The sequence below is a fragment of the Saccostrea cucullata genome, unplaced genomic scaffold, assembly GCF_032062105.1.
Source record: "Saccostrea cucullata isolate Sc308-1 unplaced genomic scaffold, CSIRO_AGI_Scuc_v1 ctg314, whole genome shotgun sequence".
Lineage (NCBI taxonomy): Eukaryota > Metazoa > Mollusca > Bivalvia > Ostreida > Ostreidae > Saccostrea > Saccostrea cuccullata.
The window spans coordinates 60,135-204,313 of NW_026925136.1; the positions used below are offsets into that span (position 1 = coordinate 60,135).

General features: G+C 34.3%; 5 protein-coding genes across 6 annotated transcripts; 1 reads left to right on the plus strand and 4 right to left on the minus strand.

The window, feature by feature from the left end:
- The first annotated feature begins 19,782 nt into the window (after positions 1–19,782).
- LOC134268135 (uncharacterized) lies at positions 19,783–22,187 on the plus strand. The gene is made up of 2 exons (XM_062750333.1): positions 19,783–19,986; positions 20,113–22,187. The coding sequence occupies exons 1-2, from the start codon at positions 19,955–19,957 to the stop codon at positions 22,148–22,150; spliced, it is 2,070 nt and encodes a 689-aa protein (XP_062606317.1). The 5' UTR covers positions 19,783–19,954; the 3' UTR covers positions 22,151–22,187.
- Positions 22,188–25,368: 3,181 nt separating this feature from the next.
- On the minus strand, positions 25,369–47,801 carry LOC134268140 (microtubule-associated protein futsch-like). Its single transcript, XM_062750338.1, has 9 exons — positions 47,692–47,801; positions 38,735–38,841; positions 38,415–38,524; positions 33,304–33,462; positions 32,687–32,786; positions 30,748–31,875; positions 29,167–30,559; positions 27,928–29,128; positions 25,369–27,806 (listed from the first exon to the last, which is right to left on the minus strand). Exons 2-9 carry the CDS (start codon positions 38,817–38,819, stop codon positions 25,758–25,760), a joined length of 6,225 nt encoding a protein of 2,074 aa, XP_062606322.1. The 5' UTR covers positions 38,820–38,841; positions 47,692–47,801; the 3' UTR covers positions 25,369–25,757.
- A 6,562-nt stretch (positions 47,802–54,363) lies between these two features.
- On the minus strand, positions 54,364–76,348 carry LOC134268141 (splicing factor 3B subunit 4-like). 2 transcript variants are annotated; one of them, XM_062750339.1, is made up of 11 exons: positions 76,203–76,348; positions 69,692–69,720; positions 69,271–69,354; positions 66,791–66,936; positions 66,415–66,543; positions 65,689–65,869; positions 64,382–64,546; positions 62,886–62,993; positions 60,782–60,886; positions 56,376–56,501; positions 54,364–54,821 (listed from the first exon to the last, which is right to left on the minus strand). In XM_062750339.1, exons 1-11 carry the CDS (start codon positions 76,205–76,207, stop codon positions 54,682–54,684), a joined length of 1,218 nt encoding a protein of 405 aa, XP_062606323.1. In that variant the 5' UTR covers positions 76,208–76,348; the 3' UTR covers positions 54,364–54,681. The 2 variants fall into 2 exon arrangements, with proteins under 2 accessions (XP_062606323.1, XP_062606324.1); XM_062750340.1 differs by lacking the exon at positions 76,203–76,348 and having other exon boundaries at positions 69,692–69,725.
- A 7,264-nt stretch (positions 76,349–83,612) lies between these two features.
- On the minus strand, positions 83,613–110,477 carry LOC134268142 (uncharacterized). The gene is made up of 41 exons (XM_062750341.1): positions 110,407–110,477; positions 110,051–110,077; positions 109,260–109,844; positions 109,127–109,141; positions 108,928–109,014; positions 108,628–108,762; positions 108,155–108,262; positions 107,831–107,947; positions 104,214–104,333; positions 103,880–104,005; positions 103,678–103,782; positions 100,560–100,694; positions 100,171–100,278; positions 99,855–99,980; positions 99,068–99,175; positions 98,819–98,944; positions 98,541–98,648; positions 98,331–98,450; positions 98,052–98,156; positions 97,795–97,926; positions 97,182–97,289; positions 96,843–96,968; positions 96,056–96,175; positions 95,605–95,730; positions 93,109–93,225; positions 92,447–92,578; positions 92,221–92,331; positions 91,945–92,067; positions 91,669–91,776; positions 91,434–91,559; positions 91,113–91,220; positions 90,744–90,854; positions 90,307–90,432; positions 89,977–90,210; positions 89,772–89,879; positions 89,335–89,448; positions 85,356–85,475; positions 84,900–85,031; positions 84,643–84,771; positions 84,103–84,249; positions 83,613–83,817 (listed from the first exon to the last, which is right to left on the minus strand). The coding sequence occupies exons 1-41, from the start codon at positions 110,465–110,467 to the stop codon at positions 83,645–83,647; spliced, it is 5,253 nt and encodes a 1,750-aa protein (XP_062606325.1). The 5' UTR covers positions 110,468–110,477; the 3' UTR covers positions 83,613–83,644.
- Positions 110,478–118,238: 7,761 nt separating this feature from the next.
- On the minus strand, positions 118,239–127,033 carry LOC134268136 (uncharacterized). Its single transcript, XM_062750335.1, has 5 exons — positions 125,640–127,033; positions 125,140–125,354; positions 119,954–120,052; positions 119,350–119,441; positions 118,239–118,511 (listed from the first exon to the last, which is right to left on the minus strand). Exons 1-5 carry the CDS (start codon positions 127,031–127,033, stop codon positions 118,440–118,442), a joined length of 1,872 nt encoding a protein of 623 aa, XP_062606319.1. The 3' UTR covers positions 118,239–118,439.
- Between the last annotated feature and the right edge of the window lie 17,146 nt (positions 127,034–144,179).

Consider the following 144,179-nt stretch of genomic DNA (forward strand, 5'->3'; position numbering starts at 1 on the left):
CTAACAAAATCATACATTCACCTGTCTGTAAAAAATTTCATAAATTTTTAGAAATAAAAAAGAATTCAAAACACCTTTAAAGGTTTACAAAATTAGAAAGTCCAGTTGTGTACTTTATTGTCATGGTTTTTCATTGTCGATTTGTGAATAAAAAATGTCACATGTAAGAATTGTCTTACTTCATGCGACAGAGTGAAGAATATGAATACCGGTATACATTATTTGAGATCGGAAAAACAGACTCAGATAAATCAAGATAAAGCCAGTACAGATCTTACTGTAGAATTATGCTGTCACAAACAGAACTATATGTTTCCTACACAGAAAATTGGAACTGGCATTCGACTGAAAGAGACAAATTAGAAAAGTTCATTTGGTCAGCTACAAGTTAATTACAGTGTTCAGTCTACAATAAGATGAATCAGAAAGGTTGATTAAGTCTTAGCCTGGAGATTTGTCATCCGACTGGAAATACAAGAGAACAGAGGACTGAGAGCTTCAGATACACAGTACAATCCAACACTATAGAGACAATCAATGTCTGGACCAAAGGACACACATATTACTGCAGTGTCTTGATAAATATAATATATAATATGAAAATGGGAGAGAACAGTAATTATCATTATGCAATTTTTGCTGATTTGCGAAGTGTAACTTTTTTTAAATTTTGTTTTTTGCCTTGTTTTGTTTCATTTATCTTGTTTGGTTTGTTTGTTTGTGTGGGGTAGGAGTGGGGTGGGGGTGCATGTATTAGCTGTGGTAAAGGTGGATTTGGAGTATGCAGCTTTATATCATGAGGACACTAATTTTTTCTAATTATTTCGTGTTTCCATCCTTGCTTACTGATTAGACTGGGAACTGTTGATGATCTTTATGTTTTCTCCCAGAGCCAATTTATCCTGGTGATAAAGGTTTGTTTACAAATCTGCATCATCACTTTAACAGCATCTGGTGCCCCCAAACTATCAACACAGAGGTCAACACACAAGGTCAAAATAGACACAAATAGGGGAAAAGTCATACAGCCAGTAAATAGATACATGTAAAACATAGGATGAACAAGCTTCTGTATAAACTAAGAATTGTAATAAAAATAGGGATGTCAAATCGGTCAATTTTTAATACTCGGTTATGGACGTTTTTCAAATCGAGTCACAACCTTGTGGTTCGGTAAAAGTGTAAATAAATATGAACAAGTAAATTGATAAATGTAAACCATTGTAGAAAAATTTGTAGAAATAAAACCACATGGTCTGATAGGAGGTTTACACGTAAATGTATTTCTGTTGTAACAATGATTAGTACATGTTTCACACCTCGAACAAAGGATTTTTGCGTGTACCAAATCACTTGGTACACCCCAAGCCCAAGCTTCATGGTTGGATGACTCTGCCATTGTGTGCATAATTATTGAGCAAATCATTACCAATGATAGGTCACAATTATGGACACAGGACAAGGTCACCAGACAATGAATAATAGACCCTGATGTGCTACATTGTCTGATAGGAGGTTTACACGTAAATGAATTTCTGTTGTAACAATGATTAGAACTTCGTGTCCGAATTTAATACAACATTTATTTAAGTTCAATTTATTTATCAGATTAACACAAGAAATAAAATCGTAAGTGGTTCATGGTGTTTTTGTTTAAAAAAAAATGATCTACTCCGAAATTGTAATGTAACTCTTTGTTGCATTTGACGTCAAGGTACATTGTATATATCAGTCGTACAGTTTGACTTGAACTTGACCAAGTTCTAACAGAGCCGATTTACGATTTTCGTGTACTTTTCGATCCGAGATTTTATAGTATCACGGGACGGCATTTTGTAGTTTGGTGCAATGATGGACATCATTTTTTTTTAAGCCTTTGCCGTCAACTATTTGTACATGTATTGGCATGTAATGTAACACAACCATATCAACAGTCGCGCGTGTAATATCATCTGTCTCTATTCCCGAGAAATTACGGCTTCTCGGAGAATTGACAAAATTATCCAATTTATTTAAGAATAACAGACCTTAAAAGATGTTCAGTGAAAACAAATAATTAAAGAAAATCAAAAAATAAGGGTAGAAAACAGCCGAAGGTGAGAAAAGCCAGGTAACAGGCGCTTGGTCACGATAATTACTGTATAAACACTGCCACGGGCGATAACGGTCAAACCCTAATTACTGTATGTACAAGTGTAATGAGTATTTTTCTTTTCAAACCAGAATTATTAATTCATTAATAAATAACCTTAGAAATATTCAAAAATATGCATCCGAGTAACCGAGTACCGATTTTAGTATTCGATACTCGGACGTTCGATCGAGTACCCGGTTAACCGGGTACTCGTTGACATCCCTAAATAAAAATGATGAGGTCATGTTATAATGATTACAGATGAACAATATCAAAGCACCTCACAACCTTGTGGTTATACACAACAATTCAACAAAACACAGGACTATAACTGAATGTAAAAAAAAAAACCATGACACAAGATCCACAATCTACATTAATCATGTTTTCTCAAGATATTAAACATAGATAAAAAAAAAATTCCTTCTTGTATTCCTTTATAATTTTTCTGTGACATATTTTTAAGAACTCTTTTAAGCTGATGGATCTAGATATAACCTATTGATACTGTATACAGATAGTAATTTTCTCAGGGATCTGTAAAAGTCATCCTCCACCAGAAGCCAGGACATGAAAGGTTAGAGATATTTCTGGTGTAATGATTAATGGCTGACTCTCCTGTAGATAAGGTTACAGAGGCAGGGGAGACAACCGTGTGGCACCGGAGTCATGTGATCTACTGTCAGATTACATCAATACAACCAGAACTGTGTGGGAGTAAGAGAGATCACACAAAGTTATAGATCCCCCCCCCCTGGCATCAGCATCAAAACTGAATTCATCCAGTACCCAATAGAGAGGGGTGTGTGGTATGAAAAATATTCACACAGATAGCTCCATTTTACATAGGAAGAGAGCATCGAGTTTAGAGATTAAAATTTAGTTCTCATTTGATAAATTCTGATATCTCTCAATACATATATGAACTCAATTTTTTGATGAATTGAAATATGAAATTTATGAACAGCCCAGTTAATATTCTACTTCATCATCTGAATCACAAGATAAAGGAGGATAATACTCTAGAAAAAACATCAGATATTCTCGGACAATATATATGATGTATGCTTGTAGAAATTCTAGAAAAAGAAATGAACATTACTACATGTGCTTATCATTTTTAACATATATTAATTTCTTACAGACTCTTCAAGTTTTAGGATCTCACATTGATTTAAAGTTGGGGGAAGGGAAGTAACTCTTAAAGAACAAAATTCCAATTTTTCCATTATTTTCACAGTGGGGATACCTTTTATTTTAAGAGTTCATAAAAAATAATTTATTGATAAGATAGTTTCAACCTGCATGTTTTTTCTTTTGTTAGTTTTGTTTTTCTAAATCAAAAGCAATGACACAAAACTTAAAGAGTTGTTCCTTTGTTAAATCTCTTTGCCAACAATAATTGATTACTTACTTGCAGCATTTAAAGCAGGCTTTATGGAAGTTATCCCTCTTATTTTCCTCGCGGACCACAGACACTCTGTTCTCATCGTTAATTGAGAATCCACACACCTCACACTTTTCTTCCTCCTCTGTTAGGTCCTGTCGTGACTTGGACTGACGGTTAAAAAAACTCCGCCGGAACAGGGAGGGTGAGTAGCTTTTTCTCTTGCTGCGGGGGGATACCTGGGCTGGCATCACAACATTTTTTGTGGGGGACCGGGGAGGGCTATCTTTAGGTTTCGGGAGGTGAGAGATCAGGTAGGCTGGGTCGTCGGGAGGACAGGTGGCCGGCCGAGGATTGTGGGATATGACTCGACGGAGACTCACTTTGGAGGGCAGTGCATCAGGATCGTACACCTCCCCTACAGAAAAATAAAAAATATAATCTGAATTCCTAGTTTTCGAGAAATTGGTGTGTATTAAGTGTGATAACTATGAGTTGATATGACACAGATTCTTACATAGTGGACTAGCCTGCAGTAGCAGTAGAGGGTTAAGTAATGTTACAGGTCATGTACATTAAGTTATATCACTGATCTATAGTCAGAAGTACAGCTCTGTACCCTAAAGGAAATTATCTACAGTACTGAGTGGAATTTCCTACTTAAATATCTTATCATAATTACCTCTATACTTAATAAGAAAAAGAAGATAACTTTGTTTTACAAATTTTTAATTTACTTCTTGTGAAGAAAATTTAAAAAGGTATTGTTGGAAATTATAATATATATTTAAATCAGTCCTATTCTGATAGCTATTTCTCTCCTAATATACTGAAAGGAAAAAGAAACACATAATAAACTTTAGAATAAAATTAAAACTTATATTTCCAGTATGTTTTCTAGTATTGTTATCAAACATTTTAATTCAACTTTAAACCACAAGTAACCGAAATCTTGTGTGACTTTGACTGATAATTCCCGAGTTATTGAAATTGATACGTCGATACCCCTCAAAATCAAAATGAAAATTCTCATCATCTCCCTTGCGCATCAGTAACAGCCTTGATTTTCTTGTGCATTGAGTTCATCAGAGCATTTATCTTTCTCAAGCATTATCATTAAAGCCTTCCGACAGTAGTCTTAATGGTTGTGAGTAGCTGTATTATTCCAAAGCTAACAAATCCCCCGCTCAATGAATCCCACGAATTTTTGATTTAGGATAGGATTTACAGAATCTAGCTGATTTGGTACACTTGAATTTTTGTAAGGAAGTATGGACAAATACTAGCAACATTTTCTCAGCTTGAACATGCTAAAAACAATACGCATACGGCGCGTACGTGTAGGTGTGAGAGTAAAATCGACGTAAAGTTGCCAAGCTTGTGTACCAAATTAGAGCAGAGAGTTTCGGTCAGTATTATGGTGAAAATATGAGTAGGATTGCCTGCTGTAAAAATATCGGTTTCAGTGATACTTGACAATAACCGAGGTAGCATGATGAAAAGCCCTGTCTTGATGTTACGTTGTTACGCGCCAACGTCACCCTCATGGTTGGTTGGAAACCTTTTAATTTACTCTCTGACAACCGAAAAAACTTTTTAAATTGATTGATTGATTGTGTATTGTTTAACGTCCCTCTTGAGAATTTTTCACTCATATGGAGACGTCACCGTATGCCGGTGAAGGGCTTCAAATTTAGACCTATACTCGGCACTCAGGGCCTTTGAGCAGTGAGGGTTTTTATCGTGCCAGCGCCTACCGTGACACGGTATATAAAACATTTTTAAGGTCATATCCGAAAGACCCGTGACTTTCACTTCTAGTGCCGAGCGCTTGGCGAAGGAACAGTCACTACCTTTGTTTACGTCTTAGGTATGACGCGGCGCCGCGAACAAGAATCGAACCCGGGCCTCCCGATCACGAAGCGAACGCTCTACCACTAGGCTACCGTGACCGGTCTTTTTAAATTGAAAATTTAAAAACAAACTGCACAGCAACATGTTGTTGCCTTTTTATTCACTTATGCAACTCAATTACTAGACCCAATGTAACTTCCGTCATTCATACCATGATTGCAAGAAATTTATACTGACTGCAAATATCGGAAAACAATGTCTATAACTCTAATGCATCTCTTAGCACTACAAAATGTGATCACAAAATTGTCATCATCAACATGCACATGTATTTGGCTTTTTATCATTTCCCCTACGTGACACCATACATTTCATGGTTGAGTAATTTTGACCATCGATTTTAGTGCACAGTAACCAAAATACACAACTGACCAATTTTCATAATTTTCGGCCACATAGTTTAATTTTTTTCGCTATTATGCTATTATGCGCTTCTTTTTCCTTTCAGTATACAACACAACATACCTTGATCTGGAAGTTTCTCAATGAATTGTATAGTACGAGGGCTGTTCGAAAATTATTGAGACATTGTGTATATTTTGCTTTCTAATGAACGTCTTTCGGTGAAAATTTGCATATACGTTTGACATACATTATGAATTAATAAAAGCAAAAAATATTTTACAAATATTAAATATTTTCTGTACAATGGTTATATAAATGCGTCATCAGTAGGGGTACCCGGAGCAGTCTCGAAATTAAATATTGGAAAGATGTAACTCCAACGTTCTAAGTCTTCGTGGACCCATAATAAGATCGAAAATAATTCTGTTTATGTGTATAATTTTTCAGATTTAATTCAAATTCATGTTGTGCAACTTTGATAGAATTTTGATCAGGAATACGGAGATCATAAAAAATTAAGCGCGGTAGAGAAATCTGCTAGGAACGAAAAAATGGATTTTGACGTCAAGGGCGGAGCAGGGAACATACCTAAAATTTTGTGTATCGCAATGTAGAACTCTTTTCCAGACACAATGACCTGCTAAAATAATAACTACGAGAAAAAATAATGTGTTAGGGTTTGTTATTTCATTGGTATATTTTTTTTTTTACAATTAATTCAACCAGAGTAAAATCAAAAGCTCCGGACGACCATCAGTTATTACGTATGGTATTAATATCGTTACGGTATCAATATCGTTGACCCGCGTTGCATAAATCGGCACTGCATGATTTTAAGTCATCTTTTCCCACAAATGAAAATATTACACTCGGGTAGCAACAGCATACATTTTAAGGAATAGTTTAAGAAAAGAATCTGTTTGATTTTTGTACTGTTATATGAAATAACAAAGAAGGAAAAAGATTAAGCGCTTCCCGATAGTTTTACATGCGAAACCATCTCTGGCTGACGTGACGTTAAAATGACGTAGTGATGCTGCTCCGGGTCGATAGACATATGCATGTTTATTATTTCACCGAAACTTTTCTTATTATCATAGGAATTAGAAATTTTGCATAAGTGTTTTATTCGTTCTTTATAAAATGTTGATGAATTTTCCTGAAATTATCTCCGTCCTGTATGGAGTAAATGCAATTGTCTCAATAATTTCCGAACAGCCCTCGTAATTGTCATGCTTTGATTATTCAGTTTTAAGTGTATCAATTAAACCTCTTATGACTTTCATTTCCTCATTTAACACTTAAAATATTTAGACTTTTCTAAAATCTGACATGTGTATCTATTTATAGGAGATCAAACGCTGTAAAAACAGAGAGATTTAGCCATTGTACAAATCACCATCCTGAGTGATTCTGTTAAAAAGACTGCTAGTGACACTTCAATACAAAGTAATCCTTTACATGACCAAAGTCAATTAGACAAATCTGACAGCAAGATTTCTTCAATGGGAGAGGGTGTCTTTAATCCTAATATTAGTGCACATCTTTTCATATGGCATTTTATGTATGTACCAGTAACTTCTGAATCTGCTTTTGAAGATGCTTTCAATTTAATTCTTTTATCCTTGATAATTCAATCAAATGACCTTTTACAAAATATCTTGTGATAGACGTTAGTTCTTCTAGACCACAGATCCTCCTCCCCACCCTCTTTGGAAGACTTAATTCCTATTTATATACTGTAAATCACTTTTTATTCGCGAGAACTTTATTTTCGCGTAATTACGATAGTGTGCTCGCGAAAATTTTATTCTCACGTATAATAGCATTCCTTAAGATTATTATAGAGCAACAACCAGAATTCTAGAAAATTTTGTCTCGCTAATCAAGAGTCAATGGCTATCTCGCGAAAATAAGGTGTCGCGAAAATATAGTGATCTACAGTACCCCATCTTTTATCAACTATGTTGCTTCAGCTCTATTTTTAGCATCAGATACTAACATTGTCTGATTATTTATAAACAGTCTTAATGAAGTACTCTTCATTGATGACTAAATCAGATGACTGTACCAGTCCGTGCTGTTCCCTATATTTCACTTCCTCGCAGTAAAACCCTGGACCAATCCATTGTAAAGTATTTACTCCGCAGTAATTAAGAAATCGTACATAAACATTACAGAAATGGTTATTTTGTTACTTGCATGATAAAGAAGAAAGCTTTGACAGTGGTATATGAAGTGTTTGGTTATCTAAAAAGCTGGGCACTGCTGTATATACTTCTTATAGATCTTGTCCTAAATAACAAAATACATAAATTAATGGTGCATGTACTAAAAAGGGCAAAACTATGTTTTCCATTAGTAGAAATAGAGAATGGAACTGAAAAATCAGACGGTGTACTTGTTTATATGCAGAGATGAATTGGAACTGTACTCAGTATAGAGAATGGAGCTCAACAATTTAAAAATATGGTATAATCTAAGTCTGCATTCATTATTTATGTCCCAAGACATTCCGAATTATAAATCTACAATATTGAACACCCCATTGTAAACAAAACAATATCGTCTGGTGAACTGCTAAGCAGCAACATGAAGAGTAATGGCTGCTACTTGTAATGTGAATATTTTCACAAAAAATTGAAATTATTAATCAATAATTTAGGACTTATTAGCCTCAATAAAAACCTTAACAAGCAAATCATAATGCTAGGTATAAGGTCATCGAAACTTTATTGAAAATCACAGCATTTACTGGAAATACTATGATAATTGAACTCCAATATTTAAAGTTCTCATTAATTTTGATTTATATGTATTTAATTAAAACTATTAAACTAAATCAAAGGGAAATGTTTGACCAATATAAAAATGGAGTTAATGAACTTGTATTGGTGAAAATTGGCACTTGTTTCCGTACAGAATGCAAGAGCTCACAACGCTTGTACTTTAACAATTCAATAGCCAACTCATGCCAATATTCACCAATTTAAGTTCAATAACCCTATGATGTTAAGTTTTTTTTTTTTTTTTTTTTTACGGCTGTAGGGTAATCATATAGAGTAAAAATATAAAAGGAAACAAGATAGGGCTAGTGATTTAAATTTTAAGATATTGGTCACAATATAGTTTTTTTATGTGTGATAGTGTTTTGAGGATTAGTTATATGACATACATGTAGGGCCTGGTGAACAGAACCACATATTGCCAATGGCCTGAATGGGGTTATAATGGGGCTATAATGTTTTGCTGCACTGTATTTTGAAATATTTCTCCACAGAATAGAAATAATTTAAGTATAGAGTCAGCGGCCACTTTAATTCCCTATCACCTTGACATGAAATTTATGGAGATAACAAGAACAGTATTCAAGCTATAAAGTCCAATATTTACATTTGCAAATATTTTACTTTATATAACACTACTGAAAGCAATGCGTATCTATAACTGTATAAAAACAGGTACGGGGTCAAGAGGTCAAAGATGTGCATATGGAAAATTGTTTGACGTAATTTCTCAGTGACGTCATAAAGGGTTGACGCGCGTTCAGTGGATTACATACTTGCCGTCGAGTTTGAAAAATAATGCATTCTCATACGCTAAAAGTCACAGTCAGGCAAATATAAAGTATGAATAAGTCACAAAGAGTATCATTTTTCTAAATTGAATGTTTTAAAGATTATCAGAAAGCCCTTCAGGCTTTATGGGAATTTAATGGAGCTATAATGTTTTGCTGCACCATATTTATATCCCAGAATAGAAATAATGTTTAAAAATGATATTCCCTATCACCTTATATTTCTTAAGCTCAAAAGTTAAACAATACAATATAGGAGTAGAGCAGACACGGACCTCCAAAACATCAGAGCTGGGATTTTAGGAGTGAGCATCCCAGCCGACCGATCACACATGTGTGCTCCTTGAAATATATATGTTAAACTACCTTTAACTCCATCTAGTGAGTCTTTGACATTTCAAGACTTACATATCCTTTACCATAAAATGTTAAATTGTTATGCTTGTGATTCGAGACCTAATCCCTCCCATTACTTGACACACCTCTGTGTGACATTGTAATATTTTAGACATTTAGGATTAATCATTTTTTAATGTGTGTAAATTAACATATAACCACCTATCATCTAAAATAAAAATAAGTTTTTGAGAGGCATTGACTGCCTATGATGTAGAACAATAATTCAGCTAAATAAATGGTGCAACATATAAAACATTTCAAAAACAGGTTCTTCTAAATTTTAAATATTAATATTTAAGATTTTTTAAACTCTTAGTGTTCTTGCTCAATGTAGATTTATACTGCACCAAACACCACCAAACATTTTTAAAAATCTAACCAAATAATCATAAACCTAATTCCAATTTATGTTAAAGAAATCGTCAAAACTTTACATGATGGTAATCAACAACGATACTACCTGAACGGGAAATATTCCTGCTTTTCCATAAATCCATGTTTACGTGCTAATTCAAAACTTAAGAAAAACTTATCCCCATCTAATATGTGTGAAATCTGTCCCCAAATCTCACTGAATCAGATTTTATAAGTACCCACTATATACAAATACACAAATGTAAAATTTAGCAAAACAATTCATCCAACGGGAAACAAAGAGGCTAAATAAGGGGTAAATTTGTCGGAAAATTAAAGGATATCCCATTTGGAAGTTCACACAATATACACACTGTATATTAAACTGAAATTTCATCCCTGCTCAGAATTTTAGGAATGGTATGAAATTGAGATATTTCATGCATTATTATTCCACATGATTTTCATTTTAGAGTAATTTAAACAAACTAGGCATTGATATAACAGCTAGCAACACCTTATGTCTTTTTATATTCTTTTCAATGTCAATTGTGTTTCTACCCTAAATTATCATAATTCATAAACTTCAAGATCGCAATTATTCATATTACAAAGTATACCTATTTAAGCAGTTTTTGCCATAATTTTCTCATTCCATTACAATATGCTAAAATACAGAATAATAATTTTTTAAACTCATTCCTGTAATGTACTGCAATGATCAAATTTTGTTATTCATATGCAATCAACAGAGGTTACGTGAAGGTTAACACGCTATGAATGAATAACTCCTTTGCACAATGTAGTTAGTATTATTAAGTTAAAAAGTTATAATTTCAAATATTAATTCTAAATTGCATAGAAAAGATATTATTTACTAGTTATACAATGTAAATTTAATATACCATGTAAGATTTCTTTATATCCACATCCTACGTAATTATTTATTTAAATTCCTCGAGTAAAATTAATGTCAATTTTAAAGATTTCAATTCAATGAATAATTAATCAAATAAAGACTCAAAATGTATTAACTTAATTTCATGTCAACCTCAAATTATACTTTGCAATACACAAACTGCGAAATCAGTTTGCAATTACCAAAACGCACCCAATTATTTTTCTGGTTAACGTCACATTGTTGAGAGGTTTATCATCATATATTCTACAATTTTAACTGATGTAAATTGATTCTTTGCTACAGCACCTCCTCTATGGCCCCTCTGGGAAATTCTTTCCTTGATGGCGGTACGAAGGGTTGGCTCAGTGACGAGGGTTTCCTGTTTTACACGATTGACTTCCCGTTCTTACTTCTAAGTACTCGGAACATTACGACTTCAATGGACGACCAACAATCAAAGTATTCATTACACCACACTTAGAATAACTGCTTAAAAAGGCTACTTCTACTGCATTCCTAAATCAACTTACAAATATTCCATGGTCATGCATTTTATAAGTGATACATGTACAGAGGTGTTAACATAAAGCATTTCCTGGATGTATATCTAGAACCATTACATGTTTTGTACAAATACAAAAAAATAGAAACTAAGAATAATTTGACCTAGTTTGTATTGACCTAGATTAAGTACATAAAGGACACAGATAATAAAGTCAATGTATATTACAGTTAGTGTACAGAATTCAAACTTACATTACCTAGATTTAGATTGACTAGGACACTAATACCATTTCATGACCTACTGACCTAGATTTAGATTGACTAGGACACTTACAGAATTCTGATGTCGAGAGTTCCTCCCCCTCCTTACTCATTTCATGACCTACTGACCTAGATTTATATTGACTCGGACACTTACAGAATTCTGAGTTTGAGATTCCTCTCCCTACTTATTTCATGACCTACTGACCTAGATTTAGATTGACTCGGACACTTACAGAATTCCGATGTCGAGAGTTCCTCCCCCTCCCTACACGGTGGTAGTACGTCACTCTGGTACCAGAACGGGGACTGGCCAATGTACATCTGTGGACCATTGTCATGGTAACTTAGACTGTAGTGGAACTGTGACATATAGCTGTAATTCTCGGCACTGTAGGATTGCCTCAGAGTTGTCGATTCAGACTGGGAGGAAAACGAATAATTCATAGCTGCCTGAAATTGTAAAAAATTGGTTGATGACATTCTCTGCATCTAAATTCTTGTTCTCATAGATTTAATAAAAGCTTTGATATTTCATATTCTACATATTTTATTTAATAATATTTTTTTTATTTTTTAAATTACCTTAACAGATCTAATTTAATATAACTATTCAATAGTAATTAGACTATGCATTAGAATAATTATTTTGGAATGAAATACTTTTCGTAATATTTTGCATTTTTTCATGAGAATTTCCTACCTTCTCCACTGCCAGCTCCACACAATTAAATCAGTATATTTTTTGTTGCAACCTTGAATCGGCCTCAGCTGTTGAAATGTAAAAGAAAACTAATGCACCTCTTGGATAAAAACTGACTGGAATTAAGGAATTAGGCAGACATAAACCTATCAACTTTCATTATGTTATGATTGACTAATCATTCACAAAGCTCGCTCCTTCTCTCCCGTTTTCTGCCGCAGCTTCATCAATAAAAACATAAAATGTCCTCCCTCTCATCTGGGACCGACCTCTCGGAGTCGAGGGTTTCCATGGGAACCCCACCACCCCATTAGGGATATAGAAGTACAAAAAACATCAAACCTGAATCATCTGGAATAGGTTGTATAATGACAAAACGCTTAACTAGTGAAATCTATTTACCATGTTCTTCTCCAGACTTTTTAATTGATGCTAAGAGCTTCTGGAAACTCTAACATTATTCAATGTTACTTTCAATTTTTCATGAACCTAGTCTCAAAATTCTTTTGAAGAAAAATTTCCCAATAATGAGTCAGATTTTTTTTAAGTCCTGAATTATTTATGACTATTACTCAAGATGAACAAGAGCTTTTACACAGGAATGATGACACTATCGCACTTTCTAATTACAAGGAGACAGTGCCTGCTTCTAGAGTTGGTATAATATTCTGTGTTCTTTTTAAGATTATCACCTGCCCACAAGGACATGCAAGGTCAGTAAATAGGTGAGGAATAAATTAGTCCAACAAGGTAACCACCGACATTCAAACATAGAGGTGGGATGTAACTAACAAACTGAACAGATACATAACATCTTAATTAAATCTGTATTTACAGCAGGTATCCCAAACTATTAATAAATATAATAATTATACCGGTATATAAATATTAAAAATACAGTGAGCTCATCTTAATTACTGCTCATTGGAATTATAATGGCAGACCTGAATGGAATCCCGAAAATCCACCATCCCAGAACCAAAAGAATTTAAAGATAACAGATAAAGCAGCTGTTTTCTGAATATATTTTACACTTGTGATATTCAATCAAAGAAATATATTTTATTGCAGTAAAGTTAACAGTTTCACAGTTTTTCAATCAAAAGGGAGACAACTTTATATTATTTGAAAACAATTACTTTCTAAACGTATAAGAATTAATTGATATTTGCAATTAAAAATTTTCAAAAATCAGCTAAAAGTGTAATTCTAACTAGCCAGGTGAATTTTTTTTTTTATTTGATATTGCAATATTTTTGTCATTTTGATATTCCTCTTAAAATTCACCTGGCTAGGTATATTTTTCTTAAGTTTATATCATACTTTTAGCATGATGGTAACATATTCTGAAATTTATTTTCACCTGTAAACCTTCACTGAATGTAATTTGTCTATATTTGTATTTTCATTGAAATATTAGTAATATTTTCCAAGTCTTTTTCATATTCCATCTAAGAACCATGAACTTGTGACATGATATTAAATCTTTTTCAAAGAAAAAATTTGTTTGTATCATCTGTCCTTAATTGATATTTTTGATTTAAAATTTTAAAAAATCAGCTTCTAACTTGATTTTTTTTTTTTTAAATGCAACTTAATTCTCTTATACACTTGAATTAAATAAATAAATTAAGTCAAATTATATAATTACCCTAAATGAAATAGAAATTCTTTGTTCTCAAGCTCCAAGGTAATGAAAAAGATACCACTTTCTGTATTAAAACACAAATTGAATTTCCTGTATTACCACAAATTAAACTTCAACACACACCAATATCTTTTGGATTCCAAGATAGAGAGAACAAGATTAAGTGTAGAGCGGATGTTTATATGAGAACCCAGAAAACAAGAGCTAGAATTAGATATATCAATCAAACGCATACCTAAGATATATGAAGAGTTCCGTAAGCATCTTCACTTATAGCCCCTGTGTGATGTAACTCAATCAGAATCTCGTCACAAACAGACCGACGGTAATGCAGTCACCCAGCATGCACCAGTTGTCATCCACGGACCTCAAGATTCCTACAAATGTCCGACAGTATTTACCCACATTCCTAAAGTATTGACAATTCTCTAAGTCAACGACAAGTGTACTTCCCGTGAATTATGATAAAATGATGGTTCTACTGTCTTATACAAACACGGATGAATCCGAGAACTGCATACTTTGTGTATTGCCTGAGTAACTAGATACTCGGCTTTTGAATCTTAAGTGATTCTTTTAGGATTATATGTGGCTATTTGGAAATTTATTTCATAAATAAAAAGCATATTTTCTTTTCAAAAGAATTACAGTGAATTTTTAAATGACACACTTGCATGACTGTAATTATCTACCTGTATGGTTATAATACTTCAAGTTATAAAATGTTTTTAAAAAATGTAAAAACTTGGTCCTAAAACTGAATGGAGGGACAGCTGGCACCTTTTACACAACCTAGTTATTATAAATCATTCAGAAAATGAGCAGTTTAGTTAATAATTTACAAGAAACATAATATCTCTTAACAATTCAATTATTAAGAAATAAGGCAGTTTATAAGCTTTTTCACTTAACATAATAGCTACTTTTATAATTAAAGTTAGAAGATTAAGAAAATCTTTATATCTTCTCTGAATGAGATTCTGCCTTTTTATTACAGTAATTGAACTGCCAATCAAAATTTCAATTGATAAATCAAATCACTTATATCAGTTCTTTATTATTCCATTCTTCAGACTTAGAAATTAACCTGTCTTCCAATCTCCTAAGAGAAGTATTTTAGTGGCAACCTATTGGCATTCCAAATAACACAATACCAATACCACAAAATCTTTACAAATTCTTCATAACAAATTCTTTTGTTAAAAAAAATGTAAGAGCTAGAGAAAAAAACTCTACCAGTGTATTTCTCCAGTCAATTCCTGTATTCTACACAGAATGACTCAAAATAAAAGGTTAATCAAAATTTGTTAACATTTATTTTTTCGTTTTCTAAAAACAAAACCAGATGCTGACTAACAAAAGCTAAATTAAATTTCTGGTAAGTAAACAAACAGAGCTCACTAATCTTATAACACAATCTGAAGAGCCTAATTTCTCACAGTAAAAATTCTTAAATCTATTTGGATTCATTCATGTTATCTTATTTAAGAAAACATATTTTCTCAATCTGGGTAGAGTATACAAAGGGTTAATTATTCCAAGGATAAGATTTCTGACAGGCCCATATGTCAGGCTTTTATACAAAACATGGAAATTTCCTGATTTTATATTTTGATTGCTAAGTTTTAGATTAAAAAGGGTCAATTCACTTGTAGTGCGTATAATTATGCCCTAGCTATAACATTTCATTAAAGGTAGCTGAGTCAGTTTAAAAATGTCATAGACCAGTACATTGCACTAGATTACCCGTTTTACTAAGCTCTGAAGTTGCCACATTTCCCACATTAATTAATAAGTTAACAGGATATGAAACTATAACATTTGAATTGTGATTCTTATCTGAATATCAGTACTAAATTATAATCTCAAGTAGCAGTTTTCTAAAATTAAATTTTAAGAGATTAATCTCATAGATCAATTACAGTTAGATTTTGAGTATTCAAATTCAGTAGCTAAACTTTCTTATATACAGCATTAGCTGCCTGGCTCACTTACAGTTTTTAAACTATAACCCAGTATTATAATTAAAATTCTCCCCATAGAAAGTCCCTATGATACACTTTTATTTACAATTACACCTTCTTCATAATTGTCATCAACTCATTGACTTCTAATTAAAAGAAAATCTTTAGACTTTATGATAATAATTATTAATCTATATTTCACTAGTAAGCACACACACAAACCAAAGTTATACTATATAAATAAAATTATACAGAGAAATTAATATTATTAGGATAATAAATGTTCAGTAGTACCGTACTCACTGTTTGAGCTTGATTAGGTTTGACCTGTTTCTTCACTGAACTCAACACAAAATAATAAGTCAGTAGGATGCTGTTGAAAAGCTGAAAAAAGAAAACAGAAAACATATGTACACTTCATGAAAAAAATATTAGCTTTTAGCTGAATTAAATAGTTAAGTGAAAACCCTAATTTAGTAATGCCGGTTTACAGTTCAACACAAAGACAAAGAATGTATACTGGTTTAAATTAACTTTTCTGTGCTTGGGAAAACTCAATGTATCATGGACAACTTAAAATAGTTTTGTCTGATACATGAGAATCAATTTTTAACAGAGCAAATTCTTTTAAATTGCTGCATGCATTAAACAAGAGGCCCATGGGCCTCATCGCTCACTTGAGAAGCTTTGACCATGGTGTTCAGATTTTTTTAAAACTGACCCCAACCTACCCAGTATCATAATTTAGACAATTTAAAAAACTCTCCCAGGAAGCTTCCACATAAGTTTCAGCTTTTCTGGCCCAGTGGTTCTTATGATTTTTAAACACTATATATTTCTATGTTAAGTTCCCCGTTGTGGCCCTACCCTACCCCCGGGGGTCACGATTTGAACAATTTAGAATCTGCACTACCCTAGGATGCTTCCACTTAAGTTTCAGTTTTTCTGGCCCAGTGGTTCTTGCGAAGAAGATTTTTAAAGATTTTTCCTATATATGTCTATGCAAATCTTTGATTCCCCATTGTGACTTGAACTAATTAACAGAATGCTTCCACATAAGTTTCAGCTCTTCTGGTCCACTTGAGAAGATTTTTTAATGATGTTTCCTAATAATGTAAAATTTTACATTTCACAAGTGAACAAAGCACACATACAAACCAAAGTTAAAGATATATATATCTCATAAATAATACAGAGAAATTAATACACTATCCCAGAATGCTTCCACATAAGGATATAATAAATAAAGATTTTCTTATATATTTTATGTAAAACTTTGATTCCCCATTGTGGCCCCGCCCTACCCCCGGGGGTCATGATTTGAACTGTTACCCCAGGATGCTTCCACATAAGTTTCAGCTTTTCTGGCCCAGTGGTTCTTGAGAAGAAGAGCATTTTTGTTTCTTCAATCTCCCCTTGTGAACTCAACATTTTAACAAAACAGGATACCAAGTCAAAATTGGCCCAGTGGTTCTTGAGAAGAAGTGGAAAATGTGAAAAGCTTACAGACGGACGGACAGACGGACAGCTAGACGGACAGACTGACGATGGACAAAATGTGATCAGATAAGAGGCCCATGGGCCACATCGCTCACCTGAGAAGCTTTGACCATTTTGTTCTTTACCAGAATCCCCCCTTGTAATACATAGTGTGACCCCACGCTACCCCACTGATCATAATTTAGACAATTTAAAATCTACACTACCATGGGATGCTTTGATTCACCATTGTAAAACTTCGATTCCCCATTGTGGCCCCGCCCTACCCCCGGGGATCATGATTAGAACAATTTAAAATCTACACTACACCAGGATGCGTCCACATAAGTTTCAGCTTTTCTGGCCCAGTGGTTCTTGAGTAGATTTTCAAAGATTTTTCCTATATATTTCTATGTGAAACTTTGATTCCCCATTGTGGCCCCGCCCACCCCCCCCCCAGGGGGGGGTCATAATTTGATTAATTTAGAATCTACACTACCCCAGAATGCTTCCACATAAGTTTCAGCTTTTCTGGCCCAGGGTTCTTGAGAGAAGATTTTCAAAGGTTTTTCCTATATATTTCTATATAATTTAATTTTACTTGTAACGCGTCATTTGATTGGATAAAAGATTGTATCCATTTTGTATAAAATAACTTGCCTACGTCACAGTGAGTTACGTCAAAAAACGTATTACTCCGCTTGATGTTACATTTAAAATTTTCTGTGAAGCCTTAAATTGTCTGCACTGAAATTAAATTATAAGGAATGAAGCTAATTTCAACTTATATTATACGATATAACGAAACTTGGGGCAGTTTGCGCTTTTTTATAAACCGCTTCATGGTTTATAAAGCGTAAACTGCCCCAAGTTATGTTATATCGTATAATATAAGTTGAAATTAGCTTCATTCCTTAAATAAAAATTTGATACCCCATTGTGGCCCAGCCCTACCCCCGGGGGTCATGATTTGAACAATTTAGAATCTGCACTACCCTAGGATGCTTCCACTTAAGTTTCAGCTTTTCCGGCCCAGTGGTTCTTGAGAAGAAGATTTTTAAAGATTTTTCCTATATATTTCTATGCAAATCTTTGATTCCCCATTGTGGCCCCGCCCTATCCCGGGGGCTCATGATTTGAACAATTTATCAGAATGCTTCCACATAAGTTTCAGCTTTTCTGGCCCAGTGGTTCTTGAGAAGAAGATTTTTAAAGATTTTTCCTATATATTTCTATGCAAATCTTTGATTCCCCATTGTGGCCCCGCCCTATCCCGGGGGGGGGGGGGGGGGGTCATGATTTGAACAATTTAGAATGACTACACTACCCCAGAATGTTTCCACATAAGTTTCAGCTTTTCTGGCCCAGTGGTTCTTGAAAAGAAGATTTTTTAATGAACTCACCCTATTTTTGTCTTTTCTTGATTGTCTCCCCTTGTGAGGGGACTTGGCCCTTCATTTTAGCAATTTAAATTCCCCTTCACCCAAGGATGCTTTGTACCAAGATGGTCAAAATTGGCCAAGTGGTTCCTGAGAAGAAGTCGAAAATGTGAAAAGTTTACAGACCGACAGACAGACAGACGGACGGACAGATGATGGACATATGTGATCAGAAAATCTAACTTGAGCCTTCGGCTCAGGTGAGCTAAAAAGCTCACTTGAGCCTTCGGCTCAGGTGGGCTAAAAATGTTGATTTCAATCCTACAAAGTTATGGACCAGGCATAAATGTTACTTTTTTCTTACTTTGACCTTGAACATGCTTTAATAATCTTCAATCAAGGTCAAGACAAACCAACAGGTCACAAAAAATCTTTGTGTAATTTATGATAAATGAGCTTCTCATGTTTTTCATTTCAAATTTACCAAAGCAAGATAGGTCATTTTCATTCATCTAATTTTCGTTTTAAATTTCATTGGTCAAGAAGAATATTGTAATATAAATTACATGTACTGAATGTAGTTCAGGATGATATTGAAATTTTTCACCCTATTAATTAGAAAAATCATCATCAGCAAATGCAGTGTCTACATCAGTGTCCACATATCTATTACTGTCCAACGTTACCATATAAATAAATTTCATGTAAAAGAATTTAATATTCTGCACTGGTGGCTACATTATAATCTTTTTAACTCTAGCAAATGTTTGGAATTCTTAGTCTATAAAAATAAAACGGTACGATATAAAACATTTAATATTTTTAACGACTCTGACATTCTAGTATTGGTCTCAGTGACGAGTCAACAGATCCGGTGATTATAACACGGAAGACTGATTTCACTAAAGGTAAAAATAAATCCACACACAGGGAAGTATTCTTAGAGCTAAATTAGACCTTATAATTATCATCATACCTGATCACGACAGGTACTATGCTAAAAGGATGGATTCTTACAATTTATCAAGATCTCCTGCGTAAGTTTAGAATTCATTGAAATACTTTTGTACTTTATAGACAATTTTGCATTGAAACATGGTTGAAATTACAGGTTAATATCAGACCTTTTCTCAATTGATAAAGATATATTTCCTATTTTACAGGAATGAGAGGATTTTACAGTGTATGTCAGAGTCCGTGTTTGTGGGATTGAGTTATAAGTTTGGGACGTCAGAGCAGTTGGCCATGAGAAGAGATGTAGTGGACGTCACTGAGATATTGGTAAATCGGGTTAGATCTCGGCTCGATTACAGTATCCGAGTGAGTGGAAGCCAGAGGGAGGGCATACGACAAATGAACTCGGATATAGACATAATGTACTGGCAGAATAACTATCGCGTGATCTGGGACGCTAACCAGCGCTGGAATTTTAATTATTATGGACAAACACTGGTCCTCGCGGACTGTTCTTATTGTCCACCTGGACATGCTTTACTCCAGCTACTGACACTGCCTTTAATGAATACCGAAATCCTGCCTGCCTGCATCAAACTGCATGGTACACAATATATATCTAGTTCTAAATATAGACAGTTCATGTGTTGTGCAATAATACCGAACTCAGTTTTACATGGACCGTGCAGCAGTGGTTTTTTGGCAGAGGGAGGGGGAGAATATGATATTGCCCACTCTTTACCCTCAGACTTTTGGCCTCCGCCTGCCTACCCCTGGATAGAGAGGTGCCGCTCGCAGTCTTGGCCCTCACCTGCTGTGGTGGATGATATAGTCAGAAGTGGGTGCCACTTTGTACCAATTGGACCCAAACTAGGATATGACACAGACCATCAATGGAGAATTTCCTTTTCTGTGGCAGAATATAAGCTTGTGTGCTCATTGAACCACTGCCAATTCTTAATATATGGTTTGCTTAAGATATTTCTAAAAGAAGTCATTAACAAAGGATTAAGTGAAGAAGATAAATTACTTTCCTCCTATAACATGAAGACAGCAGTTTTCTGGGTGGCACAACAAAACACAATACCTCACTGGTGTCCACAAAATCTCCTGGAGTGTTTCTGGGTCTGTTTTAAATGCATTCTCAAATGGGTGTATGAGGGAGTCTGTCCTAATTTCTTCATTCCCCAAAATAACATGTTTTGGGGTAAGGTTTATGGTGAAGCACAGAAGACCTTGTTCTTCAGACTGTACAGTTTGTATAAGACAGGGATAGGATCTCTGCTCCTCAGCCCCTCTGTCCAGTACTCTCTGGATATCTATTACAATCCCAGACACCCCGTTTGTACGGAGGAGCACAGTTTGTGCTCTGAGACCAGGTTTGATTTGCACCTATTGGATGAGATTCAGAAGATTGATGCACCGGGAATACCTGACCTTTCCTCCTGTGTGAGATACCTAAGCACCACAGAACAACTGATAGGTTTACCTCTCACCAAGTATCACAGGGTCACATTACAGAGACTTCTAGTTGTTGTACTTCAGAAAACAGCTTTTATGTTACATAGGAAAACGAATACAGGCAAAAACAAAACTATGTACAAAGTAGACAAAATGTCTTGTTATATGCTTAGACTAGCCGCCAAGTTTGGTTACATTTCAGACATGTCATTCATTGCCATGTATTATTACAAGACATTTAGATACACAGAGGCTTTAACTATTATAGAGATGATTAAGGACAAGTTAGCACAGCCCTATGTGATGTACATGTTTAATGTAGAAGCAGAGTTGTACACTGAGGCTGTAGGGGGACAGTCCTGGTCGACAAAGATGAGACAGGCTATAGCACGAGACATCAGACTTTACACTGACGTCCAGTACATCAGTGAACTGATACCGGAACAACAGGTCAAAGATCTCCATCAGAGACCCGACTTAATTCTCCCCCTCTACCCACTGCTACATATGCTGGAGTTCTTATGCTGCAGGCATTCTGACGTAACAAGAGCGCAGACATCCCTACAGGAGTTAGAGCTCCTACTTCACAATGATGAAGGAGAGCTGGTGAGCCCGGAATTCAGGGGTACGGCATGGCAGATACTCGGGATCTGTCAACAGGTCTCAGGGAATCTCCACGCTGCTCTACACTCGTACAAACGAGCACTGTCTGAAATTCCATTTAACCAAATACGAGATATTACTATGATAAGAATTATGATAGTGTTGTACAAACTCATGAATTAATTTTGAATAAAACTATAAAGATAACAAGGAAGAAGCCAGGGAATTTGTAAACAAGTGACAGGGAACCTAACAGACTGCTGCAATACACTCACAGGCCATTGTGCCTCAGCTGACTAGTGTGGATAACATTCATGTTGACGAATGTGATGATGTTTCATCATTGTATTGTGATACATGTATATGCATTGGGCAATCCCTGTTATTTTCAAGTGATTTCATCTTTGATAAAATGATAATAATTTTCTAGTAATGAATTGCACAAATATGAAATTTCTCCTTCAAAAATGCCTTCAATTTGAATATATTTTTAAAGTAATCATATTTTAAAATTTTTGATACGTTTTTGATATAAGGCATGAAGGCAACATATTTTACAGATATAAAATAAACTTAAGTTAGTTATCCAATCAAATGAGATATAACATCCAAATTTAAAATAATAGCTGCAAAATTACCTTCATCTATAGCACAGTGGTGGAACAAAATCTTCTTATTATATATCTGTAAATTAACACAAAAGCATAGTAAATTAATTACAATTCATAATGGTAAGTCATGATAAATTATATCCTGATGAAAAGTGTTTAAGATGACTAATTATAAATTATTTCTTCTCTTGAGACAACAATTTGAATTTTCTGTTGTTTTTTTAAGTATACACTGAATAGAAAAAATTGATGTGACATGAAAGGAATCTCAGTCATACCTCAGTTAATCTTTATATCCTGTGACCTTGAACTGATTGCCCTTTGACCTCAGTGTCTATAGCACCTGTCAGTTTCTTTACAGCACATCACTGGGGTATGCTAACCAAGGTTTGATCAATGGGCACAACATGGCAATCTAAACACTAAATTCAATTCACTTAATCATCAAAGAATAGAACACGATTCCACTGCTTCAGAATCTAACACACATCGATACTTTCTATAATATTCCAACAAAGCATATACGATACAAAATGAATGTGGTAATGGTTATTTTTTAGTTCTCCTCTACACAACAGATTCTGCAGACAGTAGCAATAGAACCATCTCCTAGAATGACCACTTAAACCAAGTCAACAAACTATGATAAAACCTAAATACAAACAATGGACCTGAAGACAATTTAAAAGGAATTCTGGTCCTAACAAAGAAGAGAGTGGAGTATAATTAATGATGTAAGATTTAATAGTTAATCCCTGGCTTTTATGGGGCGGACTAGGAACAGTTGTCAGTATTAATTCTATGATCTCATTGTCCTGTCTATTGTGATCAACCAGTGACAACAGTTTTAATCCAATAAACAATATAAACACTCAGTCTTTTTTTTACTCAATGGCAATAAACCTATTGGAATTTTACTATATATATCTAGGTCTAATTATACTCCTCTTTATAAAATAGCTAATGTGTTTGTCTGTCACCACCAAATTAAGAAAATGGTTAATTAAACTGGAAAGTCATCACATAAAATTAAAGGCAATGGATACTAGTTTGGATGTATAACTCAGCGGTTAGAGTATAGAGGGATCAGGTAGGGGGACATAGGTTCAACTTCCAATGCAGCCATGCATTTTTCCTCTCTGTTAAATACACGTGATATGAAAGACAACTCAAATATCATGGAGTAGAACCACAAAATTAATATTTCAACCTTGAAATACATTTACACTGCATCATCTGATCCTTGACATAAGTGGGAATATTAATTATTTCTATTCCAAAATAGCAAATATAAAATCACAAATTTTCATGAAATTCGTTTTAACTCTCCCCCTCTTCCTCCTCCTCCCAAATAAATAAAGGTGAAAAATAGGATGAAAGAGCACCTACAAAAATTTTATATCAAAAACAATGACAATGAATAATCCTGATACAAAAAATAATTCAGTTTCTTTAATTCTATCTTTGTGCCCTTTCCCAATCTGCAATATTCAGGGACATTTCATTATTTTTTTTTTTTTGCTTGTATTTCTCCAGATTCTAACATGATGAAAAAACTGTCTCCATTTCAACAAATCTGCATCTGGCATGAAAGAAAAAAATGTTAAAATCTTCTGCTGTCTTAATTTTTTAATCATGATTTTTGAAGTGAGACATTCACTCATCATAATAAACAATTACACATCCACTGTTTGTGGCAAAGCAACTAAAAAAACAGTAAGTAAATGGATGAAACGTCATTCGATTCAAGTCAGAAATACACATGTAACACAGTTACACTTGTTTTTAATTATATGCTCCACGCTATAACAATTCACTTACACTTTATTTGTTTTTATTCTTTCATACTTTGGTAATTATTTTCTCAAATATTGAAGTCATTTAATTCCTTAAAATTCAATTTACACAGTTCATATGCAATCATGCTCATAAAGAGAGATAACTCTTCTATACACATCCACTGTTTGTGGCAGCAGAGAGTCTGGTAAAGAAAAAGCGTTTGTAACCAGAGGGCGCTATCTTGTTTTCATTTTAAAAATCCTTTTTGTAAGCAAAAGTTATATACGTTTCTTCTGCTTGATTGTGATTTTATATTAATAAACTGGTCTTTAATTAGGGATACCAAACGAAAAATTACAATATCAAATGAAAGAATGTGTATTACACAGGTAAGGCTACACTACTTTCACTTTTGCTTTTTACAGAATATTTATATGATAAAACACACTTACCTATAGCTGGTGGACATTACCGTAAACAATTCTTCTCTAACGGTTTTAACTTTTAGAAACATAACTTTTACATCTTTAAGTTATTTTTCTGCTGATTTATCACGTAATTGTTTGTAGGTGTGTTCTTTTCAGCCAATCAAAAACTTTACCAGAATTTCGGTAAAATCGCTTTGGCGTTACAATCGATATCACGTATCTTTACCAGACCCTCTGGGTGCGGAGATTTACGGAGACAGCCGAAAGAGAGATACTAACTCTTCTAACCTTCTTCAAAGACGTGTTTGTAAACAATGTAGCATCAAATACCATTAGATTATACAGAAATTTGCGCTTACAGAAAATACATTTATAAGGAACACCCTTATTATTGAATGAATTCAAGCTTATAGCAAAGTGATTTTCATCCCCTATGGTCATAAATATATTGTGAACATAACAGCAAAAAATTATGTTTATATCAAAGCAAAATTCTCAGTCCCATGCCAACTTCAACAATTTTAGGGAAATTAGAATTAATTTAGGAAAATACAAAAATTGTAAAAGCTGGAAAATATGTTTAAAACCTCCTAAAAAATTAAAACAATTTAAAAGCATCAATAAAAATCATTTCATATGTTACTTAGTCATTATTCTTATGTGCACAGAACTGCAGTATTTTATTTGTGAAGAATTATTTTGATTGCAGCTAAAGGCCAAACTAATCATAAGAGCACCAAGGTATAAAATGAACACAAGAACTACACAAAGTCTGCTCTAGCTGTTGACTTTCTCTGATAAACCACAATAAACACACCCTCTCTCACTCTCCGAATTATTGCAGTATTGTTCACCAGTTTACGTTTTTACACACACCCTTTCACACTCTGAAATATTGCCGCATTGTTCACCAGTTTACGTTTTTACACACACCCTTTCACACTCTGAAATGTTGCCGCATTGTTCACCAGTTTACGTTTTCTTGAGACTCTTGGCTCCTTTCTTGTTTTTCATGGCTGCCACGTCCACCTGATGAAACTGTAGCATGTCAGGTTTTCTGTTCACTACACCCTTTATTTTATTGGACCCCGTGGATTTCTTCTCTGTTCCCTCCTCCCCACCCTCCTGCATTTCCTGACCCCCTGCCTCCCCTCCCACCCCCTTCTTTGGATAACCCCTCACTATGGCTGACCCTTTTCCTTCCTGGATAGATTGCTCTCCCTCCCCTGTTTTCGTCCCCTTCTCTCCCACCTTAACACTACTCTCACCCTGTGCACTGCTTTTCCCTACAAAGTCTTTGGGCTGCATTATGTGGAATTTCTTTGCCAAACCTGGCCCTAAGGCTGTAGTGGTTTTCTTCTTTGCGAAGCTATTTGAGTCATAAATATGGAATGTAAGTTTGCTGGGGGACACTTTCTCGCTGCCTTCTTCCACTTCTTTCTCTACGGTTTTGATGGGTGTCCCCCCACCCCCACCTTTCTTAACAATATTTTTCATAGTCACAAACTTCATGTCTGGATTATTGAATGACATTTTCCCTTTTTTCATCTTTCCCTCTGTGTTCTGTGTTGATTCTTTTGTTGATTCCTCCTCATCACCTGCATCTGTCTGTGATTTTTGTTCCTTGTCCTCTACATCTTTTTTACCCTCTTTGGGTGCTGCTTCACCTTTGACCTTCTTTGGTTTTTTGGTGTCCTTGTTTTGTTTGGCACCAGACACATTAGAACTCTCCTCTATCTTCGCTTTCTTAGCCTTCACCTCATCCTCTTCTCCCGGATTCTTCACAATATCATCGCTGTCTGCCTTGACACTCTTCTTCCTTCCTCTTTTTCTGGGTGGCTCTGTTCCATCTTTCTCTGATTTTTCTTTATCACTTGGTAAGGATTTTGATACAGATTTTTTACCACCTTTTGAACCTCCTTCTGTCTTAACACTGCTTTCACTCCCTTTCTTGCCTTTTGAAGCTGAATCAGACACTTTTGCCACTGCCTTTGATGAACCACTACTGATAACAGATTCCTTCTTGCTTTCTTCCTTCTGAGAAGTTTTAGTCACTTGTTTTGATTGTTCTTTAACTTCTACAGATTTGTTGCTTTTCTTCGATTTCATGTTACCCTTAGTTGTATCTTGTTGTCTACTTTCTTCTTCCATCTCAGATGCTTCTAAGTCGAACTCTTGAAGAGAAGCAACCCCTACATCTGCTTCACTAGAAGATGGCTTCTTCTGTTTAATAATTGTCCAGGAATGATTCTTCCGTTTGTGTTTTCTCTTCTTACCGCGAGGCCAGCCTCCCTTTTTACGTTCCTGCAGATCAAACTCCTCTGTCGTGATTTTTCTGTCCTCCTCCTGTTGAACAAGTCGTTTCATCATGGCTGCCTCTGTGGCCCTGTCTTCTTCTGACAGTGTGCCATTGGATCCTCTGTCTTTCTTCACCAAACAGAAAGCCTTGAAGTGGTTCATTAGAGATTTGGGATAAATAAAACCTTTGTTACAATAGAAGCATGTGTGTCTCTGTTTTTGATGGAATTCTTCATTCACGTTAGATTTGATCAGTTTTATGTCCTTGAATTTATCTTTCTCGTCACATTTCTTCACATGCCTCTCCAACAGAGAGATAGTTTTGAACTTAACTCCACAGCCTTTGCATTGTTGTTTATCTAAAACCTCACTAAATTCTCGTCGACGGATATGATTTCTCGGATTGTAGATCACAAAATCTCGTTTTCTCCTGGACTTTTTCTGCTGCATGTTTTCTGACACCTTCATCAATTTTACAGCCTTGCTTTGTTCAGTTTTGATTTTGACTGGTGAAATAGACTTTCCAGCTGCTTTGCCTTTAAACTTCGTAATTATGGTACTTTTACCTTTCACTGGTGTATTTATCTTCTTTTCCACCATTTTTTTCTTCTCGTTAGGTTTTGTAGATGGTGGCTTCAGTGTCTTCTGCTCTTTGACCTTTATCTCCTGAAATACCTCCTCTTTGTCCTTGACTATTTCTACCTTCTCAGGGGTCATTCTCTTCTCAGATATGCTTTTCTTCTCCAGAGTGACTTTCTTCTCTGGAGTTGGGAGAGACTTTCTTCTCGGGAGTGATTTTTTTCTCTGGGGTGACTTTCTTCTCTGGGGTGATTTTTTTCTCCACCCCGGGTTTCTTCTGGGTGGTATTTTTCTTCTCCACTGGAGTTGTGGGTCTCTCCCTGACGTCACCCACTGCTTTCTGATCCGGCTTCACTTCCTCTGAGTTCACAGATTCTGCTCTGACAACCTTATCCTCCTCCTTGTCACTTTTAGAAGAAAGTTCCTTCATTCTAGAGTTAAGCTCCTTGACGTTCACTTGACTGGGTAGTTTGGATGGACTCTCAATTTCCCCATTTTCTGTTTTAATTGGTGTCTTACGTTTGTAGTATGATTTCTTCTTCTTAGGAGATGGTTGAGGGGTTGCACAGTTAATGATATGAACTCGGAGTCTGTCCACACTCTTAAATGACCCTCTGCATCGAGTGCAGTTGTACGATGGTCTATTTATAGCTCTCTCCAGGGCTTTACCAGATGACCCCAGTAACCCTCTATTGCAGGGTTTGGAGTAGTAGAGACTCTCAATCTCGTGTCCTTGTTCTACCTCCATGAAGTCGCAGTAAATGGATGGATGCTTCTTCCACTGGTGTCGGAGTAACCTATCAAAGTCTGGATAATGCCTCTTACAGACAGAGCACACATAAGCCGTGTCTCCCAGCTTACCAAACATGATGGTCTCGTAGTTGTACAGTGGACTCCTGTGAGGAGAGTTGCCTGCGCTGGAGGACTTGGGTTTCTTCTCATCAGGTCTACCCCTAGCTCCTCTGGCTAAATCAAGTCCCTGCAGCATCAAGTCATGGTCTTTGTTATTAGTTTGGTCGGAGTCAGAGTCAGTGAACAGGTCCACCAGTAAGATCCCAGAATTACTGTCGTCACTCCCCAAGTCCTCAGTCTTTGGCTTGTTGTCTGCCCCATCTCCAATATTTGTACCTACTGTAGTGTTGTAATCTGCTGAGGCTTTAGTGCCAACTGAATTGATATTGTCACTCTGTTTTTGCGACACAGAATCAGTCTTATCATTTTCTTTCTCCGTCTTCTTCTTATCAGCTTTCTGTAGATCACTATGACAAATCACTGTTAAGCCCCCTTTCTTTAGTTTACTGTACTCCATGATTTTAAATATATGCCTTCTTGGGAGATGCTCACTTTCACTATTTTCCTGGTCCTTCTCTAAGCTTTGGTTTTCACTTTCAGATATTACACATTTCTCCTCTGTACTTTCTTGTGATTGTTTTCTGTTCCCATTAATGTCACTAGGACTTGTACCACTCACTGCTGAAGGCTGGGGATCTGTAATGGTGTAGACTCTACCTCAGGAGAGTCCTTTGTTATAGCACTTTCCTTTGTTAAACCATTTTCCTTTATTTCTTCATTTATTTTGTTCTCTGTATTTTGTGGCTTAACATTATCTGACAATTTATTTGAATCCTCTTTTTGATCATCATCAACTTTCTTATCATTGTTTTCCAATGTCTCTGTGTCACTTCCATTCTTTGCTTTCTCTTCAGAATCATTACTAGATTTTTCTTCAGTGTCACCAGTGTTGTCTGCCCCACTTTCCAGTGGTGCTATGGTGATTGTTTTGTTGTCCTCATTAATTTCTGCATTAGAAGGGTCTTTTTTGGGAGTCTCCGGCATCAGCATGGCTGCCTCTTTTCCTGAGAACACGGAGGTGATCTTCAGCATGGGGGATTCACTCCTTTCTGATTTGACTGGAGAGTTTGTCACACTGCTGTCAAACCTGTTGCCCCAGATGCTGTCCCTGCTATCATCCTTACTGTCTTTGGAGTTCCTCCTTCGGGTACAAAGAGCTGGCCCACGGTCATCTAGGGAATTTTCATCAATATTCACATCAAAATAATTTGGCACTTCTTTTTCATACTTCTTCATCAGCTCTGATGGATCTAGTGGACAATATTCAAAGTTATCATGCAGCAGCCTGGGATTGTAGCTCTGTGGAAAGTTGTACTGGTCCAGAGCGATCTTGCCGGGTTCCTCCACCTTTTTTTCTTCCTCCACGTTTTCCACGTCCACTTCTTCTTCCTCCTCCCCCCGTTTACTGTGGGCCTCCAGCGCCGCCTGCCCTCCGTCCAGGTAACACGTCAGGTTCTCGGCGATGTTGTATGCCACATTAGCGAAGAACGCCGCTATAAGCTCTGGGTTCTCCTCAACCACATTAGCAGACTCAGAGCTCCCTTCTGAGTTAGCATTACTGTTAACTTCATCATCTGGATCTTCATGAGCCACACGTCGATGCCGACACATGTTGGCATACTCTGTGAATCTCTTCTTACAAATAGTACAGGAGAACTTGAATCTGGAGTCTATTCCATCCTCAATCCTTGTCTTGGACTTCTTTTCCTTTTTTGGCTTTGTCTCTTTGTCCCCCTCTGTTGAGCTGCTGCAGGTGCTTGCTCTGTCCGAGGACTTGCTGTTCTCGTTTTCGTAGCTGTTGTCCAGGTACTTCTGAGCCTTCACTCCCAGCTTTCCCTGCTTCTCCAGCAGCTTGAGAAGCCTCTCCCTGTGGACTGTGGGGTGGAGAAGTCGGATGTGCTTCCTCAGGGCGCCAACGTGAGAGAAGACTGCCTCACAGTGACGACACGGCACCTTACACCCGATGTGGATGTTCATGTGCTTCTTCAGGTTAGTCATGGAGGGAAAGGATTTGTCACAAACAGTGCATTTGCAAGGGCGATTATCTACAAAATTAAAGGAGGATATAATTAAAATTAATTGCCTATATGTGTATTTGACAATATAAATAAGAAACTTTTGCCATTCTTAAGGGTTTACATGTATAAAATTTATTTTTACCATTGCATTCAACAGGACTTTTAAGTAAGTTATACCCTTGTAGGAAAGAGAAAATAATTTGACTGCTACTTACCTGAATGAACAGCTTCATGCTTGACCAGATTTGTGGAATACTTGAATTTCATTGGACACTGAGAGCACATGAATGGTCGCATGGGATCCCCACTGTCATTGACTGGTTCTACCTTGATCTTCTGTTTACTGGTTCCCACTGTGCCGTTCCCAGAAGTTTTTCCCTCATGGACTAGTTGATGGCGCACCAGATTCATTTTAAACTTAAAGGTCATATTGCACAGACTACAAGCAAACGTTTTAGCATCAGGAACTTCCGAGTGTTCCTTGGTGTGGTCTGTAAGTTCAGGGGCCTTATCAAACAGCTTATTGCACACATTACACCTGTATAGACCTGGATAGAGCCCAGACTCAGTGAACTTTTCATCCGGATTGACATCAGCTGAGGACTCATCCAGAGTTTCCTCACAGTTACTTGCTGTATCAGTTAACGACTCCTCTTCCACTGTTTCATTGGCAGAATCATCAGACTTCTCATCATCATTTGTTTCCCCCTCCTCTGATTTTATGTGGATGTTGGTATGTATCCTGTTCACGGCTTCCTCTCCGTTTTCCTGCAGGATTGCGTGATACTGAGAGGCCACGGATATCATACAGTTTGTTATGGCAGCCTTACTCAGATACTGACAGTTGATGTGATTGCGTAGATAGTGTCTTTTTAAGCTAAATTTGTGTCGATACAGTCCCCCACATATATTACACTTGTACATGCGTCGATTATTGACGCTGGTAGCGATACGATTAAGGAAGCCAAACTGATACTCCCTCCGTTTTGAAGGGTACTTCCAGTTATCCTCGATCTCTTTTAATTTCTTTTTATCCGCCTCAAAGAACTCGGATCCACCATTAGACGTGCTGTAGACTTTGATGGTGTCCACGTCCAGACTGTTGAAGATCTGCGTAGTGATGGCTTCCGTTGAGGGATCTTCTGTCACGGACTCCTGAGATTCCACGCTTCGCTTCGTTCGTTTCTTTGGAATGAGTTCTGCCAGAGACACTTCTTCGACATCTCCGAATATCTTCTTTTTCTTCCGCTGTCGTTTTTCACTTATCGTAACATTCTCTCCTAAACCAAGGCTCGCGTCTGATTTAGATCTTTTGATTGTCCTCTTCTTAGGACTTGTTGTACCTTCAATATGCAAGACTTACTTAAATGTACATTTCAATAAGCATTATTAACTCTAGAAAATAAAATACTTGTTTTTACTTCACATAATAAAATTTATTTACAGTTAAATAAGCCTTACAATCTTTAGAATGGTACTTCATAAAATTAAACTCTGAAAAATCATCTCTTTCACAAATAATTATAGCTTGAAGGTAAAATGTTCAAATTTGATGTCACATAAAAAGATGCAAAGTATCCCCAAAAATTCAGAACCATTTTATTATAACAATGAATGTCGTTATCAACCAAATATTATTTTAATCAGTAAATCATAATGCAATAACTTTCACAACTTGCAGACGTCAACGTAATCAACTTCACTCTAGGAGTAAAGCAAATCCCGCTCCCAATAAAGAAATTCTCCCAGAGTTTCATAATTTCAATATATCCGTACTATAAAACAATTACTGTAAACCAACTTTTATTCACGTGCAAGAAAAACAGATTAATTACCCATTAAAGTGTATGTGGTCAAAAAGGCTTATCGCAAAAATTAATCGTCCCTAACTAGTTTATCCCTGATAAATCGCGAAATAAAGTCGTCCGAATAAAAGTTGGTTTACAGTAATTACCCACTGTGAGGTCAATATGGTAAAATAAGGATCTGCGACCTGGCCCACTAGATGACCTGACTGTGCAGCCTCGGTCAGGTCAGGTTACCTTGTGGGCCAGGTCTCAGGTCCTTATTTCACCATGTCAACTTTAAATGGGGTAATTAATTGTATAATGACTTTTCTGTCTATACCCTTTTTCAAAAATATTAATCCCTTACCTTTTGTCTTTGACTTTTCCTCAGTTTTACTGGAGTTACTGTTCTTTTTTATGCGACTTCTCTCAAACCAAGTCAGGAGTTCTTCACCAGCTGGTATGTCCTACAATAAGAGGTCACCTCAGTGTACTGTAAGCAAGAACACTGAGTGTTGTGATTTGATATGCAAGTAATTCAATATGACTAAAAAATAAATATATGAAAAAGAGTATTATAATTCATTCCTTTTGAGATATCCTGCTGACCTTGAGTCCCTTTTTCATGACTGACACTATTAAAATACTTACCCTGATGGCCTTGTAGTTCCCTCCTGGACTGACACTTACCCTGATGGCCTTGTAGAACATCTGAGTCCCCTCCTGGACTGACACTTACCCTGATGGCCTTGTAGAACATCTGTGTCCCCTCCTGGACTGACACTTACCCTGATGGCCTTGTAGAACATCTGAGTCCACTCCTGGACTGACACTTACTCTGATGACCTTGTAGAACACCTGAGTCCCCTCCTGGACTGACACTTACCCTGATGGCCTTGTAGAACACCTGAGTCCCCTCCTGGACTGACACTTACCCTGATGGCCTTGTAGAACACCTGAGTCCACTCCTGGACTGACACTTACCCTGATGGCCTTGTAGAACACCTGAGTCCCCTCCTGGACCGACACCAGATTTTGCTCCTCCAGGTAGCGAGCACAGTTGACATAGCGGGTCCAGTCTCCTTTGTTGGGGTCTGTGGCATTGATAATGTGAATGAGTTCACTGGTCTCCAGATCATAAACCTACAATATCACAAAGTTATTAAATGATTGCATAATTCTTATCTCTCTGATTGGCTGAGATCCAACCATGCAAAAAAATGTATTACATTTTATTATATAGCCTATTGTAGTCCCTATTTAATTATACAAGCAAAAACAGTTCATAACACTACATATTCAAAGGATTTGAGGCTATTCACCAGAGTGTCAGAGCAGTGGGATTGTGACGTCAAAATCAACACCTCAAACAATGTTGTAAACAATGGTTGCAACGATCGCAGCCAGCTATGATATCTAAGCAGGAAAAATGTTCGACAAACCTATCACAGGATTATTTTCTAACATTTGGACGTCTTGTACACAGGGAAACTTGAAAAGGAAAACACAGAGGACATTTTTTTTTAATTTTCAACAACAGAAGTTTGTAATTGAAAATGGTGTCGTCATACAGCCTTCAATGTTTTAATTTATTCAAATCCAGACTATATAATAAAACAATTATGAACTCTTTCGGTGTTGAATATGGTTTGTTATTCACCACCAGGTTTGCCTCAGTCAATACCAATATTTTTCTGGTAAATAACATACCATACTCAACACCAAAAGAGTCCATAATTGTAAAATATTCACCTGCACACGATTTTCCAGGTGAATATAATGTCATGATGATTGAAAATTATCATGAATGATGTCTTTAAAACTGCGCTAAACATTTATTTATGAAATCTGAGGTCAAGGTCAAAGGAAAGGTCAAGGTCAGAAAAGTTTGATGCAGTTGAATAGCTCTCATCTGTCAGCAAATGAGGTTTGATAAAAATGTCTTGAATAGTTTCTTTGAAACTGAGCTAAACGCAAAGCATTACAGAAGGACAGATGGAAGGGCAGATGGAAGGACAGAAGGACGGAAGACGGACATGACAAACACTATATGCCCCGGCCATATTCATGGTGGAGCATAACAATTAGGGTGAATTCACCATGCATCGGACACCCTTATACTTCAACAAGTTCTAGGGATATAGCTATTGACGGAAAGTTATCAAAATGGAGCTTAACATTTAGTATGTGATCAAAATATAAATTTGGGACACAATTACATATTTTTTATTGAGGAAATATTATGAAAAATAGAGTTTATGAAAATCGCTTAGAATTCACCATGGATCGGACATTATTTACCATGACCGGACAGACTGTATTTGGACCGGAAAAATACCATACCTTTATCATAGTGCTTTAAAATCCTTGATATGGATATACTATTATATTTTATCTAAGAAATAACCCTCAAATTAAATTTATTTGACGATATTGTTGCACAAATATGGAAAGATTCAAGATGCCTTACTCTGCCTTAGAAAGGCTTTAAAATGCTTGTAATGCGGTAATTCGCGCCTTTTTCTCATCTGTTAAAATACTCTGGTTTGTAGAAATAAATTGAGTCAGATTCTAGACGTAATATATTGATAACTTGTATTTTGACTGTAAATATAGAGTTTTTATTTTCTACTTCCGCAAAAAATAACTGTCAGTTGGGTTCTGTATGAAAATGGTAGTGATTAACTTTGCATCAGAAAGTGTCCGATGCATGGTAAATTTGTGTCCGATGTAAGGTGAAATGAACATACTAATAAAAATCAGCTCTAAAAATAATTATACAAACATCGAAGTGAAATTTCTTTATAATTTATGTATAATTACCCATCCCTGACAAAATTCATCCAAGTCCGACTCGTTCCATGGAAGTCGAATTTAAAGAACGATAACTCTAATCAAAGGCCTGACGGCCTGAGAGGCGCATCGCATTGAGGGTATAAAACTTTTTTTTTCTTGGAGATATTCAACATCAATGTTAAGGGAACGAAATATTCCAGGAATAAGAATTTAAAAAATAACTAACGTTTTTTTTTAGGTTAAACTAGAACTGTCCAATCGGGACAAAATACCCCCCGCTGGGTTCTTCAGAAGTAAGTTTTTGCATAATAAAGATATGTATCAAACACGAATTATAAAATTTTTCTTCCAGTGACCTTGAACTTCCCCAAATGACCTTGGGTCAAGGTCATAGGCAATCTTTGAGTGAAATAAGAACCTACCAAGTTTATCAATAAGAAAGATATGGACCGGACACGAATTATTAAATTTTTCTTCCAGTGACCTTGAACTTCCCTACATGACCTTGGGTCAAGGTCATGACACACCCTTGGGTTATGGGCAATCTTTGTATGAAATGAAAACCTACCAAGTTTATCCTTAAGAAAGATATGGACCGGACACAAATTATTAAATTTTTCTACCAGTGACCTTGAACTTCTCCAAATGACCTTGGGTCAAGATCATGACACACCCTTGGGTCATGGGCAATCTTTATGTGAAATGAAAACCTACCAAGTTTATCCATAAGAAAGATATAGACCGGGCACGAATTATGAAATTTTTTTCCAGTGACCTTGAACTTCCCTAAATGACCTTGGGTCAAGGTCATGACACACCCTTGGGTCATGGGCAATCTTTGTGTGAAATGAGAACCTACCAAGCTTATCCATAAAAGATATGTGTCAAACATGAATTTTGAAATTTTTCTCCCAGTGACCTTGAACTTCCCCAAATGACCTTGGGTCAAGGTCATGACACACCCTTGGGTCATGGGCAATCTTTGTGTGAAATGAGAACCTACCAAGTTTATCCATAAGAAAGATATGGACCGGACACGAATTATGAAATTTTTCTTCCAGTGACCTTGAACTTCCCCAAATGACCTTGGGTCAAGGTCATGACACATCCTTACGTTATGAGCAATCTTAGTGTGGAGTAGTAGATTCTAATGTCCCTCTGTAAGAAAGATATGGACCGGACACGATTGCACAGACAGACGGACAGACAGACGGACGGACAGACAGACGGACAGACAGACGGACAGACGGACAGACGGACAGACAGACAGACGGACAAGGTGATTCCTATATACCCCCCCAAACTTCGTTTGCGGGGGGTATAAGAAATTAAGCCATGGCTCTGAATTTTAGCCAATCGATCAGGAGAGGAAAAACATTTTTTTTTTAAAAAGATATATCAGTTATAATTCATTGATATTTAAATTGAATCATAATTAATTTTAATTGTATTTTAATTCTTTTTTTTTTTTTTTTATTCTTTGACTATTAGGAAGATGAAATAATGAATGTCAATACAGAAATTACTAGTAATGATTATTGAAAAATATTATATAATTTCATATCTGAATTATTTCAGTTTCTTTCATTATGTGCACTTTTATAAATATCACTTCCTTGTTTTTAACTTTTTCCCAATATAAATGGCACAATGTATAACAAATGTTATATACATGAAATGTTCATGTAAATTATACGGGACTAAAATAAACGATCTGGCGTGGTATACGGTTTATTATGAACCCGATACAAAACCGAGTAATTCATAGTACGAGCTGTTGTTATGCAAATAGATCTTACACCGCGCAGTGCACGTTTGTTGTTTTCTTTCTTTGTTTTAATTGTTTATTTTCTCATTTTTCGTAACCTCTGTTGATTCAAAGTTAAAACAACATGTATGTGTGAGATTTTGTGTTATTAGCAGTTTAAAATTAACAATGGAAATCGCCAACTTGTCAATGTACATTAGCACTATTTTTAATAACGTGTTAAGAATCAATATTGTTGAGTCCTTTGCCGCCGCAGTTTAGATAAGAAAGAATTGCCAGGTGATCGCAATGAGGCTGCATCGAAAACGATGCGCCTCAAAAATGGCAAAATCTTAATTTTTTGGTTATTCCCCTTTGATGATGTAAAATATGACGTAACTTCAAGGCCATACTCGGTGTGTTTTTATCAAAACATAATATTAAAAATGGGTATTATCAAAAAATTTAAATCCTCAGCTTCAAGTCAGAAACAAATAAATACACAGAACTCTGAAGTTGAAAGAGAGTTTATTGCCTAAAGTTGTCCGAAGCAAGGTATGTGTCCGATGCATGGTTAACTCACCCTCTTGCAGTTTTTTTTTTTTGGTCAATACAATGATTTAGCCACCTTAGAAGTATGGCAAATAAATATTGTACTCCTAAGTGGCTATACCATTGTACTGACCTCAAAAGCAGCAATAATTGTATAATGTATACATACAAAACTAGAACTGTCCAAACGGGACAAAATACCCCCGCTGGGTTTTTCAGAAGTAAGTTTTTCCATAAGAAAGATATGTATCAAACATGAATTATGAAATTTTTTTCCAGTGACCTTGAAGTTCCCCAAATGACCTTAGGTCAGGGTCATGACACACCCTTGGGTCATGGGCAATCTTTGTGTGAAATGAGAACCTACCAAGTTAATTCATACAAAAGATATGGACCGGACACGAATTATGAAATTTTTCTTCCAATTACCTTGAACTTCCATAATTGACCTGGATCAAGGTCATGACAAACCCTTGGGTCATGGGCAATCTTTGTGTGAAATGAGAATCACCAAGTTTACCAAAAAGAAAGATATTGACCAGACACGAAGTATGAAATTTTTCTTCGTGACCTTGAAGTTCCCCAAATGACCTTGAGTCAAGGTCATGACACACCCTTAGGTCATGGGCAATCTTTGTGTGAAATGAGAACCTACCAAGTTTATCCATAAGAAAGATATGGACCGGACACGAATTATGAAATTTTTTTTCCAGTGACCTTGAAGTTCCCCAAATGATCTTGGGTCAAGGTCATGACACACCTTGGGTCATGGGCAATCTTTGTGTGGAGTAGAAAATTCTAATGTCCCTCCGTAAGAAAGATATGGACCGGACACGATTGCACAGACAGACGGACAGACAGACGCTTAATATGTAATCTACATGTATGTCATGTTTTGCTGAAATCAGACTAAAACTTCATAAAGAATAGCATTTTAGAGAATTGTCAGAAACAAACAGGTATTGGTCTCCATGAGCTCAGACTGAAGAGCTGTACTGACCTCCCAGGCATATCTAAAATCTATCTTCTTCTTTTCATGCTCCTTCACAATTTCTCCTTTAAAGGGTCCAAACAGAGAGCCTTGTTTGACATCACTTGTACACCAGGCACCTACAGACACACAGACAAGTCATAGTAATCATAATAAAGGAGAGGCCATGGGCCACATTGCTCACCTGAGCACTTTGTACACCATTTCTCATTTTTTTTTCTTTCATTCAGTGTCCACATTTAGACTTAATTCAGATATACTTTTCAAACATGTAATGGTTTGAATGCATCATGCGGTTTATTTACAAGCAATAACAAAATTTTCCTTACCTGTAATCCTACGGTCCACCTTAGAGGACTTAAGTTCTACCCCTTCTGGTGCCTTGATGTGACTGGGAATATTTCCATACACCATGGTAACGACCTATAACCTCATCCTGAAATCAACAAAGAATACTCTATATCAGGTAATAACTGTCAAAAACTATACTTTCAATTCTTTTTTTTTTTTTTCATCATGAGAAAGTGTTTGCAAGGAAAAAAATTAAGACTTGTAATTTGTTAATTCTCTATCCATGCCACAGTTGATTAAAACTAGATAAGCCATTTTAGAGAGGATAAACTAGAGGCCCATGGGCCACATTTCTCACCTGAGTAACTTTGGCCCTGTTGTTCTTTACTAGACTCTGCCCCTTGTAATACCTATTGTGGCTCCACTCCACCCCAGGGGAATTTAATTTCAACAATTTAGAATCTACACTATCTCAGGATGCTTTCACATATTAAGTCTTACCTTTTCTGGCCCAGTAGTTTTTGAGAAGAGGATTTTAAAGATTTTTTTCTATATATTTCTGAATCAGAATATGAAAATTTGATTCCCTATTGTGGCCCCACCTTCTCCCCTGGGGTCATGACTTGAACAATTTAAAATTTACACTATCCTAGGATGCTTCCACATAAGTTTCAGTTTTTCTCACTCAGTGGATTTTGAGAGAAAAAAATTCTATATATTTCAATGTAAAACTTGGATTCCATATTGTGGTCTTGCCCTTCCCCCAGGGCTCATGATTTAAATAATTAAGAATCTACACTACCCAAGAATGCTTCCACATAAGTTTCAGCTTTTCTTCAATTTTTCAGGAATTTTTACACCTCTGAAGCTGTGACCTTTACTTCTCTGAACCTGTGACTTTCTACTACACAATATCAGCAATGCACTAGCTCCTGAAACTCTTGCAAGTCCTCTAAGGAGACATCTTTATCTTGAGAAATAAGCATATTTTAATTTTAAAGTCACAAAAAATAAGATTAACCATCCAAAAGTTTCATTAAAAGTGCTTCTGGGTTCACATGTTTTTACTACTGTAATTTAGATGCATGTTGTGTCATGTGTTAATATTGTGCTGTATAGTCAAAATCTCAAGCATGACTACCAACTCATCAATTTATTGGCTTGATGACTAGCTGTTACCTTAACCACAATATACAAAGGGCCTCCTAATAAATCATGTACTTTTGCAATGTTTTAAAATATTTTATTTTTCTAAAATTATTGGTAATGAAAAATAATTTAGATATCAATATCTCAGTGTATACAATTTATTATTACACAAGAAATTCAATACTTTTAAGTTTTAAAATTTACTGATGGTGGATCTATTACTGTACATGTATATGCAAGGGAACTACAAAAAGTCCCTAATGTGACCATTGCATAAAAACCTGTTCTTCAGTGACAGAACATGTAGAGGGCTGCAGGGCATGTGCTCTGTGTACTATACTGACTTTACAGCATTATAATCACAACATGCAAATAATTCCTATTAAAAATAAATAAAGTTACTCTGTAAACGAGAGCATTTATAATGTCAGGCAAATATACATCCATAAAATAATAATCAATATGCATTTTCAATAACTGACAAACTTTACCCTCTGACCCTGGCATCTGAATCCTGAGCCCATGAAAGTAGGGGGAGGGGGCAGCATGAATTTCATAATTTAGGTAGAGGGTTGAACTTGCATATATTGTTATGCTTTTTACCCCTACCCTTCATCCTAGGAGGGCAGATACAATGAAATTCTCCTTTTTGTTTAGGTCCTTGAGAATTCTGTAGGGGGATAAACACCCAACATTCTTTCTTTGAATATATAAGGAGGAGGAAATGGAACTGGCTAAGCTGTGTTTCTAGATCCTCTCATAGGATTGCAAGGATGTGGGCTACATCAAGAGAAAGAGAAAAGACTAAAGGGCCCACAGAAACATAATGGAGATGGTCCATGAGAATTTTTTTAAAAGAGAAGAGTTTACATGGAAACAGAAGTTTGATAAAAGCTTAAAATTATGTACAAAAAAGCCATCAGAAGTGTAACTGACCAGACCAGGATTCCAACCCAGGTCTACACCAGTCATAGGTTCACTATAAACCACTATCCCATCTAGCCACATAAACAAATCTTCCTGACCGTTAATCCTCCCTCCTTAAAGTTTTTCTTTTCCACAGAAAATGAGCCCTTTTATGGCAGTTTTTTTCAACTGTCACTTTAAGAGCATGGTCATATGGTACCAAATATAAGTGGTGAGGAGGAAAATGCTACCGAGTAGACTAGGATTTGAACCTGGGTCCCCCGAATCACTAGGTAGGTGCTGTACCAACTTAGCTAAGTCAGGCCACTGAGGATTGAACCTGCCTGGATGCCATTATTTTATTTGATGACCCAAGTTATAATTAATAAGATATCTATATTGCATTTGGAACATTTACTGGGCTGTTCATAGTACTTACAACAGAAAATCAAAAGCCCTGTTTGAATTGAATAGCATTGGCTCATAGTACATGTATTAATGTTTATGTGTTTTAACATCATTTTAAGATAACACTGTAAATTTATTGATTAACTGAAAAACTTCCTGTTGTAAAACTTAACAGCATGATATTTGAAATTCTGAATCTCATATAACAAGAATGCTGAAACTATTTAAAACACACAATTGTAAGATGGATAATTTAAGTTTCCATTAACAGTACAGTTTTCAAAATAGAGTGTTTGCATAATCAGCATATCCCATCCTAAGTGATGAATATTCATGAACCTTAGACACACATAGATCAAATCTGTGTCCAAAGAATTATTTGCATACATGCTGCATTTTCAATGTGCATCTTCCTCAAAAGAAAAAATATAAAATGTCTACCATGGAGACAAAGCAAGTACATTTTACTGAGTTACAATAAATGTTATATAAATGCAGAATAAGAGAGAGGGGAGAGAGAGTGTGTGTGTCCATCTTTTTCCTTCTATACAGAAGTTGTTATAAAAGTTGAATGACACCATCGGATACTTGTATGAGGCCTGTATAACGAGGGGCAGGCCTCTCAGGTAATTAATCTATCAATCACTGGCTTCTGTATACATTATATACTCAGAAACTGTTTAAATGACCAGGTATTGTGGTATATCACAAACTCTCTATTGATCCGGCCTAACTCTACATTGTAGAAGAACATGCTAATTCATGCACTTCCTGAACAAATCCCAACCTGGCCTATATTTTAAAAACCACGATGCAAAACTTGTCATCTATGCACAAATATCAATGTGACATGACCAAGATTAAAAATCATTTCCCAATTGAATTATACATAAAACTCCCATCCTTGCAAGTAAAACAACCAAACAATAATAAACTTTTAAAATATTATTATAAGTTTCATTGAATCATTTTGCCTTCAGATCAGAAATTTGTAAATAAGGTCAATTTTAAATGTTTTCATGCACACGACCTAATTTTAAAGAGCTTAGACTCTGACTTCATTATACCCTCTGCTTGAAAAGTGGGAGGGTATATAGTGATTGGGATGTCATCCGTTCATCCTTCCACCTGTCTGTACGTTCATCCGTCTGTCTGTTACACTTTGGGGTACCCATCTCTTATCTGCATCTCTTCTTTTACCAGTGAATGAGACATTCACAGAATCTTTGTTACATAGTGCCATTGTGCACCTCCTATTTTACTTTTTGACAGGACACATACTTTGGATTTCCCAGAGCAAAACATGGACACAGCCATTCTTTCTATAATATTGAAGGGTATCCATCTCTGATCCACAACTTGGGCTTTACCACTGAATATAATTTAATGATACTTTCACAGATTCTTCACTACATAATGCCAATATGACCTCTTATTTTACTTTTTGATCTGACACTTATTTTCGGGTCTCCCAGAGAGAAACATGGACTTTTTCATTATAACCATATGGAAGACGGGGAGTATCATTGCTCACAGTAACTCTAGTTTTATTAGCTGATCAATTTCAAAATAATTTCCAACACACCAGTCAACTTTTCGAACAAGATAGTCCAAAAGAGAAAATTCAACTAAGGCCTAGAAAAAAAATATGTTTGCTTCCGCTTTCCCGTCCGACCCTAATTTATAGTGCCGACCCTAAATATTTTTTTAATGCCTTTGTCCCATGATGTGCAAGATTTCAACCAGGGAATTATAGCCTCCAACTTTGCAAGCTTTTCAAGACAGAAAGAAGTTTGGCTCACCTTTCTATTATAAGTTAAGTCACAGTAATGCTTGAAAACACCATTTCTTTTGTCATTAATGTTACTTCTATACATGTTTTGATTAAAGAAGCAAAAAAATTTTTTTCAAAAAAAAAAAATTGCCTACCTACCTACCCTATATTTTTTCAGCCTGAAAGTGGAAACAAACATATTTTTTTCCTAGGCCTAATACTAACAAAGAATCTTTCCAATACTCAAATTAAAGCTGTAATGTTTTGGGCCATAGATCATGTAAATATTGGCCTGGGTAGCTCAGTTCATTGAGCACCTGAATAGTGATGCAGGAGTTCCAGATCCGATTCCCTGTGCAGCCATAGATTTTCTCCTGTTACAGATCTGGTGCTGTTGACCATCCCTGGACTTGCAGCCCAATCCTGCAAGGGCTTATAATGAGAACATGAGTTGTACGTGTCTTTGAGGGCAAACCCTACTGAAAAAGGGATGAATATTGATGTAATGGTTTGGGCTCTGGATATCAACCTGGCCCCTGTTTAGCTCAATCGGTAGAGCACCTGACTAGTGATGAAGGGTCCTTAAGGTTCGATTCCCAGTCCAGCCATACATTTTCTCCTTTCCTGTTATCGAGCTATTTAGTTTTTCACATCAGTTTTTCAGAAGAGACATGCAATTTTCAAACAATCAGTGACTAATAGATGTATTGTAAGATTTCTTCAGATTACTTGTTTAATTCACTGTGAAAGAGCATGGAAACTTGGATACTCATTGTCTCAATAAAGCCTCTAATAATTCTAGTCTTCAATGCTGTTTTCTTGGCTTTTACATTGTACATAAAAAACATAGGTAATCAGAGATTACAGAGCTCACCTCAACGAATGTTGTCTTTAAGTAAGGCAAAGTCACACAAAACTGTTAGTATACATTCCAAAAATGAAAATATTTTTAAAAGCAATTTTGAACATACTTTGAAATTCTACATAAAAAATTTAAACTACTTCTTCTTCAGGATGAAAATGTAATGAAAATCCAGCATCTGAAGCAAATTTGAGAGTTTTCATCTCTTGATGCAGCATTTGTGCAAGTTTGGTTTATACAATGTTATATAAGCCTTATAGTTTTTTAAAACTTTATACCTTGTCTAATTTTCTGAAAAATGTACTGTCAAATTTCAAAAAGGCAAGTCCATTAGTGTGCATCCTTTGATGTAAAAATCCATGCAAGTTTGCTCATTATAGGGCTCATAGTTTATTGGAAATAAAACATGTATCAAAACTAACATTTTCATGAAACAAAAAGTAGGTAGTTTCAGCCTGGTAGTTGCATTGGTAGATGTATCATCCATGCAAGTTTTGGTAACAACACAGGGCTTAAAGTTACTTGAAAATGAAACCTGCACCAAAAACATTAACTTTGTTTGCTCAACTGGAAAATGTAGGTATTGTTTTTCAAGTTTAAGCCCTAATTTCATCCTTTATGTATCATCCATGCAAGTTTATAACATTGGGCTATATAGTTACTTTGAAATGAAACCTGCACCAAAAACTTTAACCTGTTCACTCAACCAGAAAATGTAGGTCAGATTCAGCATTTGTACTTATCAAAAACCATTGTATTTTATGCATCATTTGTGTAGTCTACTTGTGTGCCAACTTGCGAGTTTGGTCAAATAGCTTATAGTTAGCGTTTTTAAAGGAATTTCACAAAAACTTTAACCTTTTTAGTAACCGGAAAATGTAGGTCAGTTAATCAAAATCTGAAACAAGCCCTGTCTATGCATCATTAGATGTATCATGTGTGCAAAGTTTGGTCAACATAGGGCTTATAGTTACTTGGAAATGAAATGCACCAAAAACTTTAACCTGTTCACTCAACTGGAAAATGTCATCAAAATTAAGCAACTGATGCAAGCCCTGTCTATGTATCTTTGATGTATCATCCATGCAAGTTTGTGTGCCAAGCTTTATATTGAAATGAAACCTACACCAAAAACTTTAACCTGAATTTCAACTGGAAAATGTCTATTTTCAGTAACCATGGCAACACCGTTCATCGCATCAAAAAGATGTATCATCCATGCAAGTTTGGTATCTTATAGTTACTTGTGTGCCAAGTTAATTGAAACCTGCACAAAAAACTGCACCAAAAATGTTAACCTGCTCCAAAAACATTAACCTGAAAATTCCTATTGCTGAAATTGCAGCATCTGAAACTTTGACTGGTACAATGAAACACATGAAACATCTTCCATGCATGTGTAATCAATATAGTGACATAGTTATATTGAAAAAGAAAACTGCTCAAAAAAACTTAACGTTTTAAAGGAATTTCACAGAAAATTCTATTTTTAGTAACCATGGCAACACCGTTCATCGAAATCAAAAACCGAGGTGAGCTATGTTCTAGTGTGCCTTAGTGTAGTCTACTTGTGTGCATTCAAAACTGTTATGTTTGAGATTCTAAGCCATGAAAGGGACAAGTTTTTACAATGCATGAACACTTCATTTCTGTTTAAAAACACCCCGTCTTTTGTGCAGGACCTGATACTGGGTACATTTACAAGGGGCTGAGCAGCCCAACCCCCGACAGCTGATGTCTGAAATGTGAGCAGTTTTCTTCATCACAATAATTCAGCAGATGCATGTCTATTAAAATATATATTTAATTTTGATGTTATTTTCAAATTTCAAAAAGGAAATGACTTATCTTTGTTGTATAAATTATAAAAGAATTAACTGCTTTAACCTCAAGAAAATATCTTACAACTGACTTTGATGAAATCAAAAATCCGATGAGTAGTTTCACTAGTTTTTAATGTAGCCATACAGTTTTTGTGTGCCAATAAAATTAGGAAAATTAGCTAAAATATGTAGGGGGGGTAGCGTTTTGAAAACCTTTTTTGAGTGCATTGAGTGTATTGTTTTTCAAGTTTATTTCCTAATTTCTTTTTCTTTATTACATATTATATAACTATTGGGTATATCTTTGTTTGGAATGGGTAAAAGTGACTATGGTCAAAATTAACTCATTCAATTACAAAAAATTAAGTTTTCTTTTAAGCTTCAGAGAATAGGATCAGGGTCTTTGAATGAGGGACAATCAAGAGCTCTGATCCTAGGTACTGAATGTCAGCTCATTTGTAATTTGATTTATTTAGAAAAAAATACCACTTCCACTGTGATGTAATTTGTTGTCATTTATGAAGTAGAATGAAGTTGAGTTTTATATGTAAGTTTTGTGTCTTTTTTTAATTAATTCTGAATTGACAGGATTGCTATGATGTTAATGATACTTACCTTCAGTCAGAGCAGGTATTTGTTTTTAATTCATAAAAAGCACCTTAACCAACAGCCTTAATACAATGCAATACTAAATATTGGGCCTTTTTCGTATTAAAAATAAATGAGGATATCAATGATAGTAATATGTCCCTAGTTCAGACTAACAACCATTTTGTGTTGGAATCTTGTGAAATAGTCTAAGGTGTTACAGAGGATGCTGGATAATCACCCTTCCTTATCTATTAGAACGCTCCAAAAAATTGTGATATAATTATTATAACCAAAGATTAAAACATGAAGTGATTTTGAAATATCACCAGGCTGAATTAATGCTAATCAAGGTTTACTTCTCCTCAGGTAAAACACTTAGTTTTCATAGTTCATGTTATTTTTTCTTGTAAAGTTTTTTACATAAACATTAAAATCAACTCTCTATGGCTTGTAAGAAATAAGAAATAATTGTATAGTTAAATCAATCAGGATAAAATAGGAGAAACAATAAAATCTATATTGTTCACAACTTCTATACATATTTAGTTATTCTATAAATCAATATGACTCTTTGCATCCCAAACTAAGCGACATCTTCTCTCTAAGTGTTAATTTTTTGTCATTCTGTCAATTCTAGAAAACAAAGACGAGGCTAAGCACTGCTTAATGTTGACAAAATAAGAGCGGGGAAATACCTGTACATATTTAACAGCCTCTTTATCTGTGTCTAAGATTGCGGAACCTCTGATAAACTAGCACATCTACCTCTGTGGATTTAATTCAGAAAAAAATACTGCTGTTTAATTAAATGCAAAAATTACCTGTAAATGTTAAACAAAGTCTGAAAGGTTAGTTTTGGAACTCCTTTTTTCTTTATATCAGAAGATGACTTTCACATTGGACATCTTCCTGTTCTACAATGCTTATTCAAAGAAATATCTATAGGAGTCTAATATCCTATACATACATGTAACTCGGCGGCCATATTGCAATCCAGAACGGCCGACCTAGCTTTCAAAGTCGACCAGTTATTCGATCGCCAAAACATTTCTAACCCAAACTTATCTTTTCTGTTGCCTTCATTACAAACAATAATGTCTATTCTAGTGAATGATGTGCTTATTTTCCATGTTTTGTCATTATTTTCCGTGTTAGGAGCGTTAACTCGACCTACCTATCTCTCTGATACAGAGCGAGTCATCAGATTAAAACACCCCGCTCTTTGTTTGTTATTCTAAAGTTTACAAATACTCCAAATAAAACTGCACACATTCACGATTCTCACAATTTATTATCATTTTCACAACACTAAAACCCACCTACATTAAATATAAACATAAACAACGTGCCATGCAAGATGCAACTTCTCCAAATAAGAGTCATTAACGAAAGTAAATAAAACCCTCTCAAATGTCAAGAGTTTTAATAAATACAGCAAAATTCACGTGAGAATAGACGAAATACAAAACAACTGTGCTGTACCTGTGGATGAAATCCTCTAAAATTGGCCTGAAATGACGATTTTCTGGGTCCAAGTTTCAACTTTCATACACCACATGGAGAAGATAGTCGTCATTCAATGTAGATTTCTGATTGACTGGCCCATATAAGGGGTGTTTTAGTCACGTACAAATTTTGTTCTCCACTTAAATCATAAACATTCTGGGGAAATACTGTATTGTAGCAATAAATCACACAAATTATATAAAAGATGAACATTTTGATTTATATTTTTTTTATTCTTCAATAAAACAAACACATTGCTCAAGTCCTTTGAAACCTGACGCCCCTGATTTCATCAATAGTCGCGCCCGGATTATTCACTGAAGTGATACCTTTGTCCTCCAATTCTCAAAATACAATCTTAGAAGAGGTACACCATGTCCCCTCTCTGGAGAAATAACAAAATTATATTGTTAATACTTTAATTAATTAATTATCCTTGTGATACAAGCTTTATTTGTAATTATAAACACGCTGTTTAGTATATACACATAAGCGATGTAACTCAAAAGGGCTCCATCTTGACACCTTGTGTTTATGGTGTCACAGGTACTAACTACAGGCCCCATGATACGTCTTACAAAACACAATATTTCATATGTAACACAGGCCATAGTTTCTTAGATATATCATTCTTTTTATTAACATATCGTATGTTTACACATGAACATCTCTCACTACTTAGTTTTAAATAATTGAGCTAGATTTTTATCAGCTTCGGATTCGAATTAAGATATTCAGTCGAAAATTTGGAGTTAAAGGGAAATAAAGAATGAAAATGTATACACAGATTCAGTACACGTTACTCCTAACCTCAGTTACAAATAACTTGTAAATAAAGTTCATTGTTAGACAAATTTAATTCGAAGTAAATTAATTTCTTCATTTCATGAACATCTGACCTGGGAATGAAATCATTTTCTTTCTTTCTTTCTTAAAAGTTTCACAGCTGCTGTGTTTCAAGTTACATTTCTCGCTCATAACTGTCCTTTGAGGAAAAAAATTGAATTTTTCAATTTTATATGACAATTTTATGATATCATACACAAATTTAATTGAACAATTCAATTATTTATACGACACAATGATTGCAAAAATTAAAAAAAAAAAAAAAAACACATAAATAATTTAAGCTATTAAAGTAAAAAAAAAAATTTAAAAATAAAAAAAAATTCATAACACCTTAATTAAACATATATAAAAGATGTTTTTCCTGCATATATTAGAACACACGTAAGTTTTTAAACAAGACATTCATGTAAAAGAAAACTGTTTTAAGGGAATAAGAGTAACGTTTTTAAAAATAGGAAAATTTTAATCCCCCAAACATGGACAGGACATTGATTTTATGTAGAGATATCTATTTCCTGTAATTGTAAGTAGTGAATAAAGCTTATTTCATCGTTAATCTTGTCTAACGTCAAAGTTTGAAAAAAGCTTGATATTCAACGATCTATTTAAATTAAATTTTTAAGGTGTTATAGAAACATAGAATATCTACGTTGAAAAAAAAATTAAAGAAACAGACTCACATTATTTATCAAGTCAATAACAAAATAATATTATATAAATATTGCATGTAGTTGAGTGTAACATTGAAAATTTTCACCCCAAGAAAACCATTGTCAACCGATCGAGGCGCAGCCGAGGTTGACAATGGTTTTCAAGGGGTGAAAATTTTCAATGTTACACTCAACTACATGTACATGCAATATTTATTATATTATACTGAATGTTTTATACAAATACATATTACAGTGAACCGTGCGCGCATAAATTCCGCGCAGTCGCTATTTTTTGGAATACCACCCGTCGCCAAGCAATGTTGACTGTTGCTACGCAGGAGGGCGTGGCTTCATTATTCAGCGGGTAGTAGTGTTTTTATCAAACGTTTCTCGACGAATCAGATTCAAGTAATTTACATGAAAGTATAATATATTGGATTATAACTGATGGTAGAGTGAATATATGAGCCAATGTCTGAGTCAATGTTAAAAAGTGAACAAGTAGAAAGGAATCATTTAGTCGATGTCTAACTTGATGTTAGAAGGTGAACTATGATCAAATCAAGGCGAGAGAAATGTATTAGCGAATATGAACAATTGAAATCATACTATAGGTTCTTGTTCTCATATTGGTGAATATTGGCACGAGCTGAGCCGATGTTAGGCAGAGAATGTTGGCAGAGTTGAGGGTAGAAGGTGATGTATTCATGAACCGATAACTGAGCGTGAATGTTTATGCCTATGTATGAAACGATCGTACAGATTATCGATGTATACCAATTGTAGAGAGTAAATGGACAAACCAATGTATGAGCCATTGTAGAGAGTGAATGTATATGAGCTAACCGCGGGTATTAAATGTATGAACCAATAGGAGACAATGAATGTATATATGAGCTAAAGTATGAACCGATGGGATCGAGAAAGTGAAGTACCGGGGTATATGAGTTAGTGTTTGAACCGATAGTTGAGAGTGAACGTATAAGTTTAGATATGAACCAATCGTAGAGAGCTAATATAAGAACCGATTTATACCCCAAAGATGGAGAGTGAATGTATGAGCGAATGTGTGAACCGATGGATTAGCCAATGTATGAAACCGACAGAAGGGGGTGATTGTATGAGCTAATGTATATGAAACGATGGTAGAGATTGATTGCATTAGCTTAGATATTAACCGCTTTATGAACCAATGATGGAGAGTGAATGATTGACTGAGTCAAGGTCAGAACGTGAATGGTTAAAGGAAGTAAAGTCGGAGAGTGAATGGGTGAACCTATGTCAGAAAATGATCAGCTGAGATGGCAGAAAATGAAAGTTTTATGTCTCATGAATTATCTTTGTTTTTGTCCATTTTATTCGCTTTTGGGTGAAATTATGGAGATAGGTCTAATGAAGTGCAGTATTCAAAATCAGAATTCCATTAAACAATACAAAATTGGAGCAGAGCAAATACGGACCTCTAAAACATCAAAAGTGGGATCAGGTGCCATGGAGGAGTGAGCATCCCCTGCTGACCGACCACAACCGCTGTGTGCTCTTTGTCATGATCCGGAAATAACGAAATAATCCGTCGTCATTTTAGTTAGTGTAAATAATGGCCTAACAGTTAGTATGAAAAACGTCAGTCCCTATTTGACTCAAAGATAAATAATTTGTATTTGCTGACAAGGTCATTGTATCGACCATGGAATTTACGAAATGATGGCTTTAAACGAGGCATCTGATGTTCTTGTTTCATCGACTTCTTTGTCAATAACTTACCACGTTTTAGAAATTGTTCATACATTGAGCATGCTCTTGCGTATCGAATCAACTGAGATATATAAACCCCGTATGCAGGTGATGATGGTATATTACTGCATAATTAAGGGAAGTTGACGAATGTAAAGTTAAAGTAATCACGTTTATCATAGAGCTTGATTGTTAGATTACCACTAATGCCTTTTTTTAGGTAAAATATCCAAATATGAAACAGATGTGTTTGACTTTGTGGTGTCTTTTATCCCAAGCTGACAAAACGTCGTCGATAGATCTAAATGTCGAGTTCAAGACCACAGCAAGTGTTTTCTTATTTTCGCGCATAAGATTTTGCACAAAATCTGCTTCATATGAATACAAAAATAGGTATGCTATAACGGGACGCAATTGGTACCCATGGGAATTCCAATAGATTGTCGGAAAACCTGGTAGCCTATCCAAAAACGACATAGATATTGTGAATCAGAAACTCAAGCATCTTTTTGATGTCAACCTCAGAGTACTTGTGTGTACAATCAGAATGTTTTTTGACAAAATAATTTTGGAAATGACCAACAAGGTAAGTAAATTTACGAGTTCTATTTTTATTGAAAAAGCAGCTGTCAATGATACCAAAAATTCTGGACTTTAATTCATCTTGGGGAATAGTTGTGTATAAAGTTGAAAAGTCGCATGTTTTTAAGCTGTTGATTTTGGTAAAACCTTAAAAAAGCTTGTAATTTTCAAATTGTTGAAAAGTTCCTTGGGATTTTTAAGTATCCACATCTGATTTACACCACTTCTTTAATATATCGTTGCACAGTATTCTTGAAATTTCTCCTACAGTACTGCTAATATCTTACTGTATTAAGAAATAAAGAAGGAGGCTTGGTTGAGAATTAACTGGAACTCGCTATGTATCTTTGTTTGTAAGGATTTTTATGAAGTTTTGGAATCCAATATAGATAGGGTAGTTCAAATTCATTTTGGTTCTTTGGGATATTAAAAATATTCAAAACTGACATATGATTTTGAAGAATTTCTTCTTTAGAGAGGGAACTATATAAGTATAAGTTGGATTACCACTTGTAGAATTAAATCCAAGTTCTTTTTGAATACAATTTATATAATGAGTCTTACAAACGAAGACAATGTTGCTACCTGCTTTATCAGCAGGGACCAATACGTAATGATCATGTAATCTATCTAATTCATCTCTCACTTCTGGATTGCTGAAAACAGAAGGATAGATGGTTTTCATATATTGCCCCTCAATCTTTTAATCTGCAATCGTAACATAGATCTGATATACATTTGATTATCCATTCTGACAAAGTGTCAACGTCTTCTTTTTCATTTCTGGCCCATCATCTCGAGTAATCTTCTACAGAATCAATAACATAGCAAGTGACGAAATAAACAATCCTTACAAACGTAAAATTCGATAAAACAGCCATGCAAGTTATTTGAATGTATTATATAGCATCAACATGTTCATTGTTATGTTGCAGGCGTATTTATGGAGAATTTCGGTACGGCTCCGAATCGGAGCGACATTCCTGGCAAAATTCTAGGTACATTTAATGTAATGTAGACATATCTGTACATATCAAACGTGAAAAGTCGCCCGCGTGGCACAGTGGTTATCTAGAGCGCCTGCTCTGGAGTCGCAAAGTAAGGAGTTGATCCTTACGTCGCGGGTTCGAATCCACTGTGGGACGTGGAGACCGGTCCTTCGAATAAATTAAGACCGTATAAACCGAGGTCCCGTGTCGTAGTAGGTACTGGCATGTAAAATACCCCTCAGTGCTCAATGGCCTTGAATGCCGAGTATAGATCAAAATTTGACGCTCTCCATCGGCAAATGGTGGCGTTTCCATATGACTGAAAAATCCTCGAGAGGGACGCAAACAACATACAGTGAAACCTGTCTAATCCGACATTCACTGGGAAACTAATTTTGTGTCGGAATAGACAGGTTGTTGGATCTGTACAGTGTAAAAACATGAAATAAAAGTAAAATGGGAAAGAAATTTATCATCGGAATTCACAGTGTGATAGATTACACAGGTGTTGGATTAGGCAGTTTTCACTGTATAATCAGTCAATTAATCAAACGTGAAAAATGTTCATTCAGCGTATATATAGCAGTCCAGTCTTACTTTTATGGTGCATGGCCTTGCTAAAAGATTAGCCGATTTAAAGTTGCAAATACGCAGTTTAAAGAATCCTTGTTTCATTTAAATCAGCTTCTTACTTTATAATTATTATATTCGTATTAAACTGCTTATAATTGTTGAATGATGGTGGTGGTAGAAGGGGGTATGTGGGTTGTCAGAGCTCAGCTGTTCATCCCCCCCCCCCCCCCCCCCCCCCCCCCCCCCCCCCCCCCCCCCCCCCCCCCCCCCAGTATTTAAGTTTTGCGGCTTTTCTTTTTCAAAACCTGTGGTATTGCTATCGGTTAACGACAAACCAATCTTTTTTATCTTGCGAGTAAATTCTTCACGAAATGCTGTTTTATCTGACAATTCATGAAAAAGTTAATGTCAGAGTTAGCATCAAAACCTTTGATGGTAATGTATAGGAAATGCTTAAAGTCACGTACATGTAGCACCATGGGGTCCGGGGTTGCCCCTACTAAATAAGCCAGAATCCTTGAAATACTTTGCAATAAATAAGCTAATTCATGGAATTTACATACCCCACAACAGTAGGTCATTTAATATACTAGTATGGGGCCTTTTTTTCACAAAAAAATCTCATGACTAAGATGAAAATTTTCCCATTCCTCAACAATTATCTAAGTTGATGTAGAACATCAAGAAATCTTAAATTAAGTTACTAAGTTATTTCAGAAAATAAATATATTTATAAAACAAAATAATCACAGATATGTCAAAATTTCATCGTAGTCATGAGAATTTTTGCGAAAAGGGCTACTGAAACAATCTGTACAGTGACTACAGAACTAGTATTAAGTTTGCATCTTGACCTTGACTCTTTCAACTCTTAGATTGTAAAGGTCATGTTATTGTTATAGACAGAACTAAAGTGGATATAGAAACTAATTCATACCTATAATGAACTGTGGCCCTATCACCTTTCACTTTTAAATCTCATTTTTGGTCATCTTTTATGATATAAAATGTCAATTCAAAACTTTTAGGTGAAAGCATGAGGTAACAAGGGCACTGCAAATGAACAAACACAATTGTGTTACTATATTCCCTACAACTCTGTTGTGAGGGGATAACTAACCAGGTTAGAAATCTCCAGCCTTGGACCTAAATGTAGAATGTGACCTATAAATGTTGAGTGATTTATGTACAGGTCTTCCTTAAATTAGTGTACACAGCTCTCACATACATTTTTTTTTTGAATGTACATAAACTGAAAACACAACAAATTAGTTGTTGAGTATATTTAAACCATGGTTAATACATGACAACATGACAAAAACAATTTGTATAGAACAACGAAGCAATTTCTACCATCTGAACATGAGATAAAGTGAAAAAAAGATATTTTTATAAAATGCTGATGAAACGCATGATCATGATAAATGAACATTTTATAAGAATAACACTTTTGCTAAATGTCACATATGAAACAATCTCAACATATGAACACGGAATCATTTCAGCATGTCATTGTGTTTTTTTCAAAGTTCTAAATTTTCAGTTCATTCCCCCTTAAATGTCACTGGTTCCCTTTATCCTGTTGCCTAGTAATTTCTTGATGTGGGCGGTGCAGGAGGCGGAGGTTGTCGAGGAGGGGGAGGGGCTTGTCTATTCATGCCTGGAGGGGGTGGTGGTCCCCGCATACCAGGGGGAGGGGGCCTCATTCCAGGGGGTGGTGGCCGACCTACAAAAAACAAAATGTAACAAATAACGTGCTGCAATATAAGAATGTGACACATTACAGTTTGGGTAATTTGTCAACAAAGAGTTTTGGCTATATGGGACTTTATTGAATTGAATATGGTTATACGAGGGGCATTTCAAAAGTTCTGGCAACTGTTTAATAAAAGATTAACCGTTTTACGGAAATAATTGAGTTTGACATCATTGGAAAGATCAGAAAAATATACACATATTGTGACGTCACTTAATAATTTTTATGACGTAATAACTCCGAAAATGACGTCAGAATATAGAATGTTTAGCATACTGAAAAGTCGCGTTTTTATCCACATGAGACGATCGTAAAAGTTCTGTCAAAGGCTTATTTAAAAAAATATTTAATAGAAAATTTTAATTTGAAAATAGGTAGAATACGACTATGATACTGTTTATCAGCAATTCCATTATTCATTGTATGATTTGTTTACGAGCACGGTTTTTGTCCGGTTATGCTATCATAGGCATTTGTTCAGGATTTTTATTTACATGATACCGCTGGATTTTCTGTCTTTTATATAGCTCTCCATTGTTTGAAATAAAACATGTTCTGTATCAAACTGAAGTATATTAATGCAGTTTTTATCAAATCTATTTTGAGTAACAGCACTTTTACCGTTCAAGAATAAAATGTACTAAATCTTGCCCCCGACTTGATTCTGTGCGTATTTTTCATATCAATTCAACTTCGGCGTCCCAAAACTCACCACTGCTTTTGACTTTTGAATCCAAAAATTGAATATAAATAACTCAGACATGTAAAATCTTATTTAATTTCCATGCATTAAAATTTGCGAATATGTGGAGGTATAGTGGGGTAACAACTGCGCCGCCGCCATTTTGGATTTGACAAGAAAATATGGGGCCCACTAAACTTAACTTCTCTTGAGCCTTCATCGATCCCACAAATCTGGTTAAAACACCTGACGAATTAATGCCATCGAATATTGTAATACGCTCGTCTATTTTTCTTTGATTGTCAACTTCGTTTTTTTCTCACATTTAGGTCTCTTTTACGCAAAAGTTTGAGCGAGATTCGATAAAACCTTGCTAATTTTGACACTCGCTAAAACCATTTCAGAACAAGAAGATCTCCAAAATAAAATACCATATGATAGATTGAAGTCTTTGTAAACATTCCACCAAATGTCATTTGCGTCCGTTAAATTGCGTCCGAGTAATGAGCGAAAGTTGTCTTGAACATTTTAATTTGATCAAATTTTGTCTTTTGTTACGTCATTTCTATGATCAGTATGCTAAACATTCAATATTCTGACGTCATTTTCGGAAGTATTACGCCATGAAAATTTTAAAGTGACGTCACAATATGTGTATATTTTTCTGATCTTTCCAATGATATAAAACTCAATAATTTCCGTAAAACTATTAATCTTTTATTAAACAGTTGCCAGAACTTTTGAAATGCCCCTCGTATATTGTACTAAGCATATAAAATAAGTATTAAAACCAGCAGAATTGCTAGGGCCGCTAACAGAGTTGATATATTTATTTTACGTACCATACATGGGTGGTGGTGGTCCTCTCATCCCTGGGGGTGGCCTCCAGCCTGGGGGAGGTCTCATACCTGGAGGGGGTGGGGGCATACCCATTCCAGGGACACCAGGGGGTGGAGGCATATGAGACCCTAAAAAGTAACAGCATCAGAATTACATATCATACAGTCTAAACCAGAAGTCTCTGTCGAGACTGTAGCTCTACTGGTTTATACTTAAAACAAAGGAAGAGAAAAGTAGCAGTTGGGACTTGAGACTTTAAATCAGCAATAAATAGAAAAATGATCCTTGCCACTCATCAAAACAAGAGGCCCACGGGCCTTATAGGTCACCTGAGTATCATGTAACAACTTTCCAGCGATTGTATTTGGTTTGTGTTTTAAGCCAAAAGCCATGAAATTCACAAATTTTGAAAGAGGCACCATTGCTTATCAAAGGGCAGATTTCAAAGCATTAATTTATTTTTAGTCAAAGTACCCCCCTGGTACCCCTGACCCAGCAGCCTTGAAATTATCTATTTTGAAAGAGGCCCCTTTCTTCATTATAAAGCCAGCATTAGTTTTTAGCCGGGCTTATTTCTCAAAGAGCAATTACTGGCTTATGTGATCCTGTTCAAGGCAGGATGTTGACCCCATAGTCGCCATTTTAAAGTTACGTGCAAAAATATAGTTCTTACTCTCAACTGCTTTTGAGATAATACAAACGCTAAATAAAGCAACAAAAATAAAACGAAGTTTTATCTTTATAAAATAAACATTAGTAGTAATGACTTTGAAAACTTCATAAGTCAAAGAACATAGTTCATTAGCGTAAGGATTTTTGATAATCAGTGTTACCGTAGTTCTCTACACATACGAGGTAAAGCAGGAGAGGGAACCAGACTGGTCTGTTTGTTTACATTCAGCTGCGGTACCAGATTAATTCTGATTCTGACAAAATCGGACCGTGGTATTAGGATTGCAAAACTTACTGTCAGTGTCTTATCATTTATATTGATAGTTTTAAAATATTTTTTTCATCAGAATATAAAAGTGATTCATGTAAGAAATCCATTCTACTCTGTAAATGAGCCCGGCTCTCTGTACTTCTGAGTACTTTGATTATGTTTAGGTTTAGTTATGAACATGAGAATAAAAATGTTCCGAAGGAGAAGGAAATAAAATATTTTTTTTTTTGATAAATCAATTATTAACATTTCTACATTCTTTTTTATGCTTTCCTAATAGGCTCCTTACCACTGGACACATAATGCTTACAAATAGGAAAGTAGAACATTTAATTGCTTATTTCATCATCTGCCAGTTTGGGCCAGTTATATAAATTTTGTGATGTTGATCAAAGTATATTTTAAAAAATCAATTCTTTAAAAGTCTTTCAATATATCTTCATTTTTTAATATGTGTTAGGTGAATGTGTAGACATTGTTCTAAAATTTACTTGATGCCTAAAATTATAATTCCTATCATAAAACAGACAGGGAGTATTGGGAAGTAGAGTCAACATTTTTTCAATTAAGTGTAAAATAATTTTTCTGGCTGATACAAATGATACTACATGCCTATATATATTTGTATATTCTTGCCTTTTAATAGTTGATTTTTTTTTTAATTTCTTCAGGTTATTATTTCTTCCTCAAATGGACTTCACTTCTCCCATAGTTTTATTCATTATATCTGATGCATAAGCAACCCTTTTCTGAAGAATGATGCTTAGACTGTAAGCTATAACAGAGACCTAAACAATGTCCCTGGCAATATGCAATAGCTACCACGGGCAGTTTAAAACATGGGGGAGGGAAAAAAAAAATTACAGTTACTTTTGAAACGAATACATAATTATCTCACCAGCATGTCATTGTGCAACAAAGTCGTCAGCATTTTATTTGTCCTTTGAACGGGGGAAACGTTTTGAATGGTACTCTTATCGATGAATTTTACACTAAACCAAGCTATCTAGATCTAGCTTTATTTACCCGCTGTTTCAGAAAACCGGAAGTGCGAGTTCGTAAATTTGATATCTCGATCCCGACTCAAATTTGACATCGGAAAGAAAAAATTTTTTATTTTTTTCTCTGAAAATTCAAAATCTTGAGCGGAGGGTTTGTAAAACTGAATATAGAATAAATCCTGGCCTTCAATATGTAATTAGATCATTAGCATATTAACCAGGAGCAAAGGATAAGATGTTCAAAGAATTCATGCATTTCACTATATAATCATTAGAGCCCCACCCTAAAACAAGAACCCCTGACCCTGGGGCCATAAAATTCACAATTTTGGTAGAGGCACTCTTGCTCATCATAACTATGTACTTAGTTAGTTTATTTAATACCCAGGAGCAGAGAAGAAGATTTTCAAAGATTTCATGTATTTTCACTATATAACCATAGAGCCCCGCCCTAACACCAGAACACCTGACCCTGGGTTCATAAAATTCACAATTTTGGTAGAGGCACTCTTGCTCATCATAACTATGTACTTAGTTGGTTTATTTAATACCCAGGAGCAGAGAAGAAGATTTTCAAAGAAATAATGCATTTTCACTACCTACTTATTTAGCCCCACCCTAGCACTAGAACCCCTGACCCCAGGGCCATGAATTTCACAATTTTGGTAGAGGACTCATTGCTGATTACAATCATCCACACAGTTTGACTGCTTGATGTCCAGGAGTAAAGAAGAAGATTTTTGAAGATTGCATTAATTTTAGTGGTTTTGGCCCCACCCCTCAGGCCCCAGGGTGGTAGGGATCATGAAATTCACAATTTTTGTTCCCCTTCACCCATAGATGCTTTGTGCCAAATTTGGTTGAAATTGGTTCAGTGGTTGCAGAGAAGAAGCTGAAAATGTTCAAATGTTAACGCACGACGCACGACGCACGACGAACGACGACAGACGAAAACGGATAGCAATAGGTCACCTGAGTTTACTCAGGTGACCTAATAAAAACCAATGCACAGAATTATGTATCTTAGTATAGTCTACTTGTGTGCCAAGTTATACTGAAATCAGACCAAAACTGCAGGAGGAGTAGCATTTTGAAAGAATTTCACAGAAATTTCTATTTTTAGTAACCATGGCAACATTGTTCATTGAAATCAAAAACCGATGCACAGAATTATGTATCTTAGTGTAGTCTACTTGTATGCCAAGTTATATCAAAATCAGACCAAAACTGTAGGAGGAGTAGCATTTTGAAAGAATTTCACAGAAATTTCTATTTTTAGTAACCACGGCAACACCGTTTATCGAAATCAAAAACCGATGCACAGAATTATGTATCTTAGTGTAGTCTACTTGTGTGCCAAGTTATACTGAAATCGGACCAAATCTGTAGGAGGAGAAGCATTTTGAAAGAATTTCAAAGAAATTTCTATTTTTAGTAACCAAGGCAACACCGTTCATCGAAATCAAAAACCGATGCACAGAATTATGTATCTTAGTGTAGTCTACTTGTGTGCCAAGTTATAATGAAATTGAACCAAAACTGTAGGAGGAGTAACATTTTGAAAGAATTTCACAGAAATTTCTATTTTTAGTAACCACGGCAACACCGTTTATCGAAATAAAAAACCGATGCACAGAATTATGTATTTTAGTGTAGTCTACTTGTGTGCCAAGTAATATTGAAATTGGACCAAAACTGTAGGAGGAGTAGCATTTTGAAAAAATTTCACAGAAATTTCTATTTTTAGTAACCACGGCAACACCGTTCATCAAAATCAAAAACCGATGCACAGAATTATGTATCTTAGTGTAGTCTACTTTTGTGCCAAGTTATATTGAAATCAGACCAAAACTGTAGGAGAAGTAGCATTTTGAAAGAATTTCACAGAAATTTCTATTTTTAGTAACCACGGCAACACCGTTCATCGAAATTAAAATCCGATGCATAAAATTATGTATTTTAGTGTAGTCTACTTGTGTGCCAAGTTATATTGAAATCGGACCAAAACTGTAGGAGGAGTAGCATTTTGAAAAATTGTTTACAGACAGACAGACAGACGGACGGACGACGGACGCATTACTATCGCATAAGCTCTTCTGGTCTCTGACCAGTAGAGCTAAAAATTATACTGTAAACAATGAATTTTACAATCAAAAAGCATTAAGTTTTTATTATGCTGGAATAAAGGCAAAGTTGCACTGCTTCAATCATATACTAGTACCCTGTTAACTATCCTTAGAACTCATCCTTCAGATACATATTCCCATATTTCTAATGTAAAATTTTAATTTTCACATTTTCATTCCAGCACTATTTTCATGTAGTTTTTAGTTAAATTTAAATGTGTCAACATAATGCTGTTTGTGATCACCTTAAAAATACACATGCAAGCTAGACTGAACAGTTCTTGTCTGTCCCCTTGTTTTTATATATTAACACTGCTTGAGATAACACATATACATACCTGCTTGAGATGAGGGTGGGGGAGGAGGGGCCTGTGATTGGTTGCTGGATACCGGTGGCATCCCTGGAGCCCCAGGGCGGGGTGGAGGGGGGTATGGCATCTGACCTGTAAAAACAAGACACTGATTTATTGCATTACTGTTGAACAACTCTATTCAGTTACATGTACAGGTGAACATCAGTCTTCATATTGAATACCTAGGCATTTCAAAAGAAATACTGTAAAACGAGAATATTTGGCGCACTACTAATTTTAGCGCCTTTGGCACAAGAGCCCCTGAGCGCTAAAATTTATTGTGCGCTAAAGGATTTCTAAATATCATTTTTTGTATGTGTTCAAAGCTTTTACATAAGTACATGTAAACCGGAACACGCGATTACGTAATGTCGAAGGGTCATTGGATTTTACATACACACTAGTACTGCACATGTTCGGAAGACAGAAAGTTCTGCCAAATTATCATTTAATTAAACCATTGTTACCCCAGTAGTTGTTACACGATTATTATCATTAGCACCTTCAAAGTTTGACTTCTCGGCGTGTCAATCATCTATCGCCTCGAGGTAAACAATGCAATCAAGCATGGCGATTGAGCTTGCAGAAAATACCTGATTAGGATTACCGTTTTATCTAAGTAATTTTCTGTCCATGCATGCATTGTTTTAATGTAAATTAAATGAGTAAATACTCCATTTCTTTTAATTGAAAACAGAAATAAATTTTAACATTGTACCATGTCCATGTGATAGCAACACGTACCGCGATAAAGGTAACGAATGTTTACTGATATACGGGAGTACAAATGTGTCTCCGTGCTTGACTCACCAAAAAGTCAAATACGGGTGTTGATAAAAAAAAACAAATATCACATTTATATATTTTACTGACAAGTGCAAGCGCTAAAATTTATTTGCGCCAATGCATTCCCACTTGCGTTTGCGCCAAAATATGTATGCGCCAAATTTTCTCGTTTTACAGTATCACAAAAAGTGCAATGTCTGTTCCAATCATAGTAAGTTATGTTTAAAAAAAAACTTAAAATGGTAGTGAGTGATTCACTATTGTTACATCTTGGAAAGGCATTGTGGTCTCTTATAAACTTAACAATCTTGCTGAGGAGATGTTACAGGTCCTCATCAATTGAGTACACTGTCTTGCTGAAGAAAGTGTAATTTGACCTGGAGTAGACTTTGCCATAACTGGGATCATAGTAATGTCAGCAGATAAACTGTCATACATTTAATCATCTTCGCTAGCCAAGAGTTTCTGATATGCTACTCTCCTCATGAACCCTTGGCATACAGTGAAGTCAAAAGACGGGTTTGTTTTCGTCACGTGATCTCGAATCTATCAGGTACGCACTGATTGCGTCATCAACAGAAATAAAGACGCGTGTTTAAAAAATTTAATCAAAGTTTTTTTTCAAGAATATTTAAGAAGCAATAATTGAGTCATGTTTATTTTCTATTTCATAGTACAAAGAAGATATTGGATGACACCATATCTATTCATAGAATCGCATGTTATCTTACGGATAGTTGTTTACTTGCATTTTTCATTTCCGAGATTAAAGAGTCAAGAAGTATCCCGAACGTAAATATCGTCATTTACAAAAAACAATTGCTGATTGGTTGACCGATCGAGAAAAAAAAAAACCCAACTTCTATGTACACCGTATGCCAAGGGTTCATGAGGAGAGTAGCATATCAGAAACCCTTGGCTAGTGAAGATGACTTTTAATGTGACAATCAACCTTGCAAGTGGGATACTATGGGATGATATTTGGTTTCATACCTTGCTAGGGAGGGTACTTTGTATGATATTTCATGACATATTCTACCTGAGGATGATATTTGATGACATACTCTACCTTGCTGTGGGGGGGGGGGGGGGGGGGGGAGGGACAATACTGATGACATACCTTACTGGGGTGGGTACTGTGGGATGATACTGGGGGGTGGGAGGGGGGGGAGGTGGGGTTGTAAGGGACGATACTGATGACATACCTTGCTGGGGAGGGTACTGTGGGATGATGGGGGGGGTGTGTGGTGGGGGGGGGGGGGGGGGGGGGGGGGGGGGGGGAGGGACAATACTGATAACATACCTTGCTGGGGAGGGTACTGAGGCATACCCATGTGTGGAGGCATGGGAGGGGGAGGCATGGGCTGCTGCATGGGCATCATGGGAGGCGGCATGTTTCCTGGAGGCATTCCTGAAAAATACAGGTGTACAGCGGGTTTATTCCCCGAATGGCTACTGGAATAAAACAACAAGTAATTATCACACTCAATTAAGGGGCCCTCTAAGGGGTACAGGTAGACTTACCTGTATGAATAATCTACCAGAATTGAAACAAAATAAAATGGAAATTTATTTCATTTTTTTTTTAAATTTGAGCACTATATTTTGTATACATATTTTTAAATAAATAATTTTACAAGCACAAAACATATTAAAAACTATAAATTATCTTGAAGTTTTTTTGATTAGCAGCACTGATTTTCACATTATATATGAGATAACACATTTTCACTTTCATAAATACATATTTACAATTTAATTAGTCCATCTCCGTATATTTCTTCGCAACTAAAGGATTGCTATGCAAGGTGAAGAAGTTCATAAACTTCATCTGGATTTTACGATTATTTAATAGATAATTCAAAATGATAAATAAATAAAATAAATTAAACAAAACTCAAAACTTTATAGAAACACTTTATTTATCATACATAAATATCTATATTATTTTAAGAATAAAAAAAAACATTTGTGTTAATTCATCTAAAAGAGTTTGAAAATGTAGCTCAAAAAGGGGATAATATAATTTGTAAGCTCATTTTAATGTACAACATGTACTGTATTTTTGCACTATGGTATGATAAATTAAAATGATAGATAAATAAAAAAAAATTAAACAAAACTTTATAGAAACACTTTATTTATCCTCGTACATATATATCTATATTATTTAAAGAAAAAAACAACGCGCTTGTGTTAATTTATCTAAAAGAGTTTAACTACTTATATTTATTTATATTTTTATTCAGTATATTTTGGAAAATAGAAAACCCTCTGAATTAAAATAGAATTGAATGAGTTTATCTGATTTATAAAATATTGCTTATCCAGGTAAACACAGATAAGTCTACCTGTACCCCTTAAAGGGCCCCTTAATTGAGTGTGATAATTACTTGTTGTTTTATTCGAGTAGCCATTCGGGGAACACACCGTATAGCGGTATTAGTAAACACAGGTGTATATCAATTATAGAAAACACAGGTGTACATATCAATTATAGAAAACACAGGTGTAAATAAATAGAAAAATTCATGCATGAGTGAGCAAATTCCTCTTTATAAGCAAACTCAATTTTTTTCTCTCTTAATCACTCAATTTTTTTCTCTCTTAATATATTAAATGAATAAGGATCACTTCTATATTATCTTTTTTATATATACTAGAGCCTCATTAATCTGGATGTCCAGATGGCGTATTGTCCAGATTTTTTTGGGATTTGGATTACTGAGAGTCCACTATAGATATGTCTGAATTAATAAGCAAAACCTAGTTTTCACAAATCCAGGGTAAATACATTACCTGGCATGGCTGGCATGCCTCCCATGGATGGGGGTGGGGGAGGGGGAGCCATCGTGGAGGAAGCCATTGGTGCGGGGGGCTGTTGTGGAGGGGGCGGGGCATCGGCAAACAGCTGATGAGGTCGGTCTGTCAGGGACAGCGGGTTCTGCTTGGCCATGAATCTCTCTGGAATAAAAATGTAAAAATTTATTGATGCAGTTTTCCTTTAATACTCCTGCTTTAGTTTCAGTTTATGCATTAAATCTATGGAAATTAACCCTGGATTTTTAAAAAAAATGTATTTTAACAATGATTAAAGTACAGGGGTTAAAAAATCCTCAAGCCCGACGTCCCGGACTAACAAATTCCGGATCCAGACTCGGCATTTAGAATTCGCCAAAGTCCTTGGACTTGGTTATGTTTCTTGTTTATCTTTTTTTATATGTTAAAAAAAATGATTGTAAAGCTAAAAATAAAGCAAATTCTCAAATGTATTAAGTAAAAATGTGGGTTTGTGGATGTTAAAATACCCATAAAACATTACGAACATTTCGAAAATACAATCCGTCTTTTTTATTTTCCGTTGCAGTTAGACTCTTGCTTTTACGCAATTCCTCATGTTTCCTCCTATATGACAAACGGCAATGAGTTTGTTAAATTTCGGTTTCGCTGTGACTTACAGCACATTCTAATTTCTATTTATTGTAACAGATGGTTTATTCAGTAGTGAGTATTTGTAAAAGTTATTGTAATGTACCAATAATCTATCAGTCTGGTATTGTGTTGAAATACTCATGTATGACTATATGACAGTTTATGGAGGAAAAATAAAACAGATATTAATATATATAGTCTTTATTCATTCAATGCAACAAATGAAAATAAATTATAAGTTACATAAATTTAACGATGTATAGGTAAATATGGACTCTGAAATTTCTTCCTCGGACTTGCCTAAAATTTACTCTTCAAGTCCTGGACTTGACCATGACAAAAAATTTTTTGAACCCCTGAAGTAAAAATATGGACTTTTGAAATGTTAGAAATTATCAAAGTTATAACTAAAATAAAAATAAAGTTGGAACTTTTTATATTTTGTTTACAAATAAAAGTTACAAAATCAGATGTCAGATTATAATTAATTATTTTATATCTGATAAGTTAAATGTTTAAGCATGAAGTTATTATAAGAGTGTTTGCTATATGTTTTACTGAACTTTTGAATAAGTATACTATCTAAAGAATTCAAAGTCATTCAAATGAGTAACATCTGAAGGAAAGAGAAGTGTAACTTTACAACCTTGGAGATTTTTACAGAGTTGTCTAACCTGCTGCTGAGCCGTGCCTTTCTCCCTTGGAGTCTTTCTTGAAGGCAAAAGAGATGGAGATAGCCCTGTTACACAGAAACTGTCCATTCATGGCCTCCAGGGCTGCATCTGCTGCCTCGAAACTGGCGAAGTTGATGAAGGCATAGCCTTTAGAGTTACCGGTGTCAGGGTCTCGCATTATCTGGAAATCAAACAGGACTACTGTATTACAGGAAATGTCACGTTTATCTTTTTAACAAAGTTTCAGTTTTTCTGAAACTCTTTTAATTATTTGTGTATGGTTTTAAAAAAATCATTTGTATTTAATATTTTGAAAATGGAAATGAAAATCTGGGTCTTCAATTCAACTGATATACATTAAATAATTATATTTATGCGTGTGTTTCAATGACTTAACTGACAACTAAAAAATTGTTTTACATGGTTTTCAAGCCTTTTTCACATTTTTCTTTTAGGGAAAACATGTTCATTTTTTTCACTTTTAGAAAATGTGCTGAATATATACCAAACTTAAAAAAAAATACAGTAAAACACGGTTATAATGAAGACACTGGGACCTATGAAATTACTTAGCAATATCTGTAATTTGTTATATCTGTATGAGGAATTTGTTAAATTTATATAGCTGGGGATCCAAAATAACTTCGCTTTATCCGTGAATTCACAATATCCGTGTTTGTACTAAACAATTTTACTGTATAAGCTGATTTAGAGATAAACTCTTACCTTAGGGGTCTGTAAAATGACGCCAAAAGCACTGAATGTGTCGTACAGTAACTTCTCGTCCACCTCGGGGTCCAGGTTTCCAATAAAGATGTTAGCTCCCACATCTAAATTCTTCTGATGGGCTGAAGCCTGCAAACAAAACAATGAAAATCTAAACATCTGTCTCCTTATCTCAAACATAATACTGTACAGTAACACATGACAAATAAGTTTTAAACTTTACCAAATGAATTCATATATCAAACATCTATATAAAAAACACCCACAATGGCACATTTTTATTTTATATTTTTAAAATGATGCAACTGATGGTATATAGTCAAAAATATTCACACACAATACCAAACTGTTGAGAAACGAATTAAAAATATCTGACCTTATTGACCCTGATGGGTTTGCCGTAGAGTTTAATCATATTCATTATTTTGATTGCGTAATCAGCATCATCCTCTCCCATGAACTCCACAAAACCATAGCCCTGGTGCGACTGTGTGACACGGTCCTTTGGCATGTGGACATTCACTAGATTCAAAGTATACAAAATTATGTCAGCATGGATTGTACGGTAAATTTGATGCAAAAAATATATATACAGCCACCTTTATAAAACAACCCTCCACCCCTCCCCTCCCCCCCAAAAATAAGGCCTAGAAAAAAATATGTTTGTTTCCGCTTTCCAGACCGACCCTAATTTATAGTGCCGACCCTAAATATTTTTTTAATGCTTTTGTCCCATGATGTGCAAGATTTCAACCAGGGAATTATAGCCTCCAACTTTGCAAGCTTTTCAAGACAGAAAGAAGTTTGGGTCACCTTTCTATTATAAGTTAAGTCACAGTAATGCTTGAAAACATCATTTCTTTTGTCATTAATGTTACTTCTATACACGTTTTGATTAAAGAAGCAAAAAAAATTTTTTCAAAAAAAAAAAAAAATTGCCTGCCTACCTACCCTATATTTTTTCAGCCTGAAAGCGGAAACAAACATATTTTTTCCTAGGCCTAACTTAATCATGCTGAAGCAAAATGATCCAATTTTCTACATTGAAAGTACATGGGATATATTTATTTTAACTGCGGTATTGTCCTAAAACACAGTTAGATTAGTTTAAAAGGTATTGTCCTAAAACACAGTTAGATTAGTTTAAAAATCTTACTGCGCCTTGGGGCAGACCTTCACCAAAGTTAGAATGCCTCCCATATTACCGAAATGTAGCAGATAATTATAGAATTCAATTGCTCCAAAAAGATTAGGGAGAAAATGAATGAAATGGCATAAAAAATAACCATCAAACCAGAGTTCCCGAAACGCACCGGTCCACCGGGGATCCCCGGTAAACTTTGAATGGGAACGGTAAAATCTTAATTTTATCGGTCAAAATGTCCGATGGTTTTTTTTACAGACTGTATAACAATAACACATTATCTTAATAAAATCATTTAATTCAATTGTCCTGACAATAAAAAAAATTCAAAACTAAAGGAAATAAAAAACGTCAGGGGCGCGTGATTATTTTCGTGCATTCTTGTTTAAATAAAATGTAGAAAGTGATTGTCTACTATAAAAAGCTGCATATTTAAATGATAATCTCCATAGGTCTGGGAAGAAAAACAGTTAAAACACTCAAACAAATATTTTTCCCTCTTAATAAATATATGCACTCTGTAGTTCTGACAGAAAAAAAATGTGACAATATACTTTCGTTTTGCAGGACGAATTTGCAGGGTCGCAAGAGTTGCCTGCTATTTCTGCTTGATTACAGACAATTTGTTACCTTTCATTACTTTCTCTATAATTTAATCTATTTTCTTGATAAATATTTTACCAACTTCTGGATTTTTTCCCCCTTGTATTTGATAGCTTTTAAAATACATGCGCGTTTTTCCCCTCTTCTAAAAATAGCGGACTGACTTTAATGTAATAAAACGGCAACAAATTGACTTAAAATCATCATTTTTATGATATATTAGTATTTTTTATATCATTAGTACACATTTTTAACTTTGTGGAGGTTGTATAATACGTTTTAACTAGTCAGAAATATAGATGACGTTTTCCAGGCTTTTAAAAACGATTTTGATATTTTACGTAATATTTTTCCTGGCACATAAAATACCAAAATCCTAAAAAAAAAAAAAAAAAAAAAAAAACAATGGAAAACGAAAGATATTTCGTACTAATTTCAAACAATCAACCAAAAGTTGTCATGTTGCAGATTTTATTTAAAAGAATAAAAAATCTGTCAGAAAGGACATCATAATTTAATACTATGAATCACACCGGCGACGTCAAATCCCGCATACACAGGCCTAATAGAAAATATTTTAATAAATCTAAAAAAAAATCTGCAGTTACCATCTTTTTATTTACATATATTATTCATTATATCGACACAATTTCCAATCCTATAATATGTTAAACTTACATACAAAAAATTAATGTCCGGTAAATTTTACAACTGTCCGGTGAATTTTGAATATTTACAGGACAATTGTCCGACATATTTTTAACTAGTTTCGGGAACTCTGTCAAACTAATCATAACAAACCATATTGAAGTTAAGGATACCTTTCAAACGTAAAAAGTAATCCATATAATGAAGAATTCAACACCTTTTCTCAACTTTTCAACTACATGTATTTTCAAATTGATATACATAATGCTGACATTCATAACTTTTTAGATTGTTCAAAGTCTATGCACTGAGTTAGAGTTAAATCATGTTTTATTAACTAGATTACCAATACACACAATGCATTTTATCAGTGAACCTGGTCCTTTAAGAAATATTAGGATATTAATTCAAAAAGTGTTTACGCGGTAAAACAGTACACTACTACATATTGAGTATCTTACCAACAGGTCCTGCTTGTAAAAAGAGTTCCCATAGTATTGCCTCAGACACTTTGTCATCTAGACTGCCAACATAAACCGTCGCATCTATAATGATGAAATATATTAATTCAGCATAAAAACATTCTGGTTTTCTTTAAAATTGTAAGTGCCCGGTAAATATGTATCGAGATTCGAGATATATATATTTAACATACAGTCTATATACAAATGATAAAAAGAGAAATTAAAACTCTTAAACATAACAATTAAGAGTAAGGCCACCAATGGAGAATTTCTCAATCTATTGTTTTCCTAGAAATATCTTTTATTTAAATTGTCACTGAGAAAATTCGAGCTAACCAACGCTTCGGATACGTAGAGCTAAATAATGCAAAAATAAGTTTTTCTATAGCAGAAAATGAACAAAAAACAATTAACAGACCTTGATTACGCTCTGCTATCGGACCAGCAGCCATTGTGGGGTGACTGGAAAAACCCGAAACCCCCCCATTTTTGGAGAATACCCATACAGGAGGGGTGAAACCCCAATAAAGTGGTGGAAACCCCATAAAATTGAACGTAATGGGGTACAATAAGGCCTAAGGTGATGTTTAATTGAATGATATTGACATCCGTAAATTTTTATAGCCAATTTTACCTCAGAATCGACGGAAATTGGGCGCCATTACGAGTTTACCGTACACCACGCCCGATCTAAATTCGAAGCGAGCTGTTTGTCAATATAATTGTATAGATAATATTAAAATAATTCATAATAATTTCCACAATTATATTTGTTTTACAATGATAATAGTAAAATATTAATTATGTAATAAGTATTTAACAAAAAATGTAAGGACGTTAGCCATTAAGAAAATATGAATTTGTGTATTAATTATTATTCATATTATCCCAATGTTACCAGCTCTAGCCACGTGGAGGCCTCCTTTTTGTAGAGCCATAATTTTAAAAAAAATTTTCATTTAGGATATTTTAGAGAATATCTGAATTTAGAGATATGAAAATATCCAAAAGCTTCAAAGCAACATTAACAAAAAAAAAAATAGTAAAGATAATTCATTACTATAATTCATTACTTATTTGTTACAAAGAGAACAAAAAAATAAATAAAATTCAAAATATGAAAATACTGAATTTATTTTTGAGATTTTAGACAAATTCTGAATGTAGGGATATAAAAATTTGAAATTCAAAGGTTCAAAGCAACAATAAAAATAATAATTACTTAATATATGTTAAAAAGAGAACAAAAAATAAATCAAAGTCAAAAGATGAAAATACTGAAACCTGAAATAAATAGTAAATTAAAATAATATATCAATTTTCAAATATTAGATATTTCATTTCAAAGTAACTTTTTTATGTTCTTTTCTACACAACAAAATAAAAGAACTGAAGTTTTGATGGAATTTTAACTATGAAAAATGTCTGTTTGAACTGGTTGAAAGATAACTGAAATTATTTGATCATCTCCAAGCACAGGTATTTTATGTAATTTTACGCTTACATCAACTGACGGTACTACCACTATAGTTAGACCACGTACCTTAGGTAAAAAGATAGGTCAACAAAAACGTAAAAAAGTGGACAGGACTACAACTTTAAAAAAATCTAAAATACAGTAGATCAGAGGCCAATAATCAGTCAGTCTTAAACCAAAAAACAAAACCAAAAATGTTTTTAAGATTGTATATTTATTATTTTTTCTAGAGTAGGGCTAGTATCAGGCAGTATTCCTCCCCCGCCAGACGGGTGCAGACCAGTGAATACTGTTTGGTGTTGTGTTAGGTTAGAAATTGAGTAGGATTAGTATCAGGCAGTATTCCTCCCCCGCCAGACGGGTGCAGACCAGTGAATACTGTTTGGTGTTGTGTTGTGTTAGGTTAGGTTAGGTTAGGAATGTTATTGTTTTTTTAAATGTTGCTAATTAAATTATAAATTCCTTTCTCTAAAATTTTTATTATGGTATTTTATTTCATGTATATTACTTTCATTTGGCTGTAATATTTTTATATATGAACAAAAGATTGAATAGGAATAATGATCCAGTATCTTTAAGTTTTTTAAAAATCTTTTTAAAGTTTTTTTTTATTTTTTATCTTTCGGTCATCTTTCGGTCCTTTGGTTTTAATATTTTTGTTTCAAAATTCAAATCATGGCTCTACACTTAAGGAGGCCTCCACGTGGCTAGAGCTGGGAACATAAGGAAACTGTGAATATTTTCAGTTATTACTAATTTAAAAGGTCTTTATTTATTAATTTGTCATGAATTATCAAAATTATCAAAAATTCATATTTTCCTTATGTGTGTGCTAACGTCCTTAAAATGAAATTCTGTAAAGCATAACTGTACAATTGAGAATAGTAAAGGTTCAATGTATATACACATGCCCTGCCAGAGGGGGGTTGGTCAGACTAGCTGGGAACCCAGGTGTTTAAACAAAAGGTGTTTATTATCAAGTTGACCAAGTGTCAACAGCTGTGTATATAGTGCATGTACACACACAGGGGTGCCTGTCTATCCCAGTACAAAACAACAGAGCTAGCTGAGGTGTGAATAATATTCTCACAATAATGTTACAATACCAACTGTACAAGGATTCACATATGCAACATGCACATTTTTATTATTTTTTTATCATAGTTTTTTATTTCATAGACCTGGATTCTAATAATTTCATTGTAATGGATACATGTTGCTTTCTCATATCAATGAGTATATTTTTTTCTATTACTTGCATAAAAAACATAACAAAACAAAACAAAAAACAAACCAAAAAACAAAAACAAAAAAAAAACCCCAAAACTAATAATCCCCTACCCCCGGCCCCCCACCCCCCCCCCCCCCCCCCCCCAAAAAAAAAAAAAAACAGAACCAAAAACATTAAAACAAAACATTATTAACTGGAAAATAATAATGAATGAATACTGAATTTAAAAATTAATTATTAAACATAGAAGAAAACATTTCAAAACAAACACCTTAATTAAAAATTAAATAAATTAACAAATTCATTCATTAGTTAATTTAATTTAATTACATGTTATAAATGATTGGAATTGAGAAAAATTACTTTATTCCTTGATTAATGGACTAGTTAAATTCATGAAAAAAAAAATTCAATTAAAAATTTCACTGTAATGTCTTTCATTATAATAATTACATTAACAGATTCATTCATTAATTAATTTAATTCAATTACATATTATAAATAATTGGAATTTATAGAAATGACTTTATTTCTTGATTAATGCCTTATGGACTAGTTAAATTCATAAAAAAAAAATCAATTAAACATTGCACTGTAATGTCTTTCAACATGATAAATATTTCATACTTCTTTTATATTCTTAAGGTTTCCTTACAAATAATTTTTAAAAAAATAATATTCATACATAATATAATATTCATATTGATCAAGATTACAGTAATTATTTCCACGGATTACTCGAAACGACTTCAGCGATCGCGAATTTAGATCGGGCGTGGTGTGCAGTATATCAAGACAAGAAGAAACCCGTCGATTCTGAGGTAAAATTGGCTATAAAAATTTACGGATGTCAATATCATTCAATCAAACATCACCTTAGGCCTTATAGTACCCCATTACATTAAATTTTATGGGGTTTCCACCACTTTATTGGGGTTTCACCCCTCCTGTATGGGTATTCTCCAAAAATCGGGGGGTTTCGGGTTTTTCCAGTTGACTGGAAAAACCCGAAACCCCCCCATTTTTGGAGAATACCCATACAGGAGGGGTGAAACCCCAATAAAGTGGTGGAAACCCCATAAAATTGAACGTAATGGGGTACAATAAGGCCTAAGGTGATGTTTAATTGAATGATATTGACATCCGTAAATTTTTATAGCCAATTTTACCTCAGAATCGACGGAAATTGGGCGCCATTACGAGTTTACCGTACACCACGCCCGATCTAAATTCGAAGCGAGCTGTTTGTCAATATAATTGTATAGATAATATTAAAATAATTCATAATAATTTCCACAATTATATTTGTTTTACAATGATAATAGTAAAATATTAATTATGTAATAAGTATTTAACAAAAAATGTAAGGACGTTAGCCATTAAGAAAATATGAATTTGTGTATTAATTATTATTCATATTATCCCAATGTTACCAGCTCTAGCCACGTGGAGGCCTCCTTTTTGTAGAGCCATAATTTTAAAAAAAATTTTCATTTAGGATATTTTAGAGAATATCTGAATTTAGAGATATGAAAATATCCAAAAGCTTCAAAGCAACATTAACAAAAAAAAAAATAGTAAAGATAATTCATTACTATAATTCATTACTTATTTGTTACAAAGAGAACAAAAAAATAAATAAAATTCAAAATATGAAAATACTGAATTTATTTTTGAGATTTTAGACAAATTCTGAATGTAGGGATATAAAAATTTGAAATTCAAAGGTTCAAAGCAACAATAAAAATAATAATTACTTAATATATGTTAAAAAGAGAACAAAAAATAAATCAAAGTCAAAAGATGAAAATACTGAAACCTGAAATAAATAGTAAATTAAAATAATATATCAATTTTCAAATATTAGATATTTCATTTCAAAGTAACTTTTTTATGTTCTTTTCTACACAACAAAATAAAAGAACTGAAGTTTTGATGGAATTTTAACTATGAAAAATGTCTGTTTGAACTGGTTGAAAGATAACTGAAATTATTTGATCATCTCCAAGCACAGGTATTTTATGTAATTTTACGCTTACATCAACTGACGGTACTACCACTATAGTTAGACCACGTACCTTAGGTAAAAAGATAGGTCAACAAAAACGTAAAAAAGTGGACAGGACTACAACTTTAAAAAAATCTAAAATACAGTAGATCAGAGGCCAATAATCAGTCAGTCTTAAACCAAAAAACAAAACCAAAAATGTTTTTAAGATTGTATATTTATTATTTTTTCTAGAGTAGGGCTAGTATCAGGCAGTATTCCTCCCCCGCCAGACGGGTGCAGACCAGTGAATACTGTTTGGTGTTGTGTTAGGTTAGAAATTGAGTAGGATTAGTATCAGGCAGTATTCCTCCCCCGCCAGACGGGTGCAGACCAGTGAATACTGTTTGGTGTTGTGTTGTGTTAGGTTAGGTTAGGTTAGGAATGTTATTGTTTTTTTAAATGTTGCTAATTAAATTATAAATTCCTTTCTCTAAAATTTTTATTATGGTATTTTATTTCATGTATATTACTTTCATTTGGCTGTAATATTTTTATATATGAACAAAAGATTGAATAGGAATAATGATCCAGTATCTTTAAGTTTTTTAAAAATCTTTTTAAAGTTTTTTTTTATTTTTTATCTTTCGGTCATCTTTCGGTCCTTTGGTTTTAATATTTTTGTTTCAAAATTCAAATCATGGCTCTACACTTAAGGAGGCCTCCACGTGGCTAGAGCTGGGAACATAAGGAAACTGTGAATATTTTCAGTTATTACTAATTTAAAAGGTCTTTATTTATTAATTTGTCATGAATTATCAAAATTATCAAAAATTCATATTTTCCTTATGTGTGTGCTAACGTCCTTAAAATGAAATTCTGTAAAGCATAACTGTACAATTGAGAATAGTAAAGGTTCAATGTATATACACATGCCCTGCCAGAGGGGGGTTGGTCAGACTAGCTGGGAACCCAGGTGTTTAAACAAAAGGTGTTTATTATCAAGTTGACCAAGTGTCAACAGCTGTGTATATAGTGCATGTACACACACAGGGGTGCCTGTCTATCCCAGTACAAAACAACAGAGCTAGCTGAGGTGTGAATAATATTCTCACAATAATGTTACAATACCAACTGTACAAGGATTCACATATGCAACATGCACATTTTTATTATTTTTTTATCATAGTTTTTTATTTCATAGACCTGGATTCTAATAATTTCATTGTAATGGATACATGTTGCTTTCTCATATCAATGAGTATATTTTTTTCTATTACTTGCATAAAAAACATAACAAAACAAAACAAAAAACAAACCAAAAAACAAAAACAAAAAAAAAACAAAAAAAAACCAACACACTCTCCCCCCCCCCCCCCAAAAAAAAAAAAAACAGAACCAAAAACATTAAAACAAAACATTATTAACTGGAAAATAATAATGAATGAATACTGAATTTAAAAATTAATTATTAAACATAGAAGAAAACATTTCAAAACAAACACCTTAATTAAAAATTAAATAAATTAACAAATTCATTCATTAGTTAATTTAATTTAATTACATGTTATAAATGATTGGAATTGAGAAAAATTACTTTATTCCTTGATTAATGGACTAGTTAAATTCATGAAAAAAAAAATTCAATTAAAAATTTCACTGTAATGTCTTTCATTATAATAATTACATTAACAGATTCATTCATTAATTAATTTAATTCAATTACATATTATAAATAATTGGAATTTATAGAAATGACTTTATTTCTTGATTAATGCCTTATGGACTAGTTAAATTCATAAAAAAAAAAATCAATTAAACATTGCACTGTAATGTCTTTCAACATGATAAATATTTCATACTTCTTTTATATTCTTAAGGTTTCCTTACAAATAATTTTTAAAAAAATAATATTCATACATAATATAATATTCATATTGATCAAGATTACAGTAATTATTTCCACGGATTACTCGAAACGACTTCAGCGATCGCGAATTTAGATCGGGCGTGGTGTGCAGTATATCAAGACAAGAAGAAACCCGTCGATTCTGAGGTAAAATTGGCTATAAAAATTTACGGATGTCAATATCATTCAATCAAACATCACCTTAGGCCTTATAGTACCCCATTACATTAAATTTTATGGGGTTTCCACCACTTTATTGGGGTTTCACCCCTCCTGTATGGGTATTCTCCAAAAATCGGGGGGTTTCGGGTTTTTCCAGTTACCGGCCATTGTGTCTTATTTTGCTTCACTTTTCCATTAGTTTTCCATGTGGGTAAATAACCGGATGTTTGTGTATGATTCCGCTAGATGGCGCTAATACCAGAGACACCGGTAGATAAATTGTACGACACATAAGTCGAAATATCTGTATTTTTTCACTCTCTACCATCGAACATGAAAATCAGCTCATATATATCTGTTCGTTGGCTCGCGTATACACAGTGTTAAACACGCAAGAAATAGTGCGTTTGTTTATAATTTGTTATAATTCAATTTATATATTATGTCTGGACAAATGATATTTGCTAAATCAATCCAGATCTATTAATTTGAATTGAAACAGTCCTTCAAATATCACGTTTTATACGTTATGTCAAAAATCTTGACGTGAGCCCATTGCAGAGGTGTCTGAGAGAGAAACGAACGACAACTCTGCATGGGAGATTGGTATTTTTTGTCTTCATACAGAAATATGAACATAAAAATAACTCATATATATAGTTCATTTATAGTAGGCACAATTAAATAAGTCAGTTTATATTTAAAAACACTTTATATATTAAAGTTGGACAAATGCAATGTATAAACATCATGGTGTTATGTTCTTTGAAACACTTTAATCCAGAGCCCCAAAATCATGGTCAGTTTCATCCAGATCTTTCGGCAGTCCTGGTCACCACTCCAATAATAAACTTTATTTATCTATTTTTTTAGATTTAATTACAAGTCTCTCTCACTCAGATTTACCTGGAAATATGAAAAGGAGTTAAATTCTTTGAAACAATAATTGTTTTAATGTTTCAGCAGTCGAAGATGTTGGCCGTAATAGAGTTGACCCTGTCATGTCAAAAGGAAATTGTTAGGAGGCAGCCTTAAATATTCAGACCTTATGACAGACTGCAAAAATAGAGGACGGAGCGTTTGGCTGTTTCCTATAGAGGTCGACTGAATGCAGAGGGTTCTTCGCGCAATGAGTGTGGATGATGCTAGCATGATCAGGAGTACAAGGAAAAGCATGCAAGACAGCAGTAAGACTTCGGGAGCATCAGAGAGGACATCCTGCTGGACATGGCACCACCGAAATGATCTGTGCTTGAAGTTGGGATCTATCAAATAGTGGATTGGCCACCACTACTGACCCACCAACTAGAGGATTTCATGATTTAGTATCGAGACTAATGATGAATGTTGGAGACCATCTGATGTCGGAAGCGCGATAGACGAGCACCAAAAACGAAATTGAAAGATACCGATAGGCATGCATTCGATGCTGTCATATGACAACCCAAACACAACGCAGGGAATCAACTGGTGATACACAGGAGGGTCCTAACCAAGACGCAACCCACAGTACCATGAATATATCCGTGTTTGTGTTCCAAGACAGCAACAGCGACTTGATGGAGAAACTTGGTCTAGCCAGGGCAAACGGAGAAACGTCAAAGAAAGGAGGCTAAGAATATCATGGCCGAAAGAAGATGCTAAAGTAGTGTGGAATGGCTTCGATCACGATTTGCAATGGAATGTAGAAAGGAGGATTATATTTACTAGCATGCTCATTAACATTCAAAAAGAGCGGTTTGAGACGGAGAAAGGAAAGTCAAGAAAAGAACACAAAGAACAAACCTGAGTAAGCGGGAACGAAGGTTCAGAAAACTAAACGAGCCGAATAAATAGTTTAGAAAAACGAAGGACTATGAAAAAAGAAGGAACAGCACAAGTGACTGTTGGCATCAGATCAAAGCTTTCAATGTATCGTAGAGTGGAGCAACAACTGAGGCAGAAGAAAAAGAAAAGAGCAGGACAAGACTTGTGAAGAACCCATTTAAGTTTACGAAGGATTTTTTAAGGAAGAAAAAGACCAAAAGCTCCTCACTTTGCTGATGGTTATTTACACGAAACACACTTTGACCCTTAGAGAGAGAGAGAGAGAGAGAGAGAGAGAGAGAGAGAGAGAGAGAGAGAGAGAGAGAGAGAGAGAGAGAGAGAGAGAGAGAGAGAGAGAGAGAGAGAGTCAATACCAAGATGAGATAAAAGTGGATCCACCAGAGGTTTTAATGGATGTGATGGAACCTACATGGAAAAAACTGAAGGAAGTAATCAAGAAAGCAAGATGAAGCTCACTTCAAGGACCAAATGGGATACGACACATAGTGCTTAAAAGGTTGCACAACGTTAGCGAAGGCATTGTGGCAACCTTTTCGAGTAATCTGGAGGAAAGGGTCAATACAAACGCTGGAAAGAGGCAGAGGGATGTTTTGCACAGTGGAAATCACTATCGGTGTACATGGTGGATAACGGATACGTAAATACATCTACTCAAACGGCAAGAATACCAGGGTACTCCGGATGCATAGGACACGTATACACGTCACACGGTAACTCATCAAGGAGGCTAAGAAAGGCAAGACAAGCTTTGCAGCAATGTGGCTAGACCAGCCAACGAAGAGGATTGTCAGGAATGCAGACCCGTTCTACTGTCGATGACTTTACAACGTCCTGAGAAAGAATAGAAAAAGAGAGAGTCACAATTTCTCATATCCTGTTTGTGGCGGGTATAGGGATGAAGACCCATGGCCTGTATAACAAAAGAATTTTCGATGAAATACCGGTACATGGAATATAAGGAACAGTATTCAAGCTCAGAACATACTTGTATGCAGAAGTCCATTTAACAGTTCAAATAATCTTGCTAATAACAAAGGTGGATCCACAAGGTAAGTAAGCTTACGAGGTGCGTTTTAATGAAAAAGCAGCTGTCAAATGATATAAAAAAGCCTAGACTTTAATTTAACGTGGGGAACTGCTGTATATAAAGTTAAAAAGTCTTCAGTTTTATGAGATTGGTTTGGGTAAAATCTAGTGATTTTGAATTTTCATGAAGTTTCCTCGAATCTTTAAGAATCCACATCTGATTTACACTACTTCTCGAATATATTGTATTATTGTTGCGTGCACAGCACTCCCGAAGTTTTTTTCTTCTTAACTGTTACTCTCTTATGCCCTGTTCACACGGAGAGTTTAATTCGAATTAAACGTAAAGAATATAGAATTTAATATTAGTTTAATTCGAATTAGTTTATTGCGCATTAAATTACTTCGCATTAGCTCCGTGTGAACGCTAAGCGAAGCTAATTCGAATTAAATTTTGAGGCATGCGTTATGGCAAAATTAGGTCAAATGCCACATTTCCGTTGTCAAATTGAAGTATTTGTGCTATTTTTGAGTGAAAAAATAAGGAAAATTGTGTTAATCACTAAAATATGTGTACAGACACTGTAACACTATGTCAAATGCATCTGCTCCTGCATAAGGTGACTTGATTTGCAAATGACGTCATAATAGCCTTACTGACGCCTTGCTGTAGAAGTAGAATTTTAATTGCATTAGTTTACTTCGCATGAGCTGTCGTGTGAACGCAATTTAATTCGCATTAGTTTGATTCGCATTAGTTTACTTCGCATTAATTTACTGCGAATTAAACTCGTCGTGTGAACAGGGCATTAGTGAGGAGACTTGGTAGAACATTTACTGGAACCCGCGTTGTATCTTTGTTTGCAAGGATTTTTATGAAATTTTGTAATCCAATACAGATATAGTAAATCAAATTCCTTTTGGTTGTTGGGAATATTAAAAAAATATTCAACACTGACAAACGATTTTGAAGAATTTTATCCTTAGAAAGGAAGCTTTGAGTATAAGTTGGATTACCATATGTAGAATTACATTCCAGTTCCTCTAAAATACAATTTAAATAATGAGCCTTACAAACAAAGACAATGTTGTTACCAATTTTGTCAGCAGGGACCAGTACGCACTGATCATGTAATCCATCTAATTCTTTTTTTTTATTTCTATATTATTGAAAACAAAAGGATTGTTATTTTTCATTTTGCCTCTCAATCGCTAGCTTAAGACGAGATTTTAACATACAAGTGTACATCTGATACACTTAATCTATTCTGACAACGTGTTAAGATCTTCTTTTTCATGTCTGCTCTATTGCGTAGTTTAATCCTCCACAGAGTCCATAATATTTATGAAATTGTGTCGCCAGTTAAAAGATTGGGGTTCCCTTAACTTTGGCCCTTTTGAAATGAATGATTTATAAGATCCTTATTATTAACTTCTTATGTATATATATTTACGTCACCTGTGATAACTCGTTCAGCAGGACTATAGTTGTAGGGTGAAGAAGAACATGAACAGGAAGGAGGATTATGTTTCAGGTGAAATATGTGCAGATAATGAACAGCATTCAAGCTCAAAAGTCCACCAAACAATACAAAATAGAGCAAACACGGACTCACAAACATCAGAAATGGGATCAAGTGCCATGGAGAATCGAGCACCCCCTGCCAACTGGTCACACCCACCGTGTGCTCCTTGTCCTGATCGTGAAATAATGGAAAAATCCGTCGTCAAATCAGTGTGTAAATGATAGACTAACAATTAGTATGAAAAACTTCAGTCAGCATTTGACTCGATGGTAAATTTTATTTGTTGTCGAGGTCTTTGTATCGACCATAGAACATAAGAAATGATGACTTTAAACGAGACTGCTGTTATTCTTGTTTCATCAAGTTGTTTGTCAATTTAGAAATTGTACATACGTAGATCATGTTCTTGCGTACCGATTTGACTCCTTATGCAGGTGTTGAAGGCATAAGTAAGGGAAGTTGATGCTTGAAAAGTTAAAGAAATCACGTTTGTCATGGAGCTTGGTTGTAAGATTACCATTAACTTCTTTTTCAAGTAAAATATCCAAATATGAAACAGATTTGTCAGACTGTATGGTATCTTTTATCTCAAGCTCACCGGGATATATCGTATCGAAATAAGAATGGAAATAACCACTGTTAATTGACAATACTTGTCGATATATCTAAATGTCGAGTTGAAGGTCACAGCAAATGTATTCTTTTTTTCACGTTTAATATTTAGGACAAATTCAGCTTCATATGAATACAAAAATAGGTCTTATAACGGGGCGCAATTGGTATCCATGGGAATTCCAATAGATTGTTGGAGGACCTGGTCTCCAAAAACAACATAGACATTGGCAATCAGAAAATCAAGCATCTTTTTGATGTCAACTTCAGGGTAGTTGTTTGTACAATCAGAATGTTTCTTAAGAAAATAATTTTGCAAATGACCAGTGACAGGGTAAGAAAATTTACGAGTTCCATTTTTATTGAAAAAGCAGCTGTCAATGATATCAAAAAGGCTGGAGTTTGATTTATAGCGGGGAATAGTCGTGTATAAAGTCGAAAAGTTTTAAGTTTTTAAGCTCTTGATTCTGGTAAAAATCTTGTGACTCCATGGAATTTTTAAGTATCAACATCTGATTTACACTACTTCTCTAATATATTGTTGCACAATACTCTTGAAGTTTCTCCTTCACTACTGTCAATATCTTAGTAAGGAAAGAGGCTTGGTTTAACATTTACTGGAACCCCCCTTTGTTTGTTAGGAGTTTTACGAAGTTTCGGAATCCAATATAGATATGGTTATTCAAACATTTTGGATGGTTGGGATATTAAAATATTCAAAACTGACATATGATTTTGAAGGAATTCTTCCTTAGAAAGTCAACCTTGAGTAAAAGTTGGATTACCAAAAGTGGAATAAAATCCAAGTTCTTTTAAAATATAATTTATATAATGAGCCTTACAAACGAAGAAATGTTGTTACCTGCTTTGTCAACAGAGACCAGTACGTACTGATCATACAATCTATATAATTCATTTTCCACTTCTGGATTATTCAATACAGAAGGACAGGTGGTTTTCATATTGCCCTTCATTCTTTTGATATGCGATTTATCATAGATCTGATACATTTGATCCATTCTCACAAAGTTTCAACGTCTTCTTTTTTATATCTGGCCCATCCCTGGCGTAATTTTCAACAGAATCCATAATACATGTATTTATGAAATTCCCTGCCAGTTGAAGGATCTAATTAGTGATCTAAGGTCCTCATCATTACCTATATTAACGTCACCTGTAATAACGCGTGTCCAGCAGGACTACAGTTATAGGATGAAGAACATGAATACGATGGATAATTGTTTCAGATATTCGGTATCTAGGCCCTGTAAAGTTTTCTTGTAATTAAAATGTTTGGAAGCAATAGTCGACGTACATTTGCAGGAAAAAACAAGGGGTAGTCTTTACTTGAAATATGGTGGAATACAAGACTGAACCCTTTTGTGATTAAGACTATTACTTATGATACATGTAACCGTGTCGATTCCTTTATTGGCATATTGAAGTTTAAGGAAAAGACGGATTGTTTTAGCTGCATTTTCTTCTGTAAAACTTGGGGACTAAAAAGCCTATGATTTGCAATATCCATTATTACAGATCAGAGCCTATATTCTGGTTTCAAGGAATAAAAAAAATGGACTTTCCTTGACCTTTTCAGAAGACTTATTTAAAACTTACAAAGGGAAAGTAAAGTTTGGTGCGAATATGATGTAGACCTTACTGTTGATTTACATTTGGTAGTAAAGAATCAAGAGACATCGTGTATTAAAGGTTTATTATGAGACCGATGCCCATGACTACGCTTCCTCTCAGTGCCATCACTGAGAGTACACAGTCCCATCACTTACATTCATTTGCTACAATGTGGGCTTGAAAGATATCTGATGCTATCGACATTTCATTGCATCCTTAGGGGAAGGCAGTTCCTAATTTTCTAATCCAGTATTTTTCTTGTTCTCTATGGAAAGGTGTACGAACTGTTTATACGATAATAAATCTTTTCTATAATTCTTACTTTCATTGACGAAAAAGAATGAACAGATAAATAAAAATTTTGTGTAAAAGCTGCTTGCCCCTTGTTAATTTGAAAACTATGTCCTGCTATTTTTTTTTATCAAGTTACCTTTCTTTTCACCAAAAGAAACAAGTCCACAAAGATTACATTCTATTCCATAGACAACATTATAAGATCAAAAACGTTTTTTCCTTGTCAGGATCGGGTAAAAGAAAAGTCCTTATAAATGTCGATGTGTAAATAATGACCTAACAACAAATAACAAAAAACTTAATTGGCTGGTAAGTATTTCTGGCGGTTTCGGTTTTAAAAATTATTGTTTATTGTACGTTTGATGTTTTTCTATTAATAATTTTATAGGCTATAATTAAAGTGGATTTGAAAATGTCAACAAAAAATGAGTTACCCTTGAATAACCTTAATTCAAGTTCTCGAAAATCATTTAGGTCTTTGCAAATTGTACTTAGCAAAGTTAGAATGAATTCAAGTGGATAATTAAAAAAATAACCCACTCATTGCAAAAACAATATACCTCTACCCTAATAGAAAACGAAAGTTCCTCCCGGTTTCGAAATTTTTCAAATTTTGGAAAAAGTATTTGGAAAACCAATATATCACTAACAGAAAGTAATCAAAGTTTATTATACAAAAAAGCAGGCTTTAACACCCTTCACATTCAAAAGGATTGGCTTTGGCTTTACACGTGTACTGGACACCGTTAACTTGTCCGTCCTTTGGTGAGCACGTGCACTCCTCTCTTAACTGACCATTGACGTAAGCGTCAAAACCAGTTGATCCGACAGGACGGCACGTACCATAGGCATCCCGGCATGCTGATCAAAACAGAATTGACGGACATAGATGAAATGCTTTTGAAAGTGTTTTTAATCAACTGAAATCCTTATGAAACAGACATTTTACTAGCTCTATAAAATGACTTTGTTTCTGATGTTTAATCATAATGAAGATTAAATCGAATTGATTTCGCTATTTGATAAAGAGTTTACGGAAGAATTATTACAAGAAATTGCTCAGAAGTGCAGCTTATCTATAGAGGACGTTCAAGGTTTTTAATGAGTAGAAAAAGGACAATGTTGTGATTTGGAAGAAATACTTACACGCCCCGACAGTCATGGTTATAAATTTGTTCGGCAGAGTCGGGTCTGTCTTACACTGCTTCTTGAAGCATCCGTCATAATGGTGTTCCTCCCAAATACTCCCCAGAGGGTGACAGATCATACTGTCTCCCACACCCTCCTGGCATCCTACAATGGAGGAGAGCTAGAAGCTTAAAACAAAAGTAAAACTTCCTAAATATTGCCCAGAGGGTGACAAAACATTCTGTCTCCTACCCAATCCTGATATCCCAATATACGAATAAAGGTTAACACAAAAGTAAAAACCTCCTCTCTCGGAGGGTGCCGATCATGCTGTCTCCCCCCACCCCCTGGCATCCTACAATGGAGAATGGAGACTTGAAGCAAAATTTTGAGCATCCCTCACTCTTTATTTCAAAATGAGAGAAACATAATATACAGTGATATAAATTATACCGTCACCGAATTTCCTGAAAAACCCAAATAATATACATTACGTTGCAAATTTAGCCCTTGCTGACAGGGAAAGGAGACAAAAAAGAACTTAAAAACATGACTTGCCGCCACTGACGATTTTAATAGCGGATTCCTTTGAGTTGTCCTTGTTTGTTCTAACTTTACATTTCTTCTCAAAACATCCGTCTCTCCACTGTTCTCCATCTTCCTTACACTCATTTTCGAATGGACATCCTAAAAATTAAAAAAAATCTGTTTTGTAACTTTCTTTTACACACAAATATTTCTAGCTGTGAACAATTTTTTTTGGTGAATTACGTGCAGTTTGTGGTTGTCTTTCTTCTGTTGGACTGATGCCATACCTATATCCCTGGACACTATCATGTCAACATCTCCGCTAGGTTTCTGGTTCATAGTGCACGTGAAGATGGAGCAGCCTCGTTGTGACTTCCACTTTTCTCCGGGACTGTAACACCTGTCCACCCAGTAACAACCTGGAATTAACATTGTGCTAAAAAATCAAGGCACTAATACTGATCTAAAATTGAATACTGATCCAAGATACACGGTACATTATACATTTCAACATGGGAAGTTGTTGGGAGTAACTTACATTAAACAAGCACGGAAAAAAGTAAGATTATTTTTCTTAAGTCCAAATATTTTATTCAGAAGTTCTCTGGTTATCGTATATACACTATATCTCTATCATTACTATAAGATTGTTTATATCGATTAAGAATAGAGACGTACTAAATGTGTCATGGTGCTCGTATAAGATGTTTACTTCTTGCTATTTTCCATGTACTACTACTTACCCCATTGTATTGGTACAAACTTTCCACAGTTGTTTACATTCTGACACTCATAAACTGTGCATCCATCCTGTTTTTTCTGACCAAATGGATACAAGGTGCCATTCATCATGCAACCCTTCACTGAAAAACAAGCAATAATATTGTGTTCATAATTTCTAATAAGAAAGGTATTTATTAAAAAGAAATAAAAAGTGAAATCCCTCTTCACTAAAAAAGGGAAAACCGCCATCAATCTTGAGCTTCCATTTATTCATATAATTTGTTTTTACAAAATTTGACCTGCTGACAAAACATTGCCTATGAACATGTTTTTTTAAAGAATAATAATACATTTCCTTCAGAGGATTATTGTATAATCATTTTTCTACATTCTGGTATTCTAATTAAATTAACAAGAATGTTCTCTTTAAATAGAATGAAGGATATGGAGATAACGAACAGTATTCAATATCAAAGTATATAAAACAATACAAAATAGGAGCAGAGCAAACATGAAGGAGTGAGCATCCCCTGCCGACCGGTCACACCCGCCGTGTGCTCCTTGTCATGATCGGGAAATAACGGTAAAAATCCGTCGTCAATTCAGTGTATAAACAATGGACTAACAATTTGTATGAAAAACGTCAGCCAGCATTTGACTCGGTGATAAATTATATTTGCTGAAAAGGTCATGGTATCGACCATAGAACTTACAAAATGATTACTTTAAACGAGACTGCTGATAGTTTTGTTTCATCAACTTGTTTGTTAATAATCTACCTCGTTTTAGAAATTGTTCATACGTAGAGCATGCTCTAGCGTATCGAATCAACTGAGATATGTAAACTCCGTATGCAGGTGATGAAGGTATATTGCTGCATAGTAGTGCATAGGTAAGGGAGGTTGACGATAGAAATGTTAAAATCATCACTTTTATCATAGAGCTTGGTTGTTAGATTACCATTACTGTCTTTTACAAGTAAAATATCCAAGTATGAAAACAGGTGTGTCAGACTCTGTGTGGTATCTTTTATCTCAAGCTCACCAGGATGTATCGTGTCGACATAGGAATGGAAATAACCATTGTTAATTGACAATACGTGTCGATATACTGTAGACGTACTTTTTTCCACGGGGTCATAATTCCGCGGAATCTCTATTTCTGTTTAATCCGCGGGTAGAAAAATACGCGGAGTGCTATATTCTTACATTTACATTTAGTACGCACAAATTTTGCATAAATGACCGCGTACATGCGTAAATTAATACGCGGAAAAATACAAGAAGGCCACATTAAGTGTTTTCTTCTTTTCACGCACAAGATTTTGCATAAATTCTGCTTCATATGAATACAAAAATAAGTCTGCTAATAACGGATCGCAATTGGTACTCATGGGAATTCCAATAGATTGCTGGAAAATCTGGCCAGGGGGCCGTAAAACTTTTTTTTTCAAAGGAATAAAGAGTGAAAAAGTGAGACTAAGATCAAAAGTGAGCTCGTCTAAGTTTTATGGCCCCCAGGCCTGGTCTCCAAAAACCACAAAGATATTGTCAATCAGAAACTCAAGCATCTTTTTTATGTCAAATTCAGAGTACTTGTGTGTGCATTCAGAATGTGTTTTAACAAAATAATTTTGCGAATGACCAATGACGAGTTAGGTAAATTTACGAGTTCCATTTTTATTGAAAAAACAGCTGTCAATGATATCAAAAACCTGGACTTTAATATATCGTGGGGAATGGTTGTGTATAAAGTTGAAAAGTCGTAAGTTTTTAAGCTGTTGATTTTGGTAAAATCTTTTTATTTCAAATTGTCCAAAAATTCTTTGGAATTTTTGAATATTCACATCTGATTCACACCACTTCTTGAATATATTGTTGCACAGTACTCTTGAAGTTTTTTTTTCACTACTGTCATATCTGACATATAGTGAGAAGTAAAGAAAGAGGCTTGGTTATACATACTGAATCACTTGTAGAATGTATCTTTGTTTATAAATACAATATATATATATATATATATAAATATAAGATATATATATATATATATATATATATATATATATATATATATATATATATATATATATATATATATATATATATATATATATGTTAGTTCAAAATCATTTTTGTTCTTTAGGATATTAAAAATATTCAATACTGACATATGATTTTAAAGAATTTCTTCATTAGAAAGGGAAGTATGTGTATAAGTAGGATTACCACTTGTAGAATTAAATACAAATTCTTTATATAATAAGCCTTACAAACAAAGACAATGTTGTCACCTGCTTTGTCAGCAAGATCCAGGACGAATTGATCTTGTAATTTATCTAATTCTTATTTCACCTCTGAATTATTGAATACCGAAGGATAGATGGTTTTCATATTGCCCCTCAATCTTTTAATTCGCGATTTCAACATGGATCTGATACATTTTATCCATTCTGACAACGTGTCAATGTCTTCTTTTTCATATCTGGCCCATCGTCTGGCGTAATCTTCAACAGAATCCATAATATTTAAGAAATTCCGACGCCAGTTGAAGGAGCGATGTCTCCTATATTTAGGACCTTTTAAAATAATTGATCTAAGGTCCTCATTATTAACTATATTTACGTCACCTGTAATAATGTTTCCAGCAGGACTATAGTTATAGCGTGAAGAAGAACATGAACACGATGGAGGATTATGTTTCAGATACTTGATATCCAGGCCCTGTAAAGTTTTAATGTAATTGAAAAGTTTGGAAGCAATGGTCGATGTATATTTGTATGAAATACAAGGTGTAATCTTTAACTTAAACATGGTGGAATACAAGACTGGGCCCTTTGGTGATTAAGAATATTACTTATATTTACCGCGTCAATTCCTTTATTGGCATATTGAAGTTTAAGGAAAAGACGGATTGTTTTAGCTGCATTTTTTTCAGTAAAACGTGCAGATTTAAAAAGCCTTTTATTTGCAATATCCATAATCACAGATCTGAGCCTATATTCTGGTGCCGAGGAATCAAAAATTGGACTTTCCTTGGCCTTTTTAAGGAGACTATGTAAAAGTTTCAAAGGGACAGAGTAAAGTTTGGTGCGAATATGATGTAGACCTAACTGTTGATTTACATAAGGTAGTAATGAATCAAAAGAGACATCAATCCATTCCAATTCAACGTACTTAATCTTTGCATTGAATAGATATATCATATTTATGTGAAGGATATACAATACTCAAAGAGAAAAGAACAAGAAAATTATTTTTCAAAGAAAAGATATCAGGAGCACACAATTCTCAATTCAAAAGGCAGCAAACATGATAATTTCTGAAAATATTTCTGTAAAGAGTGAAATTTCTCTGAGAGAAGAGAAAGCCTCCACAGTTTACATTAATTTTCTAAATGAAATATATGAAGCAAACGAACAGTATTCAATCTCAAAGATCCATTCAAAGGATACAAATCAGACCAGAATATTGGAATTCTTTCATCAACTTGTTTGTCAATACAAAACGCCGTTTTTGAAATTGTTCATATGTACTGCAGCTCTTGTGTATCGAGTCAACTGAGATATATAAACCCCAGGTGCCGGTGATAAGGGTATAATGCTTCATAGGTATGGGGAGTTGACGATGAAAAGTCAAAGAAAAAGCAAGAAATATATAAATAGAATACCATAAATAGAAGGCAAAAAAGAGATGTACATTTCTCAAAAAGAAGAAATAAGATTTAAAAAAATTCTGAACGATTCTTGTTGTTTACATCTGTTCGTGGGGGACCAGTGTAGATTCCGTGGATTACCTTTCCCATGAATTGACATTTCCAAAAACGTTTATCTTATATAAACTAATTGATTTGTTGGATCTACAGTATAAGGAAACGTTTGCTTGCCAACGGACATTGACGTCAAGAAATAAAATAATCTCCCGAGAATTATCGTAATTTGTTTCAATGATTTTTCATTGATTTTGCAGCAAATATAATTATTTTTATCCGTTAAATTCTTGCCTTCAGTAACTACGAGGCAGGAGGAGCCGTCACACACACACTTATGGGTAGATCCATCAGCGTCTTCAACGATTTCACCAGGCTTCATACATCTGCCGTATTTATCCATACAGCCTTCAAAGATAAAACATGTCATCTTAGACATACTCATTTTCCTCTGTTTTATCTAATAAAATATTCTATATATGACCTCGCCAACATAGTCTTAAAATTGTTTTAGAACTTGACAATCATTGTCTTTCTTGAAAACAATTTATTTAATTTCATCATATCATAGAACGTATTTATTTTTACAAAAATTGATTTAGAAAGATCAAATAGTGACAGTTAATTGAAAATATCAAATAGTGCTCGAAGTCATATTTATTGAGCTTTCTACGTTATATTTTTTTGTAAACTGTTTTATATTTATTCAGTTGAAAAATTCAATACGTTACCTGAGTCAATGAGTTCAAGTGAGCCTCCCAATCCACATCGATATTTATTACAACCAAAACTGACCTCATCCATGACATCATAACAATGTCCATGAGAATCAAAGCATCCTGCATGAAAAGGAAATAAAAATCACAGAAAATTGAATTCAATCGTGCAATTATGATTATTTTGTCACCCTTATTATTCATAACAATGAGTTGTTACCTCTTTGTTGCAGCACCTCCGTTTGGACGAAATCTGGGCCCTCCATTGTCACAACACACCTGTAGTGAGTACAATTCCTTACCCACGTGGTACCCAAGTCTGCGCATTCTCCGTCCCACTCACAAGCAATCCTTTTCGGAATCAGCTCACCTCTTGCAGTACACTTGTACTGGACACAGTCTCTGTTTTGCAGAGTTCTTGAGCGCTTGCACTCACCGGTTGATAGGGTACATCCTGTGTTTTAAGAAAATACAGGTTTTGGGCCGGGTAGCCACAATTTATCCTTCAGATAATTTTTGACTTTATTATTAAAAATAGCCGCATACTCACCAACTGTTCTCTCAGTAATTTTAACATCATTGTCAGTTATATCTAAAGCACACGTATACCCTCGACAGGACTCTTTGTCAAACCAGTTAACACCGACAGCTTTACAGCCTCCCTTCCACTCACACGCTATTAATTACAATTAACGATTCAAAAGTTAAGCTTTAGTTTGCTTGTATTTGACTTGTTTTTTGGTCAAAACTTTTGAAAGAACATCCCATGTGACTCCTCTCATCAACATCTCATAACAATTCTAAAATTTATTAATTATATTGTGTATAAAGAAAATAAAAATTTAGGATTCTTCTTATAAAAAAGAGAATTTATTATTAAAATTCAATGGTTGTTACAATTTTGAGATGTTTGAAAGTTAAATTGACGATTCATCATCAAATCTAAAAATAGAAAGGTAATATGCGATAAAAGTCCATTCGTTTTACCTTTTTCCACAGGAACCATACTTTTAGCTTCACCGTCACACACGTACTTGACACAGTTAACTTCTAATGTGGACCCAGATGACAGACACTGTCCATTAAAACCCTTACAGCCTAACAATATACAAAATGAAAATTAGTATAATAAAAAATGTGACACATTTTGTGACAATATATTAATGTTTTTTTTGTTTGATTAACCATTGTATATGATTTTGAATCTAAAGAGTAAAATGTTCACTTCTTTTCTGAAGATGAAATGACAATATTTTAAATGAAGTGTTAAAGAATGTTATCTTTAATGCGTAATAAATTGGTCATCCTGAAAAAGGAATTAACTAGCAGGGTATATATTTGTTTTATCTTATTTACCAAACTGTGTTTCTTGCATGATTCCCCCGGCGATGCACGTGAATTTGGAGCAGTCTTCTACGAGTTCATCACCAACGTTGTAACATTTGCCATCATCACCAATACAACCTAAGACGACATTAATAACATACATGTATAGATACATGTACACAATTCCTATGATGTCTCACTTACATATGTATATTTTTGTTGCTAAGAACACAGTTTCTTTAAAGAAATCATTTGCCATCATCACCAATACAACCTAAGACGACATTAATAACATACATGTATAGATACATGTACACAATTCCTATGATGTCTCATTCAAAGAAATATTACCGTGTATTTCCTCAATGTTGGTCTGAACAAAGTTGGGTCCCTTTGCGATCAGTCTACACGTGTAGGTAATGCATCCTTCTACCCAACTACTGTCAATGGCCTTGCATTCTCCCTTAAACTCGCAACCTGTGGGGAGGTGGTGCAACATTTACTTCATTGACAAATCTCTAACTTAGAAATTAGGATACATTGAGGATTCTGTCCATTTATTAAGTGATAGGAATAAGCAACGTACTCATTTTAATAGGGCGGAAGTTTGACTGTTTATTGCAGAGGAACTTGTTACACCCCTCCGTCTTTCTTTCACCGGTGGTATAGCATCTGCCACCGTCATCTTTACAACCTGTCAAAACATTTACAGTGGAGGAACTATTGTTTATTTTTCTAGTTCACCCGAATCCATCTAGGATTGTCTTCACAACAAAGTTTATTTTTCTGCTTTCCAACTCTTCAACAAAATATCTATTTCAGTTATACTAAGTGAAAGTTGCGATCGGTAGGTAATTCAAACCTGCTTTCTCCACAATTGAAATGTCTTTAGCCTCGCTATCGTATACACAGGAATAATCTGTACACGTCTCCGGAACAAACCAAGTCGAGTTTAGTGGTTTACATTCTCCGCCGTATGCACAGCCTAATATAATTCACATTACAGACTTGATAAGGAATGCATTTGACACTCCAGACAGGCAATCATACATATGGACAAAATTACGGGTTGTTTCAATATAGAAAAAATAAAATAATGATGTCACCTACACATCTAACTTTATAAGATATATCTCACCTTCCTTGACGATGACAAGTCCACCTCTGTTGGGGATACACTGATACTTAGTACAGCCTTTTTCCACAATCTGTCCTTCCTTCAAACACTCGTTATTGAAACCACGGCAACCTAGAATTCAAATAAAGAAAAGGTACTGAAATAAACTCTTACACAATCAAAAATACTCGAAAAAAGAGATACAGAGTTAATTATGTCTACTAAAATTGTGACGTTTTTTACCCACCTGGATAGGAGAGAGTGTGCATTTTGACGCTGCTGGGTCCCACATTTTCTCGGATACATTTATATAAAGCACACGTTCCATTGTCATACCAGACGTTACCTTCAGTCATACAGGTACCCTGCCAGGGGCAGCCTGAATATAAAAAAAACTTTTATTAACGAAATGTAATGAGGCTGGAACAAATCACATCTAGCTGAATCTATAATTTTAACTGACAAAGTTACTGTATGAAATATATAGAGATAACGAATAGTATTCGAGCCCATTAAACATATGTTATTAAATAGGGACAGAGTAAACACGGACCTCCAAAACTTCAGAGTAATACGAGTAATACTGATCTATATAAACAATTGTATGCTGTACCACACAAATATAATATCCATTTATTTGAATCTGTGACATACATTAGGGCTAGTTTACTGTAGATCAAAAAGAAACCAAAACACAAACTAAGACGCCTTTCATTTGTCTTTTGCTGAATTGAATGAAATCAATGGAGATAACGAACAATATTCAAGATCAAAAGTCCATACAACAATGCAAAATAGGAGCAGAGTCATAAAGCTTAATAATTCTAAAGGCGAAATCAGCAGATTGATGCTTAAACCGTTGTACTATGGTGAACAATACGTTCAATTGCTAATAAACAAAAGTTATACCTGTCTTAATTGGTGAGAAAATCTCAAACGGTGTACACTTGTACTGGATACATTCGTTTTCTGTGTCCTTTGAGACATAACCAAATGGACGACATCTGTTCCTCATATCCCGACATCCTGTAGATATCAATGTAGTATTTATATCAAGCAAACAAAAGGTCTATAGGTATTGATGAGCATCTTAAAATCAAAGGTTATTTAAAATATATGACCAACTCATATAGAAAATTGACTTCTAAATCCATGTGGCATGAATTCTTTGCACTGAATTTATAAGACATTATATATTATTTCAGGTATAGAGAGGATAAAGTTTTGAACATGGACCAGCTCTTGGACCTGAATTTAAAGGATACATATTTCACACTCATATGAAGATGTACATAATCACCTAACCAGTTTACATCGTAACTTTCAGGAAGGAAAACAAGGTATGTTTACAAAAGTTCTTCGATTAAAAAAATGTCTATTTAGCTACACCCTGGGGCTTGATGCCATTAATGAATTTCAAGGGTTTGGCCTAATATGGCTCTGCGAAGAGTTGATATAACAAGAAATAATGAGAGCACTTTAAATCTTAATCAATACCGACATAACCACTCTCGATGTACAAACTGCAATTATTTTCAAACGCAACAAACTTCACATAATAAGACACAGCAATGTATCTATGTAATTTAATCCATGCAACTTTGATTGCATCTCAATCTCTGAGCAACTTAGTGGCAGCTGCTGAGGGAAATTTTTCGTACCTTCACCTATAGCGACATGGAACCTCTGCTTATATTGTCTCAACCCAAAGATCTGTCTTCATGTGCCCGCAGTAGGATTATAAAACGTGACGTTATCCAATTTTGTAATTAAAATTATATTTAAAAAAGGCATCCTAACACTTAGATTTTTCTTGAGTGTTTTTTGGACACTGTAATGAGGCATTTGGTTAATTTCTTGCAGGTTATAACCGAATCGAAGTGTTTTGCTGATAGTTAAAACACAAGTCATGTTTATGGATTATCTGCAAAGCTTTTCTTCATGCCTCCATTTTATCTACAATATTTCCCCTCATGTTAACATTAATACATGTTTAAATAACCTCATTATTCTATACATGGCATTTGTTTCAAAGTTCTGTTTTGTTACTTCCTTTCATTCCCACAGAAAATAGGACAGTGTTCTTTCCCAGGCGAATCCTAAATAATTCAATTTTAGTTGTATTACGTTATTTGATAAAATAAAACAATTATTTTACATTGTATAACATAAGTTGCTTACGTATTGGTTCGCTTGACGTTTATTTTAAAATATGCTCAATTTGTAGCCATTTTTGGTGGAAAAATTTTCTTATTGTCTACATTGAAATTAAATAATAAGGAATGAAGCTTATTTTAACCTATGCTATACAATATAACATAACTTAGGGCTGTTTACGCTGTTTAATAAACCGCTTCGTGGTTTATAAACCGTGAACTGCCCTTAGTTATATTACTGTATACAGGGAAATTTTCGCCCCCGTTTTATTTTAGCCCCTTTCGCCCTACTCTCATTTGAGCGAATTTAAAACGGGGCGTTATATTATTTATAAAAAAAACTGACTTGGCGAATTTAAAATGGGGTAAAATTGTTTGCAAGTGTGAAAGGGCGAAAATAAGACGCGCGAAAATAACCCTGTATACAGTATTTCGTATAATATAGGTTAAAATACGCTTCATTTCTTAAATGTTATAAAATGTTGCATGCAACAAATGTTATTTACGCAATACACACGCTTTCATTCTAGTTTAATTGAAAGGATAGACTTTAAACACAAGCTAAAATAAATGCCATAATTAATATCATAGTATGGTCAGATAACTGATACTTGTAAACTACGTCCAACAGTCGTGAGATTTATTTTTCTTAAACACCAACATTTGGAATAATAGACTAGAATTGTATGCATTTCTTTTCAAAACTTACAAAACACAGCTTTGAAACTAAGGTCATATGAATATTATTTATATATGTGAACAAATTCTGCACTGCATATGAAGGCAAAGGGAAAAGGATTTCTATGAACATATACTTTAAAAATTAAATGGTCTTTTAATACCGTGATATACAAGAGTGTCCAAAACAAACTGTATAGGGTTAATGTGTCTGCTTGTTAAAATGTAGTTATTCTCCAAGCAATAAAGCTGTGTAGACATACAATTTTGTAGAGATATTATGCCTGGTGTGCAATTAGTTGCAGCTTTGGAATTGCAAGTCGTAAAAATGACTCGTCATTAATTGCATGGAATTAATTGTTGCATGAGTACTGGCCTTGTTTTGAGTTTGCTTTTTATTTAGACCTTTCTTTATATTTATATCAACTCATTTTACAGGGAGTTATTTTAGATGCTAATCAATGCATTTCAATCTAAGCCCAATCAATGACAACCACTTTTTTATGTCTGATTATAACTGAGTATACCGTCTGATAATGACCGAGTTTACTGATTATAACTGAGTATATACCGTAGGGTGTGTTGACAACTTCTGGAGACGTTGCCCCGGGGGCCCACTGACACGTCTGTTGGACACACCTCCGTCTGTTGATCCATGTAGAATCCAATTTACGACAACGTCTTCTAAACTTGCACCCTGGCGGAGAATCACTTAATAGACCAATATGTCACTGAACGTTTGATATGTTATTTTTGAAAAAAAGAATGAACGAGGGAAGAACCAAGGACGGGAAAATCCGTTTCTTTTGAAGTAATTTTAGACAAAATGTACAAAACAGCTTGTTTCCAATAACCTTATTGATGATTAAAAAACCCTGATTATCCTTTGCTGATTGTAGACCAGAGTTTCATGAATTTTATTCAAAAGACGTTTCTTTATTTTGTGAAAAATTAAAGTTTGTATTGTAATATATATGTACTACATCATATGCTAAATTAATTTACCGCCTACTGAAACCTACCTATTTCAACAGGAAAGAAGATGGGTCCCTCGGGTCTCATTTGACACTCCGTTGTTACGCATTTTTCCGACTGAAGTCGTGTTCCGAACGGATGACAGATGCCTGATTCATCCTTACAACCTGGATATAAAACACTTTAATCGTCTAATGAGACACAAGATAAAATCAATTACGACCATAAAAATTACGATATATGTACTTTAGATATGAATTGCTGGCTTGCATCGTATCATTTCTTTGATAATAGTGTAATTTTGTAATTCTAATCAACTATGAAGAACAGCATTGAAGCTAAAAAGTCCATTCAAACAATAGAAATAGGAAGCAGAGCGAACAAAGACCCTCCAAACACAACAGAATCGGGAATAGATGTCACGAAGGAGTGTTCCCTGCCGACCGGTCAAACCCGCCGTGTGCTCCTTCGCAAATTCGGAAAAACAGAAAAGAATCAGTTGAAAATTCAATGTGTCAATATTTCTTGATTGATTGTTTGTTTTTTAACGTCCATCTTTTCCCCTCATATAGAGACGCCAACACTTGCCGCGGAGAGCTGCAAATATTGTCCTACACTCGGCATTCAGGGCCATTGAGCAGTGAGGTGTCTTTTTCGTGCTAGCATCTACTACGACACGGAACCTCGGTTTACACGGTCTCATCCGATGGACGGGTCTCCATGTCCCACTGTGGGAATCGAACCCGCAAAGTAAGGATCGGCTACTTACTTTGCGACTCTAACGCGGGCGACCAATTTTTAAATAAAGCGATTTCTGAAATAACTTATACTTACCCCAGAGGTTACTTGTTACTCGAGCCAGACCTGTATTCGTGTCCAGGACACACTTGTAAGTCAGACACTTAGAGGAATGTTCCCAGGTGGTATTAAGGGACACACATTTTCCCATCCACTCACACTCTGTAGGAAGTAATAGGAATCTTATAAATACCGAAAATTCTAATCGAAATAAAAAATCTATGATGGGGTGATTCTTTGTACTTATACACAACAAATCTAGTTAATTAAGTACTTTACATTTTCGTCTTCTTTATCAAGTGATTATAGCAATAAAACTGAATTAAAATCGTCATACCATTCACGTTCAGTGATTTTCGAAGATAAATGAGGTACCTGTATAAAGAACTGAAAACGATCGGGTCTTTGCTCTACACCTGTACGTGGTGCAATCCTCTGTCTTCTTACGGGTGGGCAGGTAACACTTATCGTAATCCAAACAACCTGAAAATATAGTCAAGTACTATACAGTGAATATCACTCAACAAGTACATATTAAACAACCTTAAACATAGTCAACTACTATACAATAAATATCAAACAAACTGGAAATAAAGTCAACAACTATACAACGGATATAAGTTTACAGGTTTAACACATCATTAACCAAACGACGGAAAAAAACCATACTACTAGACAACTTTTTCACGAATCTATTTTGGCAAATCTTTGTTTACCGTCAGACTTTGTTTAGAGTTACCGTATAAGTGAAAATTTTAGTGAGACGCAAATTTAGCGATTTCTATTTAAAATTGGTATTTTATTTTTAGCGAGAAGTAATTTTAGCGATTTTAAAATGACCACGAAAGAAATTATTACAACTTAAACGCTATTAATTTTTAGCGATATTCATTTTAGCTATATCAGCACCATCATTAATAATGCCAAAATTAAATCCTCGCAAAAATTTTGCTAAAACAATTCTATCATAATGATGAAAACTCTTTACCCCATCTTTCCTTAAGTTGAGTGGATATGGAACCCTCTGTTGTATTTTTGACGACGCAGGCATACTGCACACAATTCAACTTATCAAAATACCTCTTACGAGCAGCCAAGCAACCATCTTTAAATTCACATCCTACAAAAAGGTTTAGTGTTCGAAAGTAAAGTAACTCTAGAAGTTTTCGAATTAATATTCATTTGAATAATTCTACAGGATTTAGAATCTTTAAATTTAGAATATAAAAATGTAGAATCACCCACCCATTGATATAGCCTGCAGCTTTCCGTTAACACATTCAAACTTGTTACATCCGTCACTGTGCTGGGCCCCGCCCTGTATACACTGACTGCTCTCGCTGGTACATCCTAAAATATTTCAAAAAATCTTTGTCACAATTTTCTCAATCATATCATTTTCATCAAAACACATTAATGACCCAACACCCAATCATAGCTTGTGTCAGTGACATCACTGGAATAGAGTTCAAACAGTACATTACATCACTTCTGACGTCATTGGTGTCGTTAAGATTGTCTTACCGTACGTGACCTCGATCACATCTAGTCCATCTTCGTCCTCATAACAACCATACTTTGTACAGGTCTGAGGATCAAACCAGGTCTCATCCTTTTCTTTGCAACCACCCTTCCATGTACAAGCTGCAAAAAAAGAAAAGAAATATCTAAGCTATTTGGCTAACTTTTCTTTATTGAAAAGATTTTTTTCTAATACCTTGAAAAGAGGAATACCTGCTTTGATAACTTGGAAGCCCTCTCCTGCACCTTTACACTCGTACTCCTGGCAGTCTTTGGTGATCTTGTAACCAGGTGCATGACAGACATTGTCCATAAAACATCCTTAAAGTATAAGATATTATAATTAAAGAAGCTGTAACTCTAAATACAAAGCTCAATCTGGTTTTCCTTACCATAAGTGGTTTTGAAATATGCCTAATATGCAAGAAAATATTTTACACATAATCTTTCAAAGTAAACACAAAAAAAAAACAACTCAGATAAAATATTACCATATGGAACGGATTCTACGGCTGCATTCCCAGATCCGGGGTCACGAACGCACTGAACCTTGACACAGTCATCTTTGTCCACCCAGGTGGATCCGATTTCGTAGCAGGTATGTTTATACTCACATACTAAAAATATTATAAACTTTTCATCACAGTACAATTTTTATTTCGAAATCACATTAAGAGTTATGTTATGGTAACTGAGAAAATTAAAACCGGATTTCATCTAAAGCAATTGTAATGGTCCACCTTCTAGTCTCATGATACGATCTTCATAGCACTGGTATCGTAGACAGCTGTTGTCTATCTGTTTTGTAGCGTTCTCAAGGTAGCATTTTCCACTTTCATCCACACATCCTAAATTGAAGAAAAAACAATTGACTACTTTGCAACTAGTCAAAATTACTTTAGAGATAGTATACTCTAAATACTGTTCGATCAATTTTCTGAGATCTTTGACATACATCATAATTTGTCCATTGAAACAAATTCGAAGGAAATGGTCCCTATGGATGATTGATTGATTGTTGTTTATATCCCTTTCGACTTCAAAATTTGACCTTTATTCGGCTTTCTCATCTAAAGGACCTGCACCCTTCAATTTAAAGTGCCAAGCCCATTTCGAAGGAACAGTTGCTACATGTGAAGATATTCATGGCTTAATATTTTGAGAACCCTATATATGGCAGGCATCAAATTTTGTAACCCGTAAAAAATTAAAACCTCTGTTAATTTAAGTGTTGAATGTATGGATAAACTAGTCCAGATAAGGAAATTATCGATTTCTGAATATTTTAATAATTCTTTGCATTAATTCATCAGCCTCTGGAAAACTAGCTGTTCTCTAAAACTTAATGACGGTGAAATTAATAGTTTCTTCTCCAGAAACGCTGGAGTTTAAAACGATTTAATTGTGATATATGGTATGGTAATTTTTTATTACCAGTATACTAATGTTGCTTTCACTATTGATCATAAATTAATATGCTTTTGTTCTTTTTACATAGATCTTGATCTACATTTGTCGTAGTCTTACCAATGTCGGTCCTTAATATGACTGGATACAACCCAGAAGGACCGCCGTTACATTTGAGTCGCTGACAGGAGACCCCATCAATCCACTGAGCGCCGATGGCATAGCACCGCCCTTTGTATGAACACTCTATGAAGAGAAAATCATGCAGTACGAAATTTTAATTTTAAATATGAATCGCAACGTTAACATTTGGATTTCAAAGTAACATATTTTCATAACTATATCCCCAAACATAAAAAATAGCAATCGTTACTTTCTGGAAGAAAAGTTGAATTAATTAAAAAGAGGAAGTTATTGCTTTTTAGAATAGACTTACTGGCGGCGATTGGTTCCAGATGTCCTCTATCATCACACTGATAGGTGTTACATTTCTCCTTAACGGTCTGACCGACCTTGACACAGTTTCCATTGAAATCATGACAGTCTGAAAAAGAAGATAGTATCAAATTCATAATCAATCGATACACATTTTAATCGGTTCTTAGAAAGTGTAATTCAAAATTATTCCTAAACCATTTTCTCAGTTCTAAATTAAACTTGAAGAGATTTTCCAAACGCAAAAAAATGCTGGCCCAATATAAGCAAAAATCACTTCTTCGGGTGAATCAGGGAAAAGTTATTGGCAACATTTATAACCTTATAACAAGGTACCTCGAAAATATTAAGTTGTACTAATCTAAAGTTATGCTAATTCTTAATTCTTACCTTGCACTATCTGCACGAAAGCGGACGGACTGCCGTCTTCAGCAATATCAGACAAACACACAAAGTTAGCACATTTATTTCCCGGATTCTGCCAGGTCTCATTCACCGCTTTACACAAGCCACCAAACTCACACCCTTGACAAGAAATAAAAGCAGGGTTAAATCAGTCAACATTTAGGGCCTTACAGGAGCCACCAAACTAACAAATCAGTTAATATTGATGGCTTTACACAAGTCATCAAAACCACACCCTAAACAAGAAATTACAATAAATAAGTCTGTATACTCGAGAAAATCAAAAATCATTTTCGCGAAATTACATTTCATTCTTGCGTAAATTAGTTTTACAAAAGATTACATAAAGCAGAAATCACAATTCATGCAAAACGTCTCTCTTATATAGAGGATGTGACTATCTCGAGAAAATAAGGTGTGGCGAAAATAAAATGATCTTAATTAACAGAAGCAGGGTTAAATCAATTAACAAAGAGTGGAAGGACAACCAAAACGGTGTATCTGATACACCCTCAATACTATTATATGTCATACGAGGGCTGTTCAATAAATAATGTCCTGAACTGTATATTATACAATACAGATATCATATGGCATTAAGATTGCCTCTCTCTCATTATTGAATCTTCAATGAATTTATAACAGTTGATGTGACCACTTTTCATCATATAGTTTCATTGTGAGATGCTGGAAAACAAGGGCTATTCGAGACACTGCATTTAAAATGATTGGTAAAGAATCAGTGAACTTGAGTGAAATTAATAGCTATATTGAAGCTACTCTAAAACTTGTTAAGAATCCCAAAGAAATATTCAGTGCAATATGTAAAATTTACATGAACCAAATTATAGACAAATGAGCAGGTGGATTTCAATGATAAAAAAAATTATATAATGGGCATCAAAAATGGGTACCGTCCTTGCCAACAAAAATTATAACAACTAATATACTGTTTGCCAAATTTTAACAAATAATTTTTGATGATGTATTATTGACTTTAAGACACACAGCAAATTTAATAGACGTTATGTAGGGAGTAGTTCACACTGTTTTAAAGAAACATTTGACAGTAAAAATGCTTAGTACTTAAAGGTCACAATATGTTTGAAAAATGAGTGAAAATGGCAGCGTGTAAGAATATCTAAAAAATATTTTAAAAATATCAGTAATTCTGGTTATCCACGTTTGTTTGAAATTCAAACGGATTATGAAACTTGAATCTATCGCTTAAAACCATCAAAACAAAATTTACAATAAGAAGTACTTGACAAAAACAGCCAAGGTCCGAGAAGAGCAAATACTTACAAGAGCACAAAGACAGATTTAAATGCATTTTTCTTAAATATTAGTGGTCTTGCTGTTCAAATTCGTATTCGGGGAGGTATGTGGCAACGCACTTTGAAAAAATTACGCACTTTGAAAAATTTTTTCAAAGTGTGTTAAAATTGGGACAAAATCAACGCACTTTGAAAATTTTTTTCAAAGTGCGTTAAATTTGGGACCAGCTCAACGCACTTTGAAAAATTTTTTCAAAGTGCGTTAAGAGTCTACATCAATATATTTTACCATGGAGACACTTAACGCACTTTGAAAAAAAAATCATATTTTAGTCATAAAAAGATTTTATTTGTTATTTATCTTTCAAGAAACGAAGCCTAACCCTAACCTCAAAAATGAATTGATTTACTCCAATATGTTGAAAAGAGGAGAAGGAAAGTCCAAATCTTTATCTTTCCAATACATAGGTGTCGGTAACAAACGGGGGAGGGGAGCAATAAACCTAAAAAGGGTACGCTGCATTTTCAATGCTTATACGATGTATATATCTTTCCAAAATAAGTGGGGGCTTTGCCCCCCATTCCCTCCCCTGGCCCTTCGCCCAGTCTCGATGTCTATGCTATACTCAAAGCATTCATATAATTATGTATTTACCTAACTGGTATGACGTTGAAAACTTTCAATAATAAATGAGTTAATTAAAACAGATGAAAACTAGAAATTTTTAAGTACAGTAAAACGTATGAGAGAGAAAGAATTTTCATAGTTTTGAACAATCAAATTGGCCTCTTTTTATTATGATAAATGCTAAGTTGCTTGAAGCTGTCCTCTGTTAGTGCCCCCTATACACCTTTACATCTACATATCAAAGACTATAGAATTAAAAAAGAAGAAGAAACGAATTAATGAACTTAAACAATCGTCACTCTTTTTTTCAAGACCCTTTAATTTTCCCTTTTATCTTATCAAAATCTTAAATATTTAAAACGTCAATATCTCAGGTCCTACAGTGACTTCATCATAAAAAAGTTATCAAACCAGGAACTGTTATTTATCATACCGATTATTTGAAGGAATATTCATCAATCTTTACATTTTTTTCAAAGTGCGTTAATATGTTCGATATTAACGCACTTTAAAAAAAAAATATTTTTTTCAAAGTGCGTTAGCTTGGTCCCAAATTTTAACGCACTTTGAAAAATTTTTTCAAAGTGCGTAATTTTTCAAAGTGCGTTGTAACAGAGGTAGTTTAAATTCTGGAGGAGTCTAGAAAGCAATTTTTTTTTGCAAAAAAATCGAAAGGTTTATGAGAGGTAGGAACTAGAATCAGGAATCCACTACATTAAATTTCTTCATGACAGTGTTTAACCCGCACACCCTGAGGAGTAAAGGGGTTTTCGGGATAATCAGAAAGTTAATGTTTTTTCACATTAACACTATTCGCTAGTTCTTTCATCTTTTGACTTGTTTCATTTTTCAAACTTGAAAAAGGTACCTTGCAGAAGGAAGAAACAAGTCCAGGAAATCATAAAATCTGCCATTTTCCAGTATACTAAGGGACATACCCAAAAATGAGTTCTAAATACAATCAGAAATTGGATAAAAATGTTACGGACTTGTGTCTTAATTAAAAGAGAAAAATAAGTTAAATCATTAAGACTAAATCATTGAAAAGCGTCTTTTGCATCTTTCCGAGCACCGAGGACATTATTTATTGAACAGCCCTCGTATCTTTACAAAAGAAAGTACATGTACCTCCATGCCCCCTTTTTTGTTACAGACGTATTTGAGACACCCCTCAGTAGAATTAATAGTCTTATCTTACCAACAGAAATTATCTCCATGTCCCCCTTATTATTACAGACGTATTTGATACAGCCATCAGCGCTCTCTGTTCCCTTCTTCACACAACCATTTTCTGCTTGACATCCTTAAAGATAAACAAATAAAGGGTACAGCCCAAAAGTCTTTTTTAAAATCATACATATATTATAATGATAGTGAATAAGACCATTTTTTATAGTTACCCATAGACTGCTCTCTGATGACAACTCTTTGCTGTCTCTTGTTGTAATTACATCTGTATCGAATACACAACTCTTGGTTCACCCAAACATCACCAACAGCGCGACATTTACCGTTATCATTGCATCCTGGTTTGAGATTGATTATACATTATTTTATTTTATTTTCAAAAATCTTAAGAAGAAAAAAAAGGGAATATAACGTTCATATTTATAAATTCAAGTTGTATTCAGAAAATGATTATTAATGAATTAAAGTAGAATGTTACAAATTCAGATAAATATTTTTTTCAATATTAATTAATAAACCATGATATATACATTGAGTTATCTGCACCTTGTGATTGTAGAATGAAGTCGTATCCCAGGGAAACATCGTCATAGGAACAAACCAACTGGTTACAGCCTTCCATGACCGTGGCTCCAAGGTTATAACATCCCCCATTGTAAGCACAGCCTGTCAATATAACGTACAAACACTGTAAGTAGGGTAAACGATAGCGAACCTCATGAAATATACCTACGTCTGTGAGAACTCAAAAAAAACAAACTTAAAACATTTCTTAAATAAAAATTTCTCATGAAACAAAGGATGCTCATTTCTTCATGGCCCTTGATCCCACCTTCGTTTTTAAATTCTTTGCTCTAAATTCATTTTATTTTATTGGATTTGATGATAACATTCTCGTTATTTTTACCTTTCATTTATAAAAAATCGTAGCAGGCCACATTTCCAAGAAGGAAAGAAGGTTAACAACAGAGATATCCATGAGAGGCAAAAAGAAATGGTAAAACACGACATTCTTTCAAGCTATACACAAACATTAGCAGATAATTGGAAAGAAGATTGATATGTCACAATTCATTTAGAACTCCATTAGTAATTTGATATTGGCTGAGAGTATAGCGGCAGTCGATAGAAAACCAAGCAGAAGAATTTAAGTAACTAGTGTTTTCAAAAGCAAAATATATTATCTGCAGATATTTTAACATTAAATAGAAAGAAATGCATTTACTGATTCTGGTTTGTTACCCGCTGCTTTCATGAATGAATAGTCAGATTTTTGAATTTATGCATGAAGAAAAATCTTTCTATGTACTTCTTTATATAAGGCAAACATAAATTAAGGTGGCAAGTTAGTTTTTTTTCTAGTGCTTGAATTAAGAATGTTAAATAAGGTAATTCTCGATCAACTCGTTAAATATTACAAAATTAATATGAACTAAGCAAAATGATACTAATGTACAGTCATAAGAAAGTCCAGTCACAATATTTTTTTGGACATTGACTTGAGGATGTTTAATGATTAAATATACAGAGATAACGAACAGTATTCAAGCTCAAAAATCCAGTACAACACTACAAATCAGAAGCAATGTAAACATGGACCTTTAGTTTCGTAAATCCTGTGATTTATGTCATAAATACTGTAAACAATACAATGAAAAATATGGAAATATCGAAACGTATTCAAGATAAAAAGTCAATTAAACAATGTAAAATAGGAACAGAGCAATCACTCAGAGATGGGATCGGGTGACATTGAAGAGTGAGTGCCCCCTGCCGATCGTTCAGTCACGTTGTGTGCTCCTTGTCATGATCGGAGAACAACGGTAAAGTGCGACGACGATTCAGTGTGTAAATAATGGACTAACAGCTTTTATGAAAAACGCCAGTAAGTATTTGATGTGATGATAGATTGTTCTTGCTCTCTAGGTCATTGTATCGACCATAGACCTGACGATCTGATTTATGTATAAGATTTTAAAAAGAAGTGTCAAAATTTGAATGATATCACTCCATTTTTCCATTTTTATTTATAAGCCAATATGATAATTGATTTTTTTAAAATTCTGTTGAAAAGTTTCAATTGTAATCGCCAATATTCATCTCAAGGACTATAAATTGTAAAATAACGTCTGGATACTCTTATATAGCTTTAGTACAATAAACCATGACCTTGTGTAATAATCATGGCGGAGGTTATCGGTGGAAAGGGGATACTTACTTCTCCTTTGCACTTGATCACATCTCTGTTATACAAGTGCTTGTTTTTTAAGTTATACTGTCAGTTTGAGCATTAATCCTAATTTTTTCAACTCAAAAACATAAAACACAGAGTATGGTAAAGGATAGAAATTGTTCCTTTTTATTAAAAAATAGAGAACAGTTAAAATTAAATTGTAATATATTTGCAACGAAGCACTTTAGAATATGTTCCTTTTAGCTTGATTACTGTTTGTTAGCTCCACATATCATTTAACCAAGATTACATTTTTATTTGAATCGTGAATGAAACATATAGATATAACGAACATTATTCAAGAAGGATATGAAGATAACGAACAGTATTCAATATCAAAGTCCATAAAACAATACAAAATAGAAGCAGAGCAAACACGGACCTCCGAAACTTCAGAGGTGGGATCATGTGCCATGGAGGAGTGAGCTTCCCCTGCTGACCGGTCACACTCGCCGTGTGCTCATTGTCATGATCGTTAAATAACGGAAACATCCGTCGTCAATACAGTGTATAAATGATGGACTAACAATTAGTATGAAAAACGTTAGTCAGCATTTGACTCAATGATAAATTGTATTTGCTGACAAGGTCATTGTATCGACCATAGAACTTACGAAATAATGACTTTAAACGAGACTGCTGATATTCTTGTTTCATCAACTTGTTTGTCAATAATAACCTCGTTTTAGAAATTGTTTAAACGTAGAGCATGCTCTTGCGTATCGAATCAACTGAGATATATACACTCCGTATGCAGGTGATGAAGGTATATTGCTGCATACGTAAGGAAGTTGACGATAGAAAAGTTAAAGTCGTTACGTTTACCATATAACTTGGTTGTTAGGTTACCATTAACATCTTTTTCAAGTAAAATATCCAAGTATGAAACAGATGTGTCAGACTCTGTAGTATCTTTTATCTCAATCTCTCCTGGATATATCGTATCGACGTAGGAATGGAAATTACCATTGTTAATTAACATTACGTCGTCGATATATCTGAAGGTCGAATTGATGGTTACAGCAAGTGTTTTCTTCTTTTCACGCATAAGATTTTGCATAAATTCTGCTTCATATGAATACAAAAAATAGGTCTGCTAATAACGGAGCGCGATTGGTTCCCATGGGAATTCCCCATAGAACAATACAAAATAGGAGCAGGGCAAACACGGACCTCCGAAACATCAGAGGTAGTATCAGGTGCAATGGAGGAGTGAACATCCCCTGCCGACCGGTCACACACGCCGTGTGCTCCTTGTCATGATCGGGAAATGACGGGAAAATTAAGCCACAAAGAGGTGAAAAATTCCAAAAAATAAACGAATTTTTCATTTTTGAAAGTAAGATTGCCTATTTGAGAGTTTATGCGCATGCTGAGTTTGATAGTTATTTATGATTTCTCTGTATGCAAGAACACAAAGATTTGCACAAGGTTGGTGTCATTGATCGGCAAGGGATGCTTATTTCTTCATGGTACCTGACTACATATATTATTTTATTATTTTGGTTTGTTTTTCTGTTGCTTGAAATGAGAATTTTTCACTTGACTTTTGAATTCGATTACTATTGTTTCAAACATCATGCAGAAATAAAGTAGATAGACAATTTTTGTATGTCCACGTTTAAGGGATAAATTCCATTTAAAATTTTGCGTCAAAAGTTTGTTATCAGTGAAATTTTATTAACAAACGATATATGTTCTTAGAAACATTGCAAATGTTATAGCTCACATTTGAAGAAACTCACTTTACCTATAAAGCAATAAGAATGCCTTTACCAAATCAATTGAATTACGCTTATTCTCAGGGTTATGACGTCAAATATTATTATGATGTTAGAAAATGACGTGAAAACAAAAAAAAAATATTGAATTTGATAAGATTGCATTCGCGGTCCTGTATAAAGTGTAAGGCAGATTTCAGCATTCCTACCTGTACGGATTGGTCTGAATTCCACCATCCCATTCACCGCCTGGCACTGATACGTAACACAGTGCTCTGTATAACTACTACCGATCGCCACACATTTACCATTGGGATCCAAACAATCTGCAAAATGTCAGTATTTTTATGATGGTTAAAAATTAGTTATGTCTTCTTTTCATCCTTTTGGCATAAAGGTATATCAAGTGACATTTCTATTGCGGTAAAAAATTTGGAAAAAGGAACTTTTAAAATTTTTATTAACTGCTTAAAAGTAAAAATAAAAGAAGAAAAGCAACATAAACAAAATGTTATTCGAACCATTTGCCATACCTTTTTGAACCATTTTGTAATTTCCAGCTTCACATTTGAAGGTCTCACAAACATTTTCTACTACAATAGCTGCTCCCTCCTCGATACACTTATCGTCGACCAGGCAACCTTATAATTTAAATGTAAATTTTTGTATTACTATTTTAAATTTAAATATTGATAATATGGCCTAAAAGAAGTTGTTCAGAGAAAATATAATAAAGCAATATTTTTTGAATGTATGAAAAATATATAAAAGTGGTTTTTTTTATCAGATGAAACAATTTTTTAACCACGAATATATCATAATGCACTGAGCAGATGTCGAGCACAGGTTCAAAGTTATATTCGACAGTAATAATGCAATAATTTTTACTTGAATTTTCATGCATCACAAGTCGTTTTGATTTCGTCTTTATTATTACAATTTTTTATTCAGTTAATCCACACGCCTGTGTAATTAATTACAATTTGTGATTTAGATAATTGCTTACCATCACTGACTTTGGAAACTCTGTAATGGTCACACACGCCCCCCTGACATACACCGTCCTGGTAACACCTGTACGTGTCACAGTCAATCGTCACTTCCCGGTTCCAAGACAAGACTCGGCCTTTGTAGCAGCATCCTTAATACAGAAATTAACATAAAATGGTACAAGTCTATAATCTGATCTATCCTATAACAAGAATGCAAAAAAAGAATATCAACGTGTAATTTTGTCATAGTTTGTAAGAATATCAGAAGTGTAGAAAGTTCTCATGTTATAATGGCGTATACTCTTTTGCCGTACCATAGAATCCGACGTTTTGCCAGTCTCCGTTGATACACTGTACCTTACGGCATCGCTCTTTCTTCACCTCTCCTTCTTTACAATTCGCTTTGATGAATTTTATAAAATTAAAGAAAATAAATTTTATGAATTATTTATAATTTCTTTGAAAAATGAAGATTTTTAAAAGTTCAAGAATATAAATTAATATAAAACTTACGTGGTGGTATAAAAGCTGAAAAAAGATTTTAAAACTCATGTACATGTATATGTTCCATTTTGTAGAACATTTGATAAGATATTTGGTTCTTATATTGTTAATGTTTATTTCTTGTTTATGGTTTGAAACTTACGAGCACACATTCTTCTGACAATGGTTTCCCTGAAAGGAATGAGGTCATCGTAGCGTTTCAGACGAACCAGTTTGTCGGGTTCTGAAACTATAGCTTTCATCTCGTCTATGTTAATACTTTTGTCTGTTCCGACGGCGATTCCAAAGATATATACCCCATTCTCCTTCAGTTTAGTAGCATCCTGTACTGGATCCCGGTCCACGTTAGAGTTACCGTCTGTAATGATTACCGCCATATTCCGAACCTCCTCTCGGTCGCCATTTTTGTCCACGAACAAAGTGTCATCTGCCACGCGCAGGGCACCCGAAGTATTAGTGACACCCTTAGTGTAGACCAACTCGGCAATGTTGTTGAGGATTTCCATCTTTGGGTCAGGTTTGGCAATATGAGTGTTAAACAGGAACTCTACCACCGCTCTTTTGGAGAAGGTGAGAGCGGAAACTCGGAGCGACGATACGAAGTCTCCTTGTTTTAATGCTTGCGACACAAACGACAACATAGTGGCGAATCTACGGGGACCGATACTTCCAGAGGCATCAATGATCAATCCTATGTCCAGAGGTCCACATCGTGTTACATTGAAACCTAAGTGTTAGCACGTATTTATTTTAGAATACCAGTATCTCTTACGGGATCCGCATGCTTTTATATTGTTAATTTTGATGATTTTTGATAATGTTGTTTGCACATTATAGTTTTTATAAGATCATTTTCAGAATATGGAATTTTATTATTCATTGTTAGTAATAACTTTACTTTGATTTTGAAGATAATATTTTCACATAACCTACCCGCTGCATCTGGGTCAACTTCTATGACTGAAAGGACAACAAAAATATATATTATTTAAGTAGAAAAGGAATCGCCATTTGGCTTGGTTGATATTTACATTATGTGACGTTTGGTTAAACAAAAAAGAAATGTTGCAATGTTTACAGAAAAAGCGTATATATTACATCAAAATAACTTACTTTAATATTCATTATAATTGAAAATAAATAGAATTCTGGATTAATTAAGAAATACGAGTTTTATTACAATATCTGACAAAACAAAATGATTGATGATGATAATCCTTGCTCTAAAAGGAGTGACTGACTACAACATTCGGATGATTTCATAATTTTGTTACAAACTAAATACTTACAATCCTGAGCGCTTCCAAAGGTGATGATGGCCGCCCATAGCAACAAGTATCCCACTCTCATCTCAGTGACCGGAAGCTGATTTTTATTTAAATTTTAAAATATATCTTTTTTTTTTAAATAAAAAAATATATTGTGAAATTTCTTAATTAATCATTATTTATACAGGACAGGTTTATGTTTTCGGAACTTAAAATTGTTACACAATGGAAAATTTCTGTAAGATTTTATTATACGTAGTCAGCATTTTTGTATAATAAAATTAGTATAGTTCTTCTTATATTTTTTAATGTATTTCATACATGATCTTCATAAATTTAAGTCAAATGTGTTCGTTATATATTTTAGATATATTTATTGATATCTTCGTTACATTTAAAAAAATCATAAATGTTAATCATATTTTGAAATATTCACATTCAAATTCATTTGCAGTTTAATTGGAGTTGTATCTATAATCTAAGCACAAGTGGTTTTATAGAAAGTAATCGGATAAAAAAAATTTCTATATTAAACAACCTTTTAGAAATTTAGTTTGTTCAGAGGGACATAAAAATCAACATCTTATCAGTATAAACTTGAATATATCCACAATACCGATACCCTCAACAGTCACAATGAACAATATCTTAAATTCAAGGTCTAAGTATATGCCGTTTAAATTGTTTACTGCATTTTTTCAATCCTAAAAAACATGAATATATGCAAAAACATCTTAAGTTTTGAAAAATTTTAAATCTTGAAATTTTCAATTTTATTTGACAAAGGAGAAGATATTAATGAAAAATGACAATTTATTTTAAACTTTGATTGTATATTAATCCAAAGCAAATCAGAAAATAGAGAAAAACTTTCTAGAATTTGAAATAAAATTAAACAAACCTTTACCATCCGCATAAAAGATGTGGAATGCAGATGATGTTTTGTGCATATATGTATTATATAAAGGGATCGAGTGTGAAGTCAATGCTATGACGAGGGAGAGGGGTGACAAAAGTTTATAATAGATTTCTTCTGTCGGCTTAAGACAACCGCTGAGAGGTCGGTCCATGTAACAGGAGGAGAGGGTTTAATAGAGGAACATATACAAACTTTTTTTGTAGCCGTTTACACGTTTCAACATATTAATCATCTCTTGTTTCACATTGTGGAGGATTTTTACTTTGCGAGTGTTCGATATAATCCTCTGGTTAGGTAAGCTGATTTTTAAATGGTCAAAATGATAAAAATCGATGCATCAAGGTGAAACTGTCGGTGAAACCGTCACTGATGGTCAACATTGTTATTATTCAATATGCATAGGAAACAAGCATTCCTATCTTTTTTCAGAAAGCAGTGCATGAACATGCCTCATCTTATGCTAAACAAGTCTGAAGAAGTTTTCATAAATATTAATCCTTGATGTTTGTATTACGATATTCTTGTAATGCATTTAAGACAGAAATCACTATAGCATAATATAAGGTCTAGAATTAATGAACACCTAAACAAAATGTTATTTCTATTTTCACAAGATGCAATACTGTAAGAAAGAGTGAAATAATCTATTAAACATTTTATTTTTTTGATTGCTCCAGTTGTTTAAACTTCGGCTTATAAACATTTTTTACATGTATCCAAAGAACGAGGGCGCTTTTGATTGACATTCCAAATTTGAAAATTTTTGAAATTTTAAAAATGCAACAGAAAAGGAAAATATTTTCACGAAATTGATATTTGCTGAAAATTGACCAGATCAGACATTTGGTACAAAATGGTACATTTTTAAACACGTTTCTTAAAAGTAATTTTGAAACGTTATTTGTGTGTATTTTAATTAAAGTGTCACCTTTTCCCCAAAAATCCAAATGTGTGAATGTGGTGCTTCTTTGTCCTTTTAAAATCATCTGAATATGTGTAGCGGTGATAGCTCAGTAAGTTGAGCTACCTGTTCAGTATACCCAAATCGAAAAGTTTTTGGTTCGAGCCTGGCATGGGGCGTTAATTTTTTTTTTCATGCAAACAACCATTTATTTTGTCAGTTTCGTTTTATGTACTGATGCATTAAAATTCTGAATTAGATAAATTTTCGAAATCAATTCTTATATTCAATAATGTATGGTACCAGCAGATAGCAAATGTCATCTTCTTTGAATTTATTTAAATAGTCTGATATTTCTAATGGGTACTCGTCTTCCTCTTAAAGTATGAGCTATAAAGTGTCATTTTAACGATTTTTTGTCACAGTCATCTTCTCTGTAATCTCTTGCGCTTCTACAAAAAATAAGAGTAAACTTCAATCATTGAATCCTATGATGGCCTAGCATGTCTTTTTTGTATACCGATAGTTGAACTCATATAGGCTTATTCCTATATAGCATCTGTTCCCTCCTCTGAAATTTCTGGTAGTTTTTGTTTTTATGTCTAATTCATAAATTTGTATTTGCGATTTTTTTGTATATCAATCAATTTTGTTTTATCCACCTTTTATCTTAATTATATGTAGTACAAACAAGAAACATTTCTCTTCTTTTTCGTTTGTTTAAAAATTTAACAACAAATGAAACACGAAGAATAATCAACTCTAAAGACTGGAAACAATTTTTATTGTGGATAACACAAACACTGGTATGTGAAACATCAGAGATGGGGTCAGGTACCGTGGATGAGTAAACGTCCCCTGTCAACTTATCACACTCGCTTCATTCATTCATTTATTCTCTCAAAAAACCATATACATGGTAAAAGAGGTACATATATACATATTTACAATAATTAAGGACGAGCAGAAATTACAGGAGGACATGCAGACAGTGTCAAAATTTTTTGTGATAAATATACACAATTTTCGTAAAAATGCTGGATCTGTACTTGTCATCAAATTACAGAATTTCATTATATTTGGATGTAAATAGTATTTCTGCAACAACAAATCTTTTCGGATACTATATAATGCATTATATTCCAGTAAATAATGAAATTCGTCTCCTATCTGATTATTATTACATAAATTACACACTCTTCCATTTCTTTGAACATCATACATTCTGCGAGTACCCCTTGTCATGATCAGGTAAACGGGGAACTAGAGATGGATTGTATTTGCTACTTAGGTCATTCTACTAATTGTTAGATTTTACAAATGTTAAATTTAAAAGAAACTGTTGTTATTCTTGTAACAACAACTTACCTCTAATTAGTTTCCCTCGTTTAAGATAATATTTACAAATGTTCTTTGAACAAGCTCTAGCTAGATAAAAGCATCTTCAAGAGACATAAATTCTTTATGCATGGGCAGATAAAATGGTATATTATTGCGTAAATAAAGAACGTTGAGAATAGATAAGCTGAAGTCAGCACGTTTATCATAAATTTAATTTAAATTAAATGTTTGTTAGCAAGATCTTTCTATAGTAAAATATAAATAGATACGTTGTGGTGTGTTCTATTTTTAATTTAGAAAAGATACAACGATTCGATGTAGGAAATAAAATTGTTATTAATGTTATTTGATAAAATTTCATCAATATTTCATTTTATTTTAAAGTTATACCAAAGGAATTATTTTCGTTCAAATATTTTTAAAAATAAATTCTACTTCATATGACAAAAACTGGTCTGCTTATAACGGGGGCAAAATTAGTAACCAAGAGCTTTAACAGTTTTTTTTAAACATAGGATTTAAAAATTTTATATAAAAAAAACTCAAATATTTGTTAAATCTTAATTTGGAAGTACTGTATGAACCATGAGAGGTTTAAAAAAAAACAAACCAAAAAAAAAAAGTTTACAAAAACAAACTATTTTATTGTACCATTTTTATTAAGTATCGAAAATCCTGATCATTAATTTCTCGTGGGTAATTGATGTAAATTACATTTCAGAAATTAAGCTATCGATTTTTGAAATTTGATTATTTCAAATTTAAAAATAATTCCTTGGAGTATCCATATCGGAATATGAATAAGTTTGGGTTGTTCAGTATCCCCCTTAACTGAACGTTTATCTTTGTGAGGATAATAGAAAGATGTTTTGTAGAACATTTTCTAGAGCTAACTTGATATCTTTATTTGTAGTGATGTTCATAGCATTAACATCCAGGAAATATATTGTAATTCAAATATAAGCACTAGTATTTAGAATCATATACATGTATGGTAATCTTGCAGAAAGGTAGATTTTGAACATGATAGACAGTTTAGAATTTCTGAAATATTGTCAACAATATTCAAGCTGAAAGTCCTTAGACAATACTAGAAGAAGAGAAGAATAAACATTATATTTGCTAACAAGGTTATTGTATCAACCTTAGAATGTACGAAATAACGACTTTAATCGTGACAGCTGATTTTCTTATTTCTAGTTAAATTTGTTTGTCATCTTTGTCAACTTGTTTGTCAATAACTTAGCTTGTTATTGAAATTGTCTATGCATAGAGCATCAACTATGAGATATAAATACTGTATATGCGGGTGATAAATGTATATATTACTACATAGATAATAGAGGTTGAAGATTGAAAAGTTAGTCATCACCTTTAATAAAGCTTCGTTATTAGATTACTATCATCGATTTTTTCTAATAAATTATTTAAATATAAAACAGATGTATCAGATTCTTTGGTATCTTTTATTTCAAGCTTACCGTGATATATCGTATCGACGGAAGAAGGAAATAAACATTGTTTATTGACAATATCTTTTCAGTTCATAGCATTTGTTTCTTTTCACTTATAAGATTTTAAACGAATTCTGCTTCATGTAAATACAAAATAGGTCTGCTAATAACGTGACCCAATTGGTACGAAATTCAAGACCTGCTTCCCCAAAACCACATCGATATTGTCAGACAGAAAGTCAAGCATCTCTTTGATGTCAACTTCAGAGAACTTGTGTGTACAATCAAACTGTAAGTAATTAAATTTACGAGTTCCATTTCTATTGAAAAAACAGTTGTCTATGATATCAAAAAGCTGGGATTTAAAATAGTTGGAAATGGTTGTACTAGTATATAAAGTTTTTATATTTTGGAAGAGTTTTTGATTTCAAAAGTTTTTTGGAATTTTTAAGCATCAAAATCTGATTTACACCTTTTCTTGAATATATTGTGGGATAGTACTCCTGAAGTGTCTCTTTCACTTATGATGTTTATGAAAGAGATTAAATCATGCGTCGTGTAGGAGTAACGTCTCTCTTCGACCGGTCACACACGCCATGTGGTTCCTTTTATGATCGTTTATGTTCTTCATTATTAGGACTTAATTTGACATTATTAAACATTCATTGATAACGACTCTCAAAGGGAGGAATAAGATTTTTTTTATTTTTGAGTAGCTGCTGTCAATGACAATTGATCAAATTTGCTACTACGTGGCATGAATGACCATGTACACTTAAAAAGATTGGCAAAATGATCATTGAGGAAGGAACAAATAACAACCAAAATAAGCATTCATTTAAACACATTTTTTCTTTAGGTTGTGTTATTTTCATCGTCTGTTTATTGCAATTTTAAAGCTTTGGAAAAAATCTTATCAAACAAGAAGTGATCTCTAACTCTGTCTGAGGCCAAGGTATTCCTCGACATTTAGATATATCTACGACGTATTGTTAATTAACAATGGTAATTTCCATTTCTACGTCGATACGATATATCCTGGTGAGCTTGAGATAAAAGATACCACAGAGTCTGACACGTCTGTTGCATACTTGGATATTTCACTTGAAAAAAGATGTTAATGGTAATCTAACAACCAAGCTATATGATAAACGTGATGACTTGAACTTTTCCATCGTCAACTTCCCTCACTTATGCAGCAATATACCTTCATCACCTGCATACGGAGTGTGTATATCTCAATTGATTCGATACGCAAGAGCATGCTCTACGTATAAACAATTTCTAAAACGAGGTAAATTATTGACAAACAAGTTGATGAAACAAGAATATCAGCAGTTCGTTTAAAGTCATCATTTCGTACGTTCTATGGTCGATACAATGACCTTGTCAGCAAATACATATATATTATTATAACAGTAACTTGATCCGAAACAATTTCTCAGATCAAAAACGCGAAGCGTAAATTATTGACAAACAAGTTACTGTTATAATGATAAATTTATTATATACCCCCTTATAACTGGCTAAATATATTTAAATAAAACTTTAGAGATCAATGGTATAATATTAATCCATTAAACAAAGCATAATTACGAGGGACTTTTTTACACGCAAGACAAATAACGTCATATTTCTGCGTACTACGTCATCAGTTTCAGATACTTGGTGATATGGATTCAGAAAACCACAGTGTGGTGATCCGGAAAATCGGATCACGACGTCACGTGATAGCGTAAATTCAACAGTAAAATTGAGTGATACACGTTAGGTATATAATAAAGTTTATCATTAAGTTAAATGCTGACTGATGTTTTTCATACTAATTGTTAGTCCATTATTTATACACTGAATTGACGACGGATTTTTCCTTTATTTCCTGATCATGACAAGGAGCACACGGCGAGTGTGACCGGTCAGCAGGGGATGCTCACTTCTCCATGGCACCTGATCCCACCACTGATGTTTTAGAGGTCTATGTTTGCTCAGCTCCTATTCTGTATTGTTTTATCGACTTTGATATTGAATAATGTTCGTTATCTCCATATCCTTAATCTGTTTATGCAAATAATAAATAAATAAGACAAAATAAAATAAAAAGACTAATTCTGAAAAAATAGGTATAAAGTCATTAGTAACATTTTCTAAAAAAATCTTATTGTAAAAAAAATTAATGACATTCACCTGACGTTCAAATTTCTTATCAATTAGTCTTAGAATATCGCTCAGTTATATTTTGCTTTTTTTAGCTAGTAGTAGTAGATTTATTCAGGTAATAAAATCAATGTATGATGCAGGGTGGTACAAATATAAATAATGCATAAAATGAAAAACCTGAAAATTTCATTATATTTTAAATTAAATAAATAGGACATTTATCCGTAGTCATCGTATATTGATATCTTTCATGCTTCTTTGTGAAACATATAAAGATAGCGAACAATATTCAAGATCAAAAGTATCAAGTTCTCTCTGAGGAGTCTATTGGGATGTATGATGTAGGAATATGAAGATAGGAGGTAGATACAAATTCCATAAACAGGGCAAAAAACACGGATCCACAGTTATTCCCTAGATAGTATCAGGTGACTATATATTTCTGGGGTAAAAAAGATAAATTCGTATATTTGACAAAATATTCCTACAAGCATTGTTATTCATTTAGCATAACTTTGAAACAACTCCCACAAAATCAATCAAAAATTTCATCCTGATCAGAACATGCTCTTTTAATAAAAGTATCTTATTTTCTTGATCCCATCTCATTCTCTCTGAGTGAAAAGTGTCATGGTTCATCATTCTTTAAACAAACATTTGATTGGGTAAGCACTTCGTACTTTAGACAGTATTCTATTTCAGGGTAAACCTCTTCATAAATTGAATCACGTTTACGTATATTGAAATAACTCATCTATACATCACACGTAAACATTTTATTTAAAAACGAATACAAAACACTACAATAAAGGGCCCACAGCGGGTGTGGCTGGTCACCAGGGATTGTTAGTTCTTACAAGCCACCTGATCCCATGCACTTCTGAAATTATTTGATGCCCCAGTCACGTATTTACACTGTTTAGATATTTTGGAGATGGATCACTGTGCGTTATCTCTGTCTTTTACATACATGTCATGCACATTGCCCAGTAAAAAATGTGTTTCAATTATATTTTTGAAGTTTCATGCCGAGTAAAATTTAATTTATTCTTTAATGAAAATGATCGTAAAAGTGAAAAAATATGCATCAAATACAAGTATGTATCATCAAAGTAAATGAACGTGCAGTATGACTTTGGAAAGAGAAAACATACAGGTACAAGATTTCTATTTTTTTAAATGCAAAAATAGAACTAATGGTTTATGTATAAGTTCAGGTATAAAAAAAGTTTCAGTCATGATTGATAAGAAAATATTAATTACAATGAAAACTAATAAGTTATTAACACATCATTCGAACAGAGGGCTTTTGTTTCGATGCTTCGAGCCAATACGTCATCATGTCTCCTTTACCCTGCAATAAAGAAGTAAAATAAGAAAATAGTCAGAGAGATCTCACATCCTGTCCATTTAAACAATAAAAATCTGAAGCAGACTAAACGCGGGCCTCCAAATACATAAGAGGTGGGATCAGGTGCCATGAAGGCTTGAGCAACCCCTGTCCTCAAGGCTATTATTTACACACTGTACGGTTGCTCCGTTTCCCCGATCATGATAGAGAGTACATGATGAATGTGACTGGTCGACAGGGGATGCTTACTCCTCCATCCTTACCCCACCACTGATATTTTTCGAGGTCCATGTATACTAATCTGCTACCAAATTACATTTTAAAAAATAGACTTGAGCTTTAATAATGCTCTATTTCAGTGAAATAAAATTTTGTACGTGTGTTTAGTATTTTAGCATACAGTGTTGTAGATTATACTATTCACAAAATTACAATATTATGAAAAGCATGCAACAAAACTGTCATAAAGCTTTTCCATACATTATAGAAAGTTTTCCCCTGGGGAATCTAGAAATGATTCTTTAATTAACCAGACAGTTACAATATTTCCTATTATGGAAAAACACAAAGCCCCTAATTGTAAGATGAGAAGTGTATGGAAAATTATTTATTAACGATGAAAAGATAAGGAAAGTGAAGAACTGCTTATGTTCTTAGAGCAAGCATTAATGAACCTAGACGGTAGATCAACATATCTTCTGAATAGGACGCATAAAATCTTCAAATATTAAATAAGCAAATTAAAGATACGAAGATCCTTTCTTACTAGAATATTTTATGAACAAATTCTAACATATTTTACTTAAGAATGTATGATATGGAAAAAAATTCCTTCTCTTACCTTGATTTTGATAAATCCTCTCGTTGTATATTGGAAATAATCATATTTACTTATTATTTCACAGGTGGAGGAGCTCATTTGTATTCTTCCTCCTGAAAATGGGAAGAAAATGTCAACTCATATGAAGTATAGTGCCAAATTCAGGATACTGTCAGTGAGAGATTTATTTCGTGGACGCAGACGTCCACTTTAAAATAAAAGCAAGGTTTAACCGGATGCTATGGATAAAAGTCGGTCGACGTATGCAGCAGAATCTTATAAAGTAAGATTGTTGGCCCATTAGGACAATTCACCCATACAGCTTTAATTTGGACCAAATTAACAATTCTAAACATTTTTTGGCAATTGTTATACAGTTGACCATAATAAATTCCCAGCTTAATGATCAAGGACCAAAGAGCTGTAAAAACTGTAAAAAAAAAACCATTATTTTTGTTAACATTTACGTAGGAAATATTTTATGCTAGATCTCTGTTAGAAAGAAAAGTTTTGTTCCATGGATTGCAGTTCTTTTTGAAGAACAGTTACTTATTCTTTACTATCATTCAGTGTTTTTATATTTTTGTCTCTATAGAAGAAGTATAAAGATTTCATCTGCTCGGACCTTGACTTGTTGACTCCATTCTAGAGGCTGTGTTGACGGTGTCCCCGAACAAACAGTATCGAGGCATCTTCTTCCCAACTACCCCCGCCACACAGGGCCCTGAAATGGCATAGTCGTAAGTATTAGACAAAAGACTTGTCTGCACCACTCCACTACATAATGCCCTGAAATGGCATATGTACGTATTAGACTAAACAAGACTTGTCCGCACCACCCATTACGTAAGGCCCTAAAATGGAATAGTTTTAAGTATTGGACGAAACAAAGCTTGTCTGTACATGCACCACCCCACCACATAGGGCCCTGAAATGGCATATGTCGTAAGTATTAGACCAAACAAAGCTTGTCCGTACCACCTACTACATAAGGCCATAAAATGGCATATTTCGTAATTATTACACAACAAAGAGCTCTAGGACCACTGACCCCCCCCCAAGGATGGCAAGACCAAAAAAAAACCATACCACCATCGCCAGACAGGGTCCTGAGGTGCTATATTTTGTTAATATAAAATAAAACAAATATTGTCCGTACAACTGCTTTCGAACAAGGTCCTAATTGGCAAAAATAATAAGTATAACATATAAAAAAGCCAGCCCCCCCCCACCACCGCGCCACACAAGGCCGTGGGTGACATATATTATGTATTAAACAAAGAAGACCTCCTCCTTTGTTTTATACCTCAGTGCATAATTCTTACAGGTGATATGGAAAGTTTGTTGGCTCAGATTTTACTAAAGTTACAGAAACTCTCAAGGTTTTAATATTTTATCCTTTAACCAATGTAGGAAGACGTTGAATAAATACTTTTAAAATAGAATTTATATTTTTTGTCGATAAGATGATCTTTTATAACACACGATTTAATGACATTTGGAACTGAGGAACTGATGTTATTAATTGTACGTAGTGTTACATTTTGAGAAGCTTGAATAATCAATACGTTTTCTTTATGTGACTAGTATGGCGTTTCAATCAATCATATTGATTTACATAGCCAATTTTCATAAAACAATTCTTTATTGCTTTTTAAAGATTGGATTAATAAGTAGTTATAGAATGGAAACCTTTATAGAGATATCAAGCTCAGAAGTCCATCAAACAATTAATTCACAAGCAGCGCAAACACGGACATCTAAAACATCAGAGGTGGTATCAGGTGCCACGGAGTACTAGTATATTATTATTAACAATAAAATTTTCTTAATTACTTATTTAGGTGCAGATTAAATGAATGTTTTAATGAGAGGTTCTCTTGATAGAACTTTTTCTAGCGACTTATTGTTGAATTTTCAAACCAATATTTATCCATCTATTAATAATTCTTTTTCTAGGCTTCTTTAAGCTTTAGCTATACCTGTGTTAGCACTTTACGATTTTATATAAAAAGTGGTCTTACAACCTATTAAAAGAAATACGACGACAGTACAAAATGACCCAACAAAAAAGTCGAATGTTTCAAACATTGTTAACAATTGCTATAAGCTTGCCTTAAACAAGACCTTGATGCGCTCTTAAAATATCTCAAGATATTTGACAGAAGCTTGCTTTGGACAAAAATGCCGTTTTCAGAACATAAGATAACGTATCGAATTAGAGACATTATAGAAATTATTGAATTCAGGAAAAGGAAGCTCGGCTTTTACAGTTGTGAAGTAATTTCATCCGTAATATGCCCCTTATTTGTCTTTTATGCAAACATAAACTTTAACATTTGGTTTCTTAAGCAGATGAAGCCATTTTAAATCCAGTTCACGTTCCTTTTAAGAGTCAATGATCGAAAAAGGTAAAAACAATGAAGAGAGAACGAACTAAAAATTTACAAACAATACAAACCCGCCGATCAGGAGTAAGCTTCCCCTATTAATCGCTCTCAACCGCCGTATGCCCAAAGTACTATATTAATCAGAAAGATGGAACATTCCTTGACAAAATTCATTAAAAAATATAATACAGACTTATCTACTGGCATGAAATATGAAAGGCAAAATACAATACTCTCGAAGTTCCAGTAACAGTAACATTTCTGATGTTTAAGAATTAATCGTACTTGGACCATGCTCTCGAATAAGTTGGGGATAAAAACACGTGCACCATATAGAGGTGATACATAAATAATGAAAATTGACGAAAGTCAAGGCATGAATTATTAAAATTTGTTAATAGATACACTGATTGACAATATCTATGTAGTTTTTGGAGACCAGGTATTCCAACAATCTATTGGAATTCTTATGGGTACCAATTGCGCTCTAATAATTGCAGATCTTTTTTCATATTCATATGAAGCAGAATTTATGCAAAATCTTGTGCGTGAAAAGAAAACACTTGCTGTGGCCTTCAACTCGACATTTAGATATATCGACGACGTATTCTTAATTAACAATGGTCATTTCAATTCCTACGTCGATACGATATATCCTGGTGAGCTTGAGATAAAATATACCACAGAGTCTGGCACATCTGTTTCATACTTGGATATTTTACTTGAAAAAGACGTTAATGGTAATCTAACAACCAAGCTCTATGATAGACGTGATGACTTGAACTTTTCCATCGTCAACTTTCCTTATTTATGCAGCAATATACATTCATCAACTGCATACGGCGTGTATATATCTCAGTTGATTCGATACGCAAGAGCATGATCTATGTATGAACAATTTCTAAAACGAGGTAAATTTTTGACAAGCAAGTTGATGAAACAAGAATATCAACCATCTCGTTTAAAGTCATCGTTTCATAAATTCCATGGTCGATACAATGACCTTGTCAGCAAATACAATTTATCATTGAGACAAATTCTGACTGACGTTTTTCATACTGATTGTTTGTCCATTATTTATACACTGAATTGACGACGGATTTTTCCATTATTTTCCGATCATCACAAGGAGCACACGGCGGGTGTGACCGGTCAGCAGGGGATGCTCACTCCTCCATGGCACCGGATCCCACCTCTGATAATTCGGAGGTCCGTGTTTGCTCTGCTCCCATTATTGTATTGTTTTATGGACTTTGATCTTGAATACTGTTCGTTATTTTCATATCCTTATTTCTTGAAATAAATGTTCGCAGTTTTTCTTTTCCGTAATTATACACTGCGTTTCCAGAATATAAACCTTGTTTCCCCATGCAAGTTCCTGATTTTTGTTGTTGAATGATATTTTGAAATTAAGCTCTGTTCGTTATCTCAGTATCTAATATATGTTAGTAGTAAACACAAATATTTTTAATTCGAATTTGGTGTCTTGTTAGAGCGAGATATTGAATAATGAGATGAATCGAAAATACATTCTTTTAGAATAATGTGCAAAAATTAATCTATTCTTTGGTTTTTTTGCAAGACATTCCTATACAAAATACAGGGGATGCTTACTCATCCATGGCACCCGATCTCTGGAATTTTTAAGTTCTTTTTGTTTTATGCTCTGTTCACAGATATATTCTATTTGAGGAAAACTGAAAACTGATCGCTATTTTTAATTTAAATATTTATCATAATACCTCGTGATTTTTATACATTTTCCTTTTGTGTAGATATCACGGCTCATGTCTTATTGTGATATAATTTTGAGTTAGTCTTCATCAATTTCAAAATGTAAAATCGGTGACACAACCAGATGTATTAAATGAGTAAATAGGTAGTTCACGAGCAACATGCAGAGCAATATTAAGAATTTTTATCTCAATAGCAGGGAGGTTAATGGACATTTTGCGTGTAAACCTCATTTAAATGTTTTAGCTTCAAAAGTCACAATTTACTAATGAATTACTTTGTCTGAAGGATTAAGGCTTTCGCCATTTTTAATCAATTTAGATGATAAATGGTATTGAACGGAAGTCTGTCTTCCAGTTTTTGTCATTGTCAACCTTCAATAAAAGCTCTGTCTGCAGGTAAGCAAACACGGAAATTAATGGTGATATATTTTCTATAATCTCTGAGTTGATACTAGGATGATGTACTTGATGTACATGTAATGACTTGGAAAACTGGTGGTATTTACGTCTGCTACAATCTAATCTCTCTCTCATTCTCTGACTCTCTCTCTCTCTCTCTGTCTCTCTCTCTAAATGGTAATCTAACAACCAAGCTCTATGTTAAACGTGATGACTTTAACTTTACAATCGTCAACGTCCTTACTTACGCAGCAATATACCTTCATCACCTACATACGGAGTGTATATATCTCATTTGATTCAATAAGCAAGGGTATGCTCTACGTACGAACAATTTCTAAAAAGAGGTAAATTATAGACGAACAAGTTGATGAAACACGAATATAAGCAGTCTCCTTTGAATTCATCATTTCGTAAGTTCTATGTTCGATACAATGACCTTCTCAGCAAATACAAATTATTAAATGAGTCAAATTCTGACTGACGTTTTTCATACTAATTGTTAAACCATTACTTATACACTGCAGTTGATGACGGATTTTTCCGTTTATCCTGATCATGACAAGGATCACACAGTGGGTGTTACCGATCCGCAGTGGATGCTCACTCCTGCATGGTACCTGATCCCACCTCTGCTGTTTCTCCCGTGTTTGCTCTGCTCCTATTTTGTATTCCTTTATGATTTTTGATCTTGAATACTGTTTGTTATGTCCATATGTTCCATATATGATAAAAAACTGAAGCTTTTGTTTACATTATTGTATAGGACTCCTCATCTGATCACTATTGGCATTTTGGCTACCTTTCTTTCAAATGATTTCTCTAAAAGAATTTTTGGTCTATTTCAAACCTTAAAACTAAAATAAGAAATGTTAAGAATAGATAGCTAGAGCCAGCCAAGCTAAAAATATAAACACATGTAATTCCTAAGTCATGAAGCTACAAGCTCAACCTGAGGGATTCTGACTATAGTTAGCATTTATCACTTAAGGCAAAGTTGATTAAATGTACGTTTTGAACCAATGGATGTTTTGTAAAAACATGCAAAGAATGTTGGCTATCTGTATAACGTCATGCTTTTAAGTATCTTAATAAAGATTTAGAAAATTTATATATTTATACCTGTTTTTATATGGTAGACAATGAGAAAAGAGAGAAAATAAATACTGAATTCTGAATTCTTTAGTTGTACTACTCACTGAAATTTTACGTGTTATTCAATTGATAAAAATGAAAGCAGAGGCTTTGTTCATTACCATTTAGCTTAAAATCATCTATCAGCTCACCTGAATGTATTCCAATGCGTATTTGGATAACTTCAGATGAGTGAACAGGGGACTGGAAGTTAGTCATGCTGTCCCGGATGTCCAGTGCCATGTTACAGATATGGAGCGCATGCGCATGTCCATTTGAGACAGGAATTCCGCTTGTTACCATGTAGGCATCCCCAATCGTCTCAACTTTGTATACATCATACTTTTCTATACAGTTATCAAACAGTCTATCGAAAAATGGGTAAAAAGGATACTTAATAAAGAATCTACGTAGGTTTAGTTTTGATAGAAATGTGTTACTAAATATGAAATGTTTGTTTGAAATTGCCTTCTTTTTGATTCCCGTTATTTGTGTTGTAAAAACAACAAGCTTAACTGTTTTTGGTTATAATTGTCTGGAAAATTGACACTTGAAAGAAAATTATGAAATAAGAACGGGCATGAAACACTATGAATTAATGGATATAATATGAAAGAATTAAATGATAAGAATAAAAGGCAGAAAAACTTACGAATATATATCATTAAGTAAGTCTATAACCTGCAAAGGAGTGCTTCTACTGCACAGTGAAGTGAAATCGACAATGTCACTGAAATAGACAGACGCTTGAGAAAACTCTTCAGCTGGCACGAACCCCTTTGATTTCAACTGCATTGCAATTTTCCTCGGTAGCATGCGATAGAGGAGTTTCTCAGTAAGTCTCTTTTCTTCAGCTAATTCTTTCGTTTTCAATTTGATGTCATTAGCGTACTTAGCCATTCGTAACGTCATTTTGTTAACACATGATATGTACCAAACCAGTAATGTAAAGCTTGCTAATGCTACAAGCACCTGCAGGGAAATAAATAATGCAAAACTGAATTGAGCCTCATTTCGGATCTCTGAAAGATTTTCCTTTAGTTGACGAGATGAATTTTGATGGATGACAAAGGAGAAGTCTATAATTATTGTCATGTTCCTAAACCATTCCACACTCATAGCGAATCTTTCCTCCTGAGTCTGGGTTTGACAATCGTATGTATTATTGGCCCACAGTTTCAAGCTTACTTCTTGAAGATATCTTTCTGTGTTAAAATCGTTTTCTGCATATGTGTTAGCAATGCTTGGATCGTGGGTAACCACAATATCTAAGTACGATTTTGCCTTACCTTCGGTGTAACGGTACATCTGGAACTCGTGGTTCGTGAATCCACATACTGTGAAAAGATAGGCTATTCTAGCTCTCTGAAGGCCAATAAGGTCAATGTGACGTAGAAGTGCCACTAACACAAACAACTTGGCGTAAAGATGCTTTCCTTCGGGAATTTGCACACCCACAAGCATTTTATCCATCAGGGCGTTATTTATATCTGTATAGAATTCTAATACGCCGATGACCGATACATTGGTGTTCAAAATTTTATTTCTTGTTTCTTTGATGCTGGAGATTATATCTTCTTTGTTATACTTTATATTTTGTATAGAAAACATTCTATCTCCAAAGGGTGTGTTTTGTAAGCCGACGTCGGTGTCTTCCTGTGCTTCCTGGAGTAATCTCTGAGCCTCTGACGTGTTTCCATTCACTGTCAGAAAAGTGGCAGACCTTCCCCTTTCTCTTTGAAGCATCTGAATGAAATTGGCGAACAGCTGAGCGGAGTTTATTTGTGATATAGCAGCATCTGTGTCCGTCACCAGCTGAATAGCATTACTCAGATTAAAGGTGGAGAAGACGATCATAGCGACGATAGGGATGATGATGACTAGAATCATTCTCCAGTGTTCCACCAATCTCCGACATCCGCCCTTGTCTCGAAGGCTCCTTTGGACGAGATCCAGATCACTTCCACCGGATAAAAAGGATTTTCCGGACACAGGAGATCTGATTTCCCTATCATGATACTCAGGAGTTACCGCCCCTCTCTTCATGGCCTGTAAATAAGCCAAGAGAAATGGTGTCAATTATACAGAGAAATAAGTCAATTTATTGATAATGTACATAAAAAACATGTGCATAGAAACACGTAAGGATTTAACTACCTGTCAAATTTATTTTAGAAATATGGTTTTGTAGAGATTGACAAAAACCGTCGACCATATTAATCAGCATTATATGGTAAGGTTAATCTGGGGTTTGATTTGGAATAATGTAGTTTATCGTTTTAACCGGCAGGTTTTTATCAAATATAAACCTTCGCTGATATTTTAAAAATATGACTTAGATATTGTTGACTAGGAATCAAGCAATAATTTATCAATCAATCAATCTTTAGATGAACCTACTGAAAAGTAAATACATTCCTGTCTGAATTGATTAAATGGTAAAAAGTTGACTGAGTCACATGGCTGGATAATTTTTCTTCAGTTGAGTGTAGAGTGAAAAAAACAACAACAAAAGTCTTACGGTTTAAATAAACAATTATCAGTTTCAATTGTATCAACATCAGGAATAAATATCAAACAATTATCTCATAAATTTCATTGTATAATAATTTTTTTTTTCAGCTGTACAAACCATGATTAGCATGTCATTGATACATTTGTGTATAACGTTAAATTGTTTGCCAACAAAGTTTTTACCTTAAAACGTTTCTCTTTATTTCTACCATTCTGGGTACGTAATGTTAATCCTAAAACAAGGACATCAATTTCGCTTAACTTTTGATGAATGAAGAATATGGAGATGACGAACAGTATTCAATATCAAAGTCCATAAAACAATACAAAATAGGAGCAGAGCAAACACAGATCTCCAAACCATCAGAGGTGGGATCAGGTGCCATGGAGGAGTAAGCATCCAGACCGATCACACCCGCCTTGTGCTACTTGTCATGATCGGGAAATAACAAAAAAAAAATCCGTCGTCAATTTAGTGTATAAATAATGGACTAACAATGAGTATGAAAAATGTCAGTCAGCATTTGACTCAATGAAAAAAAATGAATTTGCTGACAAGGTAATTGTATCGACCATAGAACTTTCAACGGGACTGCTGATATTCTTGTTACATCAACTTGTTTGTCAATAATTTACCTCGTTTTAGAAATTGTTCATACGTATATTGAGCATGCTGTTGTGTATCGAATCAAATGAGATACATGAACTCCGTTTGCAGGTGATGAAGGTATAATGCTACATAAGTAAGGGAAGTTGACGATAGAAAAGTTCAAGTCATCACCTTTATCATAGAGCTTGGTTGTTAGATTACCATTAACGTCCTTTTCAAGAAAAATATCCAAATATGAAACAGATGTGTCAAACTCTGTGGTATCTTTTATCTCAAGCTCACCAGGATATATCGTATCGACATAAGAATGGAAATTACCATTGTTAATTGACATTACTTCGTCGATATATCTAAATGTTTAGTTGAAGGCCACAGCAAGTGTTTTCTTCTTTTCACGCATAAGATTTTGCACAAATTCTGGTTCATATGAATACAGAAATAAGTCTGCTAATAATTGGTCGCAATTGGTACCAATAGGAATCCAAATAAATTATTGAAAGACCTGGTCTCTAAAAACCACATAGATATTGTCAATCAAAAACTCAAGCATCTTGTTTATGTAAACTTGAGAGTACTTATATGTACAATCAGAATGTTTTAACCAAGTAGTTTTGCAAATGACCGATGACAAGGTAAGTACATATACGAGTTCTATTTTTATTGAAAAAGCAGCTGGCAATGATATCGAAAAGCATAGACTTTAATATATCGTGGGAAATGGTTGTGTGTAAAGTTGAAAAGTCGTAAGTTTTTTAAAAGCTGTTCATTTAGTTTGTATGTTGTTTAACGTCCCAATCGATGGGCTCTATTGATTATATAGTGAAAATGCATGAATTCGTCGAAAATCTTTCCTTTTGCTCCTGGGTATTATGCCATATGTACATATGTACATATCTATGATGATTGACTGATTAATTGTAAATTGTTTAGCATCCCACTCGAGAATTTTTCACTCATATGGAGACGTCACCGTATGCTGGTGAAGGCTTCAAATTTAAACCTATACTAGGCTCTCGGGGCCATTGAGCACTGTGGGTACTTTATCGTGCCAACGCCTACCACAACACGGGACCTGCGTTTTAAAGGCCGAGCTTGACCTACTTGAAAATCCGGTGGTAGTGCAATTAAGCAAATTTGGTGTAGGGCGGCGCTTACTGCTGCAGCCAAGTTAAAAATAAACTCCAGCATGCTGATAACAGAAGACAGCACATGTGTTGTTACTTGGCTAAACAAGTCGCCCACTGTGATAATCTTTACAGAATATAAATACAAAGCAGAATTTACAAGACATGCTGCTGATTTATTGATTGACTATATTATTGATTATATACAATTCTGATTAAAACAAAAATATATTAATTATTTTAATTACATTTATAATATTAAATACTTCATATGTACAAAATAATCTGGACTCAATATAATAACAGTTCATTTCAATATAAGCTTTCTACATATTTACACCAGATATTATCTCTGTATTTAAATGTTAGTTTTTTGTACACTTTCTTCCCCTTTTGGCTTCGTGGGGCATTTGGATTCCTGGAATGATACACAGAGGTGTGCTCCCTGTCAACGTTCTCATTCCAGTGGCACACAGCTAAGTTTGATCGAAGTTTATACTGGTTTTCTCCAAACACTATTCTCTTGTCCTGAAATATGTTCATGACATTGTTAAAACTTTCTACATAGAAAGTATCTTTACCCAAAACATAATCCTCCGGATATTTATAGATAACTGATCCTTTAAGTGCATTTTCTAAAAGTTTTTTGGCGATTTTACTTGTTAACACGACTCGGGAGGGCTCATAATTTTCATCCTTTCTACATCTTGACTCCGGATGACACTTTTCATGCAAGTTTTCATAGTGCGGAATGATATTCTCTATAAATTCTTGTAGTTTTTTTGGATTTCCATCACAATGACGAACAGCCCAATGAATATGAGTGGCAATTGGTTCGGTCTTGTCAACTAGCTGCTCACTCCAGGTAAAACCCTCAGACTTCTTACTGCCACAGGAAATGTTTTTCAGTGATTTTTTCAATGCTTTCACTGAATGCCATAAGTCGTTTTGATTTGTTGTTTCTTCTGAATCTTTAATAAATTTGTTGATACTGAGGTTTCTATCGTGAGAGTGGATCTTGACGGTTACATCTTGGGAGGTGAAATTTTCATAAATGGTCTCTGTGCCAATTCTTTCATGTCGTTGAGAAACTGGGTCTTGTTGTTTTGTGACATGGACACAATCCAAAACTTTGTGACATTTCTCACCGATGGCCACTACAGATGTGTCTTTTGCGTTTTTGCGCCATCCATGTCTAGCATCAGTTAAAATATTAATTCCATCCAAATCTTCGTAACTTCCAATTTCTTCATGAAGAGCATCTTGAATGGATTCTTGATATTCGGCCTCAACAGAATTTTCATATTCTTCAAAAAATTGTTTCCTCCTGGCCCAGTTGATGCATCCTACTCCACTTCCATTTGAGAATCTTGTGTAATGAGATGGTAGCATTCCACTACACATGAGGCCATGACATATTCTGTGGTTGACTAGATATTCATCATTGGGTAGATATGGTGATGATGACCAGGAATAACTATGCATTTTGTCCTTGGAGCATTGGAGGCGCAAAGAGATGACATGTCCTTTCATAGTTTTCTTTGAAAATTTCAATTTTCCATTACAGTTTTTGGTATGAGCTTCACTAAGTTCACATATATTCAGAAGTGATGATTCTGCACAAACAAACATTTTCTGATTTACGTCCCTCTTCCTGACTTGAAGATATGTTGATGGAAATTGTGTCTGATCTGGCTCCACTCTTTGGTCCTCCGAGTGCTTTCTTAACCAAAAGTCCAAAAGTTCCTCAATTATTACAGCATTGTTTACAGGTGCATTGCGCTTAGAAGTGAGAAACGTTTTCACCTCTTGGAGTTTTCCTTGAATTTTAGTTTTAAATTCTCCATCACCTGGAATTTCAAGTCTAAAATTTGGTGGACGTTTCTTTGAGGATTCTTCGTTTTTTGCCATGATTTTGAATACAAGATTTTGATGGTTCTGAGAGAAATTGTTTTAGTATATATATTGGTTGTCAGTAACCCAAAACCATCCTTCACTGGTTATCATGAATTTTCTGCGAGGCCAAGGGGGGGGGGGGGTATTTATTGTTATAAAAGAGAAAAAATGTTACCACATTATAAAATAATTATTGTTCGAATGTACTAATACTCTTTTTTTTACATTTATTAATATTTAGAAAAAAAATTAATTGCCTTAATTTCCAGAAATAAACAAAATAAAAAAAAATGTGTAGTAATATAAACAGAATTCTCCTTAGTTTGGCCCTAATCACAAAATTGCAGTAACTAATAAACCATTCTCTTATCACCTATTTGATCATGTGGGGAGGTCAGACTTCACACAGCTGCATCAATTAGTACCTACCTACATTGCATCAATTAGTATCTACACCGTAATCATTTAGACACCATTTTCCATCAGTGTGTTATTTATTTGGAAAGCAAAATGGGGGAAAGACAGAGATTAATTTTGGATGTGAGTGAAATGCAAATGGAGGCCATAAAACATTTCTTTCTGCATAGTGACTGGGATTTTCGCCCCATTGACACATTACAGGAAGAGGAATTTGGCGGGAAAACATGTGTAAGATCAGAATGTGCAGACAAAGGAGTTCAGACAAATACAGAATTGGATACTGGACCTATAGAAACCGATTGCTGTGGCAATGATGAAGAAGAAGAAGAAGAAAAATTTGTCATCCCTCAAGACAATAACAGAGATGAATGCCCATTCTGCCTCTGCAAACCCTGCATCACAGACGACAACAACAGACAATTATGGTGGGAAGTGGAACCATTCAGACTGCCCCACCCCAGGAATTCTAAATTACGAAAGGAGAAATATAAAAGGTTTTGGACAATGCTTTTACATCGTGGAGTATGGAGTGATCCCCGATATGTTTCGTATCCGAAAGACCCGTGACTTTTTGGAACTTTTGGAATTTGTGACTTTGGAATTTTTGAGCATCTACGTCTGATTTACAGACCACTTCTTGAATAAATTGTTGCACAGTACTCTTGAAGTTTTTCCTTCACTACTGTCAATATATTAGTAAAGAGTAAAGAAAGTGACATATGATTTTGAAGAATTTCCTCCTTATTAGAAATGGAACTAAGATGTGTTTTAGAACTAAAATTTTTAAAATTTAGAACATCTGGTGAGCAAAATAATCTATTATTAGGTCAAATTAGGTCGAATACTGACTGACGTTTTTCATAATAATTGTTAGTCCGTTATTTAAATACTGAATTGTCCATGCATTGTTTCGCTTTTTATCGATCATGACAAGAAGCACACGGCGGACGTTCCCGGCCGGCTTGTAACGACGAAAAGTGACCCCCGTAGAATATTGACCAGCGGGTCATTTTTCGACGTAGAAAATGACCCAGGGTCAACATTCGACGGCAAGTGGGGTCATTTTTCGACCGTACCATTCCAGACCAGTAATTCTACGACTACACACACGTTGAAAAATGACCTCCATAGTAAATACCATACACATCGAGAATTTTCTGATAACGATATTAAAAAAAACAAAACTTTTAAAAATTTGCATCTGAGTAAATAATAGTTCAACTTTCACAGACTTATAAATTCCTTTTAAAAAACTTATTCCTTTTTCAACACTTTTTGCCCACAGACACAGACAAATGGTTGCTGTAATCTCCCCCTTTCTTCTGAGATTTTCTTAGACATTAACTTTGCAAATAAAAATGAATTCTTAGTCTATCATGCCATTACTGCGATATCTTATGTCATTTTCCATTTCTGTTAATTTATTAAGTTTCAGAAATTATGCTTTTATGGTAGATAAAAAATACCAAGATACAAATTCTTGTTAATATACATGGTGCCCTATTTCGAGGAAGATATTTAATACGAATACGGAATTACCAATTATGCAAAAGACAGATCAACGAGATACTTCATCTTTCCAAAGCGTTTAGCACTTTAAAGTGATTTTTGGGGGGGGGGTGGGGGGGTCCTTATAACCGAGGTCACTTTTCACGGCACTGAGGTCTTGGCATGATAAAAATGATTGCCACACCTTTTTTCCAATTTTAATTGTCAAATATACGTTACTTGGTATCGATAATGTAACCCTTTTGTCATATAAGCCGTTTTAAATATATCGTTTTCGATTGATACATTTAAAGAGAGTATATACAAGTTGTGCACATTAGACTACCAAAATAGGGAAAAGGTGTTGCGACCCCAAATTTTAAAAGGAAAAAAATGAAAAGGGGGAGGTCAAGCCCCCAAGTCCCTGTGGCTGAAATACCCATAAAAGACATACATGTATCTTTGCAAGTTAATTTTCATACAACAGGTCTCAGAGTACATACCTCTAATAATTCAACAGCCAAAATTGAACATTATATAAATGGTGCCTGTTTTGGAGGGTAACATTTGAAATTGACACCCCAAGGAAAACCATTGTCAACCGACGCGTCTATATATTTTCATGTATAGAAAGATTTCACACTCACCGGTTCACTAATCTCCTTATTGTTTGTTTGATACTCGAATTAGAGTCATTTATCATATAAAGCTTGGTTATTTCTGGCTCGCAAGCATGTTTCCTACACTTGCAAGCATGTATCGTCTGTCGTTTGTTGTTTTCAAGTAAGCTTTATCGGACGCAAGCTTTTATTGACGTCAATTTAATTCCGGTTCTTTCAAACGCGCAACTGACGTTTTAAGAATTCTACGGTGAACCGTACGCGCATAATTTCCACGCATGTGGCATTACCGTTGTGTTACCCGTTGTCACGTGTGTTGCTAAGGCTCAGGGTAATCGAACGGATTGTTAACTGCGTCTAAACCAATCAGATTTTAGTATTTAACATGAAAGTATAATAAAAAGAATTGTGATATATTTTATTTAGCTATGCACTAAATCGCATCATTTTTATATTAATACTTATGAAAATCAATGAAACATATGGAGAGAACGAACAGTATTCAAGATCAAAAGTCCATAAAACAATACAAAACAGGAGCAGAGCAAACACGACCTCCAAAACATCAGAGGTGGGATCAGTTGCCATGGAGGAGTAAGCATCCTCTGCTAAACGGCCACAACCGCCGTGCGCCCCTTATCATGAATGGGAAATAACGGGAAAATCCGTCACCAATTCAGTGTATGAATAATGGACTAACAATTAGTATGAAAAAGTCAGTTAGCATTTGACTTTAAACGAGATTGATGAAATATTTGTTTCATCAACTTGTTTGTCTTTTTATCTCGTTTTAGAAAGTGTTCATACATAGAGCATGCTCTTGTATTCATTCATTTGCCGAGAGAATATTTGAAATCTTTATTGAAAAACATTAACAAAGTGATGTTGGATCTGCCCACGTCTTTCAGAAAAAATATTTCAAAATATCTTTTTTTTCTTTTTGATAATTCTCAAAATCTTAACTGTTTATATGCCATTTTTTCTTTAAAACTATTAAGAGTTATATCTGAAGTTAACAAAAATACATACTTTATTATGGTTGACCAGATAAATTTAACAAACCAGCCTTTTGAAAAAATATACACTCCCATTCTTGGGATAACTTTTTTTCAATTATTCTTTGCAAACTTAAGAAACTAAAATTTAAAAAGATGATTTAGGCTTAAAATTAATAAAGATAGATCTCGTTAGTTTTTTTTTTTTTTTTTTAAAACTAAAATGCTTTGGGTCCATGAAGGCAATCAAGAATTTTGTGTCTGTGTATTTACTAAATGACATATAGATCCTGTGGACAAAGTGTTAATTTCAATAAATAATGTATATTAAAAGCTTTGTATAAACAATGACACTATAATAAACAAATGTATACTTGCATAATTATTTTCAATCATTCCAAGATATTTGATTTCAATCGACAAGTGATACTAGTAATCAGAATTTAATTGGTGTGTAAAATTAAAACCAGATCCGAAAAAGTATGGAACTTCCTTTAGCTTAAAGGCTTCATATCATAAGCTTACCCGTATGCATTTGCCTAAAATGAATATTCCTACCAAAAACGAAAGTTTTTGTATAAAAAATTGACAAGGGGTCATTATTCTACGGGGTCATTATTCTACAATGCACACGGAAAAAAACGACTCCAAGGCCATAATTTCCACAAAAAGTGGGTCTTTTTCTATGTAGAATATTGACCAGGGGGTCAAATTTTTACGTAGAAAAATGACCCCCGGTCAATATTCTACGGGGGTCATTTTTCGTCGTTACACCGCCTGGGGATGCTCACTCCTAATTAATACCACCTGATCCCAACTCTGATGTTTTTGGAGGTTCATGTTTGCTCTGCTCCTGGTTTGTATTGTTTTATGGGCTTTTGAGTTTGAATACTCCTCGTTATCTCCATGTCATGTATAGTAACGACAGGAACATTTTGCCGCAATAATAGTTACTAATAAGAAATCTGTACTTTGTGTTATTCAATAATTTTAAACTGTAAACTCTTATTATGCCCTGATTGTAAAGAATACAATGCATATTCCCAGGCTAGAGTGCTAATGACATTAATTGTTGTCGAAACAGGGTGTTAAATCCACACTATATAATTGATATACTTTCACAATGAAAACTGATACAAGTATAAGAAGGTGCTTGATAATAACGCAGAAGATTAAGTAATATCATACAATTGGGATAAATCTGATCTACAGGTCATCGTCTGTTTTCTAAGAAATAGAGTGAACTTTTGTGGTTTTTTTGTTGGTGAAACAAAATGTATGTCATTGCATGTGCTTCAAACTTTGTGCCAGCATTTATACTAGTGCTTTTTACCTGAAACATCTTTTTGTTTTTGAAGTTAAACCGCAAGAAAAGATTTATCTCCACACTAAAATCTTACCATTTTATACACTTTCCTGTAAACAAAACAATGAATAGTAGTACTAGATTAGAAATCTAGTCTATACAAATGGTAGCAACATAGAGTTTGGGATCACGTCACGAGCACAGACTGACAATACTGGTCAGTGTGTTTCGCTTCTTCTCATTTTTACTGTGAATTTTCTAGATTATAGTTTTAGTATCTCTCATTCATACGCAACAGAATTTCTACTTGTTATTTATTAATGCTAAAGTTGTGAAAGTACAACATGCGTGTCAATCAAGCGCGTCCTGAAATTCCTAGTTTCAATAAAGTGTTTTGCTATACTTTTAACTTGTAACATACTACTACACCAACTGTAATTTAATTACAATAGTTTGAATATTAAAGAATTTTTTTTAAAAATGTATGTTAAATGAAATTACATTTGTTAAGTAATAGAGATTATGGAGCAGTGCAAGCACAGACCTCTGAAACAACAGGCGTAGGCCTAGGATTGGGTGCCATGGAAAATTGAGCATCTCCTGCCGACCGGTCACTCCTTTTTTCTTTTTCAGTTTTTGATACTTGTACCATAGTTAGGTGTGATTTCTTTTTGTTAAAAGTGCGGGTTTTCTGTACATAACCCACACTTTTCTATATCTCCGCCCATCGAACAGGGAAAAAAGAATTATAAAATTATGCACAATTTTTAAATGAAACAATCACCTGGGTTTGTTATACCTAATTCTGGAGAGTAAAAAAGAGCAAAAATTATCAGCATTATGTAGTAATTAACAATTAAAAAAAAGGGCATATCAATACTTTAACTTTAGTTTTTAAAAAAACTTCATAAATCGTTTGATTTTTTAAACATTTTTGTAAAGTGTCATGGTCAGGGTAACGTTGGCTTAGTAGATTCCAATATCGTTTTATTGATAACCAACAAAGAAAACACGGTACAACCATGAAGTAAAAACAAAAGTGTACACTAATGTACTTAATCAAAGTTTTCGATTGCAGATCTAGCCGATTAAAGATCTAATTTTCATTAAATTGAAATATACATAACCTCTAACAAACATTTCAATCAACGTACCGACAAAGTATGTATTGAGTTTACAAAAATTTAAGTTACACCAAGTTCATAATAGATTAAATTTTTTTGATTTTGACTATTGAATTTACGAGAAAAAAAATCAAATCAACATATCTCATTTAAACCAAACTCGTTAATTTTTCAATTACATAAATCAGAAAAACTTTTTAAACGGACTTAGATATGTTTAATTTTTATATCTCTCGCGTGGTGCAATGGTTAGAGTGCCTGCCCTAGAGTCACGAGTAAGGAGTCAAATCCCATTGTGGGATGTTGAGACCGTTTAAACAGAGGTCCCGTGCCGCAGCAGGTGTTGGCACGAAGAAGATCCCTCACGACTCAATGACCCTGAGTGCGGAGTAAAGGACAAAATTTGCTGCTCTCCACCGGCATAACGTGGTGTCTCCACTTGAGTGAAAAATTCTCGAGGAGAACGTTAAACAACATATATAATCAGTTTTTGAAAAGTAATGTATACAAATTACTTACCCTATATATACTTGATGGACGTGGTCAGAAGGACACGAAGGAGCGTAAAATTATATAAAATCCATATTTATCATGAAACCAAAAACTTAATGCTTCAATCACTCGAACCAGTCCGACCTATTCCTAAGCTGACTTACACATGAATGATTTTTGAAAACTATGGTACAAGTCAATTACCCCATATCAAACTGTTGATTATGTGCAGATACCCGATGGGCGTGGTCATAATGACAATTCGGGAGCTTAGCTCCCTCGTGTTATTATGACCACGCCAATCGGGAGCTACGCTCCCTCGTGTCATTATGACCACGCCCATCGGGTATCTGCACATAACCAACAGTATGATATGGGGGTAACTACTACATATCGCTAACCATAAATGTCGTTTTTGTAATTTTGTTCTTTAAAGTAACATGCATGAACTACAATATTAGCATATAAAACATAAAAGTGACAACATTTAATTTTTGTTGAAAAAATCCAATGTATTTAAAAGAAATTATATACATGTATTTATGTAAGCTTGTTCCTTTAACCTATAATTTTTCTTCAAGATATAAAAGTTAAAATCATATATTATTTTTAAAGATAAACCAATAGCCAGAGAATTCTTTATGTTAAACTTGTAGATATACTGTGTTATACATTTCTAAAAGTTTTTTTTTTCATATTATAATTCTTGTAGATTTTCAATGGACTTAAAAAGGTATCCACTGAAAGAATGTATACCACTTGAACAGAATACTGTAGAATCACATATTTTCGTGGGGATAAAATTTCGTTGATTTCTCATCAAAGATACTTTCGTTGGCATTTAATTTCATTGTTTTGAATGTATTCAATATATAGTCATAAAAAAATTCGTGTGGGATTTAATTTCGTTGATAACTGTTAACAACGAAATAAACGAAATTTAATCCCCCACGAATATTAGTGCTTTTACTTTATAATAAGAATATCATGTATCTTGAAGTCGAGTCGGGATCAAAAGCAAGACACGGATTTTTAAGGAGTATTCAGTATTGATTTTCAGGAGTTTTGTCCTAAAATACTTTTACTCTGCCCTCTGCGTGACCGGTCAACAGGGGACCACTACAATTTCAGAGAGTCCGCGTGACCGGTCAATTGGGGGTCTCTACAATTTCTGGGGGTCCGTGTTTATAATTTTTAAGAAAATCAATTAGTGTCTGTTATTTTCACCCTTTTAATTCCATTGTGTCGTTTTTTAACAAACATGTCTCTCACGCTATGCATTAAGAATCTTTGTATTCTGATACAGCATAGTCATCTATACAACTATACAGGTAGTGACGTCCATTTTCAAGTTTTTACTCAAGGTACATGACATTGGCTATAGGCTTCTAATTTACTCCATCTTTACTTACTTGTAAGCAGCAGTATAGCTAAATAATTAACAACTGAAACAAAAAAAGAGAGAAATATTGTAACCTGTAGATGTGCCTGGCAATAACGCAGAGAGAATAAAGATTAATCCACCATTCCACATGTCAGAAAAATTAACCACACGATAAAACAAAAAAAATTATCTAAAGGAGTTTCACAATTCGAAACTCAGTAATTTATACCTAGAAATGACACAAATCATAGAATGATACAAATGGGACTTGAAGCTTGACAGTAGAATAACACACACACGCTAATACAACAAGAGGCCCACGGGCCTTATAGGTCAACTGAGTATCATCTAACAACTTTCCAACAATTGAATTTGATTTATATTTTAAACCAGAGGCCATGAAATTCACAATTTTGAAAAAAGGCACCATTGCTAATCATAACTATACACTTAGCATGCTTGCTTTGGTTACTTAATACCCAGAGGTAGATCAGAGTAACAAAGAGAAAATGCATTTCCACTTAATATCCATCTGTGCTCCCATCCAACAGGAACCATTGACCCTGGCGCCACATATTTCAAAATTTTGGAAATGTTATCATAAATTTTATTTCATAATAAAGTGTTCATTAAAACCAAAGAGCAGATTTCAAAACATTAAATTATTTTCAGACTATGTAAAGTGCCCGTGCCGAAAGGGCCCTGAAATTAACTGTTTTGTAAGAGACAGCTTTTTCATCATAAATATACAGGTCACGGTAGCCTAGTGGTAGAGCGTTCGCTTCGTGATCGGGAGGCCCGGGTTCAATTCTCGTTCCCCTCGCCGCGTCAAGCCTAAGACGTAAACATAGGCACATGTAGTGATTGTTCCTTCACCAAGCGCTCGGCACTGGAAGCGAAAGTCACGGACGGGTCTTTCGGATATGACCTCAAAAACGTAGGTCCCGTGTCACGGTAGGCGTTCGCAAGAAAAAGAACCCTCACTGCTCAACGGCTCTGGGTGTCGAGTATAGGTCTAAATTAGAAGCTCTTCACTGGCATACGGTGGCGTCTCCATATGAGTGAAACATTCTCGAGAGAGACGTTAAACTATAAACAATCAATCAATCAATCATCATAAATATGTACTTAGATCATTGGCATAATATCCAGGAGCAAAAGAAAAGATTTTCAAAGAATTCATGCATTTTCACTATATAATGAATAGAGCCCATTCTAACACCAGAACCACTGACCCCATGGCTATGAAATTTACAATTTTGGAAGAGACAGCCTTATTCAACATAACTATGTACTAATTTATTTAATACCGAGGAGTAGGGAAGAAGATTTTCTAAGAAATTATTCATTTTCACTATATAATTTATATAGCCCCGTCCTAGCACTAGAACCCCTGACCTTGGTGCCATGAAATTCACAATTTTGGAAAAGGTTGCCTTATTCTACATAACTATGCACTTGATTAGTTTATTTAATACCCAGAAGCAAGGAAGAAAATTTAAAGAATTTCTGCATTTTCACTATATAATCAATAGAGCCCTGCCCTAACACCAGAACCCCTGACCCTGGGGTCATGACATTCACAATTTTGGAAGAGGCAGCTATATTCAACACAAATATGCACTTGGTTAGTTTATTCAATGCCCTGGAGCAGAGAAGATTTTCAGAGAAATAATGCATTTTCACTATATAATCTATTTAGCACCACCTTAGCACTAGAACCCCTGACCCTGCGGCCATGAATTTCACAATTTTGATAGAGGACTCAATGTTGATTACAATCATGCCAACAGTTTGACTGCTTGATGTCCTAGAGTAAAGTAGAAGATTTTTCAAGATATAATTTATTTTAATGTTTTTGGCCCTAACTCCCAGGCCCCAGGATGACAGGGACCATGAAATTCACAATTTTAGTTCCCTCCACCCATAGATGCTATATGCCAAAATAGGTTGAAATTGATAAAGCAGTTTCAGAGAAGACGCTGACAATGTTCAAATGTTAACGCACGACGTACGAAAACGGATAGCAATAAGTCACCCGAGTTTACCCAGGTGATCTAAAAATGCATAGGCCGTTTCCCAAAAAAATGTGCAAAATTTTGAGATTAAAATTAAAATTGTCTTCAGTATCTTAAAATATGATTTTATACGCTATAATAAGCAGGAAAATTGGTCTTCTTTTACTGAACCTAAAATAGATAAATCGATATGCAAGAGCATGCTCTACAAGAAGCACAGGGTGGGTGTGACAGGTCGGCAGGGGGTGTTCTCTCTCCTCCATAGCACCTGATCCCACCTCTGATGTTTTGAGGCCCGTGTTTCAGTGTTTGCTCTGCTCCTATTTTTGTTTTGTTTTATGGACTTTTGATCTTTAAATCTGCGCGTTATCTCCATATATTTCATACAAACAACTAAATACCCGATCACTCTGTATATACTCCTATTATGAAGAAAACCGTATGAAGCTCTGTTGTATCATTCAAAAATTTGACCTTCTGTATGCATTGCTATCATTGATCTTATGGCCTGAAATCGGTTGAGATTCAAAACGATTCACATAAGTATCTGCTCTACTAATGTAACGATCTGTTCATTTTGCAATTAGTCGCTTTGATCACTCACTTAAAAAACTGCATTTTTTTCTGACTTCTTTGATTAATGAAGACCAAAATATTATAGGAAATAAAGCAGAAAAGCAAAGTACGTAAAAAACCTGGAATAAAGACCCTCTATATATTTTTTTTATGTTTCTAATTACAGAAAAAACAGCATAAAATTAAATGGTATCTCGTACCATTCGATTTTAATTTATAATAAACTTGCAGATCTGTCCTTCCTGCTAAAAAAAAGTCTACGTATCTGTTCACAGTAGTTATAATACCGCATTTGTAATGCGTAAAGCAAAAAGTTAAGAATATTCATTTCATCCATTTATGCAAACCATGAATATGCTCTTATGCAAACCATGAATATGGCCGGGAAAACAATGTCAACATAATTTTCTATCCTTCATTGTTTTTTTCAATTATCTCAATACTCTTATTTTGCATTGATTTCAGAAGTTAAAGAAATATAGAAGTAAAATGAAATGTATGGGAATAACGAACAGTATTCAAGCTCAAAATAACCAATTAAACAATACAACATTGGAGTAGAGTAAACACAAACTTTAAAAATGTCAGAAAATGGATCAAATGATATGGAGGAGTAATATCCCCTCCGACCGGTCACACCCGCCGTGTGCTCTTTATCCTGATCGGGAAATAACGGAAAAATCGGGTCAATTCAGTGTATAAATAATGGACTAATAATTATTATAAAAACGTCAGTCAGCATTTGAATCAATGACAAATTATATTACCTGAAAATGTCATTGTATCGACCATAGAACTTACAAAATGATGACTTAAAACGAGACTGCTGATGTTCTTTTTTCATCAACTTGTTTGTCAATAATTTACCTTGATTTAGAAATTGTTCATACATAGGGCATGCTCTTGCGTATCGAATCAATTAACGTATCGCCAGCTGTCAATCACAACAAATTTTCAACCAATGAAATAATTTCGTTTATTCTGTGCGTTCAGTTTTCACTTTTTATTTTTTAAATTAAATTAGATTTAATCTACCCTTTAAAATGATTCTATTTCATCACTACAAATTAACTTATCCCCTCCCCTATATTACCAGTATTATCTAAAATTTATTGAGAACACCATCATGCATTGGCAAAGTATCGAAATTGTTTAATAATTTCATTTTTTATATAAAGTATATATAAATTGTCATTATTTCACATTTATTGTGTATTATAATCAATTTTTATCTCAGGATTATGTTTATAAAAAACGATCTTTTTTATTAGTGTTATATTAGTGTTATATGGTTTAACGAATTAGGCCGACTGACATAAGGAGGGTATTTATAAATACAATGAAAAATTGTTATATTAGGGTTGTCCCAGAAAAGCGCAAACTTTGTATAGTAGACCTTTTGTATAATATATATCTGACCAAAATTATTCAAAATCTTCCTGCACCTGCCATCTATTATTGCTAGAACGTGTGCACATTTTCCACCAGAACATAAAAGTAAAGAAAAAGATTTTTCCAGGGTCGAAATTTTAGGACAGATTTATGGAACGACCATATGATTCTGGAAGGGGAGGGGCTTGCATTTTTTTTCAGAGTCAGATTATATTATTTATTTTCATGCCGATGAAGAACGGATTTCTTATTTCCAATGGCAGATTATTTATCCTCAGCTTCACTGAAAAAGTCTAACAAAAAAAAAAAAAAAAAAAAAAAGTCGACAACTCAGAATTAAAAGATTATTCGTGGGGGTGGTGGGATGGTGGTCGCACATTATTTATTTCCTTCCAGTAGAGGACAGATCATTATTTATTTCCAAAATGACTCAACTCCTTTATCAGCCAGACACCCCCCTTCAGAATCAAATGATCGCCCCCTTAGATAGAAACTAAACGCATGTCTTGACAATGTATGAGTTTTGTATATTGCAGATTTAAAAATTATGACATTACAAATTGAATTAAAAGTCGTTGTTGTAATTGATCATTTACCCAGATTTGCAGTCGCAATGAGCTTCTGTAATTTGCTCTGTGTCTTTGTCGACATAGATGTTTACAGTATGAGGGAACTCGGACTTTCTCATGCTTCGATAAACTTTCCGAGAAAAGGACAATACGGAATCATTTTTGAATATTTCAAGTGAATGAATATATAAACGCTTTTGTAAAAGCGTTTGGTCTTTGTTTTTATCTCAACGTTGGTTCGTATGGTAAATATTTTGCAGCAAAATCATCAGGAACTTCGGACAAGTCAACGGGCGTCGACTTACTGGCCATGTTGATAAATTTGTCGGAGCATCATTGGAGTTATCTTCCATAGAGCGATGGACGGGGTTTGGCGATACGTTAATTGAGAAATATAAACACCTATGCAGGTGATGAAGGTGCATTGCTGCATAAATAAGGGAATTTACGATAGAAAAGGTAAAGTCATCACGTTTGTCATAGAGCTTGGATGTTAGATTACCATTAACGTCCTTTTCAAGTAAAATAGTATGAAACAGATGTGTCAGACTCTGTGGTATCTTTTATCTCACGCTTACCAGGATATATCGTATCGACATAGGAATGGAAATTATCATTGTTAATTGACAATACGTCGTCGATAAACCTAAATGTCGAATTGAAG

Excerpts from the sequence above, each read along its gene's own strand:
- LOC134268135 (XM_062750333.1), top strand. The coding sequence starts at position 19,955 with ATGGATTCTTACAATTTATCAAGATCTCCTGC. Across the intron at positions 19,987-20,112 it reads AATTTATCAAGATCTCCTGC|GAATGAGAGGATTTTACAGT; the intron begins GTAAGTTTAGAA and ends CCTATTTTACAG.
- LOC134268140 (XM_062750338.1), bottom strand. The coding sequence starts at position 38,819 with ATGGTGTATGGAAATATTCCCAGTCACATCAAGGCACCAGAAGGGGTA. Across the intron at positions 33,463-38,414 it reads ATTTTAGATATGCCTGGGAG|GTTTATGATCTGGAGACCAG; the intron begins GTCAGTACAGCT and ends GTGATATTGTAG. Across the intron at positions 29,129-29,166 it reads AAGGACTCTCCTGAGGTAGA|TGGTACAAGTCCTAGTGACA; the intron begins GTCTACACCATT and ends TTCAGCAGTGAG.
- LOC134268141 (XM_062750339.1), bottom strand. Across the intron at positions 69,355-69,691 it reads GATAGCAGAGCGTAATCAAG|ATGCGACGGTTTATGTTGGC; the intron begins GTCTGTTAATTG and ends TCATCATTATAG. Across the intron at positions 64,547-65,688 it reads AAGGCACGGCTCAGCAGCAG|AGAGATTCATGGCCAAGCAG; the intron begins GTTAGACAACTC and ends TTTTTATTCCAG.
- LOC134268142 (XM_062750341.1), bottom strand. The coding sequence starts at position 110,467 with ATGAGAGTGGGATACTTGTTGCTATGGGCGGCCATCATCACCTTTGGA. Across the intron at positions 93,226-95,604 it reads AGTTGTCAACACACCCTACG|GATGTCGGGATATGAGGAAC; the intron begins GTATATACTCAG and ends TGATATCTACAG. Across the intron at positions 90,211-90,306 it reads AATTACTGAGAGAACAGTTG|GATGTACCCTATCAACCGGT; the intron begins GTGAGTATGCGG and ends CTTAAAACACAG.
- LOC134268136 (XM_062750335.1), bottom strand. The coding sequence starts at position 127,033 with ATGAAGAGAGGGGCGGTAACTCCTGAGTATCATGATAGGGAAATCAGA. Across the intron at positions 125,355-125,639 it reads TTACTTAATGATATATATTC|ACTGTTTGATAACTGTATAG; the intron begins GTAAGTTTTTCT and ends ATTTTTCGATAG. Across the intron at positions 118,512-119,349 it reads GAGGATTTATCAAAATCAAG|GGTAAAGGAGACATGATGAC; the intron begins GTAAGAGAAGGA and ends TCTTTATTGCAG.